Source organism: Lynx canadensis, chromosome A1 (genome assembly GCF_007474595.2).
Source record: "Lynx canadensis isolate LIC74 chromosome A1, mLynCan4.pri.v2, whole genome shotgun sequence".
Lineage (NCBI taxonomy): Eukaryota > Metazoa > Chordata > Mammalia > Carnivora > Felidae > Lynx > Lynx canadensis.
Window position 1 is genome coordinate 124,047,043 of NC_044303.2, and position 117,004 is coordinate 124,164,046.

Below are 117,004 nucleotides of genomic sequence, written 5' to 3' on the forward strand. Positions count from 1 at the left end.
TTTCATAGACAAAAACTAAAGGAGTTTGTAACGTCTAAGCCAGCCCTGCAAGAAATTCTAAGGGGGACTCTCTGAGTGGAAAGCAGCAAAGACTACAAGGACCAATAACATCATCAGAAACACAAAATCTTGGGGCGCCTGGGTGGCGCAGTCGGTTAAGCGTCCGACTTCAGCCAGGTCACGATCTCGCGGTCCGTGAGTTCGAGCCCCGCGTCAGGCTCTGGGCTGATGGCTCAGAGCCTGGAGCCTGTTTCCGATTCTGTGTCTCCCTCTCTCTCTGCCCCTCCCCCGTTCACGCTCTGTCTCTTTCTGTCCCAAAAATAAATAAACGTTGAAAAAAAGAAACACAAAATCTTCAGATAACACAATGGCACTAACTTCGTATCTTTCAATAATCACTCCGCATGTAAATGGACTAAATGTTCCAATCAAAAGACATAGGGTATCAGAATAGATAAAAATATAAATCCATCAAAATGCTGCTTACAAAAAACTCATTTTAGACCTGAGGACACCTGCAGATTGAAAATGAGGAGATAGAGAACCATCTATCATGCTAATGGTTGCCAAAGAAAGCCAGAGTAGCCATACTTACATTAGACAAACTAGACTTTAAATTAAAAGCTGTAACAAGAGATGAAGAAGGGCATTATATCATAATTAAGAGGTCTATCCATCAAGAAGAGCTTAAGAATTGCAAATATTTATGCCCTCAACTTGGAAGCACCCACATATATAAATCAATTAGTCACAAACATAAGTAAACTTAAGAATAATAATACCATTACTGTAGGAGACTTTAATATCCCACTTACAACAATGGACAGATCATCTAAGCAGAAAATCAACAAGGAAACAACAGCTCTCAAAGACAAACTGGAATAGATGGACTTAACAGATACATTCAGAACATTTCATACAGAATATACATTCTTCTCAAATACACATGGGACATTCTCCAGAATAAATCACATATTGGGTCACAAATCAGCCCTTAATAGCTACAAAAAGACTGAGATCATACCACACATATTTTTAGATCACAACACTATGAAACTTGAAATCAACCACAAGAAAAAATTTGGAAAGCCCTCAAATACATGGAGGTTAAAGAATATCCAACTAAAGAATGAATGAGTTAACCAGGAAATTAAAGAAGAAATTAATGGAAGCAAATGAAAATAAAAAGACAAAAGTCCAGACCCTTTGGGATGCAGCAAATGTGATCCTAAGAGGAAAATACATTGCAATTCAGGCCTATCTCAAGAAAGTAAGAAAGGTTCCAAATACACAACCTAACTTTATACCTAAAGAAGCTAGAAAATGAGCAGCAAATAAGCCAGTAGAAGAAGGGAAATAATAAAGATTAAAGCAGAAATAAATGATATAGAATCCAAAAACTAACAAACAAACCAATAGAACAGACCAATGAATCTAAGAGCTGGTTTTTTGAAAGAATAAACAAAATTGATAAACCCCGGGCCACACTTCTCAAAAAGAAAAATGGGAGGACCAAAATAGATAAAATCATAAATGAAAGAGGAGAGATCACAACAATGACCATACAAATACAAACAATTATAAGAGAATACTATGATAAATTATATGCCAACAAACTGGACAATCTGGAAAAAATGGACAAATTCCTAGACAGTCACACACTACTAAAACTTAAACAGAAAGAAAGAAAATTTGAGGGGTGCCTGGGTGACTCAGTGAGTTGGGCATCCGACTTCAGCTCAGGTCATGATCTTGCAGTTCATGGGTCCGAGCTCCACGTCGGGCTCTGTGCTGACAACTCCGAGCCTGGAGCCTGCTTCAAATTCTGTGTCTTCTTCTCTCTCTGCCTCTCCCCCACTCACGCTCTGTCTCTCTCTCTCAAAAATAAAACAAACATTTAAAAAAAAAAAGAAAGAAAATTTAAACAGGCCCATAACCAGCAAAGAAATTGAATCAGTTATCAAAAAAATCTCCCCACAAGTAAGAGTCCTGGGCCAGACAGCTTCCCAGGGGAATTCTACCAGACATTTAAATTTTTTTTTTTTTTTCAACGTTTATTTATTTTTGGGACAGAGAGAGACAGAGCATGAACGGGGGAGGGGCAGAGAGAGAGGGAGACACAGAATCGGAAACAGGCTCCAGGCTCTGAGCCATCAGCCCAGAGCCTGACGCGGGGCTCGAACTCACGGACCGCGAGATCGTGACCTGGCTGAAGTCGGACGCTTAACCGACTGCGCCACCCAGGCGCCCCCTTTTTTTTTTTTTTTTAAATTTTTTTTTTTTCAACGTTTATTTATTTTTGGGACAGAGAGAGACAGAGCATGAACGGGGGAGGGGCAGAGAGAGAGGGAGATCTACCAGACATTTAAAGATGAGTTAAATACCTATTTTTCTCAAACCTTTCCAAAAAAATAGAAATGGAAGGAAAACTTCCCAACTCATTCTCTGAAGCCAGCATTACCTTGATTCCAAACCAGACAAAGACCCATTAAAAAGGAGAATTATAGGCTAAGATCCCTGATGAACATGGATGCAAAACTTCTCAACAAGATACTAGCAAATCGAATTCAACAGTATATGAAAAGAATTATTCACCATTATCAAGTGGGATTTACTTCTGGGCTGTGGTACTGGTTCAACATTTGCAAATCAATAAACATGATACAGCACAATAATAAAAGAAAGGATAAGAACCATATGATCCTGTCAATAGATGCAGAAAAAACATCTGACAAAATACAACATCCTTTCTTGATAAAAATCCTCAAGAAAGTAGGAATAGAAGGAACATACCTCAAGATCATATAGGCCATATATGAAAGACCCACTGCTAATATCATCCTCAGCAGGGAGAAACTGAGACCTTTTCCCCTATGGTCAGGAACATGACAGGGATGTCCACTCTCACCACTGTTATTCAACATAGTGTTGGAAGTCCTAGCCTTAGTAATCAGACAACAAAAAGAAGTAAAAGGCATCTAAATTGGCAAGGAAGAAGTCAAACTTTCATTCTTCGGAGATGACACGATACTCTACATGGAACACCTGAAAGACTCCACAAAAAAACTGCCAGAGTTTATATAATGAATCCAGCAAAGTTGCAGGATATAAAATCAATATACAGAAATCAGTTGCATTTCTATACAACAATAATGGAGCAGAAGAGATATCAAGGAATCAATCCCATTTACAATTGCACCAAAACTCTTAAGAAACCTAGGAAAAAACCCAGGTAAAAAGAGGTAAAAGATCTGTATGCTGAAAACTATAGAAAGCTTATGAAAGAAGTTGAAGAAGACACAAAGATATGGGAAAAAATTCCATGCTCATGAATTGGAAGACTATTGTTAAAATGTTGACACTACCTAGAGCAATCTACACATTCATTGCAATCCCTATCAAAATAACACCAGCATTCTTCACAGAGCTAGAAAAACAATCCTAACATTTGTATGGAACCAGAAAAGACCCTGAATAGCCAAAGTCATGTTGAAAAAGAAAACCAAAGCTGGAGGCATAATTCCAGACTTTAAGCTGTATTACAAAGCTGAAGTCATCAAGACAGTATGGTATTGGCACAAAAACAGACACAAAGATCAATGGAACACAATACAGAACCCAGAAATGGACCCACAAAGATATGGCCAACTAGTCTTTGACAAAGCAGGAAAGAGTATCCCATGGAAAAAAAAAAAGTCTCTTCAGCAAATGGTGCTGGGAGAACTGGACAGCGACATGGCAGAAGAGTGAAACTGGACCACTTTCTTACACCATACAAAAAACAATTCAAAATGCATGAAAGACCTAAATGTGAGATAGGAAACTATCAAAATCCTACAGGAGAAAACAGGCAGCAACCTCTTTGACCTAGGCTGCAGCAACTTCTTGATATGTCTCCAGAGGCGAGGGAAACAAAAGCAAAAATGAGTTATTGGGACCTCATCAAGATAAAAAGCCTCTGCACAGCAAAGGAAACAATCAACAAAACTAAAAGGCATGGACAGAGGGAAGATATTTGCAAATGACATCTTGAATAAAGGATTAGTATCTGAAATCTATAAAGAACTTACCAACCTCAACACCCCCCCCCAAAAAAAAAAATACTCCAGCGAAGAAATGGGCAGAAGACATGAATAGGCACCTTTCCAAAGAAGATATCCAAATGGCTAACAGACACAGGAAAAGATACCCAACATCACTCATCATCAGGGAAATACAAATCAAAACCACAAAGAGATACCACCTTACACCAGTCAGTGTGACTAAAATTAACAACTCAGGACACAACAGGTGTTGGTGAGGATGTGGAGAAAAGGGAACCTCTGGCACTGTTGGTGGGAATGCAAACCTGTGCAGCCACTCTGGAAAACAGTATGGAGTTTCTTCAAAAAATTAAAAATAGAACTACCCTATTATCCATCAATTGCACTACAAGATATTTATCCAAAGGATACAAAAATGCTGATTTGAAGGAGCACATGTGCCCCAATGTTTACAGCAGCACTATCAATAGCCAAACTATGGAAACAGCCCAAATGTCCATTGACTGATGAATAGAGGAAGATGATGTGGTACCTATATACAATGGAATACTACTCGGCCATGAAAAAGAATGAGATTTTTCCATTTGCAACAACATGGATGGAACTAGAGTATATTTTGCTAAGCAAAATAAGTCAGTCAGGGAAAGACAGATAACATATGATTCACTCCTATGTGAAATTTGAGAAACACAACAGATGAACATAGGGGAAGGGAAGAAAAAATAAGATAGAAACAGAGAGGGAGGCAAACCATAAGAGACTCCTGAATACAGAGAACAAACTGAGGGTGGCTGGAGGGGAGGTGGGTGGGAGGATGGGTTGAATGGGTGATGGGCATTAAGGAGGGCATTGTGGGGATGGGCAGTGAGTGTCATATGTAAGAGATGAATTACTGGGCTCTGCTCCTGAAGACAAGACTACACTGTATGTTAACTAATTGAATTTTTAAAAAAGGAGGGGGCACCTGGGTGGCTCAGTGAGTTGAGCATTCGACTTTGGCTCAGGTCTGATCTCACCCTTTGTGAGTTTGAGCCCTGCATTGGGCTCTGTGCTGAAAGCTCAGAGCCAGGAACCCGCTTCAGATTCTGTGTCCTCCTATCTCTCTGACCCTTCCCCATTCACACTCTGTGTCTCTTTTTCTCAAAAAATAAATAAACATTAAAAATTTTTAAAAAAAAATTCGGACTCCCTAATCCTTTTCTCAGATTCAGGGATTTAACCTCTTCTCTGCCATTTAAGAAGTAAGCGGTGGAGTGGTTGGGGAACCAGTTCTTGGAAGTCTTACCTCAAACAGAATTAATCATTTCCTGGATTAATCCCCAACACACTAGGAAGGAAGCCTCACTTTTCCAGTCCCTTCTCCATTTCCTTTCTCTCTTATAGGGACTCATGTACCTGACATTCTTTGCCAGGTTTCCTATATTCTTCCCCATTGGTCCTGTCATGACATCCTATGCAATGCTCAGAAATCCAAAAAGTAAGAGTCCTCTTGGGTTGACGGAGACAACCATACTGGTTCCTATGCAAAATGTGGCTGGGGGAACTAGAATTCTGACCTAAGTCACGGGTACTAGATTAGAAACAAAAGGAGTCAGACAGCAATAAACTCTCCCAGTTCTTTTATTTTGTGTAAATTTCATGACCACAAAGCCTATACTGACATTCTTTCTCTCTTTTAAACAGAGATTAAGGATGCAGTTAAGAGTTCACTCTATTAACACTGATGCCATGGAAATTTCTTTTTAAAAATGAGGTATTTGGTTTACTGTCCCAAACAGTAAATGTTTGGACAAACTGCAGAAATGATCTAGCAAGTAATAAAATGAAAGTGAATACATTCAAACATAAAACAGAAATAGCATCTGGCAATAGTTGCTGTGACACCCTGAGAATCTTTACTGTAGTCAAAATAAACCTATGCACCTTAAAACTGTAAAAGCAAAAACCAGCGTGATTTTTCCTAAGGGCTTACGCTTCTACTCAGAAAAGACAGTGAGAATGAGGAGGTGGTGAATATGAAAAAAGATAAAGATCATTGCCGCCTTTTCCACTCTAATCAAAATTACTTATTAATGGACCTCCATTTCCTTTTTTTCCCCCCCAAATTATCTTAGGAAAACATTTAGAATTACAGCAATAACACCATTTACAAGTGAATTTATGTGGAATTGTTGTCAAAGTTGAAAATACCACAAAAGATCTTGAGAAAACATTGAGTATTTCACATAAAAAACTGAACAATCAAATTAGCCAGGCCCAAAATGATGATGAAAACGTGAAAGATTAATTTCGGCCATGTCAGACGGTCTTCTTGGTGGAGGGAAATTATATAGATGAGAGATGGGTATATGAATACAAAGGCCAGGCCGCATGCTGCTCCTGAATACCTGTGAAATAAAAACTTTTTGGATTAATATTAATCTTGCATTTTGTTTTTGCTGATTTACAATTAAGGTAAATATAGTACCATTTAAACCCTCTTTAGTCTAATAAGGCAACAAAATTATTTTTGATTCAAGTGTTGTAGACATAATGCATGTCAGTTGAAAACATTTTACTTGCTAAGCTAATATAAAATATTATTTCCTGTTCATCTTTTTAGCATCTGCTTGACAGAGTTTTTTATGCATCTCTCCAATCTCCATAGTTCTTCTATGTCTCCATGTTTGTGGCTGCTTCCTCAGAAACATCTGGAGACAGGCTTCCTATCTTTGATCTTTTATAAACTAATTACGCATTCTGAGTCTTTGAAGAACTGCTAGCATCTGCTTGAGAAGGAGAACAGATGAGTATCTCTGTGGTGTTCAGCATAATTATCAAAGATAGTAACAAAAATACCTCAACAAAAGACTGTCAGATCCGCACTTTCTTCTTCTTTACCCTATCCTTAGCTTAACAGAAACTTGAAAATCCATTATATTCAATAAGCATCAGGCCAATGCTCTCTCCTGATTCTTGCTACTTTCTTAGGTAAGGGTCTTCAAAAAAGTGACTCAGCCCTGCTTTCTATAGTCAAGGAAGAGAAATCAGCCCAGTATTCCATGAGAATTTGAGGTCACAACTTCACTCCCCATCTATTCAACCCATCACAACATTTTTAGAGAAAATATATTAAGTAAAGAGCCATATGGGATCTAAACTCCCATCTCAACTCTTACTCTCTGACTGCAACTCATAGTGAAACACGTTCTTGAGTAGAAATGGATTTAAAAACTTAGAACACAGCCTTAACATATTAGAGATCTTCAGGTACTCCAAGAAGTTATAGATTTTATATAAAAATTTTTTTATCTTGTATAAAGAGAAAAAGGTATAAAAGAAAAAGAGAAGGGGAAAGATGCCCAAGGGATAATGGGGCTTCTAGAATCAGGAAGAAGCAGTGATGGAAGATCATGAGCACTTTGACAGCAGAGAACTACATTTGAATGTTACCAGTTTTAAATACAATAATTTCATATAATTAAATTAACAACAACAACAATATCAACAGGAAAACCATAAAAATAAAGGCCAATATATGAAGGGACAGAGTTTCCTTATAGGCTGTACCTTATGATTCCTCCTATGTTTGGGTAGAAACAGGCCATGATTACTCCAGCTCCCACAATAATTAGATTAAGAATCAGCACGTGGAAAATGCTAGAAGTTGAGGAGTTTGGAAGAAAAGATAAAAATAAAAACAGGCAAATTATAACCATTCATATGAGAATAAAATTCATTACTAATATTTTTAAAATGAAAATGTCTTAAACTTGACAATAAAATCGCAGCAAAAATTGAAGGCAATGATAGTACTCAGTGATAGTGAAGGGACAGTGACCTTGCTCCTTTTGTATAAATATATGAATAGGTTAAGATTTGTCAGAACAAACTAGTGTGTATCAGAGTTCACACCCTTTGGTCCATAATTGCATTTGGAATTTCTTAATAAACAAAAATATGAAAAAAGCCATTAACTTCAAGATATTTGTGGCAAAACCAGAAGTATCCTAGATATACAGCAAGGCAATAATTTACCTGATGGGATATATTAAAAAGTATTCAAAATAACTTATTATTGTTACCTAGATGGTAAAAAGTCATCTAGACAACTTGGAAAAAAGCTAGCTAGATTTTTACTACAGAAAATCTGAAAACATTTGAAAAGATATCAAAAGGAACTATACTAAAAAGGCAGTAATAATTGTGTTATGATTTGGGATTTGGAGTAATTTTGCCCCTTTTCTGTATTTAACAAACTTTCTATGTGTTTTTCTGTAAAGTATTTATTTACTTTAAGGGAAAAGGCAAAATGGGCAGGTTTTCATCCTTCAGGTTCAGTCACTTAAAGATATTTAGTGAATAGAAAATAATGAATAGAAAAATAATGTAGGGGTGCCTGGATCGCCCAGTTGGTTAAGCATCCAACTCCTGATTTTGGCTCAGGTCATGATCTCACAGTTCTTGAGTTCAAGCCCCACATCAGGTTTGTGCTAACAGCGTGGAGCCTGCTTGGGATTCTCTCTCTCCCTTTTTCTCTGTCCCTCCCATGCATGTGCTCTCTCACTCTCTCTCAAAATAAATAAACTTAAAGAAAAAGAAAAAGAAAAAGAATGGACATAAAATTTGATGTTCAAGAAATAACTCCATTTCCCAAAAAGTTGATTCTTAAAAGCCAAATTTATACCTTAAAGCAACCTTGTAAGCCCAGGTTATCAGAAGGTAATTAAAACCCGATAAAGATTATAGAGAATAAGGAAAAATATTTACACAAATAAGCAGTTAGTCCTACATCCTCATGAATTACAAAGATATTCAGGCTTCCAGATCTTATTATTTATCTAGAAACTCCAACTTTAAAAATTGCTCCAGAGCTTTGAGACAATGGCTCTTTTGTTATTTCTGTGTTATAAAAGGAAACAACGTTGTGTATTTTCCAAAGAAGTGGTTCTGAGTGTAACCACAAACCCCAGGTAAGTTCCCAATACCTTTTCAGGAAGTCACTGAGGTAAAAATTAATTTCAAATCATAAAAGACATTACTTGCTTTGCAAAAGCAATTGTAGGTAAAACTGCTGGCCCCTTAGCATGGATAGACAGTTGCACCATTTTGTATTCTATACTGTATGCTTTATTGCAAAACACTCTCAAACAAATAGTCCTTCATAAAAAAGTAAAAGTTACTAGTTTTATTAACTTTCATGTTTTGGACACACACCTTTTTGCTATTCTGTGTCATTAAACAGGAAGCACATAATACAGCTTATCTGCTGCATGGTGAGGTATAATGGTTGTCTTGAGGAAAAGTACTTGTGCAACTGAGCTGGAGAGCAACCTAGCCCTTTTTTCCAATGAATGCTATTTTTATTTGAAAGGCAGACAAACTGTGGTTCTTCAGACTCGGATGTTAGACACACATTTTCTTTTTCTTTTTTTTAATTTTTTTTTTTTGATGTTTATTTATTTTTGAGACAGAGAGAGACAGAGCATGAACGGGGGAGGGTCAGAGAGAGAGGGAGACACAGAATCAGAAACGGGCTCCAGGCTCTGAGCGGTCAGCACAGAGCCTGACGCAGGGCTCGAACTCACGGACTGCGAGCTCATGACCTGAGCCGAAGTCGGCCGCTTAACCGACTGAGCCACCCAGGCGCCCCGACAGACATTTTCTTAAAAACGAAAGCTTATGATCTTGTCACTTCAAGGAAAACACGTGTATGTGTTGTCAATGATAAAATTTGAGCTTTCAAGTAAAAATTAGAATTTTGGACAGCTTGTACTTGCCACCCTCAGTTTGAGTTTTTCAATATTTAAAGAGGTTTATAATGAAATTGGTGGCAATATTACGAAAGTGGGTTTTGATATTATAAGGAAGTGTGTCAACATTTGGAAGATCTGCAGAAATCAGTGAAATGATATTTTCCAGGTGACTAAACATGATGTTACAAAAACATCACGGGTAAAGGATCCAAAGTGTAAGACAGACCAATGGGTTTTAATATACTGAATTTCTGATTTGACTAACTTATAGGAAACTACCACTTGTTAAAATTTGGCAAAGTATCAAAGAAGAATATCCACAATAGTCTGAAAAGGCTATTAAAAGACTGCTTTTCCAACAACATGTCTATGTGAGGGTAGATTTTCTTCATAGATTTTAATGAAAACAACATATTTTAACAGACTGAATGCAGAAGATAGGAGAATCCAATTATCTTCTAGCAAATCAAGAGTTTTGAAAATGTGGGGTGTCTTGCTGGCTTAGTTGGAAGAGCATGTGACTCTTGGTTTCAGGCTTGTGAATTCAAGTCGCATGTGGGGTGTAGAAATTACTTAAATAAATAAAACTTTAAAAAGTTTGGAAAATGTAAAATAAACGTTTTTTGGGAAACAATTATTTTTCATAAATATGTTATTTTAAAACAAGTAATAGTTTTATATTATTGCTTTTTAAAAATATTTTATTTAATGCTTATTTACTTTTGGGGGGTGTAGAGGTAGAGAGAAGGAGACACAGAATCTGAAGCAGGCTCCAAGATCTGAGCTGTCAGCACAGAGCCCGACGTGGGGCTCAAATTCACGGAGTATGAGATCATAACCTGAGCCCAAGCTGGACGCTCAACCGACTGAATCACCCAGTCACCCTATTAATGTTTTTTAAATAAATTCATTAATATTTAAAAATTTTTCAGTTTTAATTTTTCATATGTTAAATATTGATAGATATAACTCACAAAAGGTAAATAAAGTTCCTGGGGGTTCTCAATAAACTTTAAGAGTATAAAGGAGGTACTGAGCTCAAAAAAGTATGCTCTGAATCATGCAGTCTGTAGAGGACTTGTAACTGCAGGATAAATGGTAGTGTGTTCCTGGTGGTAGAGAAAGAAATGCAATGTGAACATGAAAGGGAAATTTCAGACTATTTCCAAGAAGAAAAAACATTCTAATAGTCACCATTATGCAAAATAATGGCAGAAAACAGGAATAATTCATTTACCTAGAATTTTTTTCATCTATGTCTTCATTGTATTTATTTTATTATGGTGAATGTAAATACAACACAGGGTATAAACACAATAGGAGTCTTGTATGTACTGAAATCCAACCTTTAAGATGAGCAATGTTAGAACTGTAGCTGTTGCTACTATCAATGCTAGAGACCTGGTACCTCTGGACTTTTGCTTTCATAGATTTTTTATTTTTAAACAAACATATTTATATTAATTATTTAGTTAATGAGGGAAAATACTGCATTAGTTCACTTTGGAGAAGAACTGATAAAGACTTGTTTTAGCTGGTTACTGTAAATGTAATTACAAAATTTTTTGTATGAAAGTTTTCTTCATTTAAGACCATTTATTTCAAGTAAAATAGGTTAGGACTAGGTACTTTTTACGAGGATGAATCTATACTAAAACTTAATGTTAGCAGGAGTTAACCAGGAATCCAGCATGAAGTTCTAGGGAAACACTGAAGCAGTTTATGAAAATTTCTCTTGGATGAGGGTGATTAGCTTTGAACAGATTTTCAAAAGGACTCAAAACTGCTCTATCACCAATAAGAGACTGAAAACTATAGCAGTAGTTACAGGAACAAATAGGAATTTAAACTTGTTATATATCTCACCTTCACTTCTAAACAATTATGATTTATGTAAAAATGCATGAATGTTAGGGGCACCTGGTGGCTCAGTCGTTTGAGCATCCGACTTTAGCTCAGGTCATGATCTCACGGTTCATGCATGAGTTTGAGCCCTGTGTCGGATTCTGTGCTAACATCTCAGGGCCTGGAGGCTGCTTTGTATTCTGTGTCTCCCTCTCTCTCTGCCCCTCCCTGGCTCATGCTCCATCTCTCTCTCTCTCTCTGTCTCAAGAATAAACATTAAAAAAATTTTTTTAATGCATGAATGTTAATAAATATATGAGTAAATATTAATAATCAATAACTAAAATAAAAGAGTTGCTTCTCATTAGCCATACATTGCCAATACAGGTACTATATACTATTAACTTCCTGGCAATGTGTAAATAAATTGGCAGCTAAAACGTAAGATAAACATAACTGATATCAGAGCTAATATAACTAAACTAGAGGGGATTTTCTTTCTTTATTTATTTATTAAAAAAAATTTTTTTTGATGTTTATTTATTTTTGAGAGAGAGAGACAGAGTGTGAGTGGGGGAAGGACACAGAGAGAGAGGGAGACACAGAATCCGAAACAGGCTCCAGGCTCCGAGCTGTCAGCACAGAGCCTGATGTGGGGCTCGAACTCACGAGCCTTGAGATCATGACCTGAGCTGAAGTCAGATGCTTAACTGACTGAGCCACCTAGGCGCCCCGAGGGGATTATCTTTAAATCAATCTGGACAAGGAAGTAGCTTCTAATTTTAAAGCTCTTCAGGGAAAAGAACACCAGTGACCTATCTTTAGTAACCATTTTCATTAGGCAAATTTTTATAGCAAAAGGATCAGTCACATTTTAAACTGACCTGTTTGCACAGTCATTTGTTGCTTGGCACATCTTGCTGGCCAACAGAAGAGGAGCCCTTACCTAGGATAAATGTCACCGAAGACATGGCCCAATAGCTGAACTCGAGCCAAATAGCCTAGGAGTGGGTATACAGTCATCATCTGGAACAGCAGGAATATCCTTGCAATGAAGGACAGGATGTCACTGCTAGGGAAGTTGTCTAAAAAATTCTAATCCAAGAAAGATAATGAAGTAATGTTAAAAATCAATTCAGTATATACAAATTTATATAATGGAATGTCTGTTTTTTTTGGAACATAGGTGCAACTCAAATTGTGGTTTGCTCATCCACAAACTGTTTACATTAACTATTATTCTTCAATGAACCAAGTACAGAAATTGAAATAAGTGTTTAGAAACTTTGATACAAATTTGACATTGCCGCATTTTTATTCAGTTTTACAAAAGTATCAGTCTTCAATTGATTTGACATTAAAACAAATGACAAAGAAACCTTCCCCTTCGCTCTAGATCACCTTGTATCATTACTATTTGCAGGCTATAACTAAAAGAAGGATTTATTTTTATTTCCTTTCATGATTTTATCCATTTTAGTTTGGCATCTAAAAAAAAGTTAATCAGAATTTTTTTTTTTAATTTTCAAATAAGAATACCATAGCTATTCCTATTCCCAAGGGAGTGGCCTTTATATGGGATTGTTCACATTGGGGGAATTTTCAGCAAGCATCTTCCTGCCAAAGAACTTCTGGAATCAAGGAAATCAAAAGAAGAACATTTCAAGCTATCATAACAGTAATAACTCAAACTTATTTCTCTTATGAAGATGAGAACATTATTAATGTTATTATGCTGAAATAACTCTTATAATTCATCCATAATAAATCACACTGTATATTCCACAACACTCTTATTGGAGGAATTTCTTATTGGAGGAATTGGAGACTAGAAAAAAAGCCATCTGTAAAATGCTATTTTTGTGAGAAATCTGTCAGTCACATTAAACTAGAAACTATACTATTCCTAAATTTATGATAGGCCAAATCAAAGAAAGTATTACTTATAGCAACTTTTTTGTAATTTTTTCCTTTTATTCATTCTGTCTTTCCCTCTCTTTTTAATGGTTAAATAGTCTTTCTTTGTTTTACTGGCTGCCATGCAGTACAAAATGAGTGTTAGACCTATTATTGGGGACTGATGAGCAAAGACATCAGATTATCCAGGACATTTTCAGATCTGGGCTTTGCAAAATAAGGAGATTGAATGTATTCTCAGTGGAGGTTTTATAAATTCATGAATAGCACTAGTAACAGTTTTCCAAACAATAATAATAGTATGCACACAACAGGAATCATCTATTTGAGTACCAAAAGAGGCCAGCATACAGTATGCTTTCTCAAGAATCTCTTTAAAAATCTATGGTGTATGTATTATACTGCTTCATGGGATAGAAAACTGAAGTTCGGAAAGGATAGGGAAGGTGCCTAAATTCTCACATGTACAGTAAATAGGAGAGATGGTATTCAAACCCAGGTCTGTCTGGTATTGTATCTTGCTACTGTCTCACCCTGCCTGCTTTGCAGATATGAATGTATAAACAATCACAAAGAGAGGGTACCTAGTGCCTTACCTGCTCTATGCAATCTTTGGTTAATGGTGGTGAAGGAAATGAAGCAAAAACCAGGACTCCAATATAGAGGTAGGTTAATGTCACCAGCATATAAGCAATGGACAAGTCTCTCACCTGTAAAAAGAGAACAAAATTCCCATGATACTGAATAAATTTGCAGTTAAGTCTGCCTGAATAGACTAAATAAGAAAACTGACAAATAAATACAAGATTTATCTTTTTGCTATGTGTGTTTGTGTGTATGTGCCTTCCAGGTATCCAATCTGTTCACAGAAACTAAATAAAACAAAATTCACATACTTTACAATTAACCTGACTTTTTTTTTTTTTACTATTTTGGAGTATGCAGATTAAGCTACAAGTTGGCAGATTTAGTAAATTAACGTAAGTGGTGACTCAACAGAAAATTATGACTAATTTCTAAGGTAATTTATTTACCAAATTATAAAAGCATTTCACTAAAAATAATAAAGCTAAGGGACAATAAGAAAGCAAAATAAGCCATCTTCAGTATGACCGACAGAATTAAAATTCCTTCTTTTAGTAAAATGACTGTGTTAAACCATCAAAGCATGCCTAGGCTGAAAGAAACTGGTACACATTAAAAAATATATTTAATAAAGAAGAAATGCTAGTTAAAGGGCAGACAGTAAGCAGGTATCAAAGACAAGCTTAATAAACCTAAACAGTAAACAAAAGGAAATCAAAAGGCAGCTGTTCAAACAGCTGCACAATGTTATTATTGGAAGCAGTAAACAAATGCAGCATATTAAATCAAGTGGGTTGCTTTCTTCCACTGCTGCTCCTACCCTCCTGACCTCCTACCCCCATGTGAAGTAAAAAGCTCCAAGATATTTAACGCAGCCAGCTGTCAGATCCAAACAGAACAGATCCCACAGCTCACGAATCTGGTCTCCATCACCACTAAAGTTACAGCCAAACAATTCAGCACAACTAAATTATGGCAAGAAGCCCATTCATTTTTCATTTTAAACACAAATTGCTTTGAAAGCTAAGAAAACAGATAAGAAAAAAATTATATACAATTTTACTTTAGTTTGATAACACTATAAGAAAAGTGAACATTTGGCATTAAGGAACATTACTGATCTTTTGGACGACTCTTTCCTTAAATGGGTTGAGCAATAGTAGAAACTTATAAACTTGAATGTTGATAAATTCACTTAAAAGCAAGTAACAAACTATGAGAAATCCTAATGTTAGGTCTAAGTAGACAATCAACTTGAAAACAAACCAGGATTCTCTACCCTGAACTACATGGTGGACAGGCCTAAGAAGCTACAGGAGCTTAGACTATGCAGGATGATTCTAGCATTCTCAAAAAGCTTCTAACTATTTAGGGTTGCGGAAGGAGTGGCTTACCAAAACTCCAGGGGGCTTTCAAAGTCTTTCCTCTTTAAAGTTCACAAAGCCTAGGGCCCATTTCAGGCTAGCCTTCAGTCACTCCTAAGGTTGTCTCATGGTCTTGTATAAGATGAACAGAAATGAATCTGGCAACTCTAACTTTCATAGCAAAGGGTAGTAGTCTCCTGTTACGATGTTTAAAAGTCCTTCTACCACTGGGGCACCTGGAAGGCTCAGTCAGTTAAGTGACTGACTCCTGGTTTCAGTTTAGGTCATGATCTCGTGGTTCATGAGTTTGAGCACCACATCGGGCTCTGTGCTGACAGCGTGGAGCCTGCTTGGGATCTTCTCTCTCCCTCTCTGCTCCTCCTGCATGTTTGTGTGCTCTCTCTCTAAATAAATAAGTAAACTTAAAAGAAAAAAAAGTCCTTCTACTTTCAACCTACTCAACACCAGTCAAAAACAGAGGTAGTCTTATAAAATGCAAAATCTCGGGAGGCCAAGATGGCTGTGTCAGAGACAGCTATACAGTCTTCAGCCTATATAATAGCACCTAATTGCCACATTATTTTGGCCAGGCTTTCTAAAAAGATGTGTACCTTAGTAGACTCTGGGGACAGTCTGATGAAGATGAAAAGTCTAAGATGCAAGAGCTTCCTAAACAGATAGTTTTTCCTTCTGCTTTCCTGTTCTTTTTATTATTATTATTTTAATTTTCATTTTTAATGTTTATTTTTGAGAGAGACAGAGATAGCATGAGTGGGGAAGGAGCAGAGAGAGAGGGGGACACAGAATCCAAAGTAGGCTCCAGGTTCTGAGCTATCAGCACATGGTCCAGTGCAAGGTTTGGACCCACCAATTGTGAAATCATGACCTAAGCTGAAGTCAGACTCTTAACTGACAGAGCCACCCAGGTGCCCCCTGCTTTCCTGTTCTTATAGCACTGAATATATACCTGAAATGCAGCACCTTTTAGAGTATATTGCAGTTGTCATTAGTTTTTATTATAAAAGTAATATATGTTCACAATATGAAAGATCTTAAGTGGAAAGAAAATGTCCCTCAACACCCAAAAAGTAGCCAAGGTTAATGGTTCTTGTATTATGTTGTTATGTTAATTTTTCTATGTATAAGTTGTTCCATATTACTAGATTATGAGATCCCTGAGGACAAGGACTGTGTCTTTTTCATCTTTATATCCTCAATGCCCAGGACAATATGAGGCACACAGGTAGAACCTGGTAAATGTACAGAAAAAATAATAACTAAGCTGGTTATAGTTATTAGGCAGTTATTACATTGGCTAGGTGTTACACTATGCACTAAGCCCTTTATATGTATTATCTCATTAAATGTAAGTATGATACATTTCTTCATTTTATAGATGAGTAAACTAGTGCAGCAAGGTTACAAAACTTGTTCATGGTTACAAAGAAAGTAGCTGGTGAAGTCAGCATTCAAATCAAAGATGTTATGGCTCCAAATTGCATGCCCTTACTACTGCAATGGAGAAATGATCAGTGTTGAATGCATTTGTGTCATAGTTAGTAAATAATACAGAGAACAAAGATAAAGAGGTAACAAGTTATGAGTAACAAAGGATACAAATGAATACACACAGAGATGCAAGAGGAATATTAAAATCAGAAAGGTCCATTTTATAGTAGTTGAAATGTACATTCAATAGAACTAGGTCAAGAGTTGCATATCTGTTTTCATCTGAAACTACTCTAAAGAACAGAAAAGATGTTTTAATATGAAAGCAGCTGAGGTTTAGCACGATCCTGGGAAACATGCCACCTATGAATACCATGCACACATGTGGGTTTTGTTATTCTTTGGCTTGAACACAAGCCATCACTGTACTTGGCCTGGAGATATAGCCTCTTAAAAGCCCATTTATTGGAAAAGGGTAGAAAAAAGCTATCTGTTAGGCAAGTCTCAAAGTAAAAAATAGGTTTAAAAAGAGGTACAAATGACAGTATGAATCCTACACATTAATTAGGTAACCTACTCTGCCTCATGAATGAGCAATGGCTGGCAGGGCGATGGTAGGGAACTAATTAATGATGGGAAGAACGCCACCTCAAAATGAGGACCAGCTTTACAAGGAGGCACATGTGGTGCTGGAAGCACATTCTGCTTCTCAAATTATGGTTTATAATTTGTTCCACATACTGTTCATAGTGAAAATACTATCCAGTGGAGCATTTACTAACAAAAATGACAGAAACTGACCACACAGACCTACCCCAGACATTTACATCAAAACTTCTGATGACGTAGTGTTAAGTCAACTGCACAGATTAATATGAAGAAGCAAAAAGTAAATAACAAATTAAGATAGAAGCCATCCCAAATTATTTTTAAAACTTCTTTTTTTTTTTTTTTAATTTTTTTTTTTTCAACGTTTATTTATTTTTGGGACAGAGAGAGACAGAGCATGAACGGGGGAGGGGCAGAGAGAGAGGGAGACACAGAATCGGAAACAGGCTCCAGGCTCTGAGCCATCAGCCCAGAGCCTGATGCGGGGCTCGAACTCACGGACCGCGAGATCGTGACCTGGCTGAAGTCGGACGCTTAACCGACTGCGCCACCCAGGCGCCCCCCAAATTATTTTTAAAGAACTAGCAGGGTGTGAAACTAAATAAAGACAGGCAAAACAAACAAACAAAAAGCACTGTGTACGTTCTAATTCAAACATCATAAGGAAATACCAAGAGGTTAGTCCACAAATCCAGGATCATTTTCCAGATGGTTACAGAGACTACATATTCTGATGAAAAAGAGTGAGTTGAGGGGTGCCTATGTGGCTCAGTCTGTTAAGCGTCTGACTCTTGATTTCTGCTCAGGTCATGGATCTCATGGTTCACGGGGTTGAGCCCTGAGTTGGGCTCTGCGTGGACAGTGTGGGGCCTGCTTGGGATTGTCTCTCTCTCTCCCTCTCTGCCCATCTCCCGTTCTTGCTCCCTCAAAATAAATACACTTAAAAAAAGAAAGAAAAAGAATGAGTTGGATGATCTTCAACTCTACAACTTTTTTGGTTTTCTTTTGGTAAGGAATGCCCTACTAAAGAATAGAAATTATATCCCATTTAGCTACACATAAAAAAAAAATTATGTTTAGTGAAAAAACATGAAATTAAATCAAACTTAACAAACCTGAAAAATCTGATCATTACACCCGTTTAGGAGCCTCATTGCTCTCCTTCACAAATGTCTTTGCATCCAAGTCCGACTGTAGTTTATACAGAACAAAATGAGGCCCTTTTATTCTTTTGTCTTCTTCTCTTTCTTTTATTAAAAATTTTTTTTAATGTTTATTATTTGAGAGAGAGAGAGAGAGAGAGAGAGAGAGACAGAGCATGAGCGGGGGAGGGGACAGAGACAGAGAGGGAGATACAGAATCTGAAATAGGCTCCAGGCTCTGAGCTGTCAGCATAGAGCCCTACACAGGTCTCAAACTTGGGAACGGTTAGATCATCACCTGAGCCGAAGTCAGATGCTCAACCAACCAAGCCACCCAAGAGTCCCCTTCTTCTCTACTTTCAACCCTTTGTTTACTGAGCTCTGAATGACTAACATAATATTAATATTAACAAGTCAGAGTCCCTGACAAGCTTCACATTTTCTGGCTTAAATCTCAAGAAAATAAGTCATAATATTAACAGGACTTCTATGAGTTAAATTCCTTACTGAAACCCACTGAAAAGTATAGTCATTAAATAAACCAAATGACGAATTTTTTCTCAGAACATAGTACCCATTTAGCTTAGCTTATGCAAGTATATAAGCTAATTTCAGTATAATCAAAAGGAGAGTATATAATATTTACATGTATTTAAAGTGTTTAGAATTTTGTTGGCACCAAGTGCTTCACAAATGTTTATCGTTAGTAGTTACTAACATTTTAAGAAGTTAACATGAAGTCTGATTTTTTGAAAGCTAGACCACATTTCATACCATAGTTTCAATTAAGACAGGAAGAAACCATCAACCATTTAAACTTTTAAGCTTTTACTTTTTAAAATATTTCCTACAAAGGATAAAACTTGAGTCAAATATTATCAGCTGAACCTCACATACTAGTTCTACAAAGTGCTAGTCCCAAAACTCGGCAGAAACAAGAACTCATTTTATGGTATTTACATAAAACAACAGATTTTTGAGGCCCACTGAGTGTTCCACTAGGAAAGGCAGAAACTCTTCTACAATCCTTGGGAAACCATGAACTGAGTGTATCTCTCTGAGCAGTCCTATGTTTCTCCCACTGGGGAATGCTCACCTCTAGATACACTGGTGTGCATTTCCAGAAAAGCAATTCTACATAAGAGTTTTAGGAAATGCAAAGCTAAGTATAGGCTGTCCTGTCTTTTCACAGTAGGATGAGACTAAATCTGCCTGGACACCTTTTTGAGGAAGATGTGGTGGCAGCTGCAGCACAGCTGGGGTCCACCTGCTCCTGTCTTACCGCTGTTCGCTCTCACCCAGGAACAAGTAGTCCGAAAGTTGTGCACTGCAGCCATGGCTTACAGACACTGGAAAGACTCCCAAAAAACCTGAGGTGGGAATTAATCGAATATGAATTACCCTAATCAGCCACAATGTATATTCCCTGGAGAAGCTTCATGCTGACTCGATCTGAGGCACAAAGGAAAAGAATATCAAAGAACCAGTTTAGAGGCCTACCAGGACTCTGAGACTCACTACAAGAAAAACTCCTTGGGCTGAAGGTACTAAGATTCCTAAGATTTTCCAAAGTCGTTTCCAGATGAGGATCTGTAAGCCACTCACTGACTTGCACAGTCCTTCAGAGATTATTTAGCCCTTCAGATACTATTAAATATCAAGTGGTCAAAGTCACTATTGTAGATACTGACACCAATGATTTCAATAAATTATCAGTTGTTGGGGCGCCTGAGTGGCTTAGTCATTAAGCATCTGACAGTGGCTCAGGTCATGATCTCAAGTCCCACATTAGGTGAGGTCAAGCCCTGCTTTGGGTGAGCCCCGCTTCTCTCTCTCCCTCTCCATACCCCCCCCCCCATTGTGGGATTCTCTCTCTCTCTCTCCTTCTCTCTGCCTCTTGCTCACTTGCCCTCTCACTCTCTCTCTCAAAAGTAAAAACATAAAAAATAAAGAAATAAATTATCAGATGTTAAAAAAAAAGTGCACTGCGATCACAATAATCTATGAGAAAAATTATGATTGTTCCATGATCTTTAACAACTTTTGTCAAAACATTAAAAACTCCGTTGGTTACAAATGTAAAAGGAAATGAAAAAGATAGTAAAAGTACTATTTATTTAATATACTATTTTAAAACATCAGAAACAATGAGAATTAAAGTGTTTTATTTATTTGTAAAAACTTACCAAGGACAGTTTGAACTGTTTCCTCCTTCTCATAGTATAATTACAATCTACAACAACCATCTTTTCCACACCTTAGTGAATTGTCATATTCCTTCCTTCTAAGGTTGCAATGCTTTCCACCATTTCATCCTTTGTGTTTTCAAAGTTGTGAAGTATCTCAGAATTCTTTCAGTGTGAAGTTTTCTGCTGGTGTCACTTCCTCGGGAACAACTTCGTTCTTCTCATCACAACCATTTCCTTCATTCACGTTGAGAGGTTCATCTTCCCCAAGTTCCTCTGACTGCCCATCTGGAGGGTCTCAAATGGCAGCAGTGTCTACCTTTCCACAAGCAGATGTTTCCTTTATGACTCCATCTATGTTTCATTCAAATTGTATTTCCAGTATTATCACTTTGTGTTCATTATTGCACTTTCACCTTTTTTGGCCAATTCCCTCTCTCAATTTTCCATTTTTGTAAAATATTATCTGGATTTACGACCAGGTTACAAGGGGGCAACTCAACCATCCGCTTGGCAGTCTGTGTGTAAAGTGAATTAGAGATGTGTGGTGACCAATCTCTGACAGACTCTGAAAGAAGTGATGTGAATGGTAATGAATCATGACATATGCCTGTTATTTCAGTAGTGATTTGTGAACTGAAAGGCAGGTAGCTACTAGTTTATGTAAGTATTCATAGTTCAAATCCTGTGGTAATTGGAATTTGAACCATGTTGTTAGGGGGACTGAGGTAATTTAACTAAACCAAAGTAACTATAAGTCATGCATATAGGAAGTGTGTAAAGTGAGGTCTGTTTATGACTTAACTCATGATTTTAAGACTTTTCTAGTAAGACAAAATAATTTAGAGTACAATAAAAATGTACATGCATGCTTAAAATTAAACATGAGAATTTGTCGAAGTTGTGTTCTTCACCTACAGATTCCCAGGTATACAAGGTATTCTCTGTCATTAGGAGACTTTAGTGGTAAAGTTTGAGAAGCACAGCCTTATGGATAGAATGATCCAATACATGAGAATTCTACACCTCACCAAGTGGGTTTCTAGGGCACTTAGTCTAAGTTGGTGTGAGAAGAGTTGATTAGTATAGATACGTGACTTAGTGAGCACCAAGGAACATACTGTTAATGAGATATACAGATTTCCTGCAGAGTTGAAGCAGATATTTTACACATATATTTATAAACTTCCTAAAACTTGGAGTAGGTAGCTTTGTTCAAGTGGCAATTAGTCTGGGAACTTGTGAAGAAGAAGGAAGGGATTTAAAAGTAGAGAACTTTAAAAATATATATTCAATTTCCCCTTATATCCTAAAGTTCCAAATACTTACTTAGGATAAATAAGATTATTTTTTCCTATTCCTTTGGAAGATTTAAAACTGTTTATGACAATAGTATAAGTATAATGAGACTAAACATTTTCAAGATAAAAACTAAATCTAATGTGAGAGGAAAGATAAAAACTCTAAAAGTAAGTTGTGTCTAAGAAAAGGTATACCAAATGATAATTCTTAAGTTTTCCAGAAGTCATGGCAAAAACAGAAACAAGAGTAGTTATATGATCCTTGTCAAATAATGAGTTCATTAGGAGAAACTTTTCCTAGTCTTGAACACAAAGAAATAATTCTCTACAGCCCGTGCATGAAAGATGGTAAGCAATTTAATAAAGAATATCCCAATTATGGTTCTTATTAAACAATGAAGCAACATTCTACACATGACTTTCTTGTATTACTATGAACCCTTGGTGAAAAGCCAGTTTTAAAATTAAAATCTAGTTCAGTGATGAGAGAATAGATAAAGAACGAATTGACATGGTTCGATTATATATTTTTCTGGGGATCTACCCTATTAACATTATAGGAAGAATTAATATGTTCTCATTACAAAACAAGTTTTAAAGTACTAGAAAGACTCTGAATGGGAAAATACTTTCCCCTGTTAGCTGAGAGATCCACGGTATGTAATGTCAGAAGAAAAAGAAGGAGGGGCACAGAAACAAAAAATTTCTAGCTCCTACTGTACACCACAGCATGTTAAATACTTTTCCTATTTTATAATGTTTAATTGTGATTAAAACCCTGAGAGGCAGGTATCACATAATACTATTTTTACATATCAAAAAAATTTGAAGGTCACCAAATTAGAAAGTTTGGAAAATCTAGATTTACTCAATCCCATTTACAGGCAATATGCCAGATGTGTTACCAGTTAATAGTAAACATGAAAATGGGAGACGCTGACTTATATTCTTGCTCTAATTTGAGAACTAACTTCCTTCTACTTAGGATTTTTGCTTCAAAATGACCCTGCCAAACATTACTTGAAGCCTTCTCAGAATTCCCAGGCACAGTGAACTCTTCTTCCTTTTTATTTCAGTAACAATTATATAGGCCTCTAATAGAGCTTCACCATGGTTTTCATTTACATGGTTAGAAGCCATCAAACTGAGTTCAAAATCTGCAGACAAGGCCACAAGTAACTCCTTAACTTCTGCTTACTTTGGGTTCAGTTCGCTCTTCTTCACTATCGTAAGGTAGAGGTTAGGTTATTGATTTGAGATCTTTCTTCTTGTTTAATGTAGATATTTATAGCTATAAATTTCCCTTTAAGCACTGCTTTGGCTGCATCCCATTAGTTTTGCTATGTTGTACCTTCATTTTCAGTAATCTCAAAGTATTTTCCAATTTTCCTTGTGATTTCTTCTTTGACTCATTGCTTACTTAGGAAGCTGTTATTTAATTTCCATGTATTTAGTCAATTTTCGAAATTTCTTTCTGTTAGTGATTTTTAAATTCACTTCAATGTGGTCAAAGAACTTACTTGGTATGATTTCAATCCTTTTAAATTTATTGAGATTTATTCAATTTCCTAGCATATAGTCTATGTTGTATGTTCTATGAACATTTGAAACGAATGTGCATTGAGTTGTTGCTTGAGAGAAGACCTTTATAAACGCTAATTACATCAAGTAGGTTAATACTGTTTTGGCTTTTTATATTCTTATTTATTTTCTATTCTATCAATTATTAAGGGAGGGGTAATGAAATCTCCAATTATAATTGCGGATTTGTCTACTTCTCCTTTCTGTTTTGACAGTTGCTCCATTTATTTGGAGGCTCTGTCACTGGGTGCATACATATTTATGATTACTATGTTTTCTTGATGAACTGATCCCTAAAGATCATTATGTAATGTTGCTCTTTATCTCCAGCAATACTCCTTGTTCTGAAGTTGACTTTGTCTGATATTAAAACAGTTACCCTGCCTTTTTTATGTCTAGTGTCTGCATGGCATATCTTTATATTTAAACTAAGTTTCTTCCAGACAACACATACAGTTGACCATGGAACAGGGGTTTGAACTACATACGTCCACTTATATGTAGATTTTTTCCAACAGTTTCAGTTCAGTAATATAAATGTATTTTCTCTTCCTTATGATTTTCTTAGTAACATTTTCCTTTCTCTAGCTTACTTTATTATAAGAATACAGTATAAAATACATAATACATATAAAATAGGTGTTTATCAACTATGTTATCAATGAAGTTTCTGGTCTACAGTAGGCTATTAGCAATTAAGCTCTGGGGAAAAGTTATATACAAGTTTACGACTATGGCGGTGGAGGGTGTAGCTGTCAGCACTCTTTATTTAACCCCTGTTCAAGGTCAACTGTAGTTAGGTCTTGTATTTTAATCAGTTTGGTGTAATATATATATATACATACACACACACACACACACACACACATATATATTATACACACACACACACACACATATATATATGTATGTATGTATATTTAAGTTTTTACTTATTTTGAGAGACCGAGAGAGAAAGGCAGAGACAGAGTCCCAAGCAGGGTCTGCACTGTCGGCACAGAGCCCAATGTGGAGCTCGAACTCATGAATCATGAGATCGTGACCTGACCTGAAATCAAAGGTTAGATGCTTAAGTGACTGAGCCACCTAGGCATCCCCAGTCTGTTATCTGTTCATTGCAGCATTTACACCATTTATATTTAAAGTTATTGCCAACATGGCTGGGTTTAAATCTATTATCTTGCTATTTGTTTTCCATTTGTCCCACCTATTCTTTGTTTCATTTTTTCCATGATCTTTTAGATAAAAAAGACTTTATCACCACTGTTGGCTATTAGCTCTGCCTCTTTATTTTTTTAGTAATTACTCTACAGCAGGAGTTGACAAACTATGGTCCATGATGAAATCTGGCCCACTGTTTGTTTTTGTAAATAAAGTTTTCTTGAAACACAGCCACCATCCATTTGCTTAAATATTGTTTGTGGTTACTTTCATCACATAGCAGCAGGGTTAGGTAGTTGTAACAAAGACTGTATGGCCCACAAGGCCTAACATATTTACCATCAAAACATTTACAGAAAAAGTTTGCTCAGACCACTGCTCTATGGTTTAAATTTAAGAATTAAGATCCAATAACAAAATGTAATTCCTCTGACAATTACTCACATTATTTTCTTGATTCTTGTTGTTCTTCAAGAGTGTGATAATACAATTATGAATAAAGAAAGCAAGGGTAAGCACTCCAGTCAGCTGTGGAAACTGAAATCTTATCTCTAGGAGAAAAAGAGAGTGAAAAAAACCCACATTAAAACTGACAAGTAGAAAATGAATGTTAGTGGCCAAAAGTTGATTATGAAAAATTAGTTGTCTTTGCCTTATCCAGGGAATAATAACATTAAAATGCCTTTACAAAGTTCCTCAAGACTAGCATTATACTTGAGCAAAGTACTTGAAAACAAAACAAAACAAAAAAAGGAATCAAGAGAAGACTACTCTGTGAGGGTACCTTATATCAGATATTCCTGTTTGAGGTCACACAACTAATGTGTGGTGAAGCAGGATTCAATTTTAGGTCTAACTCTAAAGGTCTTCCTCTTCTAATATTTGAATCTGTCAGAAAAACACTTTTAGAAAATGAATCAGAAAAGGGAGAATTAGTCATCTAAAATTTTTCAAAGGCTAATCTAAGAAAGCACTGCTTAAAAATACTAGAAATAATTTAAATGTCTACAGAGAGGGAAATGGTTAAACTATGATACAGTTGCTCAATGGTATACAGTATGTATGAATTATGTTCTAGATAATTATTTAACACCAAGGCAAATGTACATGATTTAAGTAGCATGCATAGTATGATTTTACATTTATTTAAAATATTTTGTGTGCATATATATGTATATATATATGCACAGAAAAAAATGGAGATATAATCACAAAAATTTAAATAGTGGTTACTTCTGACTAATGGGTTTATTTTATTTTTTAAATACTTATTTACTTGGAGAGAGAGAGAGAGAGAGAGAGCGCACAAGTGGCAAAGGGACATAAAGAGAGGGAGAGAGAGAATCCCAAGCAGGCTCCATGCTGTCAGCACATGGTCCAACATGGGGCTTGAACTCACGAACCATGAAATCATGACTTGAGGTGAAATCAAGAGTCGGATGCCCAAACAACTGAGCCACCCCATGACTAGTGGGATTTATTTTAAATTAAACACTTACCTATATTCTCTTAATTTTCTACAATAAGTCCAAAGTTATGATGAAATAAGAATAATAAGACAATATTTCAAAAGCATTGTTATTTTCTGTCTTTGAGGTCTACTAACACAAAAATGAAAAAAAATGCTGTAAGGGGGAATAAGGCCTTGATTTACATGAAAACAGTGCTAGATCTGGACAGAGTAGATGACAAAGTGGAGAACAAGTCATCTTGGGGAGATTCCTTGTGTAAAAAGTAGAAACAAGAAAAGAAAGTCTACTGACTTTTTGCCATAATATTTTAGGAAAGAAAATAAGAATTAAGCACTAGCTTCTAAAAGAAATCAAGATGTAAGATATTAAAAATTATACACTTTAGTTTTCTGTTAAGTTTTTGTTGGTCTGTTATCTTTTATCTGAATTTTTATTTGTGGAAACAATTCCAAGTATATTTTTCTTAAGAAAATTCTCCCCTTTACTGCCTGTAATCTTTAAAATTTTTTACATGTAACCAATAAAATAAAATGTGGAGGTAACTCCAACTTCTGCTTTAAAAAAATCAGCTTTTTAAAAAAGTTTTTTAGATTTTTAAGTAGTCTACACTCAACGTGGAGCTCAAACTTACAACACGGAGATCAAGAGTTGCACACCCTATTGACTTAACCAGCCAGGCACCCTCCCCCAAAATCAACTCTTAATAAATTGTGCATTCAAGGATAACCTCATCACTTCAGATCAACAGTCAGCCTTATATTTATGTAATAGTAACAGAGGTACCATTTTTAGAAAGATGATAAAATATTATTCACATGACCATATTCTTTGCAGAGAAACAATAGAAAAACTCTTCGGTAAAAATTCAAAGTCATCAAATCACAAAGGAAGAGAGCAAAAGAGAAAGAAACAAAGAAATTACAAAACAACCAGAAATCGATTAATAAAATGGCAGTATTAAGTCTACACCTATCAATAATTATTTTAAATGTAAATGGACTAAATTCTCCAACCAAAAAACACAGAGTGGCTGAATGGATAAAATAAGACCCAACCAGAGGCTGCCTCCAAGAGACTCACTTCAGCACTAAGCATACAAATAGAATGAAAGTGATGGGATGGAAAAAGATATTCCATGCAAACGTAAACCAAAAGAAAGCAGGGCTATATGTATATCTGACAAAATAGACTTTAATTCTAAGACTGTAATAAGAAACAAAGAAGGTCATTATATAATAATAAAGGGATCAACTCATCAAGAAGGTATAACATTTGCAAATATTTATGCTCCCAACATAAAAACACCTAAACATATAAAGGAAATATGAACAGATCTGATGGGGGGGGGGGAAATAGATAATAATACAATAAAAGTGTAAGATTTCAATACTACACTTTCAACACTGAATAGATAATCCAGAGAGAAAATCAAAAAGGAAATATTGGATTTAAATGACATATTACACCAGATGTACTTAACAGACATTTCCAGAACATTCCATCCAATAACAGAATACACATTCTTCTCAAGTGCACATGGAACATCTCCAGGATACATCACATGTTAGCCTATAAAACATATCTCAAATTTAAGAGGCTTGAAATCATACCAAGCATCTTTTCCAATGATGGTATGAAACTAGAAATCAATTACAGGAAAAAAAAATGGAAAATTCACAAATGTGGAGATTAAATAACATGTTACTGAACAACCAATGAGCCAAAGAAGGAATCAAAAGAGATATCAATATCTTGAGACAAATGAAAATGGAAACACAATATATCAAAACTTAAAAGATGAAGCAAAAACAGTTCTAAGAGGGAAAATTATAGTAATAAACATCTACATTAGAAAACAAGAGCTCAAATAAACAACCCAACTTTATACCTCAAGTAATAATAAGAAAAAAGAACTAATTAACCTCAGTTGTAGTAGAAAGTAAAAATAACAAGAGGGTAGAAATGAGAGGAGAGCAGAAATAAATGAAATGGACACTAAATAGACAACAGAAAAGATCAATAAAATTAAGAGCTGTTTTTTTTTTTTTAAAGATAAACAAAACAGACAAAGCTTTAGCTGTATTAAACAAGAAAAAAGAGAGAGGACTTAAATTATAAATAGGGGCACCTGGGGGGCTCAGTCAGTTGACTGTCTGACTTTTGATTTTGGCTCAGGTCATGATCTCGGGGTCATGGGATTGAGCCCTAAATTGGGTGTGGAGCCCACTTGGGATTCTCTCTCTTTCTCTCCCTTTGCCCCTCTCTCCCATTCATGTGCTCTCTCTCTCTCTCCAAAAATAAAATTTAAAAATTAAAAAAAACATAAATGAAAGAGAAGACTTCACAAGTGATACTACAGTAATAAAAATCTATAAGAGACTACTGTAAACAAATACACACCAACAAATTAGACAATTTAGAAGAAATTAATACATTATTAGAAACATACAAACTACCAAGACTGAATCATAAATAGAAAATATGAACACACCAGTTTCTACTGAGGAGATTGAATCAGTAATAAAAAATCTCTCAATAAAGACAAGTAAGTCTAGGCAGGACCAGATGTCTTCACTGGTGATTTCTACCAAATATTTGAAGAAGAATTAATACTAATCCTTTTTAAACTCTTCCAAAAAATAAAAGAGGAGGGAACACTTGTAAACTCACTTTATGAGGGCAATATTACCCTGATATCAAATCCAGACAAGGACACTACAAGAAAATTACAGGCCAGTATCCGTGATGAACACAGATACAAAAATCCTCAACAAAACATTAGCAAACTGTTTTCAATAATACATTAAAAGAATAATATAGCACGATTAAGTGGGATTTATTTGAGGGATGCAAGGAGAGTTCAACATCTACAAATCAATCAGTTAATACCCCACATTAATAAAACGAGGGATAAAAAATCATATGGTCATCTCAATGGATGCAGAAGAAGCATTTTACAAATTTCAACATCCATTTATGATAAACACTCTCAACAAACTGGGTATGGAGGGAATGTACATCAGTGTAATAAAGGGCATGACCAACATCATGCTCAACAATGAAAAGCTGAAATCTTGCTCACCAAGATTAGGAACAAGACAAGGATGCTCACTCTCACCATTCTTATTCAGCATAGTACTAGAAATCCTAGCCACAGCAATTAAACAAGAAAAAGAAATAAAAGGCACCCAAATCAGGAAGGAAGAAGTAAAAGTGTCCCTATTTGCAGATGACAGTATATTGCCTATAGAATACTCTAAAGACTCCACCCAAGAACTGTTAGAACTAAGAAATAAATTCAGTAAAATTTCAGGATACAAAATCAACACACAAAAACCTGTTGCATTTCTTTTTTTCTTAAGCTTATATTTCTTTATTTTTAAGAAAGACAGTGCGAGTGGGGGAGGGGCAGAGAGAGAGGGATACAGAGAATCCTAAGCAGGTTTTGCACTGTTAGTGCAATGCAGAGCCCGATGTAGGGCTCAAACTCATGAACCACGAGATCATGCCTTGAGCTGAAGTCGCATTCTGAGCCACCCAGGCACCCATGTTGTACTTCTATACACGAACAATGAACCATTAGAAAGAGAAATTAAGGAAACAATCACATTTACAATAGCATCAAAAAGAATAAAGTACTTAAGAATAAATTTAACCAAAGAGGTGAAAGGCCTATAAGGTAAAACTAAGAGTAATGAAAGAAATTGAAGAAGACACAAATGGAAATAAATGGAAAGATATGCCATCTCCATGTATTTGAAGAATCATTATTGTTAAAATACGCATGCCACCTAAAGCAATTCAGTGTAATCCCTATTAAAATTCCAATGGCATTATTCACAGAAATAGAACAATCCTAAAATGTATATGACACCACAAAAGACCCCCAAGCCAAAGCAGTCTTGAGGAAAAATAAAGCTGAAGGCATCACAATCTCAGATTCAAACTACAGGACAAAGCTATAGTAATCAAAACAGTATGGTACTGGCAAAAAAGAGACAAAGAGATCAATGGAACAGAAAAGAGTCCCCAGAAGTATATCCACACATTTATGGTCAATTCATTTATGTCAAAGGAGCCAACAATATACAAACTAGATCACTCATCACCCAGCTGTGAATTATCACCTCAGCAGTACTTTAGCTATATCCCCAGGTTCTGACAGTGTTTTCATTAACACTGCTTTTCTACATATTGTTGATTCAGAGAGAGGGAATAAATGAGGCTATAGCAGCTCTGACCTCAGCTTTAATTATTATTATTATTATTATTATTATTAATAGTAGTAGTAGTAGTAATTTGACTGGAGCAGCTCCATTATGAATCCTATGTTTAGGCAGGGAATTATATGACTACTTTTCCTCTACCTTACTGACCTCCTGGAGACATAGAGGACTATCTCCTACTTCAGCCAACCTTAAATAAAACAGAAAGATGGTTTGAGCCACTAAAGTTATTTTTAAGTTAAATAGAAAGCTCTTCATAATTGGGCTTTGCCTCTTTATCCTTATCTCCAGTCACTTCCCCAACAAGTATTCTTTCACTGCAGCCTCCCAAATTCTTGTAATTTCCTAAATGGGTCATGTTATCTCAGGCCTTAGCTATTGCTTAAACATGTTGTTCTGTTGACGTGGAATACACCCATCCTCCAATTCTTCATTTAAATAACTCCTTGGCCCTTAAAACATTCTCTGTTTAGAACCCATATCTAATTTCTAATTCTTTATTATTATTATTATTAGAGAGAGAGAGCAAGTGGGGGAGAGGGGCAGAGGGAGAAAGAGAGAGCAAAGCATGACTCGGGGCTTGATCCCACGACCCTGGATCATGGCCTAGGCCAAACTCAAAAATCAGATGTTCAACTGACTGAGCCACCCTCAGGTGCCCCTGATTTCTAATTCTTATTTACATGAAATTTCTCTATATTATTATGTCTCTTTTATATATCTCTGCATTATAATCATTAATTCACAAACTGGTCTTACTGCTCAACTGTAAGCTCCTGGAGGGCGGTGAGCCATGTCTTTTTTGACAATGTATGACTCATAATCAGAGGTATTAATTTCTATTCAGAATAAAGGACTTCAGCTGTTATCAGTGGTCAAAATTTGATTTTAAATTGTTCTTCAAACTGATTTTGCTTTTTGCTGAGATCTATTAGTTTTCAATAAGCTCTCTTCAGTATAGCTAATCTTTCCTGTCTTTCAAAGCAGTCAACCCCTATTACCATTAAATGCTTCCCGAAGCAACTTGTTAGTTGATCCTTTTCTAACTATGTCAGGTGATACGAGTGTTGTTTGTCAAATTAGAATAAATATCCAGCTTTTTCCAATTAGCCAACAAAAACTCTTTTTGAGCATCTTTCCTAAAAACCTGAGGGGCACCTGGGTGGCTCAGTCGGTTAAGTGTCCAACTTTGTACCAGGTCATGGTCTTGTATTCTGTGAGTTTAAACCCGGTATCAGGCTCTGTGCTGACAGCTCAGAGCCTGGATCCTGCTTCAGATTCTGTGTTTCCCTCTCTCTGCCCCTCCCCTGCTCATCCTGTCTCTCTCTAAAATAAACATTTGAAAAAAACCCTGAAATTCTTTTCAACAGTTTTACTGATATATAATTCATATGCACTTCACCCATTTAAATGTACAACCATTTTGGAAAGCCATTTGGTAATATCTACCAAAGCAGAGTATACGCATACCCTCTGACCTCACAATTCCACTCCTAGGTTAATACTCAAGAGAAAGCTGGCATATTTTCATCAAAGATATGTAGGAGAATAGAGTACTGCAATAAACATAATACTAAACAACTGGAGACAAATGTCCCTTAACAGTAAAAGATAAAACAAATTGTGTGTATAGTTATATAGTAAGATACCAGTGAGAATGAATGAACTACAACAGACATAATATGGATCAGTATCACAGTACAATGTTGATTGGAAGAAGCCAGACACAAAAGAATGTATGTTCTATATTCCTTTTACGTGATGTTAAAAAAACAACAGACAACCCCCTTTAGGGCTAGAAGTTAGAACAGTGGTTATCACTGTAGGGAGACAGTGGCTGGTAGGCATACTGAATGGGACTTCTGGAGTGCTAGTTTTTTACCTGGTGCTAGGTATCTAGTATGTTCTTTGTGATGTATACTTATGAGTTGTGCACTTTTATATGTGTATGTTATGCTTCAATAAAAAGTTCAAAAGCAAAAACAAAAAAATGGTAAGGCCTACACATTAAAAATATGAAAAGAAAAATTCCATTATGTTTGGAGACATTATTAAGCATCAATGAATGCACGGTAGAATGCAGTCTGCCTCTAATAACATTAATAACAAAACTATTTAAATCATATGTAGTTAGAAAATTATTTTTTTCTGGTTGCATATGAACACAATGCTGCTATCAAATGGACAATCACCCCATAATCCTTGAATATCAGTGTCTGAAATCTTTGTGAAATCAGTTCCAAACCATTTAATAGGTTTTCATTGTTAAAATGTATTCTTGACAGCAGTCTTAAATGTGTGCTAATTGTTAAAAGTTAAATAGTATTACAGGGCTCCCAACAAAAAAACAGTATTCTCTTGCTTCATACCTTCCATCCTAAATCTTGTTTCCTAGAGGTAACTAATTATAACTTATTTTTAACATGCTTATATTCCTTTTCCCTTATTTTTTAAATTTTAGACATAATCCATTGCTTTTCTACCTGAAGACTTTAGTCCTTTTCTATTACTACCATCACTCACATTTTCCCATCTCTAACCCCTCCATATAATCACAATTCAAATTTTGATTTTACAAAATCAATATTCAGTGTTTTAATTTTCATGGTTATTCTGTACTATTCAGTTATTATGTTTTCTTATATAAAAATACTTTTGTTGGCCTGTTTTTATGGAGATATGGAGGTTTTTACTTTTTGGTTGCCTGTCTAGTTAACACTAATTTTTCCCCAAACTCTCCAGAAGAATGGTAAAACTTTACCCACTCTATCCATACAACACATCAAACAATGTTTTCCATTTCATTTTCCTTTTGGAAAAATTGCTTCCTGGGGTGCTCTGTCTGCTGCTGTGGTCTGGGCAGGGTGCTCACTAGGCCTGCTGCACAGCTGTTTCCTAGGATATCCCTTCACTGCCACTCAGAGGAGTTTGCAATTTACTGCTTTTTGGTGGAGCACATTTTGCAGTTTTTTGTGAGAAAGAGTGTATGGAAGGTAAAATTTTGTGAGACTTTGCTTTCTGAAAATAGCTTTATTGTACTCTACCACTTCAGTGAGGGTATGGTAGGATTTGAAATTTTAGGTTAAAATAATTTATTCTGAGACCTTTATGACACTTTTCTAGTTTTTGGAGTTATTAAAGTCTGATACTATTCTGAACCCAGACCTTTTTTACAGACCTATCCTTCATCCATAGAAGCTTTCAGGGTCTTCTCTTTATCTGTGGTGTTCTAAAATCTTATGATGATATGCTCTGGTATGGGTTTCATTCACAGTGCTGGGCACTTTGGGTCCTGTACATCTAGAAACTCATGTTTTTCGGTTTGCAGGAAAGTTCAATTATTTCTTTGATAATTTCTTCCCCTTTCATATTCTTTGTTCCATGGAACTATTTTTCATTATTGGGCTACCTGGATTAATGCTCTAATTTTCTTATCTTTTGTTTTTCCTTCCTTCCTTCCTTCTTTCCTTTCCTTCCTTGCTTCCTTCCCTCCTTCTTCTCTCCCTTTTTTCCTCCCATACATCCATGATTTCTAATAAAATTTTGGGAAGTTAGCTTTATCTTCCAAATTTTCTTTGCATTCTTAATTTCCATTATATTTTTGGTTTCTTTTTCTTTTCTTTTTTTTTTTGAGAGAGAGAGAGAGAGAAAGATTGAGAGAGAGAAAGAGAGAGAGAGAGAGAGAGTGTGTGTGTGTGTACACGCACATAAGAGTGGGGTAGGGGCAAAGGGAGAAGGAGACAGAATCTTAGGTACGCTCTACACTCAGCTCAGAGCCTAACACAAGGCTTAATCTCAGGACCATGAGTTCATGACCTGAGCCAAAATCAAGAGTCTGACACTTAACTGACTGAACCACCCAGGCGCCCCATCTACTATATTTTTGGTTTCTAAGACCAAGGTACCTCCTTTTTTTCCTTCCTTGGCATCCAAATACTATTTCATGGATATATCACTGTCTTGTGTCACTTTGAGAAGGTAATTTTTTGAAAGTTTTTTCTTTTGTTCCCTCTTATTCTTCTTGTCCCTTCAAGGTCCTCCCTCTTGCCCCAGTTTTGTTTTCATGTAAGAGGTTTTCCACAAATATCTAGTGAACTTCGTCTATTGTTTAATATTTAAAAGTGAAGCACTAAAAAAAATGTATACTTAGTAAACATCTAAATGGTCTGATACAAGCAAGGTACTTGCCATTTTTTTGGGAGAACCCAAATATCCAAGACTCTAGGTCTTTCCTCTTGGGTTTGTCAGTTTCTACAGAGGAGAATCCTTTGTTATTCTATGTTGTCAGCATTCTGGGAGCCAAAGAGTAAAGAGAAGAGATTTGGAGGGGTACAGGGAGGGAGGACCTTCTCACCATTCAGCATATACACTTTCGCTTAGTCCCTGTTTTCAGACTAGAGCCTTTTTTCCACCCTTTGTTGTATTTGGAGAGCCTGAGTTTTGAGCCTGACTATTCAGTCTTCCATTTCTTGCTAGGTTGAGGAGGAAATGGGTTTATAATACAACTACTCCTGATGTAAACTTTCAGGGAATTCTATCCATTTTAGGCCCTTTTCCTTACTCTTGCTTTGTGAGTGACCCAAAAACCTTCAAATACTGAGGGTTTCAATGTGTAGCTCAAAACGGCTTCCTCTGTAGTGGAATCCCTCTCTATAGGTACTTACATTTCAGCTTTGTCTACTTTGCTGTCAGTCTAACCATCTTTCAGTTTGCCAGCATCTAATAATCTGTTGCTATCTCTTGCCTGCTGTTGTCTCTTCTACAGTCCCCTTTGTTTGTTACTTCTTTACTGTTGTTTTAATGACATTTAGGGAGGAGTAGGGATAAACACATTTATTCATTCAACATTGTTTAGTGACTACTCACTATGCCCTTGGAATTATTATAGGCCTTGGGGGTACAAGAGTAATAAAGAATTATAGAAAACAAAAACAAAGAAACATTTCTTTTCTCAGGAGCTAATATTCTTCTTAAGGGAGACAGATACACAGGTTAAAAAAAAATACAGGTATTCCTTACCAAGTGAACTTTCAATCTCTGAATTTAAGAAACAAATAAATTTTTAGAATAAAATAAAATAAATTTTTAGAAATGTTTGTTATCTTCACTTCTGCTATTTTCTATCTGAAACTCAGGACCCAAATAGATTAGAAAAACAGATACCCCTTAATATGCCAATTCGTATCAGAATTAAGAACTTAAAAGATATAGATGACCAGGAATATTTGCATATAAGATTTGGTAGAGGTGGGAGTGGGCAGGAAGCCAAGGAAGGCCTCTTTAATGATACTAACCATATGGATACCTGCGAAAAGACAAGGGCATTGTGTACACAGTTAACAGTGCAAGGACTTGGGGACACAAGCGTGCTTGCCATTCTTGTGGAACAGCAGGGAAGACAGTGTGGCTGGAGTAGACTAAATAAGTAGGAGAGTAGTAGGGAATGATAGCAGAGAGAAAGCCAGGAGTCAGATCATATAGGACCAAGACTATGATAAAGACTTGCTTTATTCTGAATGAGAAGGGAAACCGTTAGAGGCTTATGGACGTTGTGTTTTAAAAACATCACTCTGGCTGCTAGGGGTAGAACAAGACTACTGAAGGGGAGACAGAGTAGAAAGGGTGAGACTAGTTAAGAGGCTACTATAAAAATCCAGATGAGAAATTAGCATCTTGACACAATTCTTTTTGGTGGAAATGGTAAGAAGTAGTTAGATTCTCTGGGGCACCTGGATGGCTCAGTTGGTTGGGCGTCCGACTTTGGCTCAGGTCATGGCCTCACAATTTGTGGGTTTGAGCTCCGCACAGCTGTGCTGACAGCTCGGAGCCTGGAGCCTGCTTCAGATTCTGTCTCTGTCTCTCTCTCTCTGCCCCTCTTCCCTCACACTCCGTCTCTGTCTCTAAAAAAGGAATAAACGTTAAAAAAAAAAAAAAGTAGTCAGATTCTCAATTTATTTTATTTTCTTTAAAAAAATTTTTTTTAACGTTTATTTATTTTTGAGAGAGAGAGAGACAGAGCATGAACGGGGGAGAGTCAGACAGAGGGAGACACAGAATCTGAAACAGGCTCCAGGCTCTGAGCTGTCAGCACAGAGCCCGACGCGGGGCTCAAACTCACAGACCGCGAGATCATGACCTGAGCCGAAGTCGGCCGCTTAACCGACTGAGCCACCCAGGCGCCCTCGATTTATTTTAAAAGTACAGCTGACATGCTTTGCAGACATGTAGGGTGGGGAAAAAAAAAAAGAACAGTCAAGTATGACTCCAAAGTTTTGGGCCTGAGCAAGTGGAAAACTGGAGCTACAACTTTCTGAATTACAGAAACCAGGGAGAGCAGGTTAAGTAGGTTGGAGGGATGGGGGTGGATGAGGAATAAAACAAGTATTTGTTTTTCATAAATTTCAATTTGAGATACCCAGTGGACATCCAAGGGGAGATGTAGAAGGGGCAGGTAGGTATTTGAGTATGGATCTCAGGGGAGAGATCTGGGCTAGAGATATAAAATTGGGACTAGTCATCATATAGACAATATTTAAAGCCAGGTGACTACATGCTATTACTTAGAGAATGAGAGTAGAGATAAAAGAGGCTTGAGTAAAACCCTGGATAACTCTGTAATTCACCGGTCAGAAATATGAGAAAGATCGGTCATGTAGAAGAATCAAGAGAAAATGGGGTTTTAGAAGTTAAGTATAGAAAATGTTTCAAGATGGAAGCAGTGACCAAATGTGCCCAGGCTACTGATAGGTTGAGCAGGACGAGAAAGAGTTATTGGTTGTCAGTGGAGTGACTGGGACAAAAGCCTAACAGACATGAGTTCAAGGCAAAATGGAAGGAGAAGTAGAAACAGCACAGAAAACTCTTTCAAAGAGTTTTTCTTTAAAGGGAAGCAACAGCTAGAGGGGAATGCAGGGTCATATGAGCTTTTGTTTTTAGACTGAAAGACAGATTTATATTCTGGTAGGAATAATTGAGTAAAGGAAAATTTTGATGATACATGATTAAAAAGACAGAAGGGATAACTACAGAAATAAAGTCTTGGAGGCAGGCAGGATGGGATGAAATACATGAGGAGATTTTTTTTTCTCATTATTTTCTAATTACCTAGGAAGAAGAGTAATGGGATCCACTAAATTGAAAAAGGAATTTTAAGTAACAAAAGTATATAAATAAAGATTCAATCAGAATACAAGTTTATGTGAATTCTTCATCAGGACAGTAAAGAGTCATGCCCTCCAAAGTTCCCTGACTCTTAATTAAATTAGGATTTACTGAAAAAGATTTATGCTATATTTTCATTCCTAAGAAATTCTTCAATCATGATAAAGTAACCAGTTTCAGGACCATAAATATTAACACAAGCCTCTTTAATCCTCATGATTCTCCCTTCATATCATTTAAAAGTGAAATTAAGTGAGGGATATCTGGGTGGCTCAGTTGGTTATGTGTCCGACTCTTGATTCGGCTTGGGTCACGATCCCAGGGTTGTGGGATAGAGCCCTGGGTCACACTCTACACTGAGTGTGGAACCTGCTTGAGATTCTTTCTCTCTCTCCCTCTACCCTCCCTCTCCCCATTCTCTCTCTCTCTCTCAAAAAAAAAAAAAAAAAAAAGTGAAATAAATGGCTTAACCTCTTTTTAAATATATTCTCCTTTTCATCTTCTAAATATTTATACTCTTTTTTTCATTCATATTTCTCTCATGTCCTATCATTAGCAGAAACATTTATCACTAAGACTCTTACTATAAATCAGTATGGATCTAATTTTAGAAAAAAACATCCTGGACTATTTTTATCAATGAATGGAAGCACTAGCTTAATGTTGCCATTTTCATCTGTGTTCAATTTTAAATACAAACTGAAAGAGAAGGATGCCTTTCAAGATCCAATTATTTCCTTTATCCTGAATTGACACTGACTTATGAACTTCTTATAGAAATAAAAAAATCAAAGCTAATGCACCAAGATGATCTGAAAACAAGTAACCATAACAAACAACTTTCAACAAATACCAACTCAATACACCTGGAAAACCCAGGAATGTTGTAACAAGAGAAATAGAATGAGTGGTAGACAATTATAATTGCTGACTTTAGAGAGAAACACCAGATACTAAATAAATTTGAATTCTAGACTGCCTGAATTAACAGGTGAAGAATGGAAAGAAAGCAGTCTCTCTAAACAAGGGGATTTTGTACTACTTTCTCTTTATTAGTTTCCAGGAGACTAGTATAATACTCACTTCTATTTTTTAATCTGTTCTCTCATTTAGCATTATCCATTCATTGCTTCCTAATCCTCTAAATGTGAGTGACTTAAGAAATTCCCAATTTATAACCATGAGAGAAAAAAGGAGGGAGGGAACACTTAAAATTATCATCTTAATTAGCAGGAAAAACAATTTAAAAAAAACCATGAGGAGAACAATGATGTTAATGAAGAGTATTATCTACATATATTAACACCGACCAGGTTCTAAATCTCTGAAATTCTAAGGGTGTACTTTCACAGAAAAGTCTAGAAAATGAGTTCTTGATTTTTCAATTGCATTATAACTTCAGTGAACTTCAACTCTAAAGCAGAAAGGACAACAGACCCTGGTTACTCCTAACTGAAAGAAAAGCAGAGATATTTCAATTGTATCCCTGTTTTTAGCTTAATATTGAGCATTAATAAACAGTGCTCATTCAAAAAATACCACTATTTGTTTTATGATAGCAGTACTTTAACAATAGTTAACTAAAGGTCACATTTTTTTGTAATTTACTGATTCTTTATTTGACCAAAACAGCTCACCTGGTACAAAATATTCTGTTTGCATAAACCAATGAAATTCCAAATGAATTCCCAAGCGAATGGCCTTCAAGGTGACAAGGAAAATCAAATAGAGAACAGATACTGTGCCTGTGAGAAAAAATTCAGAAACCATTGATCATTTTTGTGTATTTTACAGACTATTTTAAAATTAAGCTTTGTTTCTATATTCTCAGCAAAGTTTGGAAAATTATTACCTTCATGGATTATGCCCACTAAAACCCAGGTGTGATCTAAAGAACAGAAACCAGCTATGTGAGTTTTCAGAAAACAAAGCAAAACATTATATAGTGGGCCTAAGAACTAGATGAAGGTGGCTCATATACTGAAGAAGGCAAGACTGTCTAATTTATTTATGAGTTAAGTGGAGGATACATGCAAAGAATTCATTACAAAACTGTATGGTTACATAGGAGAAAAAAACAACATCAAACTGACTCTTATTCTTTGTATTGGAAATATCAGAGATAGTCAATAAGCAAGAAAAGTCTGCCACAGTATTTACTGAAAGATGGTAAGAAAGTAGAGAAAGAAAAGTAGTGACTGTGGATTATAAACCTATTTGATAAAGGTGATAAGCCAAATAATCCATGAACACTCTGATGTCGTATCTGGATAAGGTTTCAACTAGGCAGTACTACCTATTAGATGAAAAGATTACAGATTCTACTCATAGGTATTTATACACAGGGTGAGGTGGACATTCACAGCTTCTGGTAATCTAGAAGTTAAAGAATTATTCCTTTAAGGAGTTAAATCCAGTCATTATGGAGTAGAGTCAGGGAATTCAAGTAGGTTTCTTTCTTTAAGAATTAGATAAAAATTTCTGTAAAGAAGCTACAGTTTTAAAAGAAAGGGAGAGTATCAAGAAAAAGGGCAAAAGCAAAATATCCTTAAGGAGGTGGAAAATAATCAAACTGGTTACAAGTTTTGTGATTGTTTAACAAATATTTCTATAAATTTATATGCCAACTTTTAAAGATATGTTCCATAGGAAAGTCGGCAAGCAAATCAGGAAACCACAAATGAGCTACTCTGGGTTTGCAGATTAGCTGATTCAGAAAGAATAAAAACAAGAGGCCAAAGCTTATATAACCACAACTTTTCATTCTCTGTGGGTGTCTATGGCAGTCTTGTAGTGAATCCTATTGTGAGACAGAGAGGTATAGAAAAATACCCTTACCTCCTACTTTGGTTTTCTGAAACTCAAAAAGCTAGCTCCTTGATGTGATGAGTAATCTAATTATTTTATACTCTAGGGCCTACCAGGAGATCAGATCTATAGGGAGGAGGTGAAATCCTATGGTTTATTTGGGGTTATCAATTTTTTATGACTGTTATCCTTGTCTTTAGCTAACCAGATCTAAGCTTTCATTAGGGGTTCCTTTCACCGTCTAAAAGCTCAGTGTTGCAAAAGTGCTGCAAAAAAAAAAAAAAAAAAAAAAAAGTGAAAACATTCCTTTAACGATGCTAACATTTCTGAAATTTCTTCAGTGATTTCAGAAATTTCCGTAAAACAGGGCTCACAGTAAGAAGTCTCTTCCTTTAAAGAGGGCTTTTCTCTCCAGTAGAGAGAAATCACTGAGGAGGATGGCAAAAGCAGAATAAGCTGGGCAGGTTGAGTTAGATAAAAAATGATATCCCAGGTCGGAAGGTGATAATTCTGTGCTATACTTTTAAATAGAAACCGTAGGAAAAAAATATTCCATAACCTCCCTTAGTAAGTTCTAATGATTCCAATCCTTAGGATTGAGAATTCCTATAATATCCAGTATGGATCTCTCCTCCTGAAATCTTAATGTTTCCTCTAATTGTACCCACAGAAGAAATGAGGAATAGTGTTTCAGTAAGGATAGAACAGGAAATCCAGTAATTCATCTTTAAAAAAAAGAACTTGGACTTAAAATGGTCATCTACATTTTCCTCTGTGCCAAACTCCACAAAGAAAACCAAAAAGCAGGGTAACATACAAATGAACAAATTGAACATAGATGAACAGGCCTAGTGGGTAACTCCCCAGCCAGACAGTATCCACAGAATCCAACATGTACTCCACTACACAGAAGCTCTATAACACAATGCCTTGGCTTACCTAGGATATTAAATTTTGAAAAAAATGAAGGAGATTTGAAATTGAGCAGTGGCAGCAGGAGCCCTATGAGGTAAAAGGGCACTGTCTTAGACTTATTCCACCACTTTTCAAACTGCTGCAGTCCCGTGTCATTGGCATAGAAAATCATAGAGCCATTGTCAGGGTGGCCACCACTCCCAGCACTTGGACAAATCACTGCAACAGGAAAGCATCAGATAAGAGAAGACCACAAAGAACAGACAATGAGTATCCCAAAAGACTGACACTTGTTCTACCAACCTCAACTTGTCTCACGAATATTAAGTTTCCCCTTTCTGGAAAAAATGGAGGGTTATATTTAGATATAAGATAGGACTCTTTTATCTGCAAACAATTAAAGGCGGTAGAATCTTAGACAATTCTGAGGTATATCCTTAATTTGTATGGGAAGCTATAAAATATCCCACCAACTATCCTTTGGTTCCATTGCCAGAGAGAAAATTTTGGGATGAATGGTATTTGATCTCATTTATACAATGATGTTAAGAAATATTGAGGGTGATTTGTTACTTTTATGTTAATAACCCACACAAAGGCCAAAAAGCAGGTTTCTTTTAACAAAATCTATCGGGTTGGAATAAAAAGTGGACATCATTGAAACAGCTGACACAGTATTTCCAACACTGAATTGTTGGTTATAGCTTAAGAATCCTTGAATTCCAGCAATCTGGGATAATTCTCCCGTAAGTTTATCACATTTTACAGCAGCCTAAGAGCCTAGATGATATCCAGAGAAGTGGGAATTGAATGAAACATTTTTCCTAACACTGATCTTCAAATGGTAATTTCTTTTGTTGAGGAGAGACAATACACATCATTCTGTGTTTCTATTTTCACAATAGTACTTTTCCTAATAATCAGCTCTTTTTAAAAGAACTCTTAATGCTGGTGAAAAATACTCCTACTGAGCAACATTCATACTCATTACTAGTCAAAGAGAAAAAGATACATTCATTTTAAGTTCTGTTTTTAATTTTATTCTCTATCTGTTTCTTGGCATGCCACAAAGCCAAACACTTAGTTTTCTTGCTTAGTCAGCATTTTTATTTTTTTTAATGTTTATTTTATTTTTGAGAGAGAGAGGAACAGCACAGCTGGGGAGAGGCCTAGAGAGGGGGACAAAGTATCCGAAACAGACCCTGTGCTGACAGCAGGGAGCCCAATGTGGGGCTCAAACTCATGAACTGTGAGATCATGACCTGAGCCAAAGTTGGATGCTCAACTGCTGAGGCACCCATTGTCCCTACTTAGTCAGCATTTCAACATGTATTTTTTTCTTTTATGTCTGGACAGAAGTAAATTAACTTGAATTTTTCTTGTGCTAGTAATTACAGTGGTAAAAAGCACAGGCTGTGGAGATAAATTGACTAAATAACGAACCGTGACTCTGTCACTTAATACTTATGTAACCTTGGGCAAGTCATTAGTTTCTCTGTGCCTTCCTTGGTTTCTGCATCTAGAGAGTGAAGCAAAGAGGTACTGTACAACATTTAGACTAATGCCTGCTACACAGTAAGTATCCAAAAATGCCAGCTGTAATTTTATATTAACTGAGATGGACTATTTCATACTCTTACTATTTAATACATTCTTCAAAATAAGCAGATGAATCAGGAAGTGCTAGTATCAACATACCACTATGCAAAGTAAACTTTGCTGATGGTGTTCTTGAAATCATCAGTGTATGAAGAGATTTTAAAATTATACCAAAATATTTTAGGATAATTATTCAAAGGTGTGTGTGTGTGTCCAGAAAAAAGCTGGTACTTCACTCACTCATTTGCTAGTGTTAACAAAATACAAGTTAATAGGTTTAATTAAAGAGCAAAGTAAGATACTGAATAGTAAATACTGAAATGGTTGCTTCATGAGAGAGACTTTTGCCTGTTTCCTACATCCCCAAAGTCTAGAACAGTTCCTGACACAGGCTTAAAAAATATATATTGAATGAACTGTCCTCTCAGAGATCAATGCATTCAGCCATCAAAATGTTATCATCTTGGGGGCTCCTGGGTGGCTCAGTCAGTTAAGCATCTCTGGATTTTGCTTAGGTCATGATCTCACAGTTTGTGAGTTCGAGCCCTGTGCTGACAGCACGGAGCCTGCTTAGGATTCTCTCTTTCTTCCTCTCTCTCTCTCTCAAAATAAATAAAAACTTTAAAAAAATTATATATATTTGGTATCTCTGAAATCTAAATACATAAAAGCCTTAGGTGATGTACAAGTTTAACAGTGAGACTGTTAACAAGGTTATCATAGCTTTGTTATTCACCTTCCCTGTGACTGCCATCATGGATAAATCCACATGCTACAAAGATTTATTGTAAATAAATTAATTGAAGGAAACTTTTCTAAGAAATTAAGATATTTTTGCTAAGCCTTCAATTTATTTTTCTGTATATATTTACTAACCTTTGTTCATTATCAGGAAATTAATTATTCTGTAGCATACAGTTTTGTGTATCTTAAATATTAGTAACTAATACAATAAACATCTAAAAAATTTTACAAACTGAGAACTATGCTTTTAGACTTCTGAAACAATTAGCAGAGATAGAGGCTCTTAAAAACAAGTATTGACTATTTATAGGCAAATAAGGATTTTATAGATGTTAGTTACAATTGTGAATTGCATAATATGAACTCAACCTTGTTTAGCTTACATTAACACAACGTTTTATGGAGTTTGTTTTTTTTTAAAGACACCAGTTGCTGAAAATTTAATAGTGGCTCAGTTAACATAATGATAATGATATTAAATTAATTATTTACCTAAGGTAAAGCAATATATTCTACCTTAAATCCGTTTTGAAGTGAAGTAGAAAATTAAAAACAAAACAAAACAAAACAAGCTAAGGGGCGCCTGGGTGGCTCAGTCGGTTAAGCATCTGACTCTTGATATTGGTTCAGGTCATGATCTCACAGTTGTGATCTCAAGCCTCATGTTGGGCTCCATGCTGAGCATGGAGCCTGTTTGGGATTCTCTCTCCCCTTCCCCCACTCCCTCTCACTCTCAAAATAAATAAATAAACTTGAAACAACAAAACAGGGGCACATGGGTGGCTCAGCTGGTTAAGCTCAGGCCATGATCTGGCAGCAGTTCATGAGTTTGAGCACCACATCAGGCTCTCTGCTGTCAGCTCAGAGCCACTTCAGATCATCTGTCCCCTTTTTTCTCTGCCCCTCCCTCACTCATGCATGTACTTTCCCTCTTTTTCTCTCTCACTCTCTCAATCAAAAATAAATAAACATTAAAAACAAAACAAAACAAAACAAAAACAAGCTAAGCTTCAAATTCTAAGCTACTTACCCGGGTTGCTATCATTGGTACTCAGTACCGCATCTGTGTCATTAATGTGATGAATAAAATCTAAAAATTAGAGAAAAAAATACATTTTAATACCAAATAAAAGATGTTAAACTGATCACCCTCTAAAATCTTTGATCTATAAAAATCTTTTAAGATCTAGCATGGGGTAATACACCTAGTACAAGGAACAAAGACTGCTTCATTGTTAACACAGCTTCGCCTCTGTCAGTTTTCTGTACTTATAGAAATGATGCCATTGACTTCAGAGTTCTCACTATGGAAAATTTTCACATGATTGAGGATTAAAAAAAAAAAATCTAGCCACAAGGCAGAATTTAGTTAAAGCCCTGGAATCAAACTGTACAACTGTTTTCTTATACTCACACTAATTTATATGTAAGTATAGTTACACCTTATATAAAGAAGGGGAAAACCAACACTTATAATAGCCAAGCTTATCAGGAGAACCACTTAAAGTTTTTAGAAAGTATACTACATGCTTTTATGGACTGACGGTTATACAGTAATTATTACTCACAAGAACCACTAAATTACACCAAAGGAAGTAGCAAAGTTAAAAGCATATGCAGATATCTGAGCATTCATATTATTCTATAGTTAATGAGAGAATGGGTAAAGAATGTGTTTTCTTGTTACTTTATGCTGTTTGATATTAATTTTTTATAATCTTAATAAGCATTAAAAAGTGATGATAAAAATGTTGGATTAGATTTTCAGGTCATAAAGTTAAGTATGTGAATTATTCATCTTCACTTCCACTGTATGCTTCTCAAGATAAAAGGAGGAGTTTAGTGCTCTAGGTTTTTATGCTATCTTCAAGGGTTATTAGTGATAAGATTGGAAGTTATCAATCTTTATATACGTCATGATGCCAAAGACTTAAATAAGGCTAGTAAAACCCTGATACTGAGTATACTAGGTTGAAGAGTCTCCCCCCAAATCCATGCCCATAGGAACCTTAGAATGTGATCTTATTTGGAAACAGGGTCTTTGCAGATATAATCAAGTGATGATAAGGTTGTATTGGTTAGGGTAAGCCGTAAATGAATTTTATGGCTTCTTCACCAGAAGCTAGGAGAGGCAAGGAAGGAGCTTTCCCTAAAGGCTTCAAAGGGAGTGGAGCCCTAGTGACACTTCAATTTTGGACTTCTGGTTGCCAGGACTCTGAGAATAAATTTCTCTTGTTTTAAGCCAAAGAGTTCATGGTAATTTTTACAGCAGCCCTGAGTCTCAACAAGGACAGTGTGAGAAAAGAAAAAAAAAATACACACACACACAAACACACACACACACACACAGGGTAATATCTCTTGTGAAAAGACACAAAGGTCCTAAATAAAACAGTAGCCACACTCCTTTCAAAAGTAAACTGAATCCAGTAAGCAATTAAAAAATACACATCATGACTGTTAAACTAAGTTTGTAACAGAATATTAAGAATGACTTAAATATTACAAAATGTATTCATTTAATTCACCATATTAACAATTTAAAGAAGAGTTTTATGATCATCTCAAGATTATTAAGCATCTGATAAAATCCAACACACATGAATAAAACTGCTTAAGAAAATAATAGGCAGGAACATCTTTAAGTTGCTAAAGGGTGTAACCAATATCCCACAACAAACATAATATTTAATGGTGAAACATCAGAAAGATTTCCACAGGAACAATATAAGGATGTCTACCAGCACTGCATCTATACAACTTTACACTTTAAAAAAGATAAGCATGTCTATATATATGTGTGTATATATATATATATATATATATATACACACATATATATGTTGTATGTGTTTGTATGTATATACATATATAAATATAAGGGTATGGCATACATAAATACAAATGTATGTATACACATATGAATCACTTAGAAAGTAATAACTGGCTAGGAAGTTTTCATTACTCATGGAGGAGGTAACTATCTTAACAGAAAATCCAAAGTGAATCTACAAAATTAGCATCAGTAAGAGTTCAACACATCTGCTAGATTCAAGACAAACATCTAAAAATTAATTATGTTCTTTTATAATAGCAACAAATAACTTGAATTTTTATAATAAAAAAATATTATCACTACTTTCTAGGAAGATGGAATGGTTTCAATGAAGGGGGTGTGGGTTACATGGATGTATTCATTTGTCAAAATTATACGGCTAAGATTTACGTGTTTCTATGAATTTAAATTCTATGTAAAAAAGAGAATTGTATATATGATAGTAATTAATTGGGGTGCAGAGTGGATATAAGCATAGATCATGTTTTTTCAGTGGAAAAAATATTGCTCCCAAGGGGGAAAAAATTTGTACCTAGGGGGCAAAAAAGGTCCCTTATCCTTTTTACATAGAAAGCACAAATATATATACAGTTCATAATGGATAAAAAGTATATCTGTGATATTAAAACAAACTGAATCAACTATATTTTTCAGAATTACAAAATGACTTTTTGCTTTATTTATCCCAAGTCCAGAATTTAAGGCTGAAACTAAAACATTTCAAAGTTACTGTATCTAAAAGTAACTAATGTTAAAGATATAGATACTTACTAAAAATAAACTTTCCAGTATTAAAAAGAAAATTAGACATAAGCACCCAATAAACTATCATTGCTCCAATAAGAGACACCAAAGAGAAAAGGAGACTTGACCACTGTCCAAAGGAGCCAAAATAATATCTGCAGACATCTGGATATTCCCAGGTAGTGGTATCCACTGATGCTAGATAAACATAAAAGAAAGAATAAAATTAGATGTTAATCATATATCCCATAATCATAATTTGTGTTCCCTCAATTAACTCAAAATATTTAACAAAATATTAAGAATATTCCACCACCAAATATTAGATATTAAATCATATAAAAACATTATAAAACAGGGGCACCTGGATGGCTTAGTCAGTTAAGCATCCAACTTCAGCTCAGGTCATGATCTCACGCTTTGTGTGTTTGAGCACCACACTGAGCTCTGTCTGCCAGTACAGAGCCCGCTTTGGATCCTCTGACTCTTCTCTGCCCTTCCCCCACTCGTGCATGCTCTCTCTCTCACTCTCCCTCTCAAAAATAAATAAACATTAAAAAAAAATTAAGGGGCGCCTGAGTGGTTCAGTTGGTTGAGCGTCTGACCTCAGCTCAAGTCATGATCATGCAGTTCATGAGTTTAAGCCCCACATCAGGCTCTGTGGTGACAGCTCAGAGCCTGGTACCTGCTTTGGATTCTGTGTCTTCCTCTCTTTCTGCCCCTCCCCTGCTCATGCTCTGCCTCTCACTCTCTCAAAAATAAATAAAACATATAAAAAACTTAAAAAACTACAGAACACATAAAAAAGAAATATAGATCAATGAAACAGTATAGATAATATAAGAAATAGATTATAGTATCATATTATATAATTAATAAAAACAAATGATAAATCAAGGCTAGACAAAATCATCAGTGAGAGTCAGAAGATATTATCCAGCAATATTTGGCATACTTAAATAACAGTATGGAATAAAATTTTCTTGAGTCATACTTTATACCACATGATAATTTCAGACAATTGAGCTAAGAATTAAAAAATTAAATAACAGAAAAGTTAGAAGACAATGTAAAAACAGACACTGAAAGGTTACCCTTTTCTATCAAATGAAGAAAGAAATTACAATGGAAAAGACAGGCAGATATAAACAAACTCATATAACACTAAAGCCATTAAATTGTTGAATGGAAAAGAAATTGACATGAAATAACAGCTAAAAGGCTAATGCTTACATCATATATAGCACTTAGCAGATCTATAAGAACACCAAGAGACTTGTGGATAAATGGGAATGGGATAAATAAATAATAAAATTAAGAGAAAATATACCAGTGCTTAAGAGACCCCCTCCCCACCAAAAAAAATTGAAGGCAAAATCTGGTCTCTTGACTTAGAATTGCTAAGATTCACTGAAACAATATATGTCTATTTCAGTCCTAAACTATTTTAAAACAATGTAAAATGGTATTTCTCTGATCCAGAATTTATAGATGAATAGAGGCAATGTATAAATAAACTGCAAATTCACTACAAAGGACACGTTCATATTTTCATATTTTTCTAGTTACATTTTCTAGTTTTAGGGAATTCCAACATTTAGATCTCTTGGTAGGGATAGATCAAAAGTTACCATTAACTGTTAAGAATCATAGAATTCTCAACTTAGTTCTGAAAAAGACTTTATTTTTAAAAGATGACCTTTAAAATTATTCTTATGAGGAAATTAGCACCAAAGTAAATGCATTCTGCAAAGAATTACAAACCTCTCTGAATTTAAAGGCAGTCACTAATTCACTGACATATCAGTTCAGCTGAATGCTATGAATAAGACAAGTAAATCTTTAGGCACAAAATAGTTAACACACACATGGAACGTACACGTTAATGATCTACTGTAACAGGAAATACTTATTAATACCCAAATAGCTACTCTATTTTTATCATGGCAAACTCTTACATATCATAGCTCGTGATTTCACTACTCTATAGCAGCAATAAAGTGTTAAAATGCCCATCAGCATGATGACACACATTCCAGTAGTAAAGCCAGCCTGTTTAAAAACACAAAAAGAACAACATATATCATGTTAGAATAAATTCATATGCAACCATATTATGTTACTTTAAACAATTATGATAAAAACCTGACAATGTAAAATTAAGTATAATTACCTATTTCTTTAATAAATTTTACGCAGATTTATTAAAACCTTTATTATAAAGCTTACAATATGAAGAGAAAAAAATTCAGGCAAAAAGCATGCTGAAAAATTATATTACCTGTTTCATGCCCCAAGGAATACTTAGTATAGATGTTCCCATCATGGTATTCCAAATCATAAAACTGAAAACAGAGTAACAGCAGTAAAAATATGGAGTTTAACTATTCAAATACCTTAATTAAGACAAAAATTAAAATAACCAGTAATTTTCATTTATTTATAGTTTAAGTAATGCTCCAAAAATTAAGTTTACTCACATGGTTACTAAACTGGTGTTTTTACCATATCCTTCAGTGTAACTTTGGAGTTTATAAGCAGAACCCAATGGACTATATACATAGCACTCTTCTGGAGCTGGAACTACATGATCTGGAGCAATCTAGTAAGAGAAGAAACACAGAGAAATGTTAGAACCAGTAAATGTGCAAAACAGGATATTTTCTATACATCAGATTACCTGACTCTAGACACATTTCTAAGTATCATGAACAAACAAACACGTATTTCTGATTTATTAACATAAAAAATACTTTCCAAATATAGTAGATCTAAAGGAAAAGAGTTTCAAGAATATAATAAACCGTTCATGTGAAATGAGAATGAATTCTTAAAAATACACAACTGCCAAAATATTTTTCTCTTTATTTTCATGAGAAAGAAGAGTCAGCAAAGACTGAGATTAAAGAATTCTAGATAGAGGAGATTTGGACCTTAGGTTAGGGGAATTTCAAGAGTCAAGTGGCCACTGAACTCCTCTGTGAGAGTGGTTTTACCAAAGAGGTAGGTAGGGAACTCAAATTATAAAGAATTGAAAGCCAAAAAATTAAAAACAGAACTACCCTATGACCCAGCAATTGCACCATTAGGTATTTATCCAAAGGATACAAAACTGCTGATTTGAGGGGCATGTGCACCCCAACGTTTATAGCAGTGCTATCAACAATAGCCAAATTACAAAAAGGGCCCAAATGTCCAGTGACTGATGAATGGATTAAAGAAGAGGCGGTGTATACACACACACACACACACACACACACACACACACACACACACAGGAATACTACTCTGTGATAAAAAAAGAATGAAATCTTGCCATTTGCAACAATGTGGATGGGACTAGAGAGTATGCTAAGCGAAATAAGTCAATCATAGACAGATGTTGTATGATTTTACTCCTATGTGAAATTTGAGAAACACAATAGATAATCATGGGGAAGGGAAGGAAAAATAAGATAAAAATAGAGAGGGAGGCAAACCATAAAAGACTCTTAAATACAGAGAACAAACTGAGGGTTGCTGGAGAGGAGGTGGATGGGAGGATGGGGTGAATGGGTGATGGACATTACGAAGGGCACTTGTTGGGATGAGCATTGGTTGTCATATGTAAGAGATCAATCACTGGGTTCTACTTCTGAAGTCAAGACTATACTGTATGTTAACTACCTTGAATTAAAAAAAAAAAAAAGAATTGAGAGTCAATAGAAGATAAACAATGGAAAAATAAATACAGACCATTCTTTTAAATGCTTACTAAAGCATTTAAAAAGCAGAAGAAAAAAAAAGGTGAGCTAACACAGCCTAAGGAAAGGCAAAGCAAGAATTCTTAAAGATGGAGTATGTAAGCAAGAGGGAAGGAGCTAAGAGAGTTTGCAAGCATACAGACGACTGAACAGATAATATATTTCCTATACACATAGCTCCCACCTTGCCCCCTCATACATATTTTCTGAATTCTACCTCCCTATGAAGGGAAGATATTACAGTACTCTGGTATAACTATGCCCATCTCCCTGAGAATAGCTCTTGAGAATACGCAGTCCTATATATAGTAGTACAGTAGTTAAAGACATAGGAGCTGTCTGGCATAAATCAACAATCTTTTATATTCAGCACCTAGTAAGTAAATTTACAACTTTGTGCTAGGTTTAGTGTTCAAGAAAAAAAATACAGTCCACAACTTTAAGAAGCTTAAATTCCAGCTGGAAGATACATGAAGCAATCAGATAAGGCTATCAGAGATAAAAAAAATTAAGTGTGGGATACTATACGGAAGGAATGACAAAAAATTAACGGGGACTAGAATAGTTGGGGAAGATGTCAAGGAGGTGATGGAACACTGGGCCTCAGTAGTAAGACAAGATATGGACTGGTGCAAAAAGAAAGTGTCGAATCATTCTCTATTTATGCATATGATTGGTGGTATCTTGTAGGAAAAGAATGTCTCAAATGTTATGCCTGGTGTGGCTTTGGAAACAACTACTTCTGAGAGATAAAAAGGCATATATGGAGGGGCACCTGGGTGGCTCAGTCTGTTAAGCATCCAACTCTTAATCTAAGGGTCATGAGTTCAAGCCCTGCATTTGGCTCTACACTGAGTATTAAGCCTACTTAAGAATGAAAAGGCATATATGGAAATGGGTTTGTTGCCTTCTCTTTTATCCTCATTCCTCCTGGGAATAAAAAAGAAAAAGGGGAAGGGCCATGCCTGCATCAGTCAGGAGATAAACCATGATAGCAAAGGTCAGAAAAAGTGAAAATCAAAAGTTATAGGGGGCAGGATTATAAGCTAGAGAAGTTAAGAAGTTGCAAATTCCTGGGGTCCCTGGGGGACTCAGTCAGTTAAGCATCTGACTTCAGGTCAAGTCATGCTAACAGCTCAGAGCCTGGAGCCTGGAGCCTGGAGCCTGCAGCTTGCAGCCTGCATGGGATTCTGCATCTCCCCTCTCTGCCCCTCCCCTACTCACGCTATATGTCTCTCTCTCTCCCTCAAAAATAAATAAACATTAGGGGCGCCTGGGTGGCGCAGTTGGTTGAGCGTCCGACTTCAGCCAGGTCACGATCTCGCGGTCCGTGAGTTCAAGCCCCGCGTCAGGCTCTGGGCTGATGGCTCAGAGCCTGGAGCCTGTTTCCGATTCTGTGTCTCCTTCTCTCTCTGCCCCTCCCCCGTTCATGCTCTGTCTCTCTCTGTCCCAAAAATAAATAAACGTTGAAAAAAAAAAATTAAAAAAAAAAAATAAATAAATAAACATTAAAAAAAAAAAAAAAAAAGAAGCTCCCAATTCTTAGGAATTACAGAAAAAATGGAGAATTGGATCCCACACTCTGATAGTAATCTAGGGCAGTGCTTTTCGAACTTGAATTTTCCTGTGATTGACACAGGGATATTGTTAAGCACAGATTATGATTCAGTAAGTCTGGAGTAAAGAATAGGATTCTGTATTTTTACTAAGTTCTCAGTGATGCCAATACTGCTGGCTTGTGCAGGCCCTGCTTTTATTAACAAGGATCTAGGAGATGTTGGCAGCCAAGTAATTTTCTTCTCTTCCTGATTTTACAATAAAAATATTAAGGTAAATGAGGAAATTTTCAGAAATAAAATGTTTAATTCTATAAAATCCTGACACTTACGGCTTCACATTGTTTTGCCCTTAAAAATCTTTTAAGAAAAATAATTTTGGAATTCTCAGAAAATGAGCATGGATGTATACATCTATTCATTAAAAATGGTCATATCACACTGTTACCTTTTGATCTCTGTTGACCACTGTTTATATACTTTGATTTAGAGTTATTTCACTGTCAGTTAACAAAAGGTATTCAATTTGGTGTACAATGCTGACTTAATTTCCAGGCAAGCAATGTTCATTCAGGCCTAGACTGGCCCAGTCAGTATCTCTGAACTTTGCTTCCACAAGCAGAGCCCCTAGGAGGTCTGAATTAGACCCAGAGATACTAGATTACTTCTACTCCACAGAGGGCTGAGATAATTCTGTTATAGAACTAAGACTTTACTGTAACTACTGACATAAATGCCTGGGGGAGGAAAAAGTGAAAAAATTGGGGAAAAAAATGACACCACTCAGAATATTTGGGATGTCCTTATTTTGGCTATACAAAAGGAGATCGTAATACCTCAGAAGGCTTTAGTGAGATATCTATGTTCAAGTGATATCCTAATCATTGCCCTTTAGTAAATATCTAAAATTTCCATTTTTCTTTAAGCTTTAAGTTTCCGAATATCTCATATGATAATTCTTATAAGCAAACAAATTACTTCCAATATGTTTCTGATCCTAAAATAATATAGATTTTAGAAGATCAAGAGTCAATAACTATAGTCCATGGGTCAAATCTGGCCTTCAAACCAATTTTTTACAGCCCCTTTGCTAGGAATGGTTTTTATATTTATAATGGTCATAAAATAAAAGTGAAGAATATGTAACTGTATGTGGCCCACAAAGCCTAAAATGTTTAAAATTTGCTCTTTGACCTATGTATTTTATCTACAAAAGGACAGTGCTAAATAGTAAAAATATTATACATTTGCATGTATTTCAGTTTCCCATTCCTGCAGAAAATTTCTAAAAACATCTTTCCCTCGTAGCTTCAAACTTAAAAACTGAACAGACTAACCAGACTTGTTATTATTTATGTTTTTAATCAATAACATCAAGTATTTTAGAAGTAGTTTGTCCTCCAAAAAGCTCTTAGGACTGGGGACTAGCAGAATTTAATCCAAAAAATCTCTTAGGCTATTATCAACACAGAGAGGTTGTTCCAAATCTCTAAGTTACGCTAGATAAGAATGAACTAGCCTGAGATGTAAGACATGTGTTAATTACTATCTTGACTTTCCATGAGGCCATCCTTGGAATATGGCCAGCAAAAAGTTCAATCACTGGGAGTCCCCCTGGCTTATGCTGTTCACTGTTCAGTTCAATGTAACCTTAGACAATTAGCCATGTTTTTCCCCTTACCAGTGCCTTGTCTGCAGGAGCGGTGAGCCGGCTGTAGTAATGAATCCTCTTGTTCATGGCAGAGGCATGGTCGCTAACCCTCTGAATGACATCATTCACATTGACGATGTTTGTGGGCTCTATATAGAAAGGCCTAGAGAAGGGAATATACACTTGACAAAGAACATTCAGCCAGAAATTCTGGAAGTCAGCCATTGAAGAAAATAACTTCTTGTCCCCCATTAGAAATGAGATGCACCACCACAAGACATTCACTTCTCACTTTTGGTGGGAAAAGAAAATTTTACAAAAGAAGCATTATCCAATCCACAGAATAAAGCTTTTGTCTCCTAATACTATCATAAACACTCTTTTCTACTCTTTAGGAATTTAGCAATAGAGGAGACATAACAGAAAGAGCTTCAATCAATTATTAAAAATAAATATAGCAGCTGACAGTTTTCAACAATGAAATTTAGATCCACACAACTTTGAATATTCTCTCAAAAGGCTTTTGGCACTAAATCAGAGAAATTACTGACATAAATGTTCTTCTATTCAACAGTCTCTATTCCTTCTTTACGGGCCAATGTTACTTCCTATGACAAATAAAATACAGATAAGTGATCTCAACCATCTCCCTTGTGAAACTTATCCAAAGTACTGTCAAATGGAACATCAAGACACCAGAGATATTTTGCCTCATTCTACTTTTCTTGGATTTCAGTAACAAATCCTATTATGTTATTATTTATGTGTATACTCCCTTCCCATAACTGTGTCCCAATTAACTGTAGATTCTGGTTTTCAATCATCATTTTCAGTCATTAACCCTGCCAGTTCCTAACAAAACTCCTTCCATTTGCTTTCTAAGCTTCCAGTAATGGACTCCAAAACAGAAAGAACAGGCAGAGTAGCATGAAAAGGACTGCTTTCCTCCACTGACTCTCAGGTCCCTCAAAGTCACAAATGATACTGTGCCCCAAACTGCATGTACTATGCTATTTCAGATTACATACAGATCCAAGTAATGAAGGAAAAAAAAACTAGATTTCTCTGGTTCCATATAACTCTTCTATATTTATAGTTCTGAAAGAAGCTTAAAATTTATGCTAGTCATTTGTGGAGACAGTTAATCTGGTCCTGTGGAATCACCTGAAAAACCAAGTGACTGAAATTTTAGTTTCTGCTATTTTTTCCAACTACTAGCTATAAGAGAAATCGTAGTATAGATGTTAAATTTAATCTTGTCTCTCTAGTTAGTATACAGAATCTCTGAATCTTCCTTTTGCTATTTACTCTCCACCACAGCACCTAAGTAGGACAGGTACTCTCCAATTCAATACACCAAATATCTTAAAGAAGAGCACTTACTAGAGCAAATAATATGGATATGGAGATCAACGTGACATTATATCTACACTAAGCATATCATTACTAAGTGAACTAAGGGATGTCAATAAATATGAAGGGGATATAAAGAAAATGAAACAGTCAGAGGCTGAATAAACTATCCCTACTTGGTAGTCTGAGGTAACTACCAATCCTCCCAAAGCACTATGGTAATTTTATATAATTTGCATATCTACTGCATCAGTAGTACTAAAAAGCAATGTAAAATATTTATGTCCAGGAAACAGTTTAATCATACCTGGGGTCACAATCTACAGAGCATTCATTTCTTGTTTTGTAAGAATGATATCCCACAAAGTTCAAGAAAGAACTATAGCTTAAAGTCAACATAAAGGAGAGAATGCAACTAATCAAGGATTACTAAAAGAGACTAACAAGAATGGTAGTGATAGAAAAGTATAAATATTCTACTTGTAGCTTCTTACTCTGAAAATTCAACGGTATTAATATCAACCACTAAATTGGCTTGAAGGCCTTGCTGAAAAGCAGTCCAGGAAGTGCTACATTTTTTGGCTTCTGGCATCTAACATAAGTGTTAACTGTACCAGTTTAGTTGGCTTGGGTACTCTGAGAGCAGAATGACTCTGAAAGTTTTTCTTTTCCGACAGTTTTCATCGAGATGCTGAGTGCCTGTTCAAACAAATATTTTGGAATCTTTTCAAAACAGATTCTCTTTAAAAATATCCAACTCAGCATATCTTAACTAAATTATTAGAAACATATGTTAAAGCTTCATCTGAGAGCAAAAAATATAAATTACATTTCTAAATTGAACTTTAGTTGGATCTGCAAACATTTTTAAAATTAGTATTATACAGAGAACAGTATTAAGAATTAAATACTTTTGAAATTTGGGTTTTTTCTTTTGAACACGGTTTCACATGATTGCTCCCTATCAGTATTACTTCCCATTTGAAGTGTAGCTCAATTGTATCACAGCGAAAATAAATTATGATATTTCATGTAGAAGTAATATTTGTTTTACCTTATAAGTATTTATGGTTATGCTACAGAAAAAAAGTACCTTAAACATTCAGCAAAATTTTTAAAATATTTAGAAATGTGACTCAAAATCCCATATATTCATTTAACAAACTTATAAACAGAGAAATGTTATTTCTACCTAACACCTTTTCTAGGTTCCACTCCTTACATTCCTTAAAAACTTTTGGCTTTTAAATCTGTCTCCACCCTTCTACTGACCAGTTATACTCCTCTGAAAGTTAATAACAATTCCTTGACTTTTAAGGTTCATACTCAATGTGAAGACCTATGATTTAAAGCTGTTTGTTCCTTTATTCACATCTCCATGAAAGCTGAAGCCCTCCAACACCTGCCAAATTGGGGTAGTTTGTTAAAAAATGAAAAGGGAATCAAGTATTTAAAAATCTCAAGCAAATAAACATTCAAAATAATGAACCCACAGTACTTGTTTCTTCCTCCTTGGTAAAATGCTATGTCTGACAGGCAGATTTTCAATGAAGACAGAAAAGAAGTTAATCAAGCCACTGTACCTAGAAATTTCTTGCTGCTACAACAAAAATATTGGTAACCTCCAACTTGCTGATGTGTTTCTCGCTTTCCCTGGTGCTTATATGACACCCTTTTTCACAAAAATCCTGCTCTACATTCCAGTTTCACTCAAAATTACCAAAGGCTGAGCCTAAGGATCTTCTCTACTATGGTTAATTATTTTGTACTGGTTCTCAAAATTTATTAAATATTATTTAAGTGCCAACCAAGCATAGTTAAGCATAGTTCTAAACATTTAATAATAATTAAGACATAGAAACTGAAGGATCATAATCTGCTGGAGGAGACAGGTAAGTAAGCAATCCCAGTCCAGGGGGAAAAAATAGAAAAAGAGAGTGAGTGCTTATGAAAAACAGTGGGAGCAAGAAAGAGTGGACAGATTTGTGTGGTGTTGGGTACGTGCAGTGTACTGTGTGATCAAACAGAAGGAGAAGCTAACCCATGTCTGGCAGACCGCTAAAGAAGTAACACCTGAGGTGAATCCTAAAAGATACAGAGGTAGACAGATATGGGAAAAAGTAGGAAAGAAATAGTGTTTCCAAAAAATATGTAAGAACACGTAGAAAGAACAAGGAGAGAGAGTATGATGTGTTTTTGAAAACTGTAAGTAGTGGGAAAAGTGGTAATATCTAAGGCAAACATGGGCCAGGACACAGAAGACCTCACATGCCAATGAAGGATATGATCCAAAAGGGAAGAACCCCCAGTCTCAGACTCTTCTGCTGATTCCTTCTCTAATTCCAACCCTCAAATATCAGAGTAACCCAGAGTTTAATACAGTGGCATTTTTTCTTCTCTATCTAGAGTCATGGTCTTGGTGGTCTCATCTAGTCACATAAATTTAAATATCATGCATATGCTGATGGCACTCAAACTATCTCCAGTCTGAATTTTTTTTTTTTTTTTTTGAGAGAGAGAGGAAGCATGAGTGGAGCAGAGAGTCAGAGAGTGAGAGAGACAGAGAGAGACAGAGAGACAGAGAGAGAGAGAGAGAGAATCTTAAGCAGAATCAAGCAGGGCTTGATCCCATTACTCTGGGATCATGAACTGAGCCAAAATTAAGAGTCAGACACTCAACTGACTTAGCCAAACTCTCCCACCCATTGCGTCTCTTAGACTTCAATGCTTACCATACTAATCACACCAGCCTCTTCACAGTTCCTGAAACACTATAAACAAACACCTGCTCCAGGATCTTTGTTAGTAATTTCAGGTAAAAACAAAGCCTCTAAAGGCCTTTCCCTAAATACCTTCATGGCTTCTTCTTTCAGGTCTTTCCTCACTTGTGGAATAAGGTATTTAGCTACCCTTGACAGCATAGCTAAAATTTCAACCCAGTTCTTTACCCTTGTCATTTCATAGATCTTCTCTGCTTTACAAGATCTCCTTAGCATTTATACTCTCCAACACAATATATATTTATTTATTATTGGTAAATATATTTTATTGCCTCCAGTAAATTAAGATCCACAAGAGGAGGGACTTTTGTCAATTTGGTCACTCTTATATTCTCAGGGCATAGAATAGTACATGGCGTATTGTAAAAGCTCATTAGAGGGCACCTGGGTGGCTCTCATGATCTCACAGCTTGTGGGTTTGAGCCCCATGTTGGGCTCTGTGCTGACAGCTCAGACCCTAGAGCCTGCTTCGGATTCTGTGTCTTCCTCTCTCTCTCTGCCCCTCCTCCACTCACACTCTGTCTCTCTGTCTCAAAAAATAAACAAACATTAAAAAAAAATTAAAAGCTCATTAGAATACAATGAGTAAAGTAAGGTGTAACACTTTACAAAAAAGTTTATCTTGAAATAATTTTTTCAGGTAAACTTTATCCCCAACGTGGGGCTCAAACTCATGATTCCAACATCAAGAGTCGCACACTTACCAACTGAGCCAGCCAAATGCCCCATTATTTTGAAATAAATTAGAGTCATATAGAAGTTAGAAATATAGTACAGAAAGTATTCCCATTAACACTCCACTCAGGTTCTACAATGACATCTTATATAACCATACTACAACCATTGAAACTTGTATTACCTTTATAATCAGAAAAAAAGTGAATGAAAAATTATGGGGATAATGCTTTCAACTTTTCTGTACATTTAAAGTATTTAAAATAAAACTTGGGGGGAGAAATGATGGAGGGAGTAATCAAAGTATCAAATACTGTACAAAATGAGAAGCAACCTGTACAAAAATCAACTTAGGGTGTTAATCTGGTTAATTTGAGTTATCCTCAAACCAATTAAAAATTTTTCAGGACAGAATGATTGTGTCAAGTGCTACTGCAAAGACAAATGAGATGGGAACTGATCAATGCAATGACCACCAGTGACTTTGATATGAGTAGTCTCAGTGGAGTAGTAAGGGCAAAAGCCTGTCTGAATTGGGATCAAGAGAAAAACTGGATACGATGAGTATAAATAATCCTTGCAAAGAGTCTTCTGTAAAAAGGAACAAAAGAAATGGAGTGGTAGCTAAAGAGGTAAGTGTAAATAGTCTACAAAGTATAAAAAAAAGCATAACAAACACAATCACCTGTAATCCCATGAATGGCTTCATTCTCTTGTAAGAAAACATGAGATTCCATTGTTATAATTTTAAAATTATAAATTGCTATAATTTTAAAATCTGACAATAGCAAGCACTAGTAGGAGATAATGTAATGGAAACTGTTATACAATATAGTGGAAATGTAAACTGATAGAATTCCTGTAGAAAAGAGTTTGGCATTATCCAGTTAAGTTGAATATACACATACACCACTACCAGGCAAGTGCACTCCCAGGAATTTATCCTAGAGAAGTTCTTGCACATGTATGCTAAATACACATAGACTAATGTTTATAGGAATGTTATTTGTAAGATCTCCACACTGGAGACAACTCAAATGTCCAACAACAGTAGAATGTATACATAAACTGCAGATACTCATAGAATGAAATGCCAGAAAGCACTGGAAAGAACTATTGTTACACACAACTTGGGTGAAAATTATAAACAAAAATTCCAAAATAATACATACAGTATGATCTCATTTACATGAAGTCTACAAAAATGTAAAACTGATTTCAGTATTTTAGGGATACAGAGACAATAAATAATGAAAAGTAGGGAAATGGTCACACAAATGGGAGAAGAGTGTTTACCTATAGAGGAAGGAAGAGTGTTTGGTGAAAGACATATGAGGAACATATGAGGTGCTGTTATAGCTAGACCTTCGTGTTGGTTGTACAGGTATTGGCTTTATAATTATCTTTAAAATTGTGCTTAAGAGCTATACAGTCTTCTGCACACATATGTGATTAAAGACTTTAAAAACAGGTCTTTAACACATTTTTTCAAAATTTAGTAATGAGATCAAAAGGGACCATAACATCTTCTGTATCATACAGAAATTTACTGGTTATAGGAGTGCCTAGGTGGTTTGGTTGGTTAAGCATCTGAGTCTTGATTTGGACTCAGGTCATGATCTCACGGTTCCTGAATTTGAGACCTGCATCAGGCCCTGTGCTGCTAGCACAGAGCCTACTTAGGATTCTCTGTCTACCTCTCAAAAATAAATAATTAAACACACACACACAAAAAGACATTTATTGGTTATCTTTTGGCAAAATACCTTAAAGAGTGTCAAACTTAAATACAAGTTATCTACTTTTTGCTATAAAAAGTCAACTGTGGAAGAGGGCAGGAAGATGGCGGCGAAGGACGATGCTGGGCTCACCGCGTCCTGCTGATCGCTTAGATTCCACCCACATCTGCCTAATTTACCCTGATAACCACCAGAAGACTAGCAGAACGGACTCTCTGGAGCCAAGTGTAGACTGAGAGGCCCACGGAAGGGGGTAGGAAGGGCGGAGAGGCGATGTGCGCTACAGAGACTGGCGGGAGGGAGCCAGGACAGTGGAGGGGCAGCCAGCCCACCACGCACGGCAGAGCCCCCAAGTCTGGCTTGTAAAAGCGGAGGGGCTGGACGGAGTGTGTTCTGACAACCAGTGGGACTTAACATCTGGAATGTTATAAGTCAACAGCTCTGCTCGGAGAGCGGAAGGGAGAGTTGTTGAGCCCGGGAGGACGGAGCTCAGCTTGGTGGGGAACAAAGGCACTGGGAAGGGCCATCTCCCTCACCCATCCCCCAGCCAAAATCCCAAAGGGAGCCAGTTCCCGTCACAGAACTTGCCTGCACCTTGCAAACACCCAACGCTGTGCTTCTGTGGATCCATCCCTCCAATGGGTCTGCCTCCCTCCCGGTGCCACAGGGCCCCTCCCTAAGCGGACCACCAAAGGCAAAGTGAGCTGACCCTGCCCCTCCAGCCCCTGTGCACCTTGCAGATCCACCCCGGCTAATACGCGAGATCCCATCGAAGCCGTACCACAAGACTAGTAGTGTGCAAGTAGCCCGAACAGAGGCCACACCACTCCACAGTGAGTACTTCCCCTGGGAGAGGGGAAGTTAAGGTACACACCAGTCTGACTGTGGCCCCAGCAGTGGGCTGGGGGCAGACATCAGGACTGACTGCGCCCCGCCCACCAACACAAGTTACTCCAGACAGCACAGAGGAAGAGCCCTGAAGTTCCACGCCACTCCAGGGACTATCCAAAATGACGAAAGGGAGGAATTCTCCTCAAAAGAAACTCCAGGAAGTAGCAACAGCTAACGAATTGATCAAAAATGATTTAAGCAATATAACAGAAAATGACAGCAGAGAATCTATTTGTACAGAGATCAAGGGACTAAGAAACAGTCAGGAGGAGCTAAAAATGCTATAAATGAGCTGCAAATAAAATGGAGGCAACCACAGCTCGGATTGAACAGGCAGAGGAGAAAATAGGCAAATTAGAAGATAAAATTATGGAAAAAGAAGAAGCTGAGAAAAAGAGAGATAAAAAAATCCAGGAGTATGAGGGGAGACTTAGAGAACTAAGTGACATAATTAAGCGAAATAATGTATGCATAATTGGGATTCCAGAGGAGGAAGAGAGAGGGAAAGGTGCTTAAGGTGTACTTGAAGAAATCATAGCTGAGAACTTCCCTGATCTGGGGAAGGAAAAAAGCATTGAAATCCAAGAGGCACAGAGAACTCCTTTCAGATACAACCTGAATCGATCTTTTCACGACATAGCATAGTGAAACTGGCAAAATATAAGGACAAAGAGAAAATTCTGAAAACAGCTAGGGATAAATATGCTCTAACATTTAAAGGGAGATCGATAAGACTCATGATGGATATGTCTACTGAAATTTGGAAGGCCAGAAAGGAATGGCAGGAAATCTTCAATGTGATGAACAGAAAAAATATGCAGCCGAGAATCTTTTATCCAGCATGTCATTTAGAATAGAAGGAGAGATAAAGGTCTTCCCAAACAAACAAAAACTGAAGGAATTCAGCACCACTAAATCAGCCCTACAAGAGATCCTAGAGGGGATCCTGTGAGACAAAGTACCAGAAACATCACTGCAAGCATGAAACCTACAGACATCACAATGACTCTAAACCCATATCTTTCAATAATAACACTGAATGTAAATGGACTAAATGCTCCAACCAAAAGACATAGGATATCAGAATGGATAAAAAAAAAACAAGACCCATCTATTTGCTGTCTACAAGAGACTCATTTTAGACCTGAGGACACCTTCAGATTGAAAGTGAGGGGATGGAGAACTATCTATCATGCTACTGGAAGTCCAAAGAATGCTGGACTAGCCATACTTATATCAGACAAACTAGACTTCAAATTAAAGGCTGTAACAAGAGATGAAGAAGGGCATTATATAATAATTACAGGGTCAATCCATCAGGATGAGCTAACAATTATAAACGTCTATGTGCGGAATACGGGAGTCCCCAAATATATAAAACAATTAATCACAAACATAAGGAACCTTATTGATAAGAATGTGGTAATTGCAGGGGACTTTAATATTCCACTTACAACACTGGATAGATCATCTAGACACAGGATCAATAAAGAAACAAGGGCCCTGAATGATACACTGGATCAGATGGGCTTGACAGATATATTGAGAACTCTGCATCCCAAAGCAACAGATATACTTTCTTCTCGAGTGCACATGGAACCTTCTCCAAGATAGATCACATACTGGTCACAAAACAGCCCTTCATAAGTATACAAGAATTGAAATCATACCATGCATACTTTCAGACCACAATGCTATGAAGCTTGAAATCAACCACAGGAAAAAGTCTGGAAAACCTCCAAAAGCATGGAGGTTAAAAAACACCCTACTAAAGAATGAATGGATCAACCAGGCAATTAGAGAAGAAATTAAAAAATATATGGAAACAAATGAAAATTAAAATACAACAATCCAAACGTTTTGGGATGCAGCGAAGGCAGTCCTGAGAGGAAAATACATTGCCATCCAGGCCTATCTCAAGAAACAAGAAAAATCCCAAATACAAAATCTAACAGCACACCTAAAGGAAATAGAAGCAAAACAGTAAAGACACCCCAAATCCAGCAGAAGAAGAGAAATAATAAAGATCAGAGCACAAATAAACAATATAGAATCTAAAAAAACTGTAGAGCAGATCAATGAAACCAAGAGTTGGTTTTTTGAAAAAATAAACAAAATTGACAAACCTCTAGCCAGGCTTCTCAAAAAGAAAAGGGAGATGACCCAAATAGATAAAATCATGAATGAAAATGGAATGATTACAACCAATCCCTCAGAAATAATCAGGGAATACTATGAAAAATTATACGCCAACAAACTGGACAACCTGGAAGAAATGGACAAATTCCTAAACACCCACACACTTCCAAAACCCAAACAGGAAGAAATAGAAAGCTTGAACAGACCCATAACCAGCGAAGAAATTGAATCAGTTATCAAAAATCTCCCAACAAATAAGAGTCCAGTCCCAGATGGCTTCCCAGAGGAATTCTACCAGACATTTAAAGCAGAGATAACACCTATCCTTCTCAAGCTATTCCAAAAAATAGGAAGGGAAGGAAAACTTCCAGACTCATTCTATGAAGCCAGAATTAGTTTGATTCCTAAACTAGACAAAGACCCAGTAAAAAAAGAGAACTACAGGCCAACATCCCTGATGAATATGGATGCAAAAATTCTTTTTTATTTTATTTTATTTTATTTTATTTTTTTATATATGAAATTTATTGACAAATTGGTTTCCATTCAACACCCAGTGCTCATCCCAAAAGGTGCCCTACTCAATACCCATCACCCACCCTCCCCTCCCTCCCACCCCCCATCAACCCTCAGTTTGTTCTCAGTTTTTAAGAGTCTCTTATGCTTTGGCTCTCTCCCACTCTAACGTCTTTTTTTTTTTTTTCCCTTCCCCTCCCCCATGGGTTCCTGTTAAGTTTCTCAGGATCCACATAAGAGTGAAACCATATGGTATCTGTCTTTCTCTGTATGGCTTATTTCACTTAGCATCACACTCTCCAGTTCCATCCACGTTGCTACAAAAGGCCATATTTCATTTTTTCTCATTGCCACGTAGTATTCCATTGTGTATATAAACCACAATTTCTTTATCCATTCATCAGTTGATGGACATTTAGGCTCTTTCCATAATTTGGCTATTGTTGAGAGTGCTGCTATGAACATTGGGGTACAAGTGCCCCTATGCATCAGTACTCCTGTATCCCTTGGGTAAATTCCTAGCAGTGCTATTGCTGGGTCATAGGGTAGGTCTATTTTTAATTTTCTGAGGAACCTCCACACTGCTTTCCAGAGCGGCTGCACCAATTTGCATTCCCACCAACAGTGCAAGAGGGTTCCCGTTTCTCCACATCCTCTCCAGCATCTATAGTCTCCTGATTTGTTCATTTTGGCCACTCTGACTGGCGTGAGGTGATACCTGAGTGTGGTTTTAATTTGTATTTCCCTGATAAGGAGCGACGCTGAACATCTTTTCATGTGCCTGTTGGCCATCTGGATGTCTTCTTGAGAGAAGTGTCTATTCATGTTTTCTGCCCATTTCTTCACTGGGTTATTTGTTTTTCGGGTGTGGAGTTTGGTGAGCTCTTTATAGATTTTAGATACTAGCCCTTTGTCCGATATGTCATTTGCAAATATCTTTTCCCATTCCGTTGGTTGCCTTTTAGTTTTGTTGGTTGTTTCCTTTGCTGTGCAGAAGCTTTTTATCTTCATAAGGTCCCAGTAATTCACTTTTGCTTTTAATTCCCTTGCCTTTGGGGATGTGTCGAGGAAGAGATTGCTACGGCTGAGGTCAGAGAGGTCTTTTCCTGCTTTCTCCTCTAAGGTTTTGATGGTTTCCTGTCTCACATTTAGGTCCTTTATCCATTTTGAGTTTATTTTTGTAAATGGTGTGAGAAAGTGGTCTAGTTTCAACCTTCTGCATGTTGCTGTCCAGTTCTCCCAGCACCATTTGTTAAAGAGGCTGTCTTTTTTCCATTGGATGTTCTTTCCTGCTTTGTCAAAGATGAGTTGGCCATACGTTTGTGGGTCTAGTTCTGGGGTTTCTATTCTATTCCATTGGTCTGTGTGTCTGTTTTTGTGCCAATACCATGCTGTCTTGATGATGACAGCTTTGTAGTAGAGGCTAAAGTCTGGGATTGTGATGCCTCCTGCTTTGGTCTTCTTCAAAATTCCTTTGGCTATTCGGGGCCTTTTGTGGTTCCATATGAATTTTAGGATTGCTTGTTCTAGTTTCGAGAAGAATGCTGGTGCAATTTTGATTGGGATTGCATTGAATGTGTAGATAGCTTTGGGTAGTATTGACATTTTGACAATATTTATTTTTCCAATCCATGAGCAGGGAATGTCTTTCCATTTCTTTAAATCTTCTTCAATTACCTTCATAAGCTTTCTATAGTTTTCAGCATACAGATCCTTTACATCTTTGGTTAGATTTATTCCTAGGTATTTTATGCTTCTTGGTGCAATTGTGAATGGGATCAGTTTCTTTATTTGTCTTTCTGTTGCTTCATTGTTAGTGTATAAGAATGCAACTGATTTCTGGACATTGATTTTGTATCCTGCAACTTTGCTGAATTCATGTATCAGTTCTAGCAGACTTTTGGTGGAGTCTATCGGATTTTCCATGTATAATATCATGTCATCTGCAAAAAGTGAAAGCTTGACTTCATCTTTGCCAATTTTGATGCCTTTGATTTCCTTTTGTTGTCTGATTGCTGATGCTAGAACTTCCAGCCCTATGTTAAACAACAGCGGTGAGAGTGGACATCCCTGTCGTGTTCCTGATCTCAGGGAAAAAGCTCTCAGTTTTTCCCCGTTGAGGATGATGTTAGCTGTGGGCTTTTCATAAATGGCTTTTATGATCTTTAAGTATGTTCCTTCTATCCCGACTTTCTCAAGGGTTTTTATTAAGAAAGGGTGCTGGATTTTGTCAAAGGCCTTTTCTGCATCGATTGACAGGATCATATGGTTCTTCTCTTTTTTTTTGTTAATGTGATGTATCACGTTGATTGATTTGCGAATGTTGAACCAGCCCTGCATCCCAGGAATGAATCCCACTTGATCATGGTGAATAATTCTTTTTATATGCTGTTGAATTCGATTTGCTAGTATCTTATTGAGAATTTTTGCATCCATATTCATCAGGGATATTGGCCTGTAGTTCTCTTTTTTTACTGGGTCTCTGTCTGGTTTAGGAATCAAAGTAATACTGGCTTCATAGAATGAGTCTGGAAGTTTTCCTTCCCTTTCTATTTCTTGGAATAGCTTGAGAAGGATAGGTATTATCTCTGCTTTAAACGTCTGGTAGAACTCCCCTGGGAAGCCATCTGGTCCTGGACTCTTATTTGTTGGGAGATTTTTGATAACCGATTCAATTTCTTCGCTGGTTATGGGTCTGTTCAAGCTTTCTATTTCCTCCTGATTGAGTTTTGGAAGAGTGTGGGTGTTCAGGAATTTGTCCATTTCTTCCAGGTTGTCCAATTTGTTGGCATATAATTTTTCATAGTATTCCCTGATAATTGTTTGTATCTCTGAGGGATTGGTTGTAATGATTCCATTTTCATTCATGATTTTATCTATTTGGGTCATCTCCCTTTTCTTTTTGAGAAGCCTGGCTAGAGGTTTGTCAATTTTGTTTATTTTTTCAAAAAACCAACTCTTGGTTTCGTTGATCTGCTCTACAGTTTTCTTAGATTCTATATTGTTTATTTCTGCTCTGATCTTTATTATTTCTCTTCTTCTGCTGGGTTTGGGGTGTCTTTGCTGTTCTGCTTCTATTTCCTTTAGGTGTGCTGTTAGATTTTGTATTTGGGATTTTTCTTGTTTCTTGAGATAGGCCTGGATGGCAATGTATTTTCCTCTCAGGACTGCCTTCGCTGCGTCCCAAAGCGTTTGGATTGTTGTATTTTCATTTTCGTTTGTTTCCATATATTTTTTGATTTTCTCTAATTGCCTGGTTGACCCACTCATTCGTTAGTAGGGTGTTCTTTAACCTCCATGCTTTTGGAGGTTTTCCAGACTTTTTCCTGTGGTTGATTTCAAGCTTCATAGCATTGTGGTCTGAAAGTATGCATGGTATAATTTCAATTCTTGTAAACTTATGAAGGGCTGTTTTGTGACCCAGTATATGATCTATCTTGGAGAATGTTCCATGTGCACTCGAGAAGAAAGTATATTCTGTTGCTTTGGGATGCAGAGTTCTAAATATATCTGTCAAGTCCATCTGATCCAGTGTCTCATTCAGGGCCCTTGTTTCTTTATTGACCGTGTGTCTAGATGATCTATCCATTTCTGTAAGTGGGGTGTTAAAGTCCCCAGCAATTACCACATTCTTATCAATAAGGTTGCTTCTGTTTATGAGTAATTGTTTTATATATTTGGGGGCTCCGGTATTCGGCGCATAGACATTTATAATTGTTAGCTCTTCCTGATGGATAGACCCTGTAACTATTATATAATGTCCTTCTTCATCTCTTGTTACAGCCTTTAATTTAAAGTCTAGTTTGTCTGATATAAGTATGGCTACTCCAGCTTTCTTTTGGCTTCCAGTAGCATGATAAATAGTTCTCCATCCCCTCACTCTGAATCTAAAGGTGTCCTCAGGTCTAAAATGAGTCTCTTCTAGACAGCAAATAGATGGGTCTTGTTTTTTTATCCATTCTGATACCCTATGTCTTTTGGTTGGCACATTTAATCCATTTACATTCAGTGTTATTATAGAAAGATATGGGTTTAGAGTCATTGTGATGTCTGTATGTTTTATGCTTGTAGTGATGTCTCTGGTACTTTGTCTCACAGGGTCCCCCTTAGGATCTCTTGTAGGGCTGGTTTAGTGGTGACAAATTCCTTCAGTTTTTGTTTGTTTGGGAAGACCTTTATCTCTCCTTCTATTCTAAATGACAGACTTGCTGGATAAAGGATTCTCGGCTGCATATTTTTGCTGTCTAGCACCCTGAAAATCTCGTGCCAATTCTTTCTGGCCTGCCAAGTTTCAAAAGAGAGATCAGTCACGAGTCTTATAGGTCTCCCTTTATATGTGAGGGCACGTTTACCCCTTGCTGCTTTCAGAATTTTCTCTTTATCCTTGTATTTTGCCAGTTTCACTATGATATGTCGTGCAGAAGATCGATTCAAGTTACGTCTGAAGGGAGTTCTCTGTGCCTCTTGGATTTCAATGCCTTTTTCCTTCCCCAGTTCAGGGAAGTTCTCAGCTATTATTTCTTCAAGTACCCCTTCAGCACCTTTCCCTCTCTCTTCCTCCTCTGGAATACCAATTATGCGTATATTATTTCTTTTTAGTGTATCACTTAGTTCTCTAATTTTCCCCTCATACTCCTGGATTTTTTTATCTCTCTTTTTCTCAGCTTCCTCTTTTTCCATAACTTTATCTTCTAGTTCACCTATTCTCTCCTCTGCCTCTTCCATCCGAGCTGTGGTGGTTTGCATTTTGTTTTGCATTTCCTTTAAAGCGTTTTTCAGCTCCTCGTGACTGTTCCTTAGTCCCTTGATCTCTGTAGCAAGAGATTCTCTGCTGTCCTGTATACTGTTTTCCAGCCCAGCGATTAATTTTATGACTATTATTCTAAATTCACTTTCTGTTATATTATTTAAATCCTTTTTGATCAGCTCATTAGCTGTTGTTATTTCCTGGAGATTCTTCTGAGGGGAATTCTTCCGCTTGGTCATTTTGGATAGTGCCTGGTGTGGTGAGGACCTGCAGGGCACTTCCCCTGTGCTGTGGTGTATAACTGGAGTTGGTGGGTGGGGCCGCAGTCCGACCTGATGTCTGCCCCCAGCCCACCGCTGGGGCCACAGTCAGACTGGTGTGTGCCTTCTCTTCCCCTCTCCTAGGGGTGGGATTCCTGTGGGGTTGCATGGCCCGTCTGGGCTACTTGCACACTGCCAGGCTTGTGATGCTGGGGATCTGGCGTATTAGCTGGGGTGGGAAGGCAAGGTGCACGGCGGGAGGGGGGGCAGGCTTAGCTCGCTTCTCCTTAGGTGATCCACTTCAGGAGGGGCCCTGTGGCAGCCGGAGGGAGTCAGGTCCGCTGCCGGAGGTTTGGCTCCGCAGAAGCACAGAGTTGGGTGTTTGCGCGGAGCGAGCAATTTCCCTGGCCGGAACCGGTTCCCTTTGGGATTTTGGCTGGGGGATGGGCGGGGGAGATGGTGCTGGCGAGCGCCTTTGTTCCCCGCCAAACTGAGCTCTGTCGTCCGGGGGCTCCGCAGCTCACCCTCCCTTTGTCCTCCAGCCTTCCCGCTTCCCGAGCAGAGCTGTTAACTTATGACCTCCCAGACGCTAAGTTGCGCTTGCTGTCGGAACACAGTCCGTCAGGCCCCTCCGCTTTTGCAAGCCGGACTCGGGGGCTCTGCTTGGCTGGCGAGCCGCCCCTCCGCCCCGGCTCCCTCCCGCCAGTCCGTGGAGCGCGCACCGCCTCGCCGCCCTTCCTACCCTCTTCCGTGGGCCTCTCGTCTGCACTTGGGTCCGGTGACTCCGTTCTGCTAATCCTCTGGCGGTTTTCTGGGTTATTTAGGCAGGTGTAGGTGGAATCTAAGTGATCAGCAGGACGCGCGGTGAGCCCAGCGTCCTCCTATGCCGCCATCTTCCTGCGCCTCCAAAAATTCTTAATAAGATACTAGCAAATCGAATTCAAAAGCGTATAAAAAGAATTATTCACCATGATCAAGTGGGATTCATTCCTGGGCTACAGGGCTGGTTCAACATTCGCAAATCAATCAATGTGATACATCACATTAATAAAACAAAATATAAGAACCATATGATCCTGTCAATCAATGCACAAAAAGCATTTGACAAAATTCAGCATCCTTTCTTAATAAAAACCCTCGAGAAACTCGGGATAGAAGGAACATACTTAAACATCATAAAAGCCATTTATAAGAAGCCCACAGCTAATATCATCCTCAATGGGGAAAAACAGCTTTCTCCCTGAGATCAGGAACACAAAAGGGATGTACACTCTCACTGCTGTTGTTTAACATAGTGTTGGAGGTTCTAGCATCAGCAGTCAGACAACGAATGGAAATCAAAGGTATCAAAATTGGCAAAGATGAAGTCAAGCTTTCACTTTTTGCAGATGACATATTATACATGGAAAACCCAACAGACTCCACCAAAAGTCTGCTAGAACTGATACATGAATTCAGCAAAGTTGCAGGATACAAAATTAATGTACAGAAATCAGTTGCATTCTTATACACTAATAATGAAGCAATAGAAAGAAAAAGAAACTGATCTCATTCACAATTGCACCAAGAATCATTAAATACCTAGGAATAAACCTAACCAAAGATGTAAAAGATCTGTATGCTGAAAACTATAGAAAGCTTATGAAGGAAATTGAAGAAGATATAAAGAAATGGAAAAACATTCCATGCTCATGGATTGGAAGAATAAATATTGTTAAAATGTCAATACTACCCAAAACTATCTACACATTCAATGCAATCCCAATCAAAATAGCTTCTAGTTCTCGAAGCTAGGACAAGCAATCCTAAAATTCATATGGAACCACAAAAGACCCCGAATAGCCAAAGTAATGTTGAACAAGAAGACCAAAGCAGGAGGCATCACAATCCCAGACTTTAGCCTCTACTACAAAGCTGTAATCATCAAGACAGCATGGTATTGGCACAAAAACAGACACACAGACCAATGGAATAGAATAGAAACCCCAGAACTAGACCCACAAACGTATGGCCAACTCATCTTTGACAAAGCAGGAAAGAACATCCAATGGAAAAAAGACAGTCTCTTTAACAAATGGTGCTGGGAGAACTGGACAGCAACATGCAGTGGGTGGAAACTATACCACTTTCTTATACCATTCACAAAAATAAACTCAAAATGGATAAAGGACTTGAATGTGAGACAGGAAACCATCAAAACCTTAGAGGAGAAAGCAGGAAAAGACCTCTCTGACCTCAGCCGTAGCAATCCCTTACTCGACACATCCCCAAAGGCAAGGGAATTAAAAGCAAAAGTGAATTACTGGGACCTTATGAAGATAAAAAGCTTCTGCACAGCAAAGGAAACAACCAACAAAACTAAAAGGCAACCAACGGAATGGGAAAAGATATTTGCAAATGACATATCGGACAAAGGGCTAGTATCCAAAATCTATAAAGAGCTCACCAAACTCCACACCCGAAAAACAAATAACCCAGTGAAGAAATGGGCAGAAAACATGAATAGACACTTCTCTCAAGAAGACATCCAGATGGCCAACAGGCATATGAAAAGATGTTCAACGTCGCTCCTCATCAGGGAAATACAAATGAAAACCACTCAGATATCACCTCATGCCAGTCAGAGTGGCCAAAATGAACAAATCAGGAGACTATAGATGCTGGAGAGGATGTGGAGAAACGGGAACCCTCTTGCACTGTTGGTGGGAATGCAAATTGGTGCAGCCGCTCTGGAAAGCAGTGTGGAGGTTCCTCAGAAAATTAAAAATAGACCTACCCTATGACCCAGCAATAGCACTGCTAGGAATTACCCAAGAGATACAGGAGTACTGATGCATAGGGGCACTTGTACCCCAATGTTTATAGCAGCACTCTCAACAATAACCAAATTATGGAAAGAGCCTAAATGTCCATCAACTGATGAATGGATAAAGAAATTGTGGTTTATATACACAATGGAGTACTACGTGGCAATGAGAAAGAACGAAATACGGCCTTTTGTAGCAACGTGGATGCAACTGGAGAGTGTGATGCTAAGTGAAATAAGCCATACAGAGAAAGACAGATACCATATGTTTCCACTCTTATGTGGATCCTGAGAAACTTAACAGAAACCCATGGGGGAGGGGAAGGAAAAAAAAGAAGAAAAAGAGGTTAGAGTGGGAGAGAGAGCCAAAGCATAAGAGACTCTTAAAAACTGAGAACAAACTGAGGGTTGATGGGGGGTGGGAGGGATGGGAGGGTAGGTGATGGGCATTGAAGAGGGCATCTTTTGGGATGAGCACTGGGTGTTGTATGGAAGCTAATTTGACAATAAATTTCATATAATAAAAAAAAAAACAATAGCTAAATTATGGAAAGAGCCTAAATGTCCATCAACTGATGAATGGATAAAGAAATTATGGTTTATGTACACAATGGAATACTACATGGCAATGAGAAAGAATGAAATATGGCCCTCTGTAGCAACATGGATGGAACTGGACAGTGTTATGCTAAGTGAAATAAGTCATACAGAGAAGGACAGATTCCATGTTTTCACTCCTATGTGGATCCTGAGAAACTTAACAGAAGATCATGGGGGAGGGGAAGAAAACAAATGGTTTAGAGGGAGGGAGCCAAAACATAATAGACTCCTAAAAACTGAGAACAAATTGAGGGTTTATGGGGGGTGGGAGGGAGGGGCGGGTGGGTGATGGTTATTGAGGGCACCTGTTGGGATGAGCACTGGGTGTTGTATGGAAACCAATTTGACAATAAATTTCATAATTAAAAAAAAAAGTCAACTGTGCCAAATTTGTTAATTCTTATTGTGATGGTAAGTTGCTATCAACAGCATGCTACATAGGTACAGAGCATATATTAAAAACCAAAAAGGCCTTGTGATGCTTGGGTGGCTCGATCAGTTAAGCATCTGACTTTGGTTCAGGTCATGACCTCGTGGTTTGTGAGCTGGAGCCCCACATCCGGCTCTGTGCTAACAGCTGAGAGCTTGGAGCCTGCTTCAAATTCTTTGTCTCCCTCTTTCTTTGCCCTTCCCCTACTCACACTCTGTCTCTCTCTCAAAAATAAATAAACATTAAAAAAATTTAAAAAACCAAAAAGCCCTCACATACTTAATCTATCTCCCTTCAAGGCACAGATGATATTTTGACAATGACTGAGAAAGTAGTTTTGCTTTTTAAAAATTCACATTGAACACAGAATATTCTGTAATGGATGTTTAGAAATTTTTCCATTTGTTACATGATTCTATTGCTGAAAATGATGTCTGTCACCAATAAAAATTCATACCTGTAATTTTACATACATGGATGAAAATTTTTTAATATTTAAAAACTTCCAAAGTATGTAAATGGTCTTTAAGTCTGTTATTAAACATAAAAAAGTCAAAATAATAATTTTAATAATGGAGCAAATGACAACACTAGTTAGTATCTTTGTATTTCATGTAATACAAGTTATCAATCAGTATTTTCACTAAAAAGTGTTTATAGAGTACAAAATGTTTAAAAATCAGTGAAGTTAAACATTCAAAATATTTCAAATATGGAAATTTGCAAATATAAATCTTCAAATAAAACATAAGTTTATAACACTTTTTTTTAAGTTTATTCATTTATTTTGAAAGAGAGAGAGAGAACAAGTGGAGGAGTGGCAGAAAGAGAGGGGGACAGAGGATCCAAAGCAAGCTCTTTGCTGACAGCACAGAGCCTGATGCAGGGCTCGAACTCACAAACCGTGAGATCATGACCTGAACCGAAGTCAGACACTTAACCGAGTGAATGACCGAGTCGGGTTTTTTTATATGACATCTTTTTTATAAGCTTTATAAAAAACTATAAAAGTTGATAAACTTTTTAATAAACATTTAAAAAAGTTATAATTCTAAAGTAAATTATTAGGTAAGACTATATCTAATGTTTCTTTCCCCTTTGCTTCCTTGTACCCTGGTTACTTTCCAAACTGACACTTCTGAAAAAACTGGTCCAGAAGAACTTCAAGACCTTCCTGAAATATTTAGTGCCCCTTCAGTGGAGTGTTCAGACTAGGTGGGCAGCTCCTCCACTCTGGCCAGAAGCTACGGAGTTGTAGCAGTTTTGATTTCTACCACAGTTAACTTGGTAGGGATAGTTCTGTCTATTAAGTTCTCCCCTTCCCCAGCAGAGAGATTAGCCACCTCTGAAGATGCAACTGTCTTTCCCCCACCTTCTCCAGGTGTGTATATGTTGGGGAGTAAATGCTAGAACTGAGCTGAAAGTAGAGCCAGAATGATGTAAGAAATGAAGGAGGAGAGAGTGGGGGATAATTTGGAGAGAGAACCAAAAAAGGGGAACAAAACTACTGGTTGTTTTCAAATTAACAGTATTAAAAAAACACTAGTATTTTGGACTTTAAAAATAGCATGGGATACTAGAATATACAAAATAGCACTGCAATCACTCAATGTAAGAACTGAGTGACATCAGGGAGGATGAAAATCTACCAAGTAAATTTCAACAAAAACTTCCACATAATTGCTGGATGAGACACAAATAAACTTCAAATCAGTTTGAATTACTGTGTGGCAAAATACTATAAAATATTTTAAAGTAATAGAGCACATTCACTTATTATTGATAATACACATAAGTTTTAATATACTGTTCATAAATAAAATTTAATTATCAAGATTATATCTTATAATTTCTATTTTATGTTTTATAATGTACATAATAACGTTCAGAAGTATAAGTACATACTTTGCAAATGAATACCCACACGTATGTACACACATACACATATTCAGTCCCATCATTTTTAGATTATTTTATTTTTTAACTGATAAGGGTGGTATGATGAAAAAAGTAAATGTTAATTAACCCCTGGTTGAAAGTTATGGGTTCCTTATTTTAGAATTCTAAGCTTTATTTAGCTGTAAGAACTTCATCAATACCATATGGGCACAGAACTTCACCTGAATATTAATTCTCAGGCCTGTGTATCTTAATTAAATATGGTTCTGCTAAGAATGAATTTCAAAATTCTTGAATTCAATGAAATTCAAGCTTTCACATTTTGGTTTAAGAGAATCTGTAAATTGTTTTAATTCTACTGTCCTAAAAACAATTCTTTTAGGGCCACAAAATGAGCAGTAACAGCAATGTGAGGGTTTTTGTTTGTTTTTAGTATCAGCACTGAATTGAGGCTAAAAGAATTTTAAAAAATTTCAAGTTAGAAGCACTTGTATATAAATACTAATATATAGTTCTTCAATTTTTCTCTAGGTTGAAGTAAAACAGTAACACCACCACACTCCATCCTTTCTTCTACCTAGAAAAAGCAGACTCAAAGGGAACATGGTGAGTAACTTCAACAAAGAAAGATTAGGAATGTGGGGAATCTGGTTTTCAGTCTGTTTGTTAAGTCTGTTAACAACTCTCTAGTTGTATACCTGCAATTGGTTTCATCACTTTTGCAGTAATTATACCATTGCACTAAATGCCTTTTGACCATATACTTGGATACGTTAAAAATACTGAATAGACAGAGAAAGATGCCAGTCCAATTCTTCACACCCTTTCCTCCCAATAAGACCTACTTGGACTTGACCCTAATGAGCACCAGTCAAACCAAGTGGGATACTTCTTTCTTCAGGCTTCTCCAAATAACGTTAATGAGGGAGGAAGGGAAGAAAATAAAGCAGAACTAACTCCAAGGTGACAAATAGCAAGATCAGATATAACATATAGATCTAGGGAAAACAGAAAGATCTAGGAAAAGAAGTGGAAGCAAATCATGTAAGCAGATAGGGATACAACAGAGAAGTTGAGCAAACAAAGACATTTGGAAAAAGAGGAAGGAGGAAAAAATATATAAGAACAAATATTTCAGAGAATAAAAGGATTCCGATGGGACTAGAAATAAGATCCCATTTAAAGCATTTCTAGCTTAAATAGCATTCTCTTTAAGCATTTAGCAAAAAAGTGTTCCAGTGGGGGAAAAAAATAGTGGAACATAGGGCGAAGGGTGAGAGAAGTGGACTGAAGAGGGAAAGGAGAGGGAAGAGAGTAGGAGGAAAAAGAAGGAAGAGAGGGAGAGTATAGAAAGTAGTGCTACAACCAGCATGTTGGCCATCTGCTCTATGCTTCTGCTAAATCCCTTGTCCCATCTACTTAACACAGACGGCACGTTCCTCAAAATGTAATTTATGCAGGTCTGGAAACCAATCTTCCTGGGAAAACTACTTTTCTACCTTTTGTTGTACATCTCCATAATCCCAAACTATGAAACTACTAAGGCTCAGTAACCACTTCCAATCACTATTATTGGGCCAGGATCTACCCTTACAAATAAACTCCTCACTTTGCTTTGTCAGTCCTTCTCTCCCCTAAAACCACAATTATTGCTATTCAGTATTATTGACAGATGAAACAGAAAGAGGCTAGCTTACATGTGTGCAAACTAGTTCACATTCTAAAAATCCAGGGGCCACAGCAACATGTATTGTAAGACATCAGGAATGTTGCTTATTTTGTTTTATTTTTTTAATTTTTAAAATGTTTTTATATTTTAATTTTTGAGACAGAGAGAGAGAGAGAGAGAGAGAGACAGAGACAGAGACAAAGCTTGAGCAGGGGAGGGGCACAGAGAGAAGGAGACACAGAATCTGAAACAAGCTCCATGCTCCAAGCTATCAGCACAGAGCCCCACACAGGGCTTCAACCAGTGAACTACGGGATCATGACCTGAGCTATAGTTGGACGCTTAACTGACTGAGCCACCCAGATGCCCTAGCATGCTGCTTATTTTAAATATCTACTTCTACTCCACTGGCTTACCAGACCTCTTGCAATGTTATCAATTACAAAAATCTAACTTTTAGGTTATGCTTTTGTATTTCCAGGTTTGCCATATTAAAATGCAAATAGCCATAGAAAGATAATAGACTAAATCTCTGACACATTAGATTGCTTTCCATTAAAATACCAAACAGAGAACAGATCCCTACAAGAACAGGACAGATAAGTACTGGTAAAAAGGGCTAAGGAAAAGTATGGTTTACCAAGCATTGCCTAAAAGAAAACTCCTGAGTGAATTCTTGCCCTGGGGAACACAGGGCATTCAGAGAAGAGCATGAAAGCTCTAGGCCCTAGGAAAAATGGAAAAGGAAATATTGGTAGAAGAAAACTGAAAAAGGAGAGCTCAAAACAAATTAACCACTTCACAATTTGGTTTCAGGCTGGCTGGACTGTTCAACTCCCAAAGGGCATAATCCCAGAGTCGCAGCACAGTATGAAGCAATCCTGAATACCAGCTCTATCTTGGGTTCCAGAAGGTCTGGGAAAAGCAGGAAAACAATCTCTTAGATGAGTGATTGCCAATGGAATATATCACATATGGCATAGGAGATTTCTAAACCTTTCTGTCCCTCCACCCACATTCCTAACTCCACCCCAAACCAGGTGAAAACTGAAGGGGGAGGAGAGGTGTGTAGAGAGAAAAGTGTACACATGTAGTCTGTAGCCTGCAGATGTTCCTCAAACGATCCAAATGGTAATGCCATGTATTCCTACTCTATGGTGACATGCTTCCTCTGCCATCTGACTAATTAGATCCCACTTCCACCAATGTGATTGGTGAATCGGTTTTAAGAACTCTTTTGAACTGATACATGATTTTGCTTGCCACCTAGTGGAGATAAAATTAATCACAAGCTGAACTGAGGCTAAGTAATCTAAAAGTATCCAATAGTTGTTTGCTATACTCTGACAGCCTAACATAGTTTCCCAAAGGGTGGCTACATGTAAGAATTTTTAGGTGGCACAAGGATGAATGCTATCTTAACTACTTAATATTTACCACAATGCACGTTAGAATAAAGTATAAACAATACTTAAAACACATGATTTCACAAACATGCAAAGATGAGGGTAAATTAAGCCTAATTTTAAAAAGTATAGATTTTAAAAATATATCTAAATTATATTACACAGGTAATACTATAATGGGACACCATCAAAACTATACAGTGACTCAAAAAATGACCAATGTTTTAGAAATAGTTGTCTAAGCTGGTTCTTCTGATAGAAGATAACTTCCCTCAGTATGTCTATTTTTTTATGCATATAAGTAATATAATCTTTTTATAGAAATAACAAAGTTTTTAGGTACTCCTACTTTTTTTTCTCATCAAATTATAGTTTGTTTTTTTAAAGAGAAATTATTTCACAGGGAAATTATCATTCATTACTGCTAAGTCTCTATAAATATTTGCCTTCCTTAAAACATGCTTACCTATGTAGTTATCCCATGATTGTCAATAGCTGATTCTTCCTCATTTTGACAAGTTTTATTACAGAAAATATATTTCCATTTAATCTACACAGTTAAACAAATTCTCACAGAACTGTCTGAACTCCTGCCAACTTATTGCAATGGAATGCACTTTAATGACCTATGTTCTATTGTCACAGTGGTCAATTATCATAGAATTTAGAGGTTTTAAGAATATCTTGAGCATTCAATAAGCATTCATGAGTTCTTGTATTCACTTGATGTTGGAATAAACAAGTGAAAATTGTAACACTCATTTCATTATCTTCTCTGATGGCTACTATATTTCTCATAAGACAATTTTCACATTGCCATCTCTAGTTTCAAGAAAGACTGAAGAACTAAGTATCTGGATAATAGAAATAGGATTATCAAGGCTAGTTTAAACCAATCCTCCTGTATCTCCTGGATTGGAACCTATTGCCACAGTCAACAAAATTAAAATCCTGTTGGCAAGGAATAGGTAGGGTGGTTGAATAGTTGTTGGGTATTTACCACACAGCATCTGCCACACCGTCGACCTCCTAACTTTCTCTCTGAGGAGGCAACCACTCTTACAGTTTACTACTTACTCTTCCAGAGTCACTTATACATATTGTATCACATACAGTTTTTTAAATTTATTTTTACCCAAACTATGGTACTCTATACACACTATTCTTCATTTTTTTGATTTAACAAAGTAAGTTGAAGACTTGTTCCATTTTAATATGTAATAAAGCCACTTCTTTCTTTTTAATGGGGGAAAAATATTCCATTGTATCAATATGCCAAAATTTATTTATTCAGTCCTGTAAAAAAAAGACATTTTGATGGTTTTAAATATTTTACTATTATTATAAAATAATGCATTAAACCACCTTGTGCATATATTATTTGACATCATGAGTTCATGCTTACAAGTAGTGAAATTCCTGGGCCATATAAACTTTGGAATTGGCTGCTGGCATTTTGGGGCTGGGGGAAACACTAAATTATGGACTAAAATTAAAGAGCATGACATTGTATTATTGTATTTTAGAATCCTTCCACTGAGTGCAAATTATGCTTTTTCATTATATGTCATATTTTACCAATTCTAACATATATACATTTCTAAAATACGAATGCATCTCATAATCCCATAGACCTTTTAATCACTGTCAGCCAGGTGGCAGTCATAAAAGTAATTATTCCTGATGGTATGACAGGTAACTGTAATTCCTGGTCACTTCACTCATCAAACCATTTAAGGACCATTTAAGAAGAAATATAAGCGATGATATTGCCAGAAAACCTTTGGTGACACCTTCTGGTAAGATCAGGAAAGTGCAAGCATCAAAACTAAAAGAAGGTGTCAGTGATTTGAAACAAAATTCTTTCAACAAATACTACATTATTAATGTTCTTTTTTTTTTTTAACGTTTATTTATTTTTGAGACATAGAGAGACAGAGCATGAACGGGGGAGGGTCAGAGAGAGAGGGACATACAGAATCTGAAACAGGCTCCAGGCTCTGAGCCATCAGCCCAGAGCCCGACACGGGGCTCAAACTCACGGACCGCGAGATCGTGACCTGAGCCGAAGTCGGACGCTCAACCGACTGAGCCACCCAGGCACCCCGACATTATTGATGTTCTTAATGTTACAAAGGACAATTGTGTGTGGGAGGGGAAAAAACCAATTCTGATGACACCAAATTATAAAACTGATTGCAAAGAATCAGATTCGAAATGTGAAGCATTAGTAATATCTTACCTGATACATTTTGCTTATATGTTCATTTTTATAATTGCATAAGAGATATATGATAAAATAACCAAAAATTAAAAAATAAGCTCAAGAATTCTTTCGGTAAATTAAAAAAAAAAACATTCTCAGTCCTAAGAGACTATTACATCTGATGTACTGGTAGCAGTTTATCTTAGTATTGTATTACCAAAAAAAAAAAGAACAGTTCAACTCATAATCAGCATGTCAGATTTGAAAAAAATACTCTGAATCTTACTTTAGATCCCTCAGTAGTATTTTAAAGTTCCTATCATGCAAATTTTGCACATGTAAATATTACTCATATATTTTTTCTTTTCTTCCATTACATTTTCTTACTAGAATACTATTCATCTTTGCCTATTTTGTAAACAGCCACTTTACTGAATTCTCTATTTATAATAATTTTTCAGTGAATTCTTTTGGGCTTTCAAGGTATGCAATGAAACAAAATTTAAACTCAAATTGTCTTAAACTATCTGCTGGAATTTAAACTCAGTGAAGATAAAGACTATTTAATTTTACTGTTTTATCTCCAGCACCTAGCATATTACCTTGTACAAAGCAGGTAATCAAAATATATTTGTTAAATGAATTACATAAATGCATCTCACTGTAAATCTTACCCCAACCCCTCCCACAACATAGATGGTAAGCTGAGTCAAAAAAATCGGATACAAAAGAGGAAATAGTATTCATATTTTTTCTCTCCCACATACAAACATACAGATGCTATTAAGAAACTGGATATTTTATATTCAAAGGACTGGATATTTTATATTCAAAGTTATACATTTTTGTTATATAATTGGATCTAGTTTAACAAAACCTTAATTGTGAAATAAATGTTTTATTTTAAACACTTACCTTTTGGATCTTAGATCTGATGAATCAAACTGGATATTCATAGGTCCAGGATTTATTTCATGATCTACTTCAGGGATGAGAAGATGCCTAGAATCACTATCCATATTTGCCATTTTTCTTAGCCTCTAAGCATGGATGAAGTCAGTCCTATATAAATCAGAATGGATAAAAAATTAAAAATTATTTTGCTACTAGTAGGTAATACATTTGCATGTATAAAGATACTGGAAAAATATAGGAGTTTGCTGATGATACCTTACTTAATGAGGTATATGCCTAAAATATTTTATCAGAAATTTGCTAAGTTGAAATGGAGTTACTGTTTATTTTTCAGATTAACTAAAAATAAGTGGAACAATCCATTTCCGGTAATAAAACAGATTAGCCTATTTGGGCCCATTTTCCTGCAGAAAGCAATTTAAATTATTGCATAAAATACAGAAAACCTCTTTTGAAAAGCATCAAAAATAATGATGAAAAACAGCTCAAGAAAATGCTTCTGTCCAGAGAGTATTTGTTGTACCAGGAGAAAAGGGACTGAGGTTTTCAAGGCCATGTGAAGTATTAGAGAAATAGAAGATAAAACCTATGATTCACCCAAAGTAAGGAATGATGTAGTAAGACACCATCCCCTCTATTTCCAATAACACAGCTGGGAGTACAAAGAGCTTTACCATCAAATTAGGGATTAACAAGCGGTAATAGTGTCTCACTCCCTCACAATGGAACTACAAACAAGATTTCTTGACACTGCCACAGGCAGTGTGTATGTGCACACACACAAGCATGCATCTTCAGAGGGGGAAGTGTTATATACCACAAACTGTGCTTCATGTGGATTTGCAAGGAGGTCAAAACACTTAAAGCTGTGAATATAATTTAAAGTTAACCTGCCTAATAGGGCTTCTAAGTAACTGCTAGAAACAAATGTAAATCTTTTCTGGGAGGACACAACTTAATCGTATGCCTCAAAGAAGACCTGCTAATAATCTTTCAAAGACAATGAACAGCACACAGTCAAAAATAACCTAGTATGCAAAGAAATAAAGGACTATTCATAAGAACCAGAAGAAACAGCATAGATTCATAAAGACTTCAACTTTAGGGGTTATGAAAACAAGATCAGAAAACAATTATGCTACCTATTTTTATATGTAAGACAAAGTAGATATATATACAGTGGAATATTACTCAGCCCCCCAGAAATGAAATCTTGCCATTTGCAAACACATGGCTGGATCTACAGAGAGTAATGTTAAGCAATATAAGCCAGTCTGAGGAAGACAAATATTTTACGATATCACTCATATGTGCAATTTAAGAAACAAAATAGCAAACAAAGGGAAAAAAGTGACAAAACAAAAAACAGCCTCTTTTTTAAAAATTTATTTACTTTTGAGAGACGGAGAGGGAGAGAGAAAGAGGTAGAGAGAGAGGAAGAGCGAAAATCCCAAGAAGTTCCCACGCTTAGCATAAGAGCCCGAACGAGGCAGGGCTCCTTCTCAGGAACTGTGAGATCATGACCTGAGGCACAATCAAGAGTCAGAGGCTTAAGTGACTGACACACCCAGTTGCCCCAGCTGACTCAACTGTAGACAACAAACAGATGGTTACCAGAGGGGAGGTGGGCAAGAGGATGGGTGAAACAGGTGATGGGAATTAAAGAATATATTTATCTTAATGAGCATTGAGTTAAATACGAAATTGTTGAATCACTATATTGTACAACTGAAACTAATACAATGCTGTAAGTTAACTATACTGGAATTAAAATTTAAAAATAAACAATAAAATAAAATAAAACAAAGAAAAAAAGAAGATTGTAAGCACAATGTCTTCCTCATCATAGAAACTAAATTCAAGAGGGTTTCTTCCTTCTATTGTCAACTTGCTATTAAGAATTTTTTATTTAAGGGGTGCCTGGGTGGCTCAGTCGGTTAAGCATCTGACTTGACTTGATCTCACCATTCGTGAGTTCCAGTCCTGCATCAGGCTCTGTGCTGACAGCTGAGAGCCTGGATGGAGCCTGCTTCGGATTCTGTGCCCCCCTCACTCTTTGCCCCTCCCCCATTCACTCTCCCTATATCAAAAATAATCATTAAAAAAAAGTTCAAAACTAATGAACTAGAAGATAAATCGGAAGAAACTATCCAGAAGGGCAGAGAGAGAGAAAAACAGACAGAAAATGTGGAAGATGGGTTAAGAGACATGTGAGAAAGAATAAGAAGGTCTAACATGCATGAAATTGGAGAAACAGAGAGAAAGGAAATAACAGAGGTAATATTTGAAGAGATAAAGGCTGAAAATTTTCCAGAATTCATAAAAGATAACAAGAAATTTAACAAATCCCATGCAGAATTCATAAACAATCTTATCATAAGACTGGGAAAAAAAGAATTAAAATTCCAGACCAAAGGGAAAAAAAGTCAAGTGGTCTCACAGTGTTCTAAGGTCCTTGTATTGTCCGGATCAACAATGTACTTTGAATGCAGGTTGTAATTTTAAAAGTAACTACTAAAATAGAAAACAGTATATAACTTAAAATCTAGTAGAGTAGGAAAAGAGAATGATAAAAAAATTGCAGACCTAAACAAAGGCAAGAAAGAAGAAAAACATAAAAGAGGTAGGACAAGTAGAAAACATAAAGTAGGTAAGATCTTCCCATTCTTTCTTAAACCCATGCTAATCAGGCTATCTTCCCGATCACTACACAGAAAGTGTTCTACAGTACCAATGACCTATACCCACTGGTCATTTTTTTAGTCTTTAATTTACTTGCCCTATCAGAAATAAGTCCCATAAGGGATCACTCTCCTCCTTAATAAACTAGATTCACTAGGGCTCCAGGTTTCCTCTATATCTCACTGGTCCCTCCTCCTTCTGTCTCATTTACTATTTGCTTCTTATGTCCCAGAATTCTTAAAACTGCAGAATCCCAAGGTTTTCTTCTCTGTATGCCTTCAGTTTAAAGGTAGTTACCCAATCTCATGTAACATCACTTATGTCATATAATACAGCAGCCACTAGTCACTTGTAGCTATTTATATTAATTTAAATGGTTATTAATATTTGTATTATTATTAATTTATAGTAATACAGATTTATATTAATTACAATTAATTTTTTATTACAATTAAATTTTTTAAAATTCAGTATCTGAGTTACACTAACCACATTTGAAGTGCTCAATAGTCACATGTGGCTAGTGGCTACCGTATTGCACAGTGTAGCTATAAAACATTTCCATCATTGTACAAAGTTCTATTGATCTAGACAATGACCACTTCCATGTTAACATTTCTAACCAGAATTTCTCTCCTTGTATATCAGACTTGTATATCTAACTGCCTACTTAACAGGCTTTTTAAAAATTAATATAATTGACAACACTGTATTAGTTTTAGATGAATAACAATGATTTGATATATGCATACATACTTCTTAACATCTTTATTTGGATATACAGACAACTAGTATGTCCAAAACTGAACTTTTAATTTTTTCCCAAAAAACTACCCCACCCATTGTTTTCCTGATTTCAACTGATGGCATCTCCATTCTTCCAGTTAATCAGGCCAAAATCCTTCAAATTTCCCATGACTTCTTTTCTCAGTGTACATTCAATCTATTAGGAAAATAGTGTTGGCTCTCTCTTCAAGTATATCCAGGATCTGACCACTATCATTTGTTACCAAGATTTCTACAACAGTTTCCTAATGGAGCTCCCTGCTTCTACCCTTATCCCTTTACAGTCTCTGTACATAGAAGGGAGAGTTGTAGAGTGATACAGTAAGGCATTTGATCCCACCCAACTGGTTTTTATCACTGGGGGAAGTGCTATTAGACCAAGTGGGTAAATTTGGGATGCTGAACATCGTACAATGAACAAGATACCTCCTACAATAAAGAATTATCCAGCCCAAAATGTCGAAAGTTCTGACGTTGAGAAATCCTGCTCTGGGGGGTAAAAGAAGAGGTTGTGATAGGGAGGGACTATAGAGGACCTTATATGGTGATGCCAAATCCTATTGTTCAACTTGATTCTGGTTATATGGCCATTTGCTCTACAATTAGACATGTATTAAGCACTTTTCTGTACGGATGCTGTATTTCACAAACAAGCACACACACACAACAGCAAACTCCGTAAAGTGAAATAAATAGGCTTTAACATTTAAAGGCATGTGCTTTACCTTTATTCCTCAACTATAAGTTATTATGATTATTCTCACTTTATAAATAAGGATACAAGGCACAGAGAAGTTAACCAATTACAAAATTAATAGGTAGGGGGAAGAGTTAGAATTCAAACCCAGGCAGTGTAAGCTCAGAGCCTGTACTCTTTGTCACTATGCTGTGCTTCTTTCTTGTTCTTTGCCCTTTCTCTGTCTTCTTTCATTTTCTTCTGTTTTCTTATTACCAGATGACTTAACAAGTAAAGTTTTATTGGTGCTGTATTTGTTTAATGGAGTCCTATGTCTGCTGTTGTTATTTTTCTAAATATATATGTATGACAGAGTAGAAAGAAAACATGGTTTTTGAGTAAGCAATCCTTAGCTGTCACTACCTATGTAATTTAAGATTAACCATTTAACTGCCATGAATCTATTTTCTCATGTGTAAAACTGAAACAATAACATCTACCTCACTAGTGTGGTTGAAAACTACATGAACTAATGAATATTATACTTAATACTTTGTAATGGGAAACTAAATGTTCCAACACATTATTATTCCTCTTTGAAAATAAATGACAAAACTTGTGTTTTTACATATGCAGCCTCTTGAGGTTTTCTTCTTTTTTGTAAGTGAAAAATTCTGCAGTAATGAGGTAGAGAGAAGTAGGCAAATGTTGTCAAATGCTACTAATAAGTTTGACATGTATGTTGGCAACATATTCTATTCCCAGAATATATGCATTTTCTTTCCTCTGTCTTTTCTTTCCATTTCTCTCTTCTGCTCTCCTGCCCAGCATTTAAGACAAAGCTCTCATTAACTTATTAGTCTTACTAGAGACAAACAAATAATGTTGAAGAAGTACCTTACATAATGGTGGTTTTTCAAAAAAAGAGAAATCAAAATACTATCATCTCCAATCATAAAAGACTTTATTTCTGTATCTTCCTATACAGAGTACACAAGTAAAAATGATTATTTTAAGATGAGACAACTAAAATACTGAGTAATGGCAAACTCTGAACAATATATGCATTCAAAACTTCTCAGTGAGCCTCTACAATGTACTTAGGTACCAAGGGAAAAAAAATTTTTAATTTTTTTTTAAAAATATTTTTTGAAGTTTTTTATTTATTTTTGAGACAGAGACAGACAGAGCATGAGCAGGGGAGGGGCAGAGAGAGAGGGAGACACAGAATCTGAAGCAAGCTCCAGGCTCTGAGCTGTCAGCACAGAGCCTGACACGGGGCTTGAACTCACAGACTGTGAGATTATGACCTGACCTGAAGTCGGATGCTTAACCGATTGAGCCACCCAGGCACCCCAAAAATTTTTAATTTTTTAAAATGATTTATTTTTGGGGCGCCTGGGTGGCGCAGTCGGTTAAGCGTCCGACTTCAGCCAGGTCACGATCTCGCGGTCCGGGAGTTCGAGCCCCGCGTCAGGCTCTGGGCTGATGGCTCAGAGCCTGGAGCCTGTTTCTGATTCTGTGTCTCCCTCTCTCTCTCTGCCCCTCCCCCGTTCATGCTCTGTCTCTCTCTGTCCCAAAAATAAATAAACGTTGAAAAAAAAAAAATTTAAAAAAAAAAATAAAAATAAAATGATTTATTTTTGAGAGAGATAAATACAGAGAACGAGCAGGGGAAGAGCAGAGGGAGAAGGAGACAGAATCTGAAGCAGGCTCCAGGCTCTGAGCTGTCAGCACAGAGCCTGATGTGGGGCTTGAACTCACAAACTGTGAAACCATGACTGGGGCCAAAGTCAGACACAATGGACTGAGCTACCCTGGCGCCCCTAAATTTTAACTCATGGTTCCCATCCTCAATAAACTTAAAAATATTATCCAGCCCAATAGAAGTCTAGAAATTAGGCAACTTATCCTAAATCACTTACATAATAAAACCTAGTAAGATGTTAATTACCATTCTGATTTTCAGTTCATCATTTCACTTCTAATTAAAATCTATACCAATTGCTGGTCCTAGCTTCCAATTTAGCTTTGGAATATATCAGTGCAAGATTTTTAAAAAAATGTTTATTTATTTTGAGAGAGAGGGGGATAGAGAGCAAGGAGGGGAGGGGCAGAGAGAGAGAGGGAGAGAGAGAATCCCAAGAAGGTTCCGCATTGTTAGCATGGGGCCCAACGCAGGACTTGAACCCACAAACCAATGAGATCATGACCTGAGCTGAAACAAAGAGTTGGATTCTTAACCAACTGAGCCACACAGGCACCCTGCAGTTCATCATTTCACTTCTAATTAAAATCTACACCAATTGTTGGTCCTAGCTCCCAAATTAGCTTTGCAATAGATCAGTGCAAGATTTATTTTTTTTTATGGCAAAAAGTTTACTTGACTGTTTAAAACACAGATTCACAATTTACATATTTGGATGTGAAGCATCAGAAATGATCCTGAAGTGTACATTATTCAGTGGTAATTGTTATTAAAATTTCATTAAGATGAAAGTAACTGAGACAAAGTAATTTCACCAAAACAGTTAGTTGAGAAGCAAAAACACAAACTTAATCTTTCAGTTCCTTCCTTTACATAATAAAACGAATTAATAATTCAATTGACTTGTTTGGTTTAAAATTTTAAAACTAATAAGCAGTAGTTTTCAAGATTACTTTGAACCACTAATTATAAAACTAGGAGTAATAGTCCTAACAAATTTCCTTAATTTAAAACTGCAGTGACAAATTAACTTGAAAAAGTTGTTCCCTGGATATAGAGAGAAGATATTCTATATATCAATGAAGAATACATACTGAATTAAGGTGGACATAGGTATTAAAAACTTGGGAAAGAAATAAAGCTATTGTAGAGAAGTTATGTCGTGTATTGGTTTGATATGATTTAAAATCTACACGTTTACAATCTAAGTAAACTTGTTTTAATCCATCCCTTTATGACAAAGAAAAAAAAGTTTTAGAAGTAAAGTCATTTTGATAGAAGAATGAAGTAATTGTGTCAGGATGTCATCATCTTGTCTGTTTTCACTGGTAAGAACTCAGTAGCTCAGCTATGAGGAAGCAACTATGGCATGGGGACATCTGTATTGTAAATAGCAAGTATGTAAGGACTATCAGAATGTTTCCTGTAGGCAAGGCAGTTCTTTGCTGATCTAAAAGAGCTCTCCAAATACCTGGGGGCAATTAGCTCCTGCTGAGGTAAAGGCCACTTTTATCTGTAGTGGCAAAAGCCTGGTACAGCAGTGCCCCAAATCATCTTGCCCATTAACAGGGACAATGACCCTCTTTAGCAATGCGCTTTAACAGGAGACTTTAACTTTTGCGCAGGCAGAAGGACATTAGCTCTGGTTGACTAAGCTGTCTTTCCCAAGTACCAACTCCAAAGCGTATACCTTAACTAAATTTGGACTTTATTCCTTTCATGCTCCCCTTGTCTTGAACAACAGGGTGATAGTCTATCATTGATTTGGAGTATGTAATTTCTTTATTGGCTTATTAAGAGACATTATCCTGTATACTATTGGCTTGTGAAATTCCCACAGTGAATCTATCTTAAACAAACCCCTGGCAGATACAATCTCAGTCACAGCATTAATTTGCCTCCTGACAAAAACCAAGTTATTAGCTTTACAGAACTTTTAAAACATTCTCTCAAATTTCAAAAATTAAATATTTTAGGAATTGAAAAGATGATTGTCAGACAACTAGTATCCTTTTATTGAAAAGAATATAAGAACTGGGGGCGGGGGTCTCTGGATGGCTCAGTCAGCTGAGCATCTTGATTTCAGCTCAGGTCATGAAGCCAGGGTCATGGGATCAGGTTTTTTTTATTTATTATTATTTTTTTTTATTTTTTTTTTTCAACGTTTATTTATTTTTGGGACAGAGAGAGACAGAGCATGAACGGGGGAGGGGCAGAGAGAGAGGGAGACACAGAATCGGAAACAGGCTCCAGGCTCCGAGCCATCAGCCCAGAGCCTGACGCGGGGCTCGAACTCCCGGACTGCGAGATCGTGACCTGGCTGAAGTCGGACGCTTAACCGACTGCGCCACCCAGGCGCCCCCATGGGATCAGTTTTAAAACTGAGAAAAACACACCCCATGTTGGGCTCCATGCTGAGCATGAAATTTGCTAAAAATTCTCTTTTTGCCCCTCTCCCCTGCTTGTGGTCTCTCTCTCTAAACAAACAAAAAACAGGGGGAAATTCATTCAAGAAAATCTAAGGCACATAAAAATTTTTCTAAAAATCTATAAATTCATTTGTGTAAACATTTAAAAGCATGCCAGGTACTGCTTAACTGTGTACAGAAATTTGCTGTTATTTCTGAACTTAATAAAACTAAGCTTAATGAAATCTGCATACAGTGGGAGAAAAGTGATCAATAGAATTGCTAAGAAATGCTAGAGAAAAAAATTTAATATTGATAAGGAAGCATAACCTTATTGCTCCTCAATCTCCAAAAACTGATAAAATTATCTTCAGAAAGCACTGCCAGGGTATTCCTTTATTTGAATTATATACAATGGTTAATTTGGGGCATGGCCTACTCTGATTTATTAAGTAAAGTGTGGTAGTTGAAAGCTCATGTCATACTCCCTGGATTTGAATCTTGGCTCTGCTAAGATTGGGCAACTTATTTAAATTCCCTAAGACTAGGGGCGCCTGGGTGGCGCAGTCGGTTGAGCGTCCGACTTTAGCCAGGTCACGATCTCGCGGTCCGTGAGTTCGAGCCCCGCATCAGGCTCTGGGGCTGATGGCTCAGAGCCTGGAGCCTGGTTCCGATTCTGTGTCTCCCTCTCTCTCTGCCCCTCCCCTGTTCATGCTCTGTCTCTCTCTGTCCCAAAAATAAATAAACGTTGAAAAAAAAAATTTTTTTAAAAATAAAAAATAAATTCCCTAAGACTCACTGGTGTGGGGGATAATAAAAGTACTAGTCTCACAGAGTTGGAGATTTAATGAGATAATGTACGTAACGTACCTTGCTCACAATGAGTATTCAAGAAATAATAACTATCATTTTATTTTTTGGCTTTTTAAAAGTAACTAACAAAATTCAACATTATATCTTGGCTTAACTTAGTGGCCTGAATAAAATCAGCTGACATATCTACATGCCTTTAGTATAAAGTGAGTAAACTCAGTAAGGTAAGAAAGAGAAAGAAGTTGAGCTTTGAAGGATTACTGAACTGTCACAAAGAGAACAGACCTAAAGGAAATAATTAATTTCTGAAGAAGAAAACTAGGTGTCACTTTGGAGAAAAACTGAGAAAAAGACACACCAATAAATAAGTACTGGGAGTTGGAACTAACCTTTATTTACTGAACACCTACTACTGGCCTAAGTTTTAAATGTTTAATTGCAACTAATCCTTAGAATTTGGGAAGATGTATATATAACCTTCAAATTATAAAAAAAAAGAAACTGAAGCTCAGAAATAACTTGTCCTGTATTACTTGGCTAATGAAGCCATAGCTGGGATGGAAACCAGGTTACTTTGGTCCCATATGTTATTTCCAGTATACTGCAATGTCTGCCTGAACTTAATGTTTTTTGTTTTTAAAGTTTATTTATTTTGAGAGAGAGAGCATGAACGGGGTAGGGAGGGAGGGAGGGAGAGAGAGAGAGAGGGAGAGAGACAGAATTCCAAGCAGGCTCTGTGCTGCCAGAATAGAAACCAAAGAGGGGCTCGAACTCACTAACTGTGGGCTCATGACATGAGATGTAATCAATAATTGGTCACTTAACCAACTGAGCCACCTAGGTGTCCCTCAACTTAATGTTTTTAACCAATACTTTCTGCGGTATTGGTTCCTATGCTAAACTGAGAATGAAGTTGAGTTTAGGAAGAGAGGATTTTTGTAACTCCTGGAGATAATACTTTTGCTAAGATTAAATGTTAGGAAACCCAGAATGAGAAAAATCTAATGTTTATTTATTTTTTTTGGGGGGGGGGGGAGGGCAGAGAGAGAGAGACAGAGACAGAACCAGAAGCAGGATCCAGGGTCTGAGCTGTAAGCAAAGAGCCTGATGTGGGTCTCCAACTCAGGAACCGTGAGATCATGACCTGGGCCAAAATCAGATACTCAACCGACTGAGCCACCCAAGCGCCACCAGAATGAGAAAAATCTAGAAGGATCCTTCGATTTCAGTCAGTCTTACCAAAAAAAGAAAATCAAAGTTAAGGAACACACAAGGGGCATACAAGATTTGATATAAAGGTTCCAGTTTAATCACTTACGTCTATTTGTTCTAAACAAATCTGAAATTTTGTGGCATTGTCAAATTAGCTCTTTATTCCAAACAAGCAGAAAATTGATATCTCAATGATCTAGTCCCTAGTGCTTTTCAATAAAAGATTTAATAATATTCAAGTAAATACCAAGAATTGTAAGGAAATTGGTAATTTTCAGTTGCCTCAATTAGTCAATTAGCTTGAACTTCAAATATCCCAACAATGTTATTTCAAAGGAAATGTAATGCCTTTTTGAAAGTCTTGATAAGTAGAACTACTAGGTATTCTGAAGTTTGATAAATTAGGTTGAGAGGTAAATTAGCAATCCACAGCTAATATTATAATAACACAGAATAGTGCTATCAATGATTAACTGAAATGTTAAATAGCTCTATACCATCAATTTGCCATAGACCTAACACTGATAATAGGGAGCAAAACATGCAAAATGACATATGCAGATATATTCACTTCCAATATCTCACTCAGTCCTTTGAGTTTGAAAACAAGGTTCCAGGGGTGCCTGTGTGACTCAGTCAGTTACACTGTCCAGCTCTTGATTTTGGCTCACGTCATGATCTCAGTTTTGGGAGTTCCAGCCAGGTCAGACTCTATCCTGACCATGCATTCTCCCTCTCTACCCCTCCCCAGCATGTGCACTCTCTCTCCCTCTCTCTCTCAAAATAAATAAACTTAAAAATAAAATAAAATAAAAGTCCCAGAAGAAAGGCTATTAATGTCAAAGCTAAGTGATTTAATGAGTCTCTAATCATGGACTTTAAAATTGGTTTCAGTATGGGGTCTCAATAGGAAAATAACAGTTTACTGACCTGCTTGCTGATGCCTGTGCTGAAAAATACTTTTCTCCATAAAAAGGACATAGGAAGTAACCAAAGAAAGTTTATATGACACTATTTTCAAAAGGTATTGACTATATCAGTACATTTCAAAGGATGTCAGCTTTTTCCACACTAGAGTCAGAAATGTCCTTTCACAATTCTTTGCAAAAGGATGGCTATAGTATCTGGCCAAGAGGCTAGGATCAATCTGTAATAGTACCCACTCATTTTTGCCCAAAGAAATGTAGAGGTGACCCCTGAATAAAGCAGGTGTTGGGCTGCTGAAACCGACTTCCCTCCCGCCCCTAGTTGAAAATGCACATGTAACTTGTGACTCCCCCAAAACTTTACTAATAACCCCTTTTGACTGGAAGCCTTACTGATAACATAGTTAACACATATTTTGTATGTTGTATGTATTATATACTGTATTCTTACAATAAAATAAGCTAGAGAAAACAAAATGTTATTAAGAAAATCTTAAGGAAAATACACTTATAGTATTATACCGTAAAAAATTCATGTCTGAGTGGACCTGTACAATTCAAACCTGTGTTATTTAAGAGTCAATAGTATTGTGGACCCACTCACTATACAAGTATTTATATGTTCCTCCTCAGAGACTGAAAATTAGTACTAATACCTCTGCATATGGTAGTTTCAGATACTGTAATTACATTTCAGTTTAACAGAGCAAGCATGGAAAATTTTTTTTTTCTGTAAGAGGCCAAATAACATTTTAGGTTTTCTGAGCCACATGATCTCAGCAGGTACTCAACTATGTCCTTTTGCACAGAAGACAATATACAAATGAGTGAGCATGCCTGTGTTCTAATAAAACTTTATAAAAAATAAATACATCTGGTGGCAATGGTCATAGCAATGCTTATAGTTTACCCACCTCTGTATTGCCAATATAAAAGCCAATGGAACCATATCATAAAAAAGGCAGCCTGGTTAAATAAGTTATTTTGTGTATATGTGTTTTCCTCTATGTAAGTCTGTACCTGCTATAAAAAGTCCAGTAACAAACTTATCTAAACTTCTTCTGTATGAATCAGTTAATGGTCAGTCAATAAGAACTGTAATGCTTCAATTCTGATGTGACTATTGAAACATGTTTCCAAACTGATCGATAAATGCTTCAAAAGGTGTTAAATTTGACAGTGCTGGAGGGCAATGTAGTCTAATAAAAGAAATTAGCAGCCAGAGCAATGCAATTGCACCAAAGAACCCACAATGGGAACACTAAATGCTTTCAAGTTATGTTTAGGCAATAAGAAAGAACGCTGATGGAGAAGTAAAATTTAAGTGTATTATAAAATGCAGGCCTAGTAGAAGTTTTTATCCTCCTAATGATTTTTTTTTAAGTTTTATGATATCTCCTTTTCAAAAAAATACTATAAATTATTATTTTATTTTGTAATTCAGGTTGGTATTCCCATGCTGTTTACCCTTTACTGTAAATATTAAGGGTATTGTCAATTAGCATACTATTTTTATATGACTGAGATATTCAGCATTTAAGATAGAAAGAAAAAATCTAAGGCTACAGTTCTCAGAGCTCAAGTGGGCATACATTGAGAAAGGAAAGGTGACATCTTAATTTACTACCAACCTTTTATATTACTACGAAGTTTGTAGAGATTTTTCTTCAACTTAAGACAAGGGTTTCTTTGACCTACTGAGAAGTTTCAAAATGTTCCCTTCAGGGATTTCTTGTTATTTTGCATAGGTCAGCATTAAAAAGAAAAAAGGAGAAGCAACAGGTTACAATTTGCTGATCTACTGATCTCAGCAATAGATTAAAGCACTGCTTGACAGTCCTGAAAATTAGGTTTTAGTCAAGTTGGCCATTGTTTATTTGGTGGTAAGGGAGGCAGTTCCTCCAGCTTGATGGACCTTGGTTTCCTCATCTGTAGAGTGAGGAGAACCTGCCTGACTAGATACTCTAAAAGGCCTCTTCCAGCTCTATTTATTCTAAGACAGCTAAGATGTCAAGCCACCTACTATCAAGACACCGTGTCTCACATTTGAGCTGAGGAAAAGTGTGGCAAGGATTTAACTGTTTCGGCCCTCAACCCATTTGTGGTCCTCGCTCAAGGCACAAGGGTGTTTCTTCCCTGATCTGCTTTCTCCAACTCTTCCCTACTCGGGACAGGGAAAGGCTTTCCCACTGCCGCAATAACCCCAATTCTCCCCCTCACCCGGGTGTTTACCTACAGTCACCCTGCCTTGCCTTAAGGCTCAAGCAGGCACCGACTCCCCACAGCCCGTCGAATTCTCTCAGCCCCTATCGGATGGGAGTCACCAGAGCCCAGAGAGGAGCGCGCGTCTCCCCTCCGGGGTGGTCTCCTCTGTCCCGACTTTGGCCTCAACGCTCCCCCAAGAAGCAACTGTTTGGGCGCATTTCACCAAAGAACTTCCCCGATGACAGCCGGCTCTTCAGCAAGCTCAGCGGTTCCCGCCGCTTCCCCTCTGTTCCTCCCACCCCCCACTCCCCGCTCCCTCCCGAGGGGTGATTTTGAAAAACTAGGGAACAAGGCCTACCTGCACCGGCCAAGCCCTCAATCTGGGAAAAATGGGCGAGAAAACGGAGACCCTTTCCTAAATCCACTCAACTTGAGGCAGGAAGGGGTTCTCCTCCCCTGGACAGGAAGAGACAACAGCCTCGGCCGCGGGGACCGGCGGGGGATGGAGTTCTGAGCGCACTGAGCCAGGCGCCGCTGCCAAACCTCCCGCCCCTGAGGACTACAACTCCCAGAGGCCTCTGCGAGAGCCAACGCGCCTTTCGCCGCAGAGCCCAGCCCCACTCCCGGCTTTAGGAGGTGGGGCGGTCAAGATACGCAAATCTCGTCTCCTCTGCTGCCTGCTGTTGGTTCCTGTGTGGGATGCTTCCCTGACGTTTAAAGGCATCGAGGACGAGGAACGCCATCTCCTGCAGTCTTTACGCTTCCAGAGGTCACATAGGAAAGGGCTGACCTCCCATTATCAGTCTCTTTTCACAGGCCCTTCTGGCTAGTGTTCTGTACTGTCGTCACGTGCTTGAATCCCACGGACAACAAGGAAAACTGGTTTGAAAAATGTTGGGGTGGCACTCTCACTCTCATGTCTGGACACTTAGGTTTTTGTTATTGTTTGCGTTTGTTTTCTTTTATTATTTTAATGCGTTGACGAATTTGTCTCCATGCTAAAAGAGGGGCTTTGGTGGTATATTTTAGCACCGTCTCCGCATCCCTAGTAGTTTCTCCCAAAGCCAACTCAAATAAACCTATAATCTAAGTAAAATGAGTGTGCATGTTGTAACATGTCAGCCCAATCAAAGTCCCCTGGAAAGCATATAGCATCACCTACGCCATTACATAGGAAGCCAGTAGCATCTTTTTCTCTTTTAAGAAAACAACCATAAAAACAAAAAAACAATAAAAAACCCACAAGTGCATTGTAATGTGATAATCCAAAGTAACAAATCCAAATTTAAAAGCTGATATTGAATGCCAAGCATTTTACATATAATACATCTTTAAATCTCCACCATGATTCTAGAAATGTATATTATCCCTATTTTACAAACATGGGAACAACCCTATAGAATTTAAGTAACTAACCCAAGGCCAAGCAACTATTAAATGACAGAAGAGTCAGACTTAAAACCTGATGCTCTAAAAGTCTTATTCCAAAACCTGATTTCTCGAACACCACCAAACAGTGCCTGTATTATTGAGGGCTTGACAACAAGGCAGATGATGTAAGAAGTACTGCCTCTAAGGCAGATAAAAGTTATTTTGCTAATGGTGTCCTTATTAAAAATCTTTTTGCAATTACCCTTTAGCCTGCCTTCAAATAAGCAGAACATTCTTTGATAATTTCAGTGATAGCAAAATTCTCTTCTTTCTTTGCATTCCAGGTCTAGAAGATAATTTTGACAAGACTGAAAAGCACAAAAGTGAATGGTACTGAGTGACATGAATGAAAATAGCAGATTAGGGAATTTGAACATGTTCCCTCTGTTAAAGCAGTACATAAGCTGGCAAGACTGCCAGAATCAACTTTTTTGGGGACTCTGGCATCTAATAAAAAATGTAAAACAACTAGGGGAACATTTTAGAAAAGACTGCTGAGTTTTGGCAAGAGAGGTCTATGATCATCTCTTACTGTCCACCTTGAGGTCGCCCTGAAGACAGCAGCCTACATTCCTGCTAGTTGCTAGTACCTGAGGGAGCAATAGGGATCTTCTTCTCAAGGAATTGTAATTGTGCATTTTGACCTATCTTGTGGTTCCCTGAAGGTTTGACTCAAGGGCTTGCCTTTGTTTTGCCTGCCTTGCAATCTCCAGAGAACTGAAGCAACCCCCCACCCCCACCCCAGGCCATGTGAGTTTGTCTGAAAGCCTTTAAAGCAAATGTTTTAGTCACCAAGTTTACTAAATAGTTAGGTCCAAACAAATTAATATGCATTTATGTCCTAACAACTCAGTAGCCATTTAAAAATACATACATAAATTGAAAGAAAAATATTTTATTTCATTCTTAAATAGCTTTAATTGCTTACTAGTGGGATGTATACATCTATTGGGCACTGTATAACTTCTTGAAATCAGATAAGATACCACTATCCTTGTTTCCTGTTTCACATTGGATTTTTTAAAGAAAATGTTTATTTATTTGTCTTTGAGAGGAAAAGAGAGAGTGGTAGTAGAGGCATGGTGGAGGGGCAGAGAGAGAATCCCAAGCAGGCTCCCCACTGTCAGCACAGAGTCCTTCATGGGGCTTGATCCTAAAACCCGTGAGATCATGACCTGAGCTGAAATCAAGAGTTGTACTCACATTAGATTTTGCACAATACTTGGTTGAGATCATAGCAACCACTGAAAACTCAACTTGGCAGATACAACGTTATCCAAAAAAAATTAACTTGATCTAATATTGAAACAGAATTATCTCGGGGCGCCTGGGTGGCTCAGTCCGTTGAGCGTCCGACTTCGGCTCAGGTCACGATCTCGAGGTCTGTGAGTTCGAGCCCCGCGTCGGGCTCTGGGCTGATGGCTCAGAGCCTGGAGCCTGCTGCCGATTCTGTGTCTCCCTCTCTCTCTGCCCCTTCCCCGTTCATAGCTCTGTCTCTCTCTGTCCCAAAAATAAATAACGTTAAAAAAAAAATTTAAAAAAAAAAAAAAAAGAAACTGAATTTCGCAAGGTGCTACTTCACATGGTATCTGACAGATGTCTCTCTGTTTTCCTTAAAAATTTAAAATATTGTGCTCTGTGGGTCCTGTGGGTTCCCTGTAGTATTCTCACTGACTGGGAACTGCAGTTCTTAGACATTATTTTTCTGGTCTACAACGATTGTCAAACTTCTTCTATAAGGGCCATTAGGTGGGGCGCCTGGTGGCGCAGTCGGTAAGCGTCCAAACTTCAGCCAGGTCACGATCTCGTGGTCCGTGAGTTCCAGCCCCGCGTCAGGCTCTGGGCTGATGCTCGGAGCCTGGAGCCTGTTTCCGATTCTGTGTCTCCCTCTCTCTCTGCCCCTCCCCCGTTCATGCTCTGTCTCTCTCTGTCCCAAAATAAATAAAAACCGTTGGAAAAAAAAAATTTAAAAAAAAAAATAAAGGGCCCATTAGTAAGTATTTTGGGCTTTGTGACCATATGGTCTCTGTCAACAATGATTCAATTCTGTCTTTATGGCACAAATAGAGACAACATAAATGATACGTAAACAAATGGAGTGGCTGTATTCTAATTTATAGAAACAGGTACTGGGCTGGATTTGTCTCCAGGACCATAGTTTCCTGACCATGGCCTAGAGTATCCAGAGTGGAGATTGTGTATTAATTGGAATTCTCTAAGGAGAAGAATTTTTCTCCATGATTTGATTACCCCAAGGTAAAATATGTTTGGGAAATGTAGTATAAATACTTGCATCTTTCTTTTTACCAGTTTTCAAAATGAGTTGGTTGCCTAGCATCTGCAAAGTTGACCAGTGAGGTTTTTTTGGTTTTATTTTTATCATTAAAAATATATTTGATGAGGGGTGCCTGGCTGGCTCAGTCAGTTAGGGATCTGACTTCAGCTCAGGTCATGATCTCACGGTCTGTGAGTTCGAGCCCTGCGTTAGGCTCTGTGCTAACAGCTCAGAGCCTGGAACCTGCTTAAGATTCTGTGTCTCCCTCTCTCTCTGCCCTTCCCCCACTCACTCTCTGTCTCTCTCTGTCTCTCTCTCTCTCTCTCCAAAATAAACATTAAAATTTTTTTAAAAATACATATATTTGATGTGTTTCAATCCTTTGAAGATATATATATATATATATATATATATATATATATATATTAAATTTCAAGTTTACAAAAAAATTGCAAAGGTAGTGCCAAGAATTCCAATATATATTCTTTACTCAGAGTTATCAATTGTTAACATTTTGTCATATTTGTTTTATTCTTTCTCTTTCTCCTTCCATTTCCTTGCTTTCTCTCTTTCTCTGTACACGCACGTATTTCCCTAAACCATTTGAGATTAAATTGCACACCATATGCCTCTGCTCCTAAATTCTTTAGTATATATTTCCCAAAAAAAGGATTTTCACAGTATGATGATCAAAACTAGAACTTTAAAAAATTGACACAATGCTCTTATTTAAAAGTCTTATGAAAATTTCACCAATTGTTTCAATAATGTCTTTTATAAGATGCTTTGTTTGATTTTGTTTTGTTTTGTTTTTTCCTCATCCAGAACCAACACAGGATTGACCACACGTTGCATTTAGTCTCATGTCTCTTTAAGATCCTTTAATCTGGAATGGGTCCTTAAGACTTCTTTCCCTTTTATGACATTGATATTTTTGAAGAGTATAGGCCATTTAGTAAAATGTCCCTCATTTTGAATTTACCTAATGTTACTTCATGATTAGATTCAAGTTTTGCATTTTTGGTAGGAATAATACAGGAGTATTGTAGAGTCTTTCTCACTGCATCATATCATGAGGCACATGATATTCACTGATTATAAAGATTCTAATACCAATTCCAGAATGGGAATAGAGTTTCCCACACTATCAAGCAATTCTTAGACACCAACTGGGTGTCCTACCATTTAACTCAATTCTGATGCTATCTACCTGGACACTGAACCAGATTACAGGTTAATGGCTCAGTCCTAGATGAATTCTCCCCCTCTCCTCACTCAGACACCCCTTGAAACTACAGATTGTTCCTTGTACTGTGACCAACTGGCTATAGATCAGAGGTTCCCATGACTCTCTCCTTGGGTTTGACTAATTTGCTAGAGTGATTCAGAGAACTCAAAGGAACATTTTACTTAGTACATTACTGGTTTGTTATAAAAGGCTATAACTCAGGAGCAGCCAGTTGGGAAGAGATGCCCATGGGGAAAGGGTATGGAATTTCCATGCCCTGTCTATGTGCACCACTCTCTTCAAATTCCCATGTGCTTATTATCTACCTGGAAGTTCTCTGAACTCCATCCTTTTGAGTTCTTACGTAGGCTTCATATTACACAGACAGTATTGATTAAATCATTGGCCCCTGGTGATTGAACTCAGCCTTTAGCCCCTCTCTTCTTGCCAGAGGTGGAGAGTGAAGGGACTGAAAATTTCAACCCTCTAAATACATGGTTGGCTCCACTGGCAACCAATCCCATACTTGAGAGTAGCCCAAAAGTTACTTCATTAACACAACAAAAGATATCTTTATCACTCTCATCACTTAAGAAATTTCAAAGTTTTAGCTCTGTGACAGAAAGGGGTCAAAGACCAAATATATATTTCTTAGTATAAATCGCAGTATCACACGGGCATATTGGTCATCATTGATACCTAGTCTCCAAGCTCTTTAGTGAACCATGTCTCCGGTTTTCATAGCTTCGTACAGTTCCCTCTCCTTGAATCTCCGTTGGCTCTGTGATTTTTTTTTTCTTCAACCAACAGAATGTGGCAAATGTGACACTGTTTTTTCTTATTCTAGGTCTGAAGAAACCTTGCAGCTTCTGACTTGATCTCTTGGAATGCTGTCTTTGGAATGTTTGTTCACTTGGAATCCTCACTCTGGGGTAGCTCAAAGAAAGAGAGATAGATGCCTGACCAACACCCAACTTTTCCAACTATTGTGGCCAAGAGATCCGAGTAAAGAGGCCATATTGAATATTTAATAGAATTAAATTGGGAACTTAAGGTGAAATAAATTGTAGACAACATCTGATTGTAACTACCTGAGCCCACTCAATCCACAGAATCTTGAAAGATAATAATACATTGTTTTAAGCCATTAAATTTTGGAGGAGCTTGTTATTTTTTTTTTAATTAAAAAATTTTTTTTAACGTTTATTTATTTTTGAGAGAGAGAGACAGAGCACAAACTGGGGAAAGGCAAAGAGAGAGGGAGACACAGAATCCAAAGCAGACTCCAAGCTGTCAGAACAGAGCAGGGCTCCGAGCCCAGGACTCTCAGCCCATGACCTGAGTTGAAATGAGATGCTTAACTGACTGAGCCACCCAGGCCTTCCTGGAGGAGATTGTTATGTAACAATAGATAAGTAGAATGATGACTTCAACTTTGATCCCTTGGTTGAGATGGTGTCTGCTTGGTTTCTCCATTCTACAGTTACTGTTTTTTTTTCTTTATAATTAATAAATAATTTATGGGGGACACTTTAAGACCTTATTAATGTCCTTTTCTTCACCAAACTGTTGCTACGAGTTTAATAAGCCAGATTCAAATATTACTGTGATGGTTGCAAAACGATGATTTAAAAAAAAAACCCACAAAACTCTACATGTATTAGTTAACATTTTGCTGTAAGAAAAAGCTTTGTTTTCCTTTTTCTTTACTTATACATTACCAGTACATATGTATGGGTTTTTATTTTATTAAATGTATTATAATCTGTTATTATCGTTTTCACTCTGATGCCCTAATTGTCCTGCATTTGACTAGTGGGAACCCATTTCATTTGGTTCTTCAGTGCTTTGGTAATTTCTGAAAGCTTTCTTACTTTTTGGTGCAAGCTGATGTTTCAGACTTACCTTGTATATTTCCAACCATATTGCTGGTATCTGTTTTTTTCCCCCAGAGGTGGTTTTTTTGTAATGGGAAATGGTATCTAGAACCACAGTCTGTATGCTGGCCAGCTCCTTGCTAATGGGTTGGTCATTGTTTCCAGGCTTTTTCAATAGAAAGAGTTAGGAAATACTTTTTTTTTTTTAACATATATTTACGTAAAGGAGATTGTGTATCATGAATTCATACTATTGTTTTCAATTCACACTTAGGAAAATAGCATTATCACTTACCCTCTTTGATTTTCTATTTCAATCTTTTTTCTCTTACACTGAAAATCTTAGTTCTTAAACAACATTAATTTAATTATATATAATTTTATTACTAATAATATGGTTATAGAATTAGTTTACTTTTGCAGGTTTGTGTATGTTATTTCGCCTTTTGTCCCACTAAAGACAAATGGTCAAATTACTGTATTTTGGATCACTTGGAATAATTTTCATTGTGTGACTAAATCATTAACTCAGTATGTATTTATGTGTCTTTGTTTCCTTTGCTTTGAAATTTAATATTGGTTTTTAAATTTTAACTTAGTTTTGTTTTATAATTTTGCATAACAATCGTATGATTTCACAATCAAATCTACTTGCTCAGGGAAGTGTAGCACATATTCTTATCCTTCTCAACCTGTTCCCTCTTTTTTTGTCATAAGTAGTGCTTTTATAAATTTTGGTGTATCCTTCCATTTTTTAAAAAAATATAAGCAAATGTATCTGTTTTTAGGTAAATGCTAGCATACCGGACATGTTATTCAACCTGTCTTTTTCTAATAAAATAGATCCTAGTGATCATTCCATTGCAATATATAGAGATTATCCTCTTTTTTCTTTTTTTTTTTTTTTTTTAATAGCTGCAGAGTTCTCTGAAGGGGAGCAGAATATGCCACCCACAATTATGCCACTTTTGGATATTGATTATATTGAATTAAAGGTACTTTAGAAACAGCTATGCAGGAATGACTCTCTGAGCCTCCTTTGTGTCATCAAAAGCATGTGAAAGGTTAACCACACTTCCCCTGCCCCCCACCTTCATACCAGGAAGGTGAAAGGCATCCTTATCGCCAGAGATATGGAATGTGGAGTCGAGAAGGCTGTATAAACAAAACCTGTTATTTCTTCATCAATTTATTACCCTAAGTCCAAACCTTTTTTTCTTGTCAGTTCTTTAAAAAACATTTTTTGGGGAGTGCCTGGGTGGCTCAGTCCATTGAGTGGCCGACTTCAGCTCAGGTCATGATCTCACAGTTGGTTTGTAAGTTTGATCCCTGTGTCAGGTTCTGTGCTGACAGCTCGGGACCTGGACCTGCTTCGGATTCTGTCTCCTTCTCTCTCTGCCCCTCCCCTGCTCTGTCTCTCAAAAATAAATAAACATTAAAAAAATAATTAACATTAATTTTGAGAGAGAGAGACAGAGTGTGAGCAGGAGAAGGGCAGAGAAAGAGGGAGAGACAGAATCCAAAGCAGGCTCCGGGCTCTGAGGTGTCCACAGAAACTGACACAGGGTTCGAACCCACAAACTGAGTGATGATGACCTGAGCCCAAGTTGGATGCTTAACCGACTGAGCCACCCAGGCCCCGCTGTTTTGTCAATTCTTCACGGATTTATTGCTTGTCTAAAAGGTAATAAAAGCCTCCTGCTTTGGTCATTTCTTTGAATCTCATATTTTTGTAGGGCTCCTGTACATATGACTTAACTTGGTTTTCCCCTTGTTAATCATTCTTATGTCAACTTAATTATTAGACCAGCCAAAGAACCTAGAAGGGAAGAAGGGAAAATTATTCCACCCTGCATGCATGGATGTTACAGTTTGCCAATGAGGGACTTTTGAGTTTTCCAGTCTTTAGCTTTTAGTTCTGCAATTAATAACTTTGTGTACATACGCTTTTATATTTACTGACAGTGTATATTTGAGATAAATTCCAGAAATAGGAGTAGGGAATTGAAGGGCAAGTGCACACGTAATTTTGCTAGATATTGTCAAATCCCCTTCCCTCAGGACTAGAGAGTAGTGCATCACCAACAGAAATATGAATGTGACTAATACCTTGCCGCCTCTCTAGTAGAATACATTATCAAATATTTGCCATTTTAATTTGTGAAAAATTGTATTTTAGTGTAGTTTTAATTTGCATCATTCTTTTTTTTTTTTTTAATTTTTTTTCAACGTTTTTTATTTATTTTTTTTGGGGACAGAGAGAAACAGAGCATGAACGGGGGAGGGGCAGAGAGAGAGGGAGACACAGCATCGGAAACAGGCTCCAGGCTCCGAGCCATCAGCCCAGAGCCTGACGCGGGGCTCGAACTCACAGACCGCAAGATCGTGACCTGGCTGAAGTCGGACGCTTAACCGACTGCGCCACCCAGGCGCCCCAATTTGCATCATTCTTAGAAGAAATTGAATATTTCTCTGTATCATAGATATTAATCCTTTTTTGGATTATGTTAAAAATAATTTTTCCCAGTTTGTCATTTGTCTTTTGCCTTTGCTATTTATTTTTGTCATGAGAAGTTTTATTTTGGGATGCCTGGATGGCTCACTTGGTTGAGCATCCAGCGCTTGATTTGGGCTTGGGTCTTTCTCATGTTCTTGGGATCTGACCTTGCATTGGGCTCTGCACTGACAGTGTGGATCCTGCTTAGGATCCTCTCTCTCTCTCTCTCTCTACCCCCTCCTTCACTTTCTCTCTCTCTCTCTCTCTCTCTCTCTCTCTCTCTCTCTCTCAAATAATAAATAACCATTAAAAAAATAAAAAAAAGAATTTTAAGGATTTTTAAAATGTATATTTATTTTTGAGAGAGCATGTGCATGGAGGGACAGACAGAGGAAGAGAAAGAGAAAGAGAGAGAGAGAGAGAGAGAGAGAGAGAGAGAGAGAGAGACACACTCCCAAGGAGGGTCTGCACTGTCAGCACAGAGCCTTATGCGAGGTTTGAACTCACGAGCTGTGAGATCATGACCTGAGCCTAAACCAAGAGTCAGGTGCTCAACCAACTGAGCCACCCAGGTGCCACAAAAGAAAAAAAAATTTTTTTAAGTTTTATTATTTTTTCATCTTTATGTAGTCACACTATATAAAATTATTGCTTCTGGATTTTGATTGCTTCTGGATAGGTAGAATGTTTTTCCAAGTATAGAGGAGTTCACTAGTGTTTTCTTCTAGTATTTGCATGGTTTTATTGTTTGTTTTTTAATTTTTTTATATGTAATTTATTGTCAAATTGGTTTCCATACAACAGTCAGTACTCATCCCAGCAGGTGCCCTCCTCAATGCCCATCAGACACTTTCCCCTCTCCCCCCCCCCCATCAACCCTCAGTTTGTTCTGTTTTTCAGAGTCTCTTATGGTTTGCCTCCTTCCCTCTCTGTAACTTTTTTTATCCCCCTTCCCTTCCCCCCTGGTCTTCTGTTGAGTTTTCTCAGGATCCACATATGAGTGAAAACATACGGTATCTGTCTTTCTCTTCCTGACTTATTTCACTTAGCATCATACTCTCCAGTTCCATCCATGTTGCTACAAAAGGCCATATTTCATTCCTTCTCATTGCCATGTAGTACTCCATTGTATATATAAACCACAATTTCTTTATCCATTCGTCAGTTGATGCACGTTTAGGCTCTTTCCATAATTTGGCTATTGTTGAGAGTGCTGCTATAAACATTGGGGTACAAGTGTCCCTATGCATCAGCACTCCTGTATCCCTTGGGTAAATTCCTAGCAGTGCTATTGCTGGGTCATAAGGTAGGTCTATTTTTAATTTTTTGAGGAACCTCCACACTGTTTTCCAGAGAGGCTGCACCAGTTTGCATTCCCACCAACAATGCAAGAGGGTTCCCATTTCTCCACATCCTCTCCAGCATCTATAGTCTCCTGATTTGTTCATTTTGGCCACTCTGACTGGCGTGAGGTGATATCTGACTGTGGTTTTGATTTGTATTTCCCTGATGAGGAGCGACGTTGAGCATCTTTTCATGTGCATGTTGGCCATCTGGATGTCTTCTTTAGAGAAGTGTCTATTCATGTTTTCTGCCCATTTCTTCACTGGATTATTTGTTTTTTCAGGTGTGGAGTTTGGTGAGCTCTTTATAGATTTTGGATACTAGCCCTTTGTCCGATATGTCATTTGCAAATATCTTTTCCCATTCCGTTGGTTGCCTTTTAGTTTTGTTGATTGTTTCCTTTGCTGTGCAGAAGCTCTTTATCTTCATGAGGTCCCAATAGTTCATTTTTGCTTTTAATTCCCTTGCCTTTGGGGATGTGTCGAGTAAGAGATTGCTAGGGCTGAGGTCAGAGAGGTCTTTTCCTGCGTTCTCCTCTAGGGTTTTGGTGGTTTCCTGTCTCACATTCAGGTCCTTTATCCATTTTGAATTTATTTTTGTGAATGGTGTGAGAAAGTGGTCCAGGTTCATTCTTCTGCATGTTGCTGTCCAGTTCTCCCAGCACCATTTGTTAAAGAGACTGTCTTTTTTCCTGCTTTGTCAAAGGTTAGTTGGCCATACATTTGTGGGTCCAGTTATGGGGTCTGTATTCTATGTCATTGGTCTATATGTCTGTTTTTGTGCCAATACCATGCTGTCTTGATGATGACAGCTTTGTAGTAGAGGCTAAAGTCTGGGATTGTGATGCCTCCTGCTTTGGTCTTCTTCAAAATTACTTTGGCTATTCGGGGCCTTTTGTGGTTCCATATGAATTTTAGGATTGCTTGTTCTATCTTTGAGATGGATGCTGGTGCAATTTTGATTGGGATTACATTGAATGTGTAGATTGCTTTGGGTAGTAGTGACATTTTGACAATATTTATTCTTCCAATCCATGAGCATGGAATGTTTTTCCATTTCTTTGTATCTTCTTCAATTTCCTTCATAAGCTTTCTATAGTTTTCAGCATACAGATCTTTTACATCTTTCGTTAGGTTTATTCCTAGGTATTTTATGATTCTTGATGCAATTGGGAATGGGATCAGTTTCTTTATTTGTCTTTCTGTTGCCTCAGTGTATAAGAATGCAACTGATTTCTGTACATTAATTTTGTATCCTTCAACTTTGCTGAATTCATGTATCAATTTTAGCAGACTTTTGGTGGAGTCTATTGGGTTTTCCATGTATAGTATCATGTCATCTGCAAAAAGTGAAAGCTTGACTTCATCTTTGCCAATTTTGATGCCCTTGATTTCCTTTTGTTGTCTGATTACTGATGCTAACACTTCCAACACTATGTTAAACAACAGCGGTGACAGTGGGCATCCCTTTTGTGTTCCTGATCTCAGGGGGGAAAGCTCTCAGTTTTCCCCCATTGAGAATGATATTAGCTGTGGGATTTTCATAAATGGCTTTTGTGATGTTTAAGTAAGTTCCTTCTATCCCAACTTTCTTGAGGGTTTTTGTTAAGAAAGGGTGCTGAATTTTGTCAAATACTATTTCTGCATTGATTGACAGGATCCTATAGTTCTTATCTTTTCTTTTATTAATGTGATGTATCACAATGATTTGTGAATATTGAACCAGCCCTACAACCTAGGAATGAATCCCACTTGATCATGGTGAATAATTCTTTTTATATGCTGTTGAATTCGATTTGCTAGTATCTTGTTGAGTATTTTTGCATCCATATTCATTAGGGATATTGGCCTATAGTTCTCTTTTTTTTGCTGGGTCTCTGTCTGGTTTGGGAATCAAACTAATTCTGGTTTCATAGAAAGAGTCTGGAAGTTTTCCTTCCCTTCCTATTTTTGGAACAGCTTGAGAAGGATAGGTATTATCTCTGCTTTAAATGTCTGGTAGAATTCCCCAGGGAAGCCATCTGGTCCTGGACTCTTATTTGTTGGGAGATTTTTGATAACCGATTCAATTTCTTCACTGGTTATGGGTCTGTTCAAGCTTTCAATTTCTTCCTGTTTGAGTTTTGGAAGTGTGTGGTTGCTTAGGAATTTATCCATTTCTTCCAGGTTGTCCAGTTTGTTGGCATATAATTTTTCATAGTATTCCCTGATAATTGCTTGTATTTCTGAGGGATTGGTTGTAATAATTCCATTTTCATTCATGATTTTATCTATTTGGGTCTTCTCCCTTTTCTTTTTGAGAAGCCTTGCTAGAGGTTTATCACTTTTATTTTTTCAAAAAACCAACTCTTGTTTTCGTTGATCTCCTCTACAGTTTTTTTAGATTCTATATTGTTTATTTCTGCTCTGATCTTTATTATTTCTCTTCTTCTGCTGGGTTTGGAGTATCTTTGCTATGCTGCTTCTATTTCCTTCAGGTGTGCTGTTAGATTCTGTATTTCGGATTTTTCTTGTTTCTTGAGATAGGCCTGGGTTGCAATGTATTTTCCTCTCAGGACTGCCTTTGCTGCACCCCAAAGCATTTGGATTGTTGTATTTTCATTTTAATTTGGTTCCATAGATTTTTTAATGTCTTCTCTAATTGCCTGGTTGACCCATTCATTCTTTAGTAGGGTGTTCTTTAACCTCCATGCTTTTGGAGGTTTTCCAGACTTTTTCCTGGCTGATTTAAAGTTTAATAGCATTGTGGTCTGAAAGTGTACATGGTATGATCTCAATTCTTTTATACTTGTTAAGGGCTGTTTTGTGACCCAGTATGTGATCTATCCTGGAGAATGTTCCATATGCACTTGAGAACAAAGTATATTCTGTCACTTTGGGATGCAGAGTTCTAAATATATCTGTCAAGTCCATCTGATGCAATATATCATTCAGGCCCCTTGTTTCTTTATTGATCCTGTGTCTAGATGATCTATCCATTGTTGTAAGTGGAATATTAAAGTCTCTTGCAATTACCACATTCTTATCAATAAGATTGCTCATGTTTGTGACTAAATGTTTCATATATTTTGGGGCTTCGAATTTGGTGCATAAACATTTATAATTGTTAGCTCATCCTGATGGATTGACCCTATAATTATTATATAATGCCCTTCTTCATCTCTTGTTACAGCCTTTAATTTAAAGTCTAGTTTGTCTAAGTATGGTTACTCCAGCTTTCTTCTGACCTCCAGTAGCATGATATGTAGTTCTCCATCCCCTCACTTTCAATCTGAAGGTGTCCTCAGGTCTAAAATGAGTCTCTTGTGGACAGCAAATAGATGGGTCTTGTTTTTGTTTTTATCAATTCTGATACCTTATGTCTTATGGTTGGAGCATTTAGTCCATTTACATTCAGTGTTATTATTGAAAGATATGGGTTTAGAATCATGGTGATGTCTGTAGGTTTCATTCTTGTAGTGGTGTCTCTGGTACTTTGTGGTCCTTGCAACATTTCACTCACAGAATCCCCCTTAGGATCTCTTGTAGGGCTGGTTTAGTGATGATGAATTACTTCAGTTTTTGTTTGTTTGGGAAAGCCTTTATCTCTCCTTCTATTCTGAATGACAGACTTGCTAGGTAAAGGATTCTCAGCTGCATATTTTTTCTGTTCATCACATTGAAGAATCCTGCCATTCCTTCCTGGCTTGCCAAGTTTCAGTAGATAGGTCTGCTACTACCCTTATGAGTCTACCTTTGTATGTCAAGGCCCATTTATCCCTAGCTGTTTTCAGAATTCTTTCTTTATTCTTGTATTTTGCTGGGTTCACTGTGATATGTTGTGCAGAAGATCTATTCAAGTTATGTCTAAAGGTAGTTCTCTGTGCCTCTTGGATGTCAATGCCTGTTTCCTTCCCCAGATCAGGGAAGTTCTCAGCTATGATTTGTTCAAGTACATCTTCAGCCCCTTTCTCTGTCTCTTCTTCTTCTGGAATTCCTATGGTACGGATATTGTTCTGTTTGATTGCATCACTTAGTTCTCTAATTCTCCCCTTGTACTCCTGGATTTTTTTATTTCTCTTTTTCTCAGCTTCCTCTTTTTCCATGATTTTATCTTCTAATTCACCTATTGTCTCCTCTGCCTCTTCAATCCGTGCTGTGGCTGCCTTCATTTTATTTTGCACCTCATTTATAGCATTTTTTAATTCATCACTATTTTTTTTTTCAACGTTTATTTATTTTTGGGACAGAGAGAGACAGAGCATGAACGGGGGAGGGGCAGAGAGAGAGGGAGACACAGCATTGGAAACAGGCTCCAGGCTCTGAGCCATCAGCCCAGAGCCCGACGCGGGGCTCGAACTCACGGACCGCGAGATCGTGACCTGGCTGAAGTCGGACGCTTAACCGACTGCGCCACCCAGGTGCCCCTCATCACTATTTTTTAGTCCCTTGATCTCTGTAGCAATAGATTCTCTGCTGTCCTTTTTGCTTTTTTCAAGCCCAGTGATTAATTTTATGACTATTATTCTAAATTATTGTTCCATTATATTGCTTAAATCGGTTTTGATCAATTCATTACCTGTCGCTACTTCCTGGAATTTCTTTTGAGGAGAATTCTTCCATTTCATCGTTTTGGCTAGTTTTCTGTCCCTTGTGCATTTTAAAAGCTTGTTGTGTGCTCTGCACCTGCAAGCACTGCTATATTAGAGGAGGGTCATACACTGTCCAGGGCCTGGCCCTTCAAGAGGTGTTTTTTTGGAGATGGTTACTTGCTCTCTGTTGTTGTGACTTTGGTTAGTTTATTACCCTACTCGTAGTAATATTTTGGACCCTCCACCAGGTGTGCTTTGATTTGTTCCTTGGAGTACCCCTGTAAAGGAAAACCTATAGACAAACAGGAGACAAAAACACACAAACACACAAACAAATAACACAAATAAACAAAAACAGAAAACTAAAGACTAAAAACAAAAAACCCATAAACACCGACTACAAGTAAAGAAGAGGGTGGAGGCGGTGCTGATGGAAGAGCACATACAAAGAGAGAAAAAATAAACATTGATTAGGCAGAGAGACTAAAAGGCTTAATCCAGAGAGAGAGAAGAAAAATAAAGACAGAGGTGGGGAAAATGGAATGAAGATAAAGTTACCCAGACAGAGAAACTATATGGGTTGATTATTCCAGAGAGAGAGAAAGGATTATAAAGAAGGAGGTATAACCAGCCTAGGGGAGAGAAGAGATAAGGAGCAGAAATGGGGGGCAGGGAGAATATATCTATATATCCAGAATTGACCTAGAGTTAATCTAGGCAATGCTGCATAGCATGTCGGGAGTAGCTGTCTGCAGGGTCTGTGCTGCTCCAGTGGATACGCAGTTACCCAGTGCAAACCGGCGTGGTTTGGCGTAATCCGGACACACCTCCTCTATGGGCCTCAGGGTGTGATCCCTGAGGCCCAGCCTTGGCGATGGTGGTGGTGGGGGGGAATGGTGATCCCCTAGTCTCTTCTCCAGGGACCTGGACCAGTGGACTCAGTTTGAGTGTACTCACTATGCCGCGGAAGCAGACAGGGCGGTCCTTCTCTCTCCACCAACTTCCCTGACCTGCGCTTGGCTAGGATTCAAAGTCCTGCTCCCTGTGCTCTGGCACTGGGGAAGTGCCTCTCAGTGTGGTGATATGTGGTCTGGACTGGTCTTGTCTGTGCTGCCGCACTTCAGGGAGGACACCAGTCTGTTTGCTGCAGGTCTCCTACTGCATACTGAGAGCCACCGCCCTTGCAGTGAGTCCCGGGGTGGCAGACACAGGCAGGCTTTGACTTTTCCCATAGCACTCCAGGGAGACAGCTGCCTTTTCCTCCTGCAGACTGCACCCTTAGCCCAGCCACTGCGCCCTGGGGTGGCAGACGCAGGCAGGTTCTGTACTAATGTGCAGCCCTCCAGAGAAGGAACCACTTTCTCCAACTACAGACTGAGCCCCTGACCTACCACCCCACCCAGGGCTGGCTCCCCTCTTCCCCATGTGCGTGAAAAGGGAGCCACCTCCAGTCCAAAGAAAGCCCTGCAGTTAGAGATTGTATCCCTCTCAGTCTCAATCTGAGGTCTTTCTCCTGTCCAGCTATGGTCCTACACTTCCCTAGCTGCCCTTCCTCTTCCCTTTGTCTCTCCACAGAAGGGGGTCACTCCCCTCCGTGCCCGTGTGACCTTTTTTTTTTTTTTTATCTCCCCCAGTTTGCAGTTACCCACCTATCTTTTTCCCAGCTTTCCCATTTTCTTCCTAGTAGATTCAGTTTGTTTTCCTCCCAGGCTCTGGTATTCAAAGTCCTTTGGCTTCTGCATTTCTTTGTTTGAGAGATGTGGGAAGTATGGATTTCCCCTACTTCTCAGCCAGGTTAGCCAACTCTGGTTTTATTGTTTTTACATTTGAATTTCTTATCCTGTTATATCGTATGAAGAACAGATCCAATTTTATATCTTTCTATATGGTTATCCAGTTATATTAAGAATATTTTTGTAAAGAAGTAGTCAACAGTGTCAAAGACTAATAAAAGACCTGTTAAGTTAAGAATTGAAAACTGTCAGTCAGTTTTAGAAACAAGGAGGTCAGTGTTGCTATTGACCTTGGCAATATTGGTAAAGCAATGGGGTAAAAGCCAGAATCCAATGGGTTCAGGAATGAAAGGCGGGGAAGTAGAAAAATCAAGTACAGACAATTACTGTAGGTCCTGAATTAATAAAGTCTTTTCATTAGGCACCATATAAAAGATTCACAATTCTAAAACATAGATTTCAGGGAAAAATATTTTCAGTAAAATCTTTTTGTAAGTCAGTGACCAAGTAGGACAACAGAAACCATTACAAATATGTAAATAGAAGGAATTAGAAAATTGTACCTTATGTGGATGTATGCAGCTCTGCAGTGCATGGCCTGGTAAGTAGTATGTAGACTGAGGTCAGCTCCTTCTTGCCTCTTGGCTTGGGGCCTTTGTGTAGGGCCTAATCATCTCAACTATACCTGGTTAGCCCCATTTTACAGACAGAGTGATTAAATAACTTGCCCAAGTTCACATAGTTATTAAATGGACAAGTAGAAATTATCAATAGTGACTTCATAGTCAACTGCTATTAATTTCTTCCTCCCTGCTTGAAAGCTCAAAGTCTTTAGTCTTAGTAGGGGTAGGTAGAAAGAGATTTATCCCTGATGGAGTTTCATTGATTGGACCTGGTCACTACTGCTCTCTTTTTTTTAAAAATATAATTTATTGTCAAATTAGCTTCTGTACAACACTCAGTGCTCATCTCACAAGTTGTCACTACTTCTCTTGAGGTGAAATACTTCTCTCTTTTATATCGAGGAAGATTTACAGTGATGACATTCACAAATTGTGTTTCCTTTGCCATTTGGGATACAGAAAAGCCAACTTTCTTTGTTAAGTACAGCTAACATCTAGTGGGAATGGAAAGGGCTAGACTTTGGTAATACTATGCTTTCCTCGTAACTGTTTACCAACTTCCATTATTCACTGGTGAAACACTGTTTTGCAGTGAAGGGCCAAGAAGACCCCTTTGTCTTAGGAAGGATTGCACAAGGTACACAGTATTTGGCTTGTATTATTCACTCACTTTTAGCTCTCATTAAATACACTTGTAAAACTACTTAGGGACTACTGGTATGTCATCTAGGAGGTAAGGTTGATTGCAGTCAGGAACTTTCAGGAATGCTATTTAAATAAGACTGGTTTCTAAACCAGAATCTCAAAATGTATTCATTCGTAATGGGAGCAATTAAGGCTTATATGTCTTATCCACTGCACCTCCTTTCTTAGTATTGAAATACTTGGGGAAGTTGAACTATTATTTAGGAAGTTGCTAAGTGAGCATAGAATCAGAACAGGTTATGATGAAATATATTTACCTCACAACAGAGAAAATCTGTCTAGTTACCAGTCCCCATATCCAAAGTCTTTCCCATTTGCACCATTGTTTCCCAAACTTCAGTCCTTTGAATACCACCTTCATGATTTTTGCTGTTCCTGCATACCATTTATATTTACTTTTTCTTTAATTGAATAAACTTTTTTGAACTTAACTATTTAGTGTCATTCTAAGAAATTATAGTTCTGAAATCCTGGGTTTGTTATGATTCTTAGTTATCTAAAATATTAAATAAATATTACTTTAAAATGAAAATTGTCTATGAATTGCCTAAAATCAGTGGTATGTGTACCACACATTGGTAAATAGTCCCTTAAACATAGAGATTTTTGATAGAGAAAAATAGAGATTTTCATGTCTTTGAACTCTGCTGGGGTATGCTGAAAACCCCTCTTTGGTGACTTTTTTCCTTAGATGTGTTACTAGCCCATAGTATCTTGGAGACACTATAAACCTCCCCCGCCCCCATCTATTTGTGTTGATTTACAGAGCTCCAACCATAACATTCATTAAAAAAAAATCTTTTTTATGGTTATGTGCATAGTAAGAGATTCTCAAGTATTCTTAGTACCTATGAATGAACATCTATTCTCCCCCATTTGAGGTGACCAATTTTTAGCCTACTGGAAGATTAAAAGAAAAATTTAACAGTCTTGACATGATATTAGGCACAGTTTACATCAATTGAAAAATCATTATTTGAGTAATGTGGAGATAATATTGAAAACATAAAAAGTCTAAGATATCAATTCTCTTTATCTACATTACTTTGGAAAATGTAATGCCTCTTTCTAAAGTGTAAAGGATCTTAACTGCAAACTTTGATTCTAAACTATGAAACATTTTTGAGGAAACTCATCCTACCTTATTATATGGGATGTACAGAATTTGGATAAATTCTATATAAACTTTACAGTGAATCTTCTATGACAGAAATCTTAAGATTTTAGATTTTTTTAAGTCCAAAGCGGGGCTTGAACTCATGATTCTGAGATCAAGACCTGAGCTGAGATTAAGAGTTGGATGCCCAATCAACTGAGCTACGCAGGCACTCCCACAAATCTTAAGGTTTTATATTCCATTAGCCATGCCATTCTCTTCCCTAGACTTCTTGAGAAATTGGCTAATTTTATTTGTAGCACTTAGCATAATACCTGGCACACACGGTATTTAGTTAAAGCCTATTTAATCACTAAATGAATTCCTGCATTTTCCCTATGTTGCAATTTATTACCATCACTAATTTAAGATTTGTCAGAGAGAACCTGAATATAAAACATACAGGTCTCCTCCACTATTTGAAAGTGCAGTGTTCTTATGAAACCTTTCATAAGTCACAATGGTGTCAAATGAAGAAACAATTACCATTAATTTATATGAAAAAGTTTTTGAGACTTCTCAGACCAAATATATGACCTCTCTTAGACTTTTCTGATACTTGAGGACACATCTTGCTAACAGATACCAAAACAAATTGAGATGCTCATAGACACACTTCAAAGCTATAGTGGCTTGATGCTGACATGCTTAGTTCTTGGGGAAGGAGCTTAGTGTCACTCGCTGCTCCAGGTCATGCTACTTCTATAAGGCATCACTGCAGAAAAACACTGAATGCTATTTTTGCTTTTGCTTTTTTGTAAAAGCAGAAATCCTCCTTGGATTTTTCTGTTAGTGAAAAAAGGCCCTAATGTAAGTCTTTTATAAAAGCAAAGTGGCAGAATGTGAGCTTTCAAAACATGGGAGATACCCATACTGGCTTTACTTTCTTGGCACACACATCACAGAGCAAGTATTTACTTAATTGTGTTTGTCTTTTTTTCAGTGTTTCTGTTCAGTTTTTGAATTATATTATTTTCATCCATTGCTTATTTTTTCTTTCCTTAATATTAAACTTTAGTTTTCATTATAATTTACTTTTTCTTAACCAAAGCTAGCTCTGAAAAATTATATAGAATGTTTCATATAGAAGTGTTTCATTGTAATACCTGAAAGCAATAACAATCTGTTCTAGGACTGAATGGCAGAGATTGTTGACTAAGTGTTTTCTTTAACCCAGAGAAAATGAAAGCACTAATTCATAAAGATGTATGCACCTCTCTGTTTATTGCAGCATTATTAAAGTAGCCAAGACATGGAAACAACCTAAGTGTCCAATGATAGACAAATGGATAAGAAAGATATGGTATAGATGCACAATGGAATATTACCTAGCTACGAAAAAGGATGAGATTGTGGCATCTGACCCAACATGGATAGACCTAGATAGTATTATGGTAAGTGAAATAAGTCAGATTGAGAAAGATAAATATCGTATTGGTCTTTATGTATCATCTACATGTCATCTACATTTGATTTCAGTCCTATGTAGACTCTAAAAAGAAAAAAAAAGCAATATCAGATCTATAAATACAGAGAACAAACTGATGGTTGCCATAAAGGAAGGGGTTAGGGAGATGAGCCAAAGGGGTAAAAGGGAATGGGCTATAACAGGTTTCCAGCTATGGAATGAATAAGTCACAGGAATTAAAGGCACAGGATAAGGAATATAGTCAATGATATAGTAATAGGGACCTATGGTGACAGAGAATAGCTATGTGGTGAACATAGCGTAATGTATAAACTTGTTGAATCACTATGCTGTACATCTGAAACTAATGTAACACTGTGTGTCAACAACATACAAATTTTAAAAAGTTATTTTCTTTAACTCTGTTCTGAAAAAAATTATTTTAGAAAATATGTCCAAGTTTTCTATATGTAAAACAGAATCTACTTGGTTATCGTTCATCTACACAATTTAATACCTTACTCTTTTCACTTAATATTTTCCCATGACACAAAAGTTTTAAAAATAACATTCAATTCAAAGTGAGTTAAAATACCTCAAGGACCCCTGTTTACAGATTCAGAATGCCAGGAGTATTGGTGGCTCTCCCATACACGCGCAGCAATTTAAGGTACTTGCCTCTTAAAGGGCATGGTGTGAAAATCTAGTTTAAAATTAGAAATTGTTGGGGTGCCTGAGTGGCTCAGTTGTTTAACTGTCTGACTCTTGGTTTCTGCTCAGGTCATGATCTCGTGGTTGTGAGATCAAGCACTGAGTCAGGCTCCATGCTGAGTGTGGAGCTTGCTTGGGATTTTCTCTCTCTCTCTCTCTGCCCTCCCCTCTCAAAATAAATAAATAAACATTAAAAAATAGAGATTATTAAAAATGACAGTTAAAATATATTCTGGCTTGATCTTTGTGCTTTGTGTTTTGAAGCAGGCTCCAGGCTCTGAGCTGTCAGCACAGAGCCTGATATGAGTCTCAAACCCAGAAACCATGAGATCATGACCTGTGCTGAAGCCGGATGCTTAACTGACTGAGCGACCCAGGTGCCCCTGATCTTTGTTAACAATAATTTTTAAAAACAATTCACATTGAAAATAGTGCTAACTAGATAAATAATGACATATTCTTGATGAAGACACAGAAACAATAATGGTGGTTCTAAAGATGAAAGAAGTTCAACCTGCAAAGTGCCTAATCCTCTCTGCCCGAGTGTCAGACTATCACAAAAATAAAAAATGGAAACAATACTTCTAAAGCAGTTGGTTGTTATACTTTTTGGTTGAAGGGAAAAT

At 37.1% G+C, this 117,004-nt stretch overlaps 1 protein-coding gene across 5 annotated transcripts; it reads right to left on the reverse strand.

Moving 5' to 3' along the window:
• Positions 1-5,647: 5,647 nt before the first annotated feature.
• Positions 5,648-95,285, reverse strand: SLC38A9 (solute carrier family 38 member 9). Of its 5 annotated transcripts, none has more exons than XM_030321084.1 (15): positions 95,179-95,284; positions 81,405-81,551; positions 54,404-54,536; positions 49,904-50,025; positions 49,705-49,768; positions 49,382-49,475; positions 47,451-47,621; positions 44,874-44,933; positions 41,525-41,719; positions 39,415-39,522; positions 25,363-25,469; positions 14,137-14,250; positions 12,570-12,718; positions 7,593-7,682; positions 5,648-6,430 (listed from the first exon to the last, which is right to left on the reverse strand). In XM_030321084.1, the coding sequence occupies exons 2-15, from the start codon at positions 81,515-81,517 to the stop codon at positions 6,265-6,267; spliced, it is 1,686 nt and encodes a 561-aa protein (XP_030176944.1). In that variant the 5' UTR covers positions 81,518-81,551; positions 95,179-95,284; the 3' UTR covers positions 5,648-6,264. The 5 variants fall into 5 exon arrangements, 4 of the variants coding, with proteins under 4 accessions (XP_030176944.1, XP_030176955.1, XP_030176957.1 ...); XM_030321095.1 differs by lacking the exon at positions 95,179-95,284 and adding an exon at positions 94,247-94,342; XM_030321097.1 differs by lacking the exon at positions 41,525-41,719.
• Between the last annotated feature and the right edge of the window lie 21,719 nt (positions 95,286-117,004).

Excerpts from the sequence above, each read along its gene's own strand:
- SLC38A9 (XM_030321084.1), bottom strand. The coding sequence starts at position 81,517 with ATGGCAAATATGGATAGTGATTCTAGGCATCTTCTCATCCCTGAAGTA. Across the intron at positions 44,934-47,450 it reads TACTGGAAAGTTTATTTTTA|ATTTTATTCATCACATTAAT; the intron begins GTAAGTATCTAT and ends TCTAATTTTTAG. Across the intron at positions 6,431-7,592 it reads AACATAGGAGGAATCATAAG|GTATTCAGGAGCAGCATGCG; the intron begins GTACAGCCTATA and ends TTTATTTCACAG.